This window comes from Girardinichthys multiradiatus, chromosome 14, assembly GCF_021462225.1.
Source record: "Girardinichthys multiradiatus isolate DD_20200921_A chromosome 14, DD_fGirMul_XY1, whole genome shotgun sequence".
Classification (NCBI taxonomy): domain Eukaryota; kingdom Metazoa; phylum Chordata; class Actinopteri; order Cyprinodontiformes; family Goodeidae; genus Girardinichthys; species Girardinichthys multiradiatus.
In genome coordinates, this window is record NC_061807.1 from 13,384,968 (window position 1) to 13,529,146 (window position 144,179).

At 39.6% G+C, this 144,179-nt stretch overlaps 4 protein-coding genes and 4 long non-coding RNA genes across 8 annotated transcripts; 2 read left to right on the plus strand and 6 right to left on the minus strand.

The window, feature by feature from the left end:
* Window positions 1-1,955: 1,955 nt before the first annotated feature.
* Window positions 1,956-44,552, minus strand: LOC124881047. Its single transcript, XM_047386533.1, has 5 exons — window positions 44,535-44,552; window positions 44,117-44,205; window positions 43,771-43,826; window positions 3,395-3,757; window positions 1,956-2,645 (listed from the first exon to the last, which is right to left on the minus strand). Exons 1-5 carry the CDS (start codon window positions 44,550-44,552, stop codon window positions 2,470-2,472), a joined length of 702 nt encoding a protein of 233 aa, XP_047242489.1. The 3' UTR covers window positions 1,956-2,469.
* On the minus strand, window positions 30,891-33,446 carry LOC124880881. The gene is made up of 3 exons (XR_007041485.1): window positions 33,297-33,446; window positions 32,769-33,100; window positions 30,891-31,946 (listed from the first exon to the last, which is right to left on the minus strand). It is a non-coding gene; the product is annotated as an uncharacterized LOC124880881 (long non-coding RNA).
* Window positions 33,542-37,310, minus strand: LOC124880879. Its single transcript, XR_007041484.1, has 3 exons — window positions 37,201-37,310; window positions 33,907-33,962; window positions 33,542-33,659 (listed from the first exon to the last, which is right to left on the minus strand). It is a non-coding gene; the product is annotated as an uncharacterized LOC124880879 (long non-coding RNA).
* A 10,965-nt stretch (window positions 44,553-55,517) lies between the features above and the next one.
* On the minus strand, window positions 55,518-61,555 carry LOC124880885. The gene is made up of 3 exons (XR_007041489.1): window positions 61,316-61,555; window positions 55,957-56,160; window positions 55,518-55,716 (listed from the first exon to the last, which is right to left on the minus strand). It is a non-coding gene; the product is annotated as an uncharacterized LOC124880885 (long non-coding RNA).
* A 13,430-nt stretch (window positions 61,556-74,985) lies between these two features.
* Window positions 74,986-86,076, plus strand: LOC124880868 (peripheral plasma membrane protein CASK-like). Its single transcript, XM_047386259.1, has 10 exons — window positions 74,986-75,046; window positions 75,723-75,878; window positions 78,534-78,627; window positions 79,025-79,128; window positions 79,234-79,317; window positions 79,443-79,504; window positions 79,642-79,731; window positions 80,947-81,001; window positions 81,793-81,981; window positions 84,589-86,076. Exons 2-10 carry the CDS (start codon window positions 75,756-75,758, stop codon window positions 85,555-85,557), a joined length of 1,770 nt encoding a protein of 589 aa, XP_047242215.1. The 5' UTR covers window positions 74,986-75,046; window positions 75,723-75,755; the 3' UTR covers window positions 85,558-86,076.
* A 7,307-nt stretch (window positions 86,077-93,383) lies between these two features.
* LOC124881049 lies at window positions 93,384-107,918 on the plus strand. The gene is made up of 4 exons (XM_047386536.1): window positions 93,384-93,446; window positions 106,335-106,390; window positions 106,638-106,999; window positions 107,749-107,918. The coding sequence occupies exons 1-4, from the start codon at window positions 93,384-93,386 to the stop codon at window positions 107,916-107,918; spliced, it is 651 nt and encodes a 216-aa protein (XP_047242492.1).
* Window positions 107,919-115,015: 7,097 nt separating this feature from the next.
* On the minus strand, window positions 115,016-122,257 carry LOC124880075. The gene is made up of 11 exons (XM_047384971.1): window positions 121,964-122,257; window positions 121,181-121,393; window positions 120,319-120,687; window positions 120,012-120,128; window positions 119,651-119,848; window positions 119,229-119,315; window positions 118,634-118,878; window positions 118,356-118,475; window positions 117,855-117,995; window positions 117,486-117,600; window positions 115,016-117,245 (listed from the first exon to the last, which is right to left on the minus strand). The coding sequence occupies exons 5-11, from the start codon at window positions 119,808-119,810 to the stop codon at window positions 117,139-117,141; spliced, it is 975 nt and encodes a 324-aa protein (XP_047240927.1). The 5' UTR covers window positions 119,811-119,848; window positions 120,012-120,128; window positions 120,319-120,687; window positions 121,181-121,393; window positions 121,964-122,257; the 3' UTR covers window positions 115,016-117,138.
* Window positions 122,258-122,748: 491 nt separating this feature from the next.
* LOC124880076 lies at window positions 122,749-130,010 on the minus strand. The gene is made up of 6 exons (XR_007041230.1): window positions 129,938-130,010; window positions 129,565-129,624; window positions 129,408-129,461; window positions 128,828-128,884; window positions 127,442-127,492; window positions 122,749-122,806 (listed from the first exon to the last, which is right to left on the minus strand). It is a non-coding gene; the product is annotated as an uncharacterized LOC124880076 (long non-coding RNA).
* Between the last annotated feature and the right edge of the window lie 14,169 nt (window positions 130,011-144,179).

The window sequence follows — 144,179 nt, forward strand, 5'->3', positions numbered from 1 at the left end:
TGGCTGTTTAAATTTTGAGACTTGGGGAGAAAATTATTACTATAACCCCTCTTTAATAATCCAAATGCTGATAAATGTTCCAATATTTTATGATTTAGTAATTTGAAATTACTCTGTGTACCTTTGTACTCCTATGTATTGTTTTAATCTTTAAACCTTAAGAAATCAAACAAGGAGACTGGAGTTTGAGCCAACCATCCTCTTTAGTATTGAGAGAGCCTTTATTTGTTTTTCTTCTCCTAAAATGAACAATGATGTTAACTTTCTGCAGATTGAAGAGAGGAGTGGCTAAATATTCCCAGACCTGTTAGTGTATTATTTCTGCTTGGACAATAATCAGATTTAAAAATCACTAGTTCACAACTCCTAATTTACCTCTGATCATATTTGCTCCTAACCCAGTTCATAAGAAGCTTCAGACATCATTATTCTAAAAAGCCAAAAACAAAACAAAAATACAGATCTGTTTTAAAATAAAGAAAAAGCATGCTTAAAAACTTGGTACTGTCGTGTAAAATAACTCTGCGGTTCTGAGAGCCTTTTCTATGCAGAGTCTTTTAGGAAACATGAGATTAGTTTAATTTTTGTGTGGTACCACTGTCCAATCAGAATCTTTCTTACCTTCAAAAATAACCCAATTTGTCCAATAAAGGTTTGTTTTTCCAAGGAAAATGTGTTTAACAAAACCAATTACTCTCAAAAGTTTTAAAAGTTTTTCAAATCCGTATTTTATTTTATTTTTCCATCGTTTACATATTTCTTCGGCCCCCTTCACATAATTTTCCATAAACTTCACATCTCCTTTTAAATCAGAGCTTTTGCTCGGTCCCTTCCATGTTGTTTAAAATACTGTGAAATAAATGTTCAATGACCTCTTCACAATATGCGCACAAAATCCGCTTATCACTGTATTGTCCTTTGTTAACAACAGTGTTTTTATTCAATCCGCAATGGTGGCTGCCACCCAGACATACACACACACACACACACAGTCAGGGCTTGTGACAGTCAGTCTCGTGTAATATCAGCAAAAACAGTTAACATTCACATTTCTTCTACAATCCGCACCACAGACACGTATCCCTAGGACTCGACAGTTATTTTAACCCAAATGATCATCTCGCTCAGTGCACACAAACACATTCCAGTTCGTCCTTCCTCAATTCAACACAACAGTCTGTGACAGACACTCGCACACAGGAAATATGCACAAATATGCAAAAACAATCCACTACAAGCCATTTCACCCTATATTCAATAAATGCATTTCATTTTCGCTCAAATAATTAAAAATCCAACCGCATTTTTTAAGTCAGAATGTGTGTTCAACCTTTAAATTCGACTGCACTGGCAGTCACTTGTGTAATTCCTCCGTGTGACCACTAGATGGGACTCTAACCCTTTGTAAATTTCTGAGTGAATCATTCACCTGTTTTTAAAAAAAGACAAATTCAGATGAAGTACTCGTCAGGCCTCTTAACCAATGCCAATTATTCGTGTTCTGCCAACTACACAGGCCTCAAACCTAGCTTAATCTCATTAATTCGTCAATTAATGAGTGGAGCTCAGCAATAAAGGACTTCTTGTTTCAGCTTTTCATATCTGACTCCATTTTAACGCGTTCACTTAATGCACACTCTTTTACAGTTTTGCAGAGTAATAACATTCAGAACCACTGACATCCTAGAGATAATTTGGCCTATACATAAATTCAATCGGCAGAATTTAATACAATAGGCTCTGCACAATACATTTTTTGATGTGGGCGCCCTGGATGTCAGGAGGTTCGTCTGTCACACTCTCTCTTTGTCCAAATTCCCTGATTCAGCCGTGAATCACGTCAGAGGTCACCAATTGTTGAAGATCCTCTTTAAAGAGGCCTTCGGCGTGTTCGTTTATTCACCGTAAGCTGAAAGAATTCACACCCATTGAAATAACACACTCAGACACCGTTATATTGAATTTAGAGTACCTGGCCCAGGGGAAGCTCTCTGTGGGACACACACACAACTTCGGAGCTTCTAGGTGGGCTCATTGTTTTTATTAAAACACACATGAAACTGGGCAGCGCCCTGATTACAGTTTTTTCACACATATAGTTACGTACCAACTTTTCCGGCCTACCATATTTAGAAAGTTATTATCCTGCTTACTTTTCCTGCACCTGCACTCTGCTTTTTCTACTGATATGAGAAGGGAGTACTTGGCCCGTTAATCTTTTCACATCCTTTTCCTACCCCTACAGTTCTTCATTATTTTTCTGCTTCACCACACTCAAGGCCAAGTTTTTGCAACAAGGCACAATGTCTTATACTAACACAGGTTATACATTTTATTTCCCACACTGTTTATGAACATAATAATAATAATGCACACACATAATATATCTCCACATAATGAAGAATTAAACTAGAGGGCATCTCTTATTTAACTCTTCCTATAGCAGCTTCAGGAACCTTCAGGGTTCTGTTAAATGACTGAATATGAGTTTGATGCTTTGAAATAATAGTTTAGGAGAAGTTTGACCATCATAGCTGCTGCTGCTGCTGCTGTCAGTCCCAGTAAAACATAGAGGAAGATCCATCCTGGACCTCCTGGTTCTGGATCCACAGTCGGTCTCTGGGTTGGGGAGACATCAGCAGCTGCTGAAAGGACAAAACAATGAAGGAAATTTATGGAAATACTAAACATTTCACTCAGAATGAGAAAAAGTTCCTGATCTGCTGTCAGAGAAACTGTTCCTGCAACATTTGATCTGGTTTTGGTTTGTTTTCATATTTTATAACTTTGGATTTTAGTGAAACCTGCAGAAGAATAAAGTGTAACAAGAAAGCATTAAACAAACATAAAACCATAGAAACAACAACAGAGACACTTGGTTCTGATTTAACCTGGAAAAACTGGGTCGGTTCTGCTCACAAACCCACAGTAACATGAAGGCTTTTCATTGATCTCTGACTCTCTGAGGGAAACACAGTTAGGATTTTTCCCTCCATCTGATTTTCCTCAAACTGAATCAGAGGAGAAAATATTCATAATGAAAAAGTCCAACAGAATCAGAGAGAAATAATTTCTGAAAAAAACACAAAGTTTAAATATTTGTTACTTTTTATCAGAAGAACTTTAAATGGACTGAACTTATATTTCACCTTTCCAGTCATACTGACCACTCAAAGTGCTTTTCACTAGTTACCACATTCACCCAGAGGTCCTCACTAACGCACACATTCATACATAGAAACTTTGAGGTTAAGTGCCTTGCTCAGGGGCATATTGACATGTGGCAGGAGGAAGCTGGAATCAAACCCACAACCTTGAGATTTCAAGATATCTACTCTCATCACTGAGCCACAGTCACCACTTTAAAGGTTTAGTTGATGCAGCAGAAACTCACCAGAGACGTTGAGACAACATTTTCCAGAACCAGAACCTTCATCATTCATCACGTCACACGGATACAGACCAGAGTCTTCAGTCCTCAGTCTGGACACATGGAGTCTGATTCGTCCTTCTCTGAGGACGTCTTTGTCACTCTGGACTCGTCCTGAAAACTGTTCATCCTGAGACTCTGACACCTCAACACCATCATGGACCTGATACAGAACCAGTTCTCTGTGAGGAGCTAACAAGCTGCAGTCAATAAACAGATATCTCCAGGATCCATGAGGTCTGGTGGTGAAGGCCCACTCCAGAGTGATGTTGTGGTTCTCCTCTGCCTGATAGCAGCTCTGTGTCTCATTCACTACAAATGTTGCTGCTGAGGAGACAGAGAGGGAAAGAGAGGAGCAGACACACTGAGAACTGGAACATGGGAGTCTTTAAACTACATCTCTAGAGGTTTCTGTCACATGATGGTCTCTGTGCTGTCAGAGCTCTGCTTGATTCTCTTCAAGTAAAACTGCTTGATCAAATGCAGCTGGAGGATTGAAGTGTTACCTTCACTGACAGACTTTTCACTGATTATTGATGGATTTAGACTGAACAAAGAGAAGATGGAAACTGACCACAGAGACATGAGTTGAGGATGATGAGCAGCAGGATCCTGCAGATCATCTTCTCCCTGTGAGAGGAGACAGAGGAGAAGAGTCAGCAACACATCAGCTCCAACATCTCTAGGAGACAACAAGGAACATTTATTTAATTAACAATTTAGCAACACTTACAGATAATAAAGTGAAGGAAAGAGCTCTTGTGGTTTTCTCTGATCTTCATCTCACTGCTACTCTGTGAGCTCAGAAACATCTGGCCAGGAAATATCAAGATGAATAAATATTAGGGATGTATTGAAGAACTTCATAAAAGTAAACTCTGAATTTATTCATAAACTCTCATCTTTGTTTCATCAACCAAACAGAAACTTTGAGTTTAATATTGAAATACAAAAAACAGATGGAGGATTGTGTGTAAATTTCTGGTTGAACAGATCATTACTGCCACCTTGTGGTGATAAACAAATACAGCATTAATAAGACAACATGTTTCTGTTCTCTGTTGTTGTTAAACTTTTCATTGTTAAAACGGCTTCAAAGGAAAATCAGATCTGATGATTTATGAGGAGAAAACATCAGGGGGAGAAATCTAGAAATCACTGAAGGATTTGTTGAGTTTTCTATTTTCCATTGTTAAATAATCACATGCCTGTTAAAGTCAGAAACAATGAATTTTATTTCGACATTGTTAGTAAATAGAAAATCTGTAGAAAATTGTTATTGATTAAACATTTATTTAATTCCTCTACATATATTTATCACCGTTCTAATGAAGTGATATCACTATGTTTAATGGGTGTAATTAATTATTTAAAAGCCTAATGTTTGAGTTTAGATTTGGTAAAACTGCTGGCAGGAAGTAACTTGTTGTTGGAGCCGTGGGCGGGGTCAACATTTGACTCCACCCACTGCATGCTTTTATTTTGGAGGTACGCTGCCCGTGTGCCTTTGAGCTGTTATTCTTCAGCGCTTCTTCACAAGGTTTCAGTTGCAGAAACTGTTTCATTATAAATTACATCTGGATGGACAAGAAGATATTTTCTGGTTGTAAAAAGATTAAACTTTTTCCCCTCATTACAAACATATATATATTGTCTATATACATTAGTTGTCATTCTATTGTACTGGAACAGTGGGAACCAGGAACTCCACTTCAGACGCTTGGAGCAACCTCTACTTCTTGAAGGAACCTCTACTTCCAAAAATGAAAGATCCTAACAAGTGGTGGTTCAGTCTTGCCCTGTGTACCCGAGGCTTAGCAAACTCAAACTAAGAGGCTTTGTATTGTTGCAACATCTGTCCCATCTGAGATCATTTTCTCCAAGACTGGACCAATTGTCTCAGATAGAAAATGTTGCCTTTAGCTTGAAAGAGTCCTTAAACTCATCTTTTTCATTGCATATTTACCAGATAATAACAAGGTGAAACAGAAGAAACATTAAAGCAATATACAGGTCCTTCTCAAAAAATTAGCATATTGTGATAAAGTTCATTATTTTCCATAATGTAATGATGAAAATTTAACATTCTTATATTTTAGATTCATTGCAAACTAACTGAAATATTTCAGGTCTTTTATTGTCTTAATATGGATGATTTTGGCATACAGCTCATGAAAACCCAAAATTCCTATCTCACAAAATTAGCATATTTCATCCGACCAATAAAAGAAAAGTGTTTTTAATACAAAAAACGTCAACCTTCAAATAATCATGTACAGTTATGCACTCAATACTTGGTCGGGAATCCTTTTGCAGAAATGACTGCTTCAATGCGGCGTGACATGGAGGCAATCAGCCTGTGGCACTGCTGAGGTCTTATGGAGGCCCAGGATGCTTCGATAGCGGCCTTGACACTGGATTTCTGGCATTTTGGCATTTCCTTCTCCCCAGTCTTCCTCCAGACTCTGGCACCTTGATTTCCGAATGACATGCAGAATTTGCTTTCATCCGAAAAATGTACTTTGGACCACTGAGCAACAGTCCAGTGCTGCTTCTCTGTAGCCCAGGTCAGGCGCTTCTGCCGCTGTTTCTGGTTCAAAAGTGGCTTGACCTGGGGAATGCGGCACCTGTAGCCCATTTCCTGCACATGCCTGTGCACGGTGGCTCTGGATGTTTCTACTCCAGACTCAGTCCACTGGTTCCGCAGGTCCCCCAAGGTCTGGAATCGGCCCTTCTCCACAATCTTCCTCAGGGTCCGGTCACCTCTTCTCGTTGTGCAGCGTTTTCTGCCACACTTTTTCCTTCCCACAGACTTCCCACTGAGGTGCCTTGATACAGCACTCTGGGAACAGCCTATTCGTTCAGAAATGTCTTTCTGTGTCTTACCCTCTTGCTTGAGGGTGTCAATAGTGGCCTTCTGGACAGCAGTCAGGTCGGCAGTCTTACCCATGATTGGGGTTTTGAGTGATGAACCAGGCTGGGAGTTTTAAAGGCCTCAGGAATCTTTTGCAGGTGTTTAGAGTTAACTCGTTGATTCAGATGATTAGGTTCATAGCTCGTTTAGAGACCCTTTTAATGATATGCTAATTTTGTGAGATAGGAATTTTGGGTTTTCATGAGCTGTATGCCAAAATCATCCGTATTAAGACAATAAAAGACCTGAAATATTTCAGTTAGTGTGCAATGAATCTAAAATATATGAATGCTAAATTTTCATCATGACATTATGGAAAATAATGAACTTTATCACAATATGCTAATATTTTGAGAAGGACCTGTACTGTCTTTTAAAATGAACTGCATTTTAAATTTGGTTTGATTGGTTGCACACTTTATTTGGTTCATGTCTACAGTTAGGTGTTGTTTACTGTTAGTGTGTTGCCTTAATTGTTATATTTAATGGTGCAGTTGGTGGTTTTTGTTTCTGCCAAAGACAAGAAGCACTTTGTTCTCTTCTAATTTGCTACATTTTGCTCTTTGTTTTGTTTCTATATTAGAAAAAGCACTAAAATGCTATTAATGCACACAGCACATGTAGTTAGGAGCTACATTGAGATCTGATTTTTATATTTTTATATTTTGCTTAATTTTATGAAAATATATACATAAAGATTTTTTGTTTTATGAAAATGTTGTGGTTCTGTGTTGCACATTTTAAATAAAAATATTAATCTTACTTAACACACATTATTCTTTATTTTAGGAAATTTCATCCACACATCTCAAGTTTCCCAAAATGAAAACATTGACCATTATATTTGGGATAAAATGGTTTAATCTTCGAAATAAATTCATTTTAAAAAATGAATCGCAGGAACGACTCTTAAAAAGTGAACGGATCCCAAACTTTGAGTTCCCTTCAAGAACCTTAAGTTCGAGCTCTATTAGTAATTTATAACAGGAGTACAACCTCCTTATGACTTTCGGGGGCGGCTACAATTTATAAGCTTCTTCACATACCTGAACATCAGCCAGACAATCTATAAATAGCTGCTCTCTTCTTCTATCACGGTGCAAAGTTTTTATCCACTGAAACTGGTAGAAACTGGACAATTTGTAGATTTACTTTGACTAGGCAGCGATTAATGACAGAGAGTAATAAAATATAAAACACTTACCCATCAGGTTTCCTGTGACTTGGACTCCAGCTGTGTCCAAACCTCAAAGGTCCGTTGATGGTTCTGGTTAGAAGCGCGTTAGTTCGGATCGCTGCTCATTGAACGTCAAACAGATCAGAGTTTTACTCTCTATTTGGGCCAAGAAAACAGGAATCACTGACCTTTTGTAGCATGTGGAGCTCCACCGAAAAGAAAGAGTGTGATTTTAACAGAGAAGCTCCCCGCCTGCAGCTGGAGATGCAGAGAAGACGGGGTCAGACAGACTCCACCTCAAACCATTTTGATTGGCTGGTCCTCTTTTCCTCAAAGTGTCAGTTTTCATCCCGTTAGTGAAGATCATTTTAAGTTAGATGTTATTTTTAGACACTTTCTATCCGTGCTTCACTACAGGCAGGGATGGCTGTGATTCCATGTAATTATTTATTTTAGGAAAACTTTGTGTTACATTGTGTTTCCATTTATTGTGTTTCTATTTATTGTGTTTCTATTTATTTTGAATTTAATTCCTGTTGTTCCAACCGATGATGATCTTCTGAGTTACCTTCTTTCAATTAGAAATCTTGTTTTTAATCAAATAATCAAGAGTAATATGAGCAACTTTCAACTATCAGAACAATATAGAACATTACTTTGAATTATCAGTTGTTAAAGCTGTTACAAAACATTTCTAGGGTGGCAACAACGTGACACATTTATTGGTAGAAAATATCCCGCAGTAGACATGATTAAAACTGCAAAGACACGAAAAGATGCATAGAAATGGTGAGCGAGACAAAGACACACATTAAAGGGAAGCTCTCTTTAATTTTTTTTAATTTAGCCACATGGAAAACTGTTGGGAATATAAGATTTTGTCCATAAATATATTTATATAAAAAAGGACGGGTCGACTAAAACAGGTCAGCTTATTATAAAAACAAATCTGTTGTTTTAGTGATTATAATATTTCTTATGAATTTGGTGAATAATTTAGAGAATAATTTATTCTCCTCTTCAAACTGAGTCATGCTAACTGATTATCCATCTCCTCTGAACTGTTCAACTAACATCTAACTTAAAATCAACTTCAGCTTAAGAGTGAAAGCAGACATTTAAAGAGAAAGAGAAGGAATATCCAATCAAACGGTTTGAGGGTGGAGTCGGACGTCTAACCCCACCCAGTGGAGTCAGACATTCCAGTTCCCCGGCTGCTTGGGGAATTCCCCATTCCCTGAATGACTGGGACTCCTGGTTCTGATGTCTGCAGAATCTAAAAACCAGTGGTGAAAGTGAGCAGCGCCGCCGCAGGAGATCTACGGATACCGTGAAAGCTCAAACAACGCGATTCGACGAAGCTGTCCCACTTTTTTGCAATTTTTGTGTAACTTTCCCTTGCCTCTTAGAAATGAAAGATCACACCTTTTACCACAACAGTAAAATTTACATAATTTGAATTGGTTCAGATAATATTAACAGTTTCAACATAAGAAGAACAGACAGACATATTGGCTGGACAAAAATCAACACTACACAAAATTACAGATACCTCATTATAAAACACCACAGGAATAATCGTTTTTAGGTGCACAAATTAACAGATACTGTCAAACTTTCAAGAACATGGTATTTAAACGTAGGTTATTCAATTAAGATAATTATTCAACATAAATACAATGTGCTTATTTTAAAATTTAAAATAATTAATTAGTATAATTCCACCTGTAAATAAACACTGAACAAATGCCAGAGTTGTGAAAAACTTCTACATGTCGTCATCTTCCCTCAACAGGCCTTACAAATAAAAGCTGCTGATATGTTTGGACATAAACAGCAAACATGGTGAAACCACCTCAAGCTCACATCACAGGATATCTGCAGAACAAAAAGATTTACATTTATTGTAATATTTCATCTGTCATGTTGGTAACATATAGCATATATTTTAATGTTTCATCTACTATTAAGACTTATTGCCTCAGAGTGTAAAATATTTGATCTTGGGATCTATTTGCAAGATTAACAGTGTTTAACAATATTTACTTCCAGTGTGCCAATAGTATTTGTCATGATATGACATCCTTGGACTTGGTTTGTGTTTTTGTGTTAACTGTGTTTAGGTTTATGTTTTCCTTTATTGTTTATTAGTTCCACCTGTCCCCTCTGCCTCCCTGCCAGCTTGTCACACCTGTTCTTAGTTTCTGTGATTACCTGCCTTTGTTTTCTCCCTGTATATTAGTTGGTCTGTGTTCTTTGTTCCCCGCTGGTTTCTCCATCACTGTTCCTCGTCACTACCCTGGTTGATGTTCAGTTTTGCTACGTTGGAGAACTGAGTACTCATGTAGGTTTTTGGCTCTGAACTCGGTTATGTACCTGCAGTGATTTTTGTGACGCTTTTGACGGTTTTGGAATAAAACCTCAAGATTAACTCATCATGCGGCTGCCAAGCTCTTTTCTGCACTTTGGTCCGATTCAAACACTTAACGTGATAGTATTAAGGGAGACAGTTTTCTAATGCATCCAGAATTAGAGTATCAATCTTAAATAGTAATATTGGTCCTACATGGTAGGATACTTTAAAAAAAAACTTTCATCAGGGTTGCTATTATCATTCCTAAATCTCAAATTTATGATCATGGACATGTAATAATAGGGAAAGTCAGTTAATCATCAGTTTACTTCCTCTTGTAGTTGACTGAAGCAAGGCTCACCTTGAATGATCTGTATTTTCTACAGGAGCTCCTTTGTGGCCCTTTGGGAGAAAGTCTCAGTTACAGCAACTAACTTGTCTGTTTATTGTTTTCTTCAAACCATATCTGGAAATGATGCACCCTGACAACATCATAGTGTGTGTCAGTGCTTATTACAATACACTTTCAGACCCTCTCCATCCATAATCCTTCATCACAGACAAACATTATTCTGTGCCAAATCCAACAAATAATTGGGGCTCAACAAATCCAAAAACATTTTTGAATAATTAGCCTTCTGTCAATCTACTTAAAATATATGTAGCTGTCTTTAATTTATACACTAACACAAAAGTTGATTTTTGGATTTTGGGTCTTCTTTCTTTGCGTGACATTAGGTCATCTCCCAAAGCATCAATCCCAATGAATGTCTTCATGGAGGTACAGTCACATATGTCTGCTTCAAATGCCAAAGAATGACTTGGGAACTTCTTAGCCTGGACAATCTGGTCCAGGAGCTACACAAAGCACTTTCCTTGCACCTCTGAATTCTATTTAAAGTGTTTAATTTTTATTTTAACATCATTCTAGCAGCAATAGTATTACCTATTAACTTTTTTTGTACTTTATAATTTCATGTATAAAATATTTCTCTTAAAGTGTCAACATTTTCTAGAACACTGTAATGAGAAATATGATTATACCCAAATGATGGTTTCGTCTTTCTGTCCACAGATGCAGCAGATGTCTGTCAAGTCATCTGCAAGGATGAAAGAGGTTATAAACTAATTGTCCAGTTTGCAAACTTTAGTACATAACCTAGAAACACAGATAGTTTTACTTTACGGAGCTAAACGGACCTTTAAATGATGTAGTTATCTTTTATGAGAGCTACTTTTGTTACCCACCTGATGCCTCCATCACAGTGACTGCAATCTGACAACGTAGCATTTCCACATCCTTACGTCCAGCAGGAAAAACTGGCTGTTGTCCCTCAAGTATTTTCTCTACAAACTGAAGTACAAACACCAAACACATATAGCCGAACATGTATCTCAAGTGAATATAGGAGAACATTTTTTAATACCTTTATGGCAAACATGCCGCAAGAGCTGGAGTCAGGTTGTAGGGGATGTGGACGTGTGTTGCTCTCCCACCTCACATTCATGCCCTGTTTCTTCACAAGAGCTCTAAAAAACAGCAAGATATTAGCAATTATCTAACTGAAACATGCCTGTTTCATGCAGAACAGTAAGCTTGCTTTGACAAATAACTTTTAAAAATAAACATATTTAGTTAAAGTTCCTTGCGTTCCTTTCTAACTTACCAAAACAATTGCATACGTCAAAGATATTTACTTGTGTATTTGATTTGACCAATTTGTTATGTAATTTGGCTTCATGGTTCATCCTGGAGGATTTGTGCCACATAAATAAAGACAATTTAAATTTATAGAATTATCCTGCCATCACATTTTTATTGATACAACTCAAGGAAATACGAAGCTTGACAGGAGAAATAACTGATAATGCAAAGGATACACATTTGTTTTCAAGGACAATTATGTGCCATTTATGATGTTGATGTTTGCAATTGAAAGTCTTGTCATTTTATAGACTAAAAAGGGTGTAGATCACAGTAATTACAATGTGATACGTTATATCACAGACAGCCTGCATCCACACTTGAAAAGACATGCTTAGTCATCGAAAATATTGAAAAATAAACTCCTCTAGGTTTGTCTGATGTAGAGCTACTGATGGTCTCAAAAATTATCCAAATTATTTCATTCTCAACTACCCAAAAATAATAAAGTTTTGTCATGAAAATAAAAAATCACAAAACATAAACATACCTTGATATTTCTTGACATCTCTTCAACTTCTGACTACTTTCCCCAAGTGAGTCCAGAGGAAGAGATTTTCTCTGTTTTGGAAATATAATCTGAAAAGACATCAACAGATATGATTTGGTTTCTGTCTGCCTTGTATTGCTTTAAATACATGAATGTAAGATACTTGAATCAAAAAATTCAACACCTGTGATGGACTTTTAAAAACTTTGATTAAAGCAAAGGAATTGGAGATGAACTGTGTCTTTATTGATGATATGCAAACACTTACAACGACAAACCAGTGATGGTTGTCATTAACAATACCATATAAAGTGATGTAGTCTGTTGGATCCCACTGAAAGAATTGAAACACTGATGTCAGCATCATGATGCCTTTTAAGGTAATTGTAAAACAGTTCAAACAACCAACCTTGAAGCGTTGGAATTTTATTTTGCCACACAGCAGACATGCCAAACGAGTCGATACACAGCACTTACTCTGCTGAGGATGTATTATGTTTTCTCTCCAAAAATTTCATGTAGGCATTGATCAGATAAAAACATAGCTTGTTAACTTGCACAATCATATTGTTGTTAAAATACCCATCCAGTGCAGTGACATTTCTAAATTGGGGATAGTTAGAAAAACTATGTGTTTTACCTCGCTCTCGAGTTCCCTTCCTGGTGCTGTTCTGAAAATATCAAAGTAAAACAGTTTATAAGGCCCAATTTTAGAAAGAAGAGCAGCAGCTGTCATGCCATCCCAGGTTTTCTGGATATCTAAAATAAAACAGGAAAGAATTTGAGATTTTGGATGTGAAACTCTTACAATACACATGTACATTATATTTACACAGAAAAGTGTCCAAAAACATACCCTTCTCTACTTTTGTAGAACCTGAAAATGGCGGCACAGCAGAATCAGAATCAGCTTTATTGCCAAGTTCGTACATACAAACAAGGAATTTGACTCAGGTACACTTTGCTCTTTGGTTTTGTTTTCGTATTACAGAATATACATATTTACAATGTACAATATACACAGATACAATAATAAAAAGGTGCGTTTGCAACATCTGTATGCTGTTTTGTACTCTATTAAATGTTCAACAGAGAAACAGCCCGGAGGAAGAAACTGTCTCTGTGGCGGCTGGTTGTAGTGAACAGTGCTCTGTAGTGGCGGGATCCGTAGCAGCTTCAACACCTTGAAGTGTGGAGGCTGGGTCCTCAGCAGGTTGAAGGGTGGAGGATGGGTCCTCAGCAGGTTGAAGGGTGGAGGCAGGTTTTCCAGTTTTTATAATGTTCTGAGGGATTATTGGTTCTTGTTCAATGAATAACTGAAGCTGATCTATGTTCACTTTCGGCAGAAAAGCGGTTGGGGATTGGAGATCTTTTGTTGATTAGGTTAACAATGGTTTATGGGCCGATCCAGTTTTCCTCAAGTTCGCCACCCTTACGCTGCTGGCCTCTAATGTTGAGTTGTAGAACCTTTTCTCCAACCTTAAAAGTTTCTGATTTATGAGTTGAGGTCTTGTATTTTTGCTGAGCTGTTTTTATGTTTTGCTGAACTAGTTGGAAAATTGTGTATCGTTTTTTTATTGCCTCCAACACCGACTCCTTTCCCAGAGTGTCTTCAATCTTGTTGTCAATCTGGGATAAAAGAACAAAAAAAAAACATATAAGCAGATTTCAGATACCTTAACAAGGTGTCCACTGTTGAATATTTGATATTTCAGATGTGAAAACATACCTGGCAGACCAATATTTTTCAAAACCTTAAACATGGTGGTAATCCATAACCACAAACAATTAGAATAACATTTAATGTGTTTTAGGACTGAAGGAAATAAAACAGGTGGATGAACTTGGTACATTAAGTGTGAATTATCTGAAATTTCTTTTACAAAAATTTAGATTATGATTGCAATTTCTTCTGTCCGTTACTAATGTAATGTGTTACCTTATGAAAACATACCACCAGAGATACTGCAGTTTTATTTTTAGATTTATAAAAACAACCAAACTGTCAAATTTTTTATTTAAATGAAATAAAAAACTTGACCACAAAGCAGAGAACAATAACTTCTTTGTTCAAAAGAAAAGATGGAAACTGAAGATGAAAAGTTATGCAGAAAATGGTTTATCATTGTTTCATACATGGCAGTTCTTTAACAATTCAAATATATATCTATATCTATATATATATATATATATATATATATATATATATATATACACTGCTAAAAAAGATAAAGGGAACACTCAAATAACACATCCTAGATCTGAATAGATGCTAAAAACTGAACCTCTCCTCTGCAAATGTCTTTCCTGCTTTAGTTCAGGTTCTGCAGAACCTGAGCTTCATCAAACTGTTCCCACATCCACACAAGATCATCTTCATCCTGATTCACTGGTCAACACATCTCCTGGTTCTTCTTCAGTTAGTTCAGCTTTTGTTTTCATTATTGGTTAAATAAATATGTTTGTGTTTAACCCTTTTCTGTCCAGGCTGCCTGATCAGGTGGTGACAGAGATCCTTTATAACACAGTAATACTCTGTCCTACATAATATATCCAGCAATCCTTGGTGCTGAGATCCCAGAGAGAAGAACAATGGAGAGAAAACAGCAGCTCCTGATGTCTCAGAGATGTTTCCACAATGAGAAGCTCTGAACTGAACATTGTTGCTCCTTTTCTCCCTCATTAAAAGCTCAGATTACAGTTTTTTAGGACTGATTTGACACCATTTTTCAACCATAGACCTTTTTTAACACAATCAGCAGAAGCTCACACTCAGTTACTAGAAGACCACAGATTATTTGATTAATGAGACATTTTAGAGAATTGATTCCCTGCTTTATTATCAAACATTGTTCAAATAAATAAATACACCAAATATTACAGAAAATACTTCTCTGTTAGAAAAACATGGAAGTCAGAACAATAAAGGTTCTGGTGATCTTCCTGCTCTGAGATCAGCAAACATTCATGTGGACAAATGAAAGGTTCTGCATCAAGTGAACTTCAGTAACTGTGGGAGAAGAAAACATCTCTATTCCAGGCTTCTCTGATGTCTGCAGTTTCTAATGAAACATAAAGTGATCAATACATCCCTCCACTCACTCAGGACACAGAGGTCTCACTCTGTCTGAATTTCTGTTCCAGTCAGCAGCTCTCACTGAACTTTCTTCATTTGGACCTGATGTTTCTAAGGATTTAGTGTTGGTTGGAGATCTGATGACTGTTCATCTAGATTCAACAGAAAACAACAATCTCCTACAGCTTTGATGGTTTCTTTCTGTTGTTGATGGGAATCTCCTACTAACCAGTTTAACCATTAAATGGGTTATTTGTTACATCATTAGACTGAAGTTTGATCATTTCTGAGTGGCTGTGTTTAATTTCTGACATCTTTGCTTCAGTTATGTTGACCTTTGACCTTGTGAGGTTCAGATTATAATTTAGATGAGGTAAAAGTAGTTTTGCCAACATGTCTTACTTTAATAAATAGTTTCCTGTTGAAGTGATTGTGAAAAACTGGATTAGACCGTGAGGCTCTCCTATCGACCAGAGGTGGAGGGAATGGAGAGAAACCAGGTTTTTCCAGTGGGAAAGAGGAGTGTAATCTGGCAGATTAAGAAGGGTTCTCAGGGTTTGTTGCAAAGAAACAATTGTTGAGTCTTCAACAACTATGGAGATAGTCAAAGAAATGCATAAAGATAATTTAATATTTAATTTATTTGTAAATAGTTCCATGAACACTTATTTTAATTTATGTTGGTTCTGATCTCGTATGAACCTGTTGGGGTTCTGGTGATTTTACCTCTTCATCATGTCCTGCCTCAGCAGGATTGGACCGAAACCTCAGAGTTTAGTCAGAAAGTGTTCTGGTGATCAGTTCTGTGTAATAAACAGGTTAATAAACAGGATTAGCTGCTAATGACTGAATGAAGTCCGACTGTAGATGTTCCTTGTTGTCTCTGAGATGTTGGAGCTGATCTGTTGCTTTTTATTTTCTTTATTTATGTATTGATGCAGCTCTTGTTGTCATCCTGTTAACTTTCTGAATCTCCTTTAAAATATCAGTGGCTGATAACTGACTTGTCTTTTTATCTCTTGGGTATATTGATATAATAAAGTTGTGTTCCTAACAGGAGAGTTTGTGAGTCTGTGAACATCTGGATGTTCAGGGAGTTCAGATCCTCACTAAGATGAAGCTGCTGGATGAAGTTTTAATGAAGCAACAGGATGAAACACAGGAGCTGATGGGAGTTTAGGAGGAAATCTTCACAGAAACAACAAACTTTAAAACAACTTTAATTAAATATGAAACATCTGATTAGACACTAGAGTTATTTACAATGAAATCACTGCATGTTATTAATGATAAACCCCGGCAGTAGTTAATAGACAACAAGCTCGTATGCATTAAAAATGTCTTTTTGTACTGAAAACAGAATATAAAAAAGGTTTAAAGTCTTTAATTTCTTTAAAACAAAAGTTTAAGATTTTCCCTAAAAGTCTGTTCAGAGTTCAGAGTTCATATGTTGTTTCTTTGAGACACTGAACGTCTGTTTAAATAATACAAGCTTCTTTTCTCTAACAAATAAATATAAAAATTAAGACAATAATACTGAGAAAATACCAAAACTGCTGCTGCAATCTTTGTTAGTCTCTCTGGTTCTGGGTTCAAGCAGTTTGATTCGGTTCTGTCCCATTAAAACAGTTTCAGAGGTTTACAGAACTAGAACCAGCAGATCAGCTGTTTGTCTCCAACATCTCCTGCTGACAGAAGCTGGACGTGAAGAAAAGAAATAAAAACAGCAGACAGATTAACAGCTCCATCTGCTGGACGACTACAGGAACTACAACTCTTTACAGGCAGTAAAACTACATTCATGCCGAATTATAACATAAAGCGAAACATTGAAGCTCATGTAAAATACAGAAATAAATATAGCGTTCAGATCATGAATCTGTTACATGAACATCACTGTAGGACCAGGAGTTAGTTGTCTGAACAATCAACTTATTTTGTTGACAGAAATGTTGCTTTAACTGTGAGAACTGCTCCTCATGTAGGAGGTGATTTGAATCGTTGACTTCAGTGATATGAATCATCAGATGTGCTGATTTTAGTGGATGTTTTATTCATTTGACGTACAACATAACACGAGTTTTTCTCGAGGGCGAGAAACAAAAGTATGACTAAAATGTGTAGGCGCTGGAAAGAAAATCGTTTCTTCTCCAGCGGACCTCAGTGTTTAACAGTCGGTTGGATCCACATCAGATCAGGTGAGTTAGTCTGTTCTGTTTTATTGTTGGTCTGGTTTTAATCTGACAGTTTCTACTGTTTAGGATGTGGAGGAACTCTAGGAAAACCTTTAACAGCTTGATAATGATTGGTGTTAACACACTGGAACAATGGGAAACATCTGAATTATAGCATTTATAGATGTTTTTATTGAATCTAGAATGAACGGACCTTCTGGGTTCTGACATCTAGAACCTGTTTCATGTAAAGCTTTTAAATCTGATCCCTTCTGGGAGTTCAGGGGTCATCAGTCAGAGAGAAAAGCTCCGATCAGAATAATAAGTTTATCATCTTTCTTGTTGGGTAAGAAGTCGATTTAATGGAAATTACTTTACATTAAATAACAGCAGACGTTAAAAGCAGAAAAGTTGAACATAATCTCTGCTTCCAAATGCAGCACAGGTCACCATGTTGTAACGTGGGTTTTACTTGATTTAGAGAAGGCGGCAGAAACTCGCTCAGAAATACAGAAACAATCACGGAGACACTGGTTCTGGGGTTTCCACAGTTCTAGTCCGGTTTAATTAATCGGTAGAATAACTGGTGTCTCATCAAACATGAAGCAAACAGAGTTTATATAACCTGGAACATTAATACTGAGGTGGGAGAGCAAACATATAAAGTTCTTATTAGAGTCCATCTGCAAGCGTGTTTCTACCGCACTAGAAGTTAGTAGCGCATAACTATGACATCATCAAACATGGACTCAGGTTGTCTTAAAGAGACACAATCGTGACTGTTAGAATGTCTTTAATGAAGTTTCATCTTTTCACAATCAGAAAATATTTCCTTTGTTCCTCCAGCTGTAAATGACAAAGAAACAGTTTTTGTGTCTGAAATCTTTCTGCTTTGTGGATGAAGAACAACTCAGAGGCAGTGGAGCTGCTGGTGGGTGGAGTCAAACACCACCAACCCACCAACCCACCAGCTCCAATTACCATTTACTTTCTGCCTGCACAGTTTCCCTTTGTGAACAATCGTTAGAGAAATTGATAAAAGGCTTACAAAACATACACAGATTAGAAAACACTGCAAATTCTTACAAGCTGTTAAAAAAGAGAAACATTTATATAGATTCAACATATAACCAAGAAACCTTTACGATGTGCAGTTTTCTGCAGAGGTCAGAGATCAGTAAGGTTTTAGGAGAGAAGTTCTCTGTGGTCCATTGACCTTCTCCTTCTGGGTTCTGAAATAATGTTCTGTATGACTGTTATACTGTGAATAATTCTCATGAAATACCATTGCACATCTTGTGCAGAGGTGATAAGGAGCTGAAGTTCTTCTGGTTTAAGTGACGTATATTTTTTCATTTAACAGAGTTTTAGTTTACATTAAATATGATTTTAAGACTTTTTGTTTGGTCCAAATCTGTAAATGTTGCTAAATCATTAAATAAATTTATTCCAGCTGAAGCAACATAGATGTTCCTTGTTGCCTCCTAGAGATGTTGGAGCTGATGTGTTGCTGACTCTTCTCTGTCTCCTCTCACAGGGAGAAGATGATCTGCAAGATCCTCATCATCCTCAACTCATGTCTCTGTGGTCAGTTTCCATCTTCTCTTTGTTCAGTCTAAATCCATCAATAATCAGTGAAAAGTCTGTCAGTGAAGGTAACACTTCAATCATCCAGCTGCATTTGATCAAGCAGTTTTACTTGAAGAGAATCAAGCAGAGCTCTGACAGCACAGAGACCATCATGTGACAGAAACCTCTAGAGATGTAGTTTAAAGACTCCCATGTTCCAGTTCTCAGTGTGTCTGCTCCTCTCTTTCCCTCTCTGTCTCCTCAGCAGCAACATTTGTAGTGAATGTGACACAGAGCTGCTATCAGGCAGAGGAGAACCACAACATCACTCTGGAGTGGACCTTCACCACCAGACCTCATGGATCCTGGAGTCAACTGTTTATCCTCTGTGAACTTATAGCTCCTCCCAGAGAACTGGTTCTGTATCAGGTCCATGAAGGTGTTGAGGTGTCAGAGTCTCAGGATCAACAGTTTTCAGGACGAGTCCAGAGTGACAAAGACGTCCTCAGAGAAGGACGAATCAGACTCCATGTGTCCAGACTGAGGACTGAAGACTCTGGTCTGTATCTGTGTGACGTGAAAACTGATGAAGGCTTCAACTCTGGAAGATGTCGACTAATCATCTCTGGTGAGTTTCTTTCTGTACACAAATGACTGCACCTCAGTGGACCCGTCTGTGAAACCCCTGAAGTTTGCCGATGACACCACTGTTGTTGGACTGATCCAGTACAGTGATGAGTCTTCATACAGAAAGGAGGTAGATCAGCTGGTACACTGGTGTAGTCAGAACCACCTAGAACTTAACCCACTCAAGACTGTGGAGTTGATGGTGGACGTCCACCCATATACCTCACTCACCATCCTCAACAACACTGTATCTACTTCCGGTTCCTAGGAACCATCATCTCTGAGGACCTGAGATGGTCTTCACACAAAGACAATGTTTAAAAGAAGGCCCAGCAGAGACTGTACTTCCTGAGGCAACTCAAGAAGTTCAACCTTCCACAGGAGCTGCAGCTCATCTTCTACACTGCCATTATTCAGTCTGTCCTGTCTTCATCCATCTCAGTGTGGTTTGGCTCATCCACCAAACAGGACAGGTCCAGACTGCAATGAATAATCAGGTCTGCGGAGAGATTCATCAGGTCTGACCTTCCCTTCATCCAGGACTTATACAGGTCTAGGGTCAGGAAAAAGAGCAGCTAAAATCTCTGCAGACCCCACACACCCTGCACATAAACTGTTTAGAGTTTTACCTTCAGGTTTCGCTACAGAGCGCTGTCTGCTAAAACCAGCCGCCACAGAGACAGTTTCTTCCACCAGGTTGTTTCTCTGATGAACACTTTCAGAAGTCTGAGTTTCAGAATAATCATTAATATGATTATATTATTTAATATTTTAATGAAATAATAATTTGATCTGTTAAGTGTTGTCCTGTGAATACCAGCCCAATAAGGCGGTGGTATTTGGACAATAGATGAAAGAGTGAATCAAGCTCTGGCATTATTGAAAAGCAAAACTTTGCAAACACATGGAATAAATTCACACTGTTTCTTAAAATTCAAGAATTTATAAACAAAAATAATTCAACTCAAACATATTTCAGTTAACAAACTCTTTACTATACTAGAACAATTCAACTAAAACTAACCAGCTAAATTATGTTAACATTTAATTATTGTTATTTATGCTTGAAAGCCAAGGATTAACTTGAGGAACCTGGAAATCAGGTTAGAGTAGTTTTAGAACTAATTAAGAACAATATTTGATAAACCTTCATTCAGCCATTCACAATGCAAGATCAGAAGAGCAGATAAAACATTATTTTAGTAAAATAATATTTGTTGAATAAAAAAAGCTTTCTGGGTAATTCCTTTCCATGTTCTTTGATTATGTTTCTTTATTTAGTAAAATAATATTGAGGAAAATATTATCTGGAATAGGAATCGGCAACCTTTCTGGACGAATGTTTTTTAATGGTGTTTACTTGCCATGCCCTGAGTAACGGACTACTAAAATGGCGGCGAGGAACGCCTATAAGATATAGCTATAATTAGCCCCAGGCTAAAATGTCTGTTCAGATTAGCTGGACAGACAACCTGCTAGCCTTGAGTAGTTTAGTTTATCAACAGAAACAAACCCAAACATCATGAAATAAACAGTATTTAGATTAAAACAATCAAGCGCTACAAAGAAACTGGCTCACACGAGGACCGCCCCAGGAAAGGAAGACCAAGAGTCACCTCTGCTGCGGACGATAAATTCATCCGAGTCACCAGCCTCAGAAATCGCAGGTTAACAGCAGCTCAGATTAGAGAACAGGTCAATGCCACACAGAGTTCTAGCAGCAGACACATCTCTAGAACAACTGTTAAGAGGAGACTGTGTAAATCAGGCCTTCATGGTAAAATAGCTGCTAGGAAACCACTGCTGAGGACAGGCAACAAGCAGAAGAGACTTGTTTGGACTAAAGAACACAAGGAATGGACATTAGACCAGTGGAAATCTGTGCTTTGGTCTGATGAGTCCAAGGTTGAGATCTTTGGTTCCAACCACCGTGTCTTTGTGCGGCGCAGAAGAGGTGAACGGATGGACTCTACATGCCTGGTTCCCACCGTGAAGCATGGAGGAGGAGGTGTGATGGTGTGGGGGTGCTTTGCTGGTGACACTGTTGGGGATTTATTCAAAATTGAAGGCATACTGAACCAGCATGGCTACCACAGCATCTTGCAGCGGCATGCTATTCCATCCGGTTTGTGTTTAGTTGGACCATCATTTATTTTTCAACAGGACAATGACCCCAAACACACCTCCAGGCTGTGTCAGAATCAGAATCAGAATCAGAAAAGCTTTATTGCCAAGTACATTTTTGGACATACAAGGAATTTGTTTTGGCGTAGTCAGTGCAATACAATACAAATTAAACAGTATAAACATATCTACAATATAATATAAATATATGTGCACAGTTTTAAGTGAGTGAGAGTAAATATAGAGCAGTATAAGATGCAAGAGCAATACAACAGTGCAGGTGATCAGTGTGCAAGTAAAGCAGGAGTCCATGCTGAGCGTTAATGTAACGCATAGAGTTACAGGTTACAGGTGTCCTGTCTCCAGACCGTGGGATTCCCGACAAAATGTCAGCCTCTAGTACCTACCGGTTTATTGGCTAATCAAAATTCAAGAGCTGTCAAGCATATTTGGAAAGAGTGTCAGGGTGGTTTCCGGGCTTTGTTAACAAGGCTGGTGGCAGATGGAAAAAAACTGTTCTTGTGGCGTGAGGTTTTGGTCCGAATGGACCGCAGCCTCCTGCCAGAGGGGAGAGTCTCAAAGAGTCTGTGACCGGGGTGGGAGGGATCAGCCAGAATCTTCCCTGCCCGCTTCAGGGTCCTAGAGGTGTACAGTTCCTGGAGCGACAGTAGACTGCAGCCAATCACCTTCTCAGCAGACCGAATAACACGCTGCAGCCTGCCCTTATCCTTGGCTGTAGCAGCGGCGTACCAGATGGTGATGGAGGAGGTGAGGATGGACTCAATGATGGCTGTGTAGAAGTGCACCATCATAGTCTTTGGCAGGTTGAATTTCTTCAGCTGCTGCAGGAAGAACATCCTCTGCTGGGCTTTCTTGATGAGGGAGCTGATGTTTGGCTCCCACTTGAGATCCAGGGAGATGATGGTTCCCAGGAAGTGGAAAGATTCCACAGTGTCAATTGTGAAGTCACAGAGGGTGATGGGGGCAGGTGGGGCTGGGTTCTGCCTGAAGTCCACAACCATCTCCACTGTCTTTAGAGCGTTGAGCTCAAGGTTGTTCTGGCTGCACCAGTCCAACAGATGGTCCACCTCCCATCTGTACGCGGACTCGTCACCATCAGAGATGAGTCCGATCAGGGTGGTGTCGTCCGCAAACTTCAGAAGCTTGACAGACTGGTGACTGGAGGTGCAGCTGTTGGTGTACAGGGAGAAGAGCAAAGGAGAGAGAACACAGCCTTGGGGGGAACCGGTGCTGATGGTCAGGGAGTCAGAGACGTGCTTCCCCAGCCTCACGCGCTGCTTCCTGTCAGACAGGAAGTCAGTGATCCACCTGCAGGTGGAGTCAGGCACACTCAGCTGGGAGAGCTTCTCCTGTAGCAGAACTGGGACGATGGTGTTGAAGGCAGAGCTGAAATCCACAAACAGGATCCTGACATAGGTTCCTGTGGAGTCCAGGTGCCGGAGGATGAAGTGAAGGGCTAGGTTGACTGCATCATCTACAGACCTGTTGGCTTTGTAGGCAAACTGCAGGGGGTCCAGGAGGGGGTCGGTGATGTCTTTTAGGTGTGAGAGCACAAGGCGCTCAAAGGACTTCATCACCACAGAGGTCAGGGCGACGGGTCTGAAGTCATTAAGCCCTGTGGTCCTTGGCTTCTTGGGAACAGGGACGATGGTGGAGGACTTGAAGCAGGCTGGCACATGACATGTCTCCAGTGAGGTGTTAAAAATGTCTGTGAAGACTGGAGACAGCTGATCAGCGTAGTGCTTCAGGCTGGCTGGTGAGACAGAATCCGGACCAGCAGCTTTCTGGGGGTTCTGTCTCCTGAAGAGTTTGTTGACGTCCCTCTCCTGGATGGAAAGAGCCGTCCTCGGCGTGGGTAGGGGGCTGGTGGGGGGGAATTTCAGGGTGGGGGTTGGAGGTGCCAAGGCCCCTCTTGAGGTTGGAGAGATGGGGGTGGTGGATTGTGGCTGCAGCTGTTGGGGGGCGTCGTGGGGGATGGTTGCAGGACTGTCCCTTTGTCTTTCAAAGCGGCAGTAGAACTCGTTCAGGTCGTTGGCGAGGCGTCGGTCGTTGATGGAGTGGGGGGCTTTCGGCTTGTAGTTGGGGATTTGCTTGAGCCCTTTCCAGACAGACGCAGAGTCGTTGGCTGAGAACTGGTTTTGGAACTTCTCAGAGTACAGTCGTTTGGCCTCTTTCACTGCCTTGCCAAACTTGTACTTTGCCTCTCTGTATATATCTTTGTCCCCACTCCTGAAGGCCTCTTCCTTATCCAGTCTTAACCTTCTGAGTTTAGCTGTAAACCAGGGTTTGTCATTGTTGTAACTCACCCTGGTGCATGATGGTACACAGCTGTCCTCACAGAAGCTGATGTAGGAAGTCACAGCCTGTGTACTCGTCCAGACTGTTGGTAGTAGTCCTGAACACATCCCAGTCTGTACAGCCTAAACACGCCTGGAGATTCTCCACAGCCTCACTGCTCCACTTCCTTGTCGTCCTCACAACAGGTTTGCAGAGCTTTAGTTTCTGCCTGTATGCAGGAATCAGGTGGACCATGATGTGGTCGGATTGGCCCAGTGCAGCACGTGGGACGGCGTGATAAGCGTCTCTGATGGTGGTGTAACAGTGATCCAGAATGTTGTCCTCTCTGGTCGGACATTTAATAAACTGTCTATATTTGGGGAGTTCGTGGGTCAGATTACCTTTGTTAAAGTCGCCAACAACGATTACTAAGGAGTCCAGGTTGGTCCGCTCCACACTCAGTATCTGGTCGGCGAGCATGCGCTGTGCGACCTGCACGTTAGCTTGCGGCGGGATGTAAACACCGACCAGGATGAACGAAGCGAACTCACGGGGGGAATAGAAAGGCTTACAGTTTATGATGAAGGATTCCAGGTCTGGAGAACAGTGCTGCTGAATCACTGTCACGTCGTTGCACCAACCACTGTTGAGGTAAAAACAGATTCCTCCACCTTTCGCTTTGCCGGAGAGTTCCATGTCTCTGTCCGCTCTGTAGAGCTGGAATCCTGCCAGCTGCAGCGCAGAGTCCGGTATTAATCCACACAGCCACGTCTCCGTGAAGCACAAAACTGCAGATGAATAAAAGTCCCTGTTTTTCCCCAACAACAGTTGTAGTTCCTCAATTTTGTTGGGAAGTGAGCGCACGTTAGAGAGAAATATTCCAGGTAACGGTGTTCATAGTCCACGCTGGCGAAGACGTACCAGCACCCCAGCCCGTTTCCCTCTCTTCCGGCGTTTCACCGCGTGAACAAAGGTGAGCGCACCTTTGACCAGAATGTCCAAAAATTCCAGAGCAGTAGACAGAAAAGTGGGAAATAACTCCTCTGGTGTAGTAGCCCTGATGTTCATGAGTTCTTCTCTGGTGAGAGAGCTCCGGGTACCATCACAGAAGACCGTTTTAAAGCAAAAAACAGAACAAAACAATGTGCAGCAACACGCCGAGGCAACCCTCTGCGGCGCCATCTTGAATTCAAGTGTAAGGGCTATTTGACCAAGAAGGAGAGTGATGAGGTGCTGTGCCAGATGACCTGGCCTCCACAGTCACCGGACCTGAACCCAATCGAGATGGTTTGGGTTGAACTGGACCGCAGAGTGAAGGCAAAAGGGCCAACAAGTGCTAAGCATCTCTGGGAACTCCTTCAAGACTGTTGGCAAACCATTTCAGGTGACGACCTCTTGAAGCTCATCAACAGAATGCCAAGAGTGTGAAGAGCAGTAATCAAAGCAAAAGGTGGCTACTTTGAAGAACCTAGAATATAAGACATATTTTCAGTTGTTTCACACTTTTTTGTTCAGTATATAATTCCACATGTGTTAATTCATAGTTTTGATGCCTTCAGTGTGAAGCTACAATATTCATAGTCATGAAAATAAAGAAAACTCTTTGAATGAGAAGGTGTGACCAAACCTTTGGTCTGTACTGTACATCAAAAGGAGTATGAATAAAGTGCCTAAACCAGGAGTCCTCTCAACTGGTCCTCAAAGGCTGGTGTTCAGCAACTTTTAGATCTGTCCCTGGTCCACACCAGAGTCCTGCTAATAACCTCATTACTCAGGAGTGTTAAAGAAGAGATACATTTAAAAGTTGCAGCACACTGACACTTCTCAGTTCAATTTTCAGTTAATTGATGTTTATGTATATAACACATCATGTCAAGGCACTCTGTACTGTACAGGTCCTTCTCAAAATATTTGCATATTGTGATAAAGTTCATTATTTTCCATAATGTAATGATGAAAATTTAACATTCATATATTTTAGATTCATTGCACACTAACTGAAATATTTCAGGTCTTTTATTGTCTTAATACGGATGATTTTGGCATACAGCTCATGAAAACCCAAAATTCCTATCTCACAAAATTAGCATATCATTAAAAGGGTCTCTAAATGAGCTATGAACCTAATCATCTGAATCAACGAGTTAACTCTAAACACCTGCAAAAGATTCCTGAGGCCTTTAAAACTCCCAGCCTGGTTCATCACTCAAAACCCCAATCATGGGTAAGACTGCCGACCTGACTGCTGTCCAGAAGGCCACTATTGACACCCTCAAGCAAGAGGGTAAGACACAGAAAGAAATTTCTGAACGAATAGGCTGTTCCCAGAGTGCTGTATCAAGGCACCTCAGTGGGAAGTCTGTGGGAAGGAAAAAGTGTGGCAGAAAACGCTGCACAACGAGAAGAGGTGACCGGACCCTGAGGAAGATTGTGGAGAAGGGCCGATTCCAGACCTTGGGAGACCTGCGGAACCAGTGGACTGAGTCTGGAGTAGAAACATCCAGAGCCACCGTGCACACGCGTGTGCAGGAAATGGGCTACAGGTGCCGCATTCCCCAGGTCAAGCCACTTTTGAACCAGAAACAGCGGCAGAAGCGCCTGACCTGGGCTACAGAGAAGCAGCACTGGACTGTTGCTCAGTGGTCCAAAGTACTTTTTACGGATGAAAGCAAATTCTGCATGTCATTCGGAAATCAAGGTGCCAGAGTCTGGAGGAAGACTGGGGAGAAGGAAATGCCAAAATGCCAGAAGTCCAGTGTCAAGTACCCACAGTCAGTGATGGTCTGGGGTGCCGTGTCAGCTGCTGGTGTTGGTCCACTGTGTTTTATCAAGGGCACGGTCAATGCAGCTAGCTATCAGGAGATTTTGGAGCACTTCATGCTTCCATCTGCTGAAAAGCTTTATGGAGATGAAGATTTCATTTTTCAGCACGACCTGGCACCTGCTCACAGTGCCAAAACCACTGGTAAATGGTTTACTGACCATGGTATCACTGTGCTCAATTGGCCTGCCAACTCTCCTGACCTGAACCCCATAGAGAATCTGTGGGATATTGTGAAGAGAACGTTGAGAGACTCAAGACCCAACACTCTGGATGAGCTAAAGGCCGCTATCGAAGCATCCTGGGCCTCCATAAGACCTCAGCAGTGCCACAGGCTGATTGCCTCCATGCCACGCCGCATTGAAGCAGTCATTTCTGCCAAAGGATTCCCGACCAAGTATTGAGTGCATAACTGTACATGATTATTTGAAGGTTGACGTTTTTTGTATAAAAAACACTTTTCTTTTATTGGTCGGATGAAATATGCTAATTTTGTGAGATAGGAATTTTGGGTTTTCATGAGCTGTATGCCAAAATCATCCGTATTAAGACAATAAAAGACCTGAAATATTTCAGTTAGTGTGCAATGAATCTAAAATATATGAATGTTAAATTTTCATCATGACATTATGGAAAATAATGAACTTTATCACAATATGCTAATATTTTGAGAAGGACCTGTATATAACAGCAAAATGACACTAGCTTCCACTTGTGTTTTACTTTATTGTGGGGAGCTGGGAGATAATCAGGGGGTTTTACTTGGAAAGAAAGTCAAGCCCAAATAAACAATTTCACATTCAAAAACAAGCCCAAAAAACCGCAACCCGCAGTTGCAGTTTTTTGAGCAGAACCGACCCAGTTTATCCAGGTTAAATCAGAACCAAGTGTCTCTGTTGTTGTTTCTATGGTTTCATGTTTGTTTAATGCTTTCTCATTACACTTTATTCTTCTGCAGGTTTCTCTAAAATCCAAAGCTATAAAATATGAAAACAAACCAAAACCAGATCAAATGTTGCAGGAACAGTTTCTCTGACAGCAGATCAGGAACTTTTTCTCATTCTGAGTGAAATGTTTAGTATTTCCATAAATCTCCTTCATTGTTTTGTCCTTTCAGCAGCTGCTGATGTCTCCCCAACCCAGAGACCGACTGTGGATCCAGAACCAGGAGGTCCAGGAAGAATCGGTCTCTATGTGTCACTGGGACTAACAGCAGCAGCAGCAGCTCTGATGGTCAAACTTCTCTTCAGTTACTGTTTTAGAAAACATCAGAAGGTGTCAAACTTTATTTCATTACTTTAACAGAACCATGAAGGTCCATTAGGCCGCTGCTGGACAGATGGGTTCTTATTGGACTCTAGAACATCTTGGTGTCCAGAGGAGGTTTTGGCCAACTCAGTGCCTGTAAGGTGTCCAGGTCTTGTGCTGCAGAACAAGCCCAGATCATTAGTCCTCCACTACCGTGCTTGACAGTTGCTTTGGTGTTTCAGACTAGAAGTCTGGAGCTTCATTCAGATGCAGCTGTTAGAACCTAAGTTCTGCTGCCAGAACTTTCTAGAGAGAAGAGTCTTTCTCCTGGTGACTCTTCCAGCAATCCATACTTGTTCAGCCTTTTCCTCATTGTTCTGTCATGAACTTTAACCTGTGACCTGCTGACTGAGGCATGTAGAGGATCTGATGGAGCTCTGGGTCAGAGGTCATTTCTCTCAACGTTCAGAGAAGCTTAAGTGTTTTTAAAAGCTGATTTTGTATTTCTAATAATGTTCTCATTAAATGAAGAACATGTTAAATGTAAGAAGTGTTTTATTTACCTGAAGTTGGAACCAGATTATTTCTATAAATCATATTTTATTCTTGAAGGTAGAACCTTTAAACTGAAGGAGGTTCTTACTTTTCTCCATGATTGTATCTGAAGAGGATCTTGTTTCCTTCTCTCTGTTGTTTCCTGCTGATGTTTTAAATCAGTTCTAACGTTTTCTGGACTCAATCAGACACATTGATCTGTTCTGTTATTTTGTCTTAAAGCTGGATGAACTGATGCACTTTGTTACTGAGCATAAAGCACTTTATCTGCTTCAGTTAGTCTGTTTCTAATGTTCACGTGTCATTAATAAATCCATATTTATACAGACATGTTGTCTGGACCTTTATTCACTGTTGAAATGTTTGACTGTGTTTCCAGAACTGATAGAAACTCTGGTAATACGAGCATTTTACTAAACTAATGATTTATTCAGTCAAATCTACTAAAACACACCAGAGACATAAAGTTTTATTTATTAATCAGGGAGATTTGAACAAAAAGTGTTCAAATGTTTCCTAAAATGATTTGAAATATGAAGTAGACTCCTCATCATCATGATCTTCATCAGTGAGAGCTGAAACAGTGTTAAAGGAGACCAACAGACCTTCACATCATTCACCTTGGACCAGTTCAGAGAGCTCAGTGATCAGATCTGTTCTCTCTCTGGTTTCTGGGTTTAACAGCAGACCTGAAATTAAAGGTGGAGGTCCAAACTTCATCAGTAGAAGGCTAACCAGAACTGAAGATGAGATGAAGGGTGTTGTGATGCCTGCTAACATAGGTGTCCATCAACCATCTCCATAAAATAAACCAGTTTATTATTTATTCTTCTAATTTCCACAGTGTCCATAAAATACTTGCCTCTAGTTCAGGTTTTATCTCAGATAACTCCAGAAAGATCTAATATGTCGTCATACAACTTTATATGATGATTCATGATGGTTCATGTTCATATTCATTGATACACTATCTAATACTGGTTACCTTCTCATCTCACCTGCATTTAATAGAGACAGTAGCTAGTAGTGTTAATGCGCTCTGTTTCAATACTACATTTAATAATCCAATCATTTTTTCCAATGTTTCTTTAAATCCTGGATTCTTTAGGCCAATTAGATTTGTTAGTTTTAAGGAAGTTTTCTCCTTGGCTGATTCTGATTGGCTGTTTTTAATCCAGTCAAACTTGGCCATTAGAGGAGCGGTTTGACTGGATGTTAGAAAATCATATTTCTACAACCTCAAATTAATTTGCTCACTTAAAGCACTTTATATAAAATCTTTGTCTAAAGCCTCTTTAATGTCATATTGTTAGATAACTTTTATTAAAGGAACAGTTTTAAAGTGTCAGGAAACATAACGATGAAGAGGAGCTGATGTCTGAGACAACACAGCTTTAAAACTGATCAAATACTAAAACTGATGAGTTCATCACTTCATCTGAAGCTTTAGTTTCTATTTCAGCTTCTTTCTGTTTCAATCATCTTCAGATTAACCATCAGATTATAATTCAACAGTATATTTTTAGAGCATGTTGCTTTATACCGTAGTTTAGTCAGCAGTCAGTAACTGTTGAATAAACAAGTTGAACCACTGAGGAGAAACTGATGCTGAGCTTTTTGTTCCAGATTTAAGGAGACATAAAGTTCAGTTTTTATCCCTCTGAGCTGTTAGCAGAAAATAAAGAATAAGCTCAAATCATCATGTTAGCTGGACAGCTCTGCTGAAACTCATCTGCTTGAACACCAATAAAATTATTTATTAGTAAAGATTGATCTGTCTGAATGCTTTTATTACAGAATAAAGAGGATGAATCAAGGATTATCCTGATTTATTCCAGGATTTAATTTCAGTTTAAGATATTAAACAATGTGAAGAATTAACTCTGGTTTTCTAAGAAGTCTAATAATATTCTAAATTAGTTCAACATTTAGATAAATATTTCACCTGGAGCTCCTCATCTTCTCAGTGTTTGAGGGACTGGAAGAAATTGTTGTGGAAGAAAAGAGAACAATAAGCTGGTTATGAAAAGTCATCCTGGGAGGATTATGGGAACATTAAAAGTGCAGCAAATATAGAGCCAAAATACTGGGTTTATATGGACCTTCAACAGGATAAAATCACAGCAATAAGAAGGACGTCTTGTTCCATTTTACTACATATTATATAAATATTAATTTAAGTTCCATCAGAAGCCAGAATGTTAAAAATTTCATTTGGAGAAAATAAAACAGCTCAGACTCTTGTTTTCTGCTTTATCTCTTAATAAAAGTGGATAAATATTATGACTCTGAACATCTGGAATATTTCTTCAGTGAGTGAGGATCTTACTCATGTTTGCATAAATATGGATTTATTGTTCATGTTAGCAAAGTGTTTTAATAACAGAGACTTTCACAGCGTTAGGTCATAATAAGGGTCCATTATTCTGTCTCACTGAGTCAAGAAACCTTTTAAAACTGCTGTCAGTTATTATTCTCATCAGCAGCAATAAAAGCTTCACAGAGTTTATAATTTACAGAAAAAACTGATCCTGTTTGGTTTTCAGTGACAGAAGTTTGATAGTTTGGTAATAAATAAAGATGCAGCAAATTAAAATATCTTCCAGAGGGTTTTATCCTCCTTGAACTGCATCTCATGAAGATTTCTGATGATTTCAGGCCCGTTCTGTTTCATTTCCTCTGAAGATGGACAAACAAACCAGGTCGGCTGACGTCTGTTTCTAATCGGTATCACTGCTGTGGTGAAATGGAGGACCTGCTGCTGCTGATCAGACAGAAACTAAATAATAAAACCAGATATTACTCTAACTGCCATCAACCAATCACAGACCAGCTTTCAATGCTTCAGGTCTATTTGTTACCAGCTTGAAATCAATGAGCTGCAGAACAAATAAGAATAGTGGACTAAAACATATAATCAGTTTAGTCTTTTGAGGGCAGCTTAAACTAATAATAAAATTTAAAAAAACTACAAAGCTGCTGCAGAGTGGAAATCCAGCAATCCATCAGATTAATTTCTCTAATCTTTAGTCCTAAATTAGTAACATATGAACCCAGCTTCAATGTTTTAGCAGCATAAAGCATCAGTCTTCTTTCATTAAAGGTCTTTAAACACATTATGGTGCAACATGGCTGCAGGAGACAGTAGGAGTAAACAACAACCTCCTAGCTGCCTTGATTTCAGGACAGTTTGATGTTCGTTAGACTCTGATCAACACTGGACTGAATGGTCCCCCTGCTGTCCAGATGTTGGTGCTTCACCGATGGATGATGGAGACTCTGGTGGAGGACAGGATGAGACGGAGGATGGAAGCAGGAGGTCTGCAGGAGATCTGGATGGTAGAAGATTAGGATCCATTTTCAGAGCAGAGATCCCTGATTGTTGCTGCAGAACCAGAGCAGAAAGATCGATGGAAGCAGTGACAACAAATCCAGAATGAAAACAGATCTGAGAGGCTTCAGTTAACTTCTAACAGCTTGATGTCTTCTATAAATAGTAGAACTATAAGTGTATCATATGCAGACTTTCTGACCATTGTAAAATTATAAATCCAATGATCTGTCTTGGTAAAATAATACATTCCTCTTATTATAAATGTGCTGATTTGAAATTATTTGAATGTTTCATCTGTTGCTGATTAATTGTTTTTATATTTTGGTTTAACTTCTAGTTCAGCTTCTTCTGTATATTTTATTTTTCCTCCCACGTCCAACAGAAGGTGAGAAACATGAATCAATCATCTAAATAAAACCAGTTTCATTAAAAGCTACATGTCATCAGACTGATTTAGGATGAAAAGCTTCCTGGATACAAGTTAAAGTTGCTGTTTATTTTACTCTCGTGATCAAACTAAACACTAAACATTCATTTTAAATGAGGTAAATATGACTAAAACCTTTTTAAATAACAATAACTCATTAAGAGCCAATCAGGATGAAGCTTTGTGCGGCTCCAACATGTTAGGCTGAACACTTGGTTTCTCCTTTTAGTGACTGTTACAATAAGTCCATGAATACCTCATCTGAAGATCTACCAGACTGATCCAGATCAATGATCTGACTGATGAACAGCCCTTCACTCTGGAAACTGTCCCCCAGAGATCCTCTGCACTCATTGGTCCCTGCTGTGAAAGCTTCTACTGCCATCTAGAGGACTAACCAGGTTTGGCCACAGTAGATACAGGTATTTTATTTACTAATACTTTACCAGCCAGTCTTCTATTCCTAGAACCAGATGTTCCTCCTTCAATCATCTTGTGTTCTGGTCTCGGAGATTTGATGCAGGCAGAGAGGTGAAAAGGTCAGAGGACCTCTAGGCGTCCAGAGAAAGTAGCTCCTCCTTTTTTTAAACAAATTCTTTGCATTTTTCCTTCTCCCCAGCAGATTTCATTGAACGACAACAACAACAGCACAGTGTGACCAGCAGAGCTACAGCTAGAGCCGCTGTCAGTTCCACTAAAATGTAGATGGAGGTCCTTCCCCAGATCTTTGGTTGTGGATTCATAGTCGGTCTCTGAGGTTGGAAGTTACCTGCAGCTGCTGTAAAAGACAAAATAAGTTATGATTTCATCTCCATTTTGTTGGATATTACTTTGATGAATTACTTTAATTAGTTTTAACAACTAGAAAAATAACATTTCAAGTGAAAATCATTAAAAAAAAGAAGACAAAAAAGATTTTTTAAAGTTCCAAATTATAGTCATATCTGAGCCTGAAATGTGCAGAAAAAACTCACCAGTAACTTTAAGTTGACATTTAGCTGAACCATACCCATCATCTGTCTTTAGGTTACACAGATACAGACCAGAGTCTTCAGTCCTCAGTCTGGACACATGGAGTCTGATTCGTCCTTCTCTGAGGACGTCTTTGTCACTCTGGACTCGTCCTGAAAACTGTTGATCCTGAAACTCTGACACCTCAACACCTTCATACACATGATAGAGGATAATGACTCCATGATCAGTTAACAGGTCACAGTTTATGAAGAAGGAATCTATAGATGTGTGAGGTCTGGTGGTGAAGGTCCACTCCAGAGTGATGTTGTGGTTCTCCTCTGCCTGATAGAAGCTCTGTGTCACATTCACTACAAATGTTGCTGCTGAGGAGACAGAGAGGGAACGAGAGGAGCAGACACACTGAGAACTGGAACATGGGAGTCTTTAAACTACATCTCTAGAGGTTTCTGTCACATGATGGTCTCTGTGCTGTCCGAGCTCTGCTTGATTCTCTTCAAGTAAAACTGCTTGATCAAATGCAGCTGGAGGATTGAAGTGTTACCTTCACTGACAGACTTTTCACTGATTATTGATGGATTTAGACTGAACAAAGAGAAGATGGAAACTGACCACAGAGACATGAGTTGAGGATGATGAGCAGCAGGATCCTGCAGATCATCTTCTCCCTGTGAGAGGAGACAGAGAAGAGTCAGCAACACATCAGCTCCAACATCTCTAGGAGACAACAAGGAACATCTACAGTCTGACTTCAGTCAGATCTTTATTGGACATCAACAACCAAAAACAATTTCTGACTCAAAATCATAAATTAAAACGAGTCAGATGAACACTCAGTTCTCTACAGTCTTTTATGGACATCATCATGGTTCTGCCTCCAGGACAATGGACTGGAGGTGGAGCAGCGATGTTGTCTTGAAAATGGAACAAAGCAGACTGTATTTCTAGAAGAAGCTTAGGTTGTTCAGTATTTGCAGCAAATGTCTAAAAATCTTCGTTACATCTGTTATGGAGTGTGTAGGTTCTTCTCTCATCATCTCTTGGTGTTGAAGCATCAGATTCAGTGACTTTAGAAGCTCAACATTCTGATAAATAATGCTGCATCTGTGGTGGAGCCTCTAGAGATGATTTAACATATAAGGATGCTTCATATAAAAGAATAAATCTGATTTCTCCTTACAAAGCAAGCATCCGAATAACTTCAGAGTTTCTTCAGTCAGAGGCTTCATCAGATCTGCTGCAACACAGACTCTACAGGAGATCTTTCCAGCCCACAGCAGTCAACATCTATACTGACTTTCTGAAGAACCGTAGATAATGAGAGTTCCTCCAACATCTCATTTACCTGGGATTAATGAGGGAGTTTTGGGCTGAACTGAATTGAAGCTGCTGTCTTTCAAGCTTGGTCTCATGGACCGTCTGACTGTTATTAAATGGATCTCTGACACCAGAATTGATCAGTAACCAGAACCTTGTAACAAAGGTTGCATTAATATTAGTTTTATGAGCGGACACTTCTGACAGAGAAGAGATTGATTCATAGAAGACATGATTTTAATTCATTTCTTTGTGATGTTGAATATTATCCAGATGTGGTAGAAACAAGCTTTACATTCTGTAAAAGCAAAGAACTGAAATTAAAACTAAATCTCAATAAAAATCTTTTTTCTCTTGGAAATTTATTCACAACAACAAAATAATGGAAGAAATGCAAAGTCAAACAAAACTACAGGAGAAAAGTGATGTAAAGTTTTGCAGTAATCAGGTTAAACCAAATTTCAATAAGGTCATAATAGCAGTTAATTTAAATTGATGTTTTTGGTATTTATATTGCATGTATTTAATATTAGTATAATAGCTTAGAGAGAAGTTTAATTAAATTATTTAAAGACAAAAATAATTTATGTTCTATAAATCTCACTAAAATCTACAATCTAATCACATTAATATAATACCTGCACAGCTGCTGCCAGCAGTTTCTAAACACATTTTAATCCATCTCATTTTAGCCAATCTTTTTTGAAATAATGTGGGATTAAACTACTTATTCTTCCAAAATAATTTGTTCATAATGAAAGATCAGCACCACCCACATCTGACAAGTTGTAGCTGAAAATACATGAAATATCAAATAAAACTATACAGAGAAATATTTTTCTTAACTGAAACACGTTGAAATAATATTTAAATCCAATTCATTTATAAATCACATTTACAGACAGCGAGTTTACCAAAGTGCTGTAAGACAAATAAATAAAAACTAGACATCCAACAGACATTTAAAACACATAAACTAGAACAGAGACAATAGAAAATAGTAAACTTACAACTGGTCAAAAACTACAGAGAAAATATGTTTTAAAAGAGACTTGAAACCAGGAAGCAAAGATGCCTGTCTGACGTTTAAAGGCAGTTCCAATGTTAATAATAACCAAATCATGAAAGCAGCAGCTTATTATACAGTTATTACATTTATTGTTGGTCACTGCTCTTGGGAAATAAGAGCTGTAAGACATAAAAAAAATTTCTGATTGTTATTAAATGAATTTAAATTCAATATTTTGTAGCTTTTATTTCTCCACAGTAGAAAACCTTGTGACATAAAAGCACAATGTGACCTGTGGTGACATGGAGACTTTTCAGAGACAAAAATTACAAAGAGGGATTTCCTGTCTCCAGGCTTTCCTGAACCAACCTGTTTGCTTAGTTTTCTTCAGGCAGAGAAATGAAACCATATTTTAACTTTCATCCTGCAACAAACTGATGAAGAATAGAGAGTGCTTTTGGATGCTTAAACGTTTCATTATAAATAATCAGGTGCAGTGTTATCTACAAATGTGCTGCTTTGTTTTTATATATATATTTTTATTTCTCTCCATCTCTCTATCTGTGTAATTCACTACCAGTAACAGGTTTGTCCATCCAGTTTAAATGAACATTATAATATTTATAAAATACACCAGCAGACCAGTGAAGCCTGCTAAAAGGCCTCTTCTGTCTGTTCTGAGAACATTTCAGGGGGAATAATTTCTAATTTAGATTTAAAAGCAGAAGTCTAACAATGAAAGGCTGTAATTGGTCCTGAAGTCAAACAGTTTCAGCTCCAGCTGCTATAAACACAAAAGATGGTGGGTCTGAACTTAAACCCTCTATCAACCCACAGTGCAGATCATTAATAAATGCTACTGTTAGGAATAACCTTTATTAATATGACTCATAGCTGTTTTCCCATTTATACCACAGTAATATAAAATATAAGTTCTAATGTTTCCCTTTTGTTAGAATAGGATAAGAATGCTCATAGACATACAGTACAAGGATAAACAGCCCAAGGTTTGTCATAAATGACCTGAGGCTGGGGCACTGGGTTTGATGGTGGAGCAGCTGGTATAACTGGTTTGATTAGAAACCTACAGCACACTTAGATTAAGGATGGACACCTGCTACTACACAATCTAACAGATAGACACCACAATGGTGACACATAATCTACTGATAATCACTGAGGGAGAGAACATCCATTGCATTGGAGTGCCAGATATAAAACTATGTGACTTTCTATCAAGGCTCTTCGTCATCCTCTAACAGACGGCGACGGTCCGAGATGAGAGCCTCCGCCCTGATCTCTGTAATCATTCCTCTGCCTTAACTTAGATTAAAGGAGCTGAAAGTTAGAAACTGGTTGAGAGTCGTTCCTTAAAGAGTCTTTAGATAGAGTGAGATCACTTCTGGGGACCAAGGACCAGAGGAACTCGTCTGACCGCCAACAGGATGCTGTAGCTCAGACTAACCTCATTGATTAAATCAATCATAAATTAAGACATATCTGAAACAGAGCAGGGAAAACTGCAATTATCAAATTCAGAAAAAGAACTGATTAAAAAGGAATATATTTATAAAACTTACATTTCCTTTTCACTGAAAGAGTGAGAATTTTATGGATCCTTTCAGGATAAATAGCAGCACTGATGTTCAGTCTTCAGTCAGACGTTCTGATCCAACAAGACTGTTTGTTCACCCTAAAAGACTCCCAGCTCTCCGCCCCTTTGTGACCTGTTTGTTGACAGAAAGTCTGACTTTAAAGCAGAGCAAACAGCTTCTGGTTTGATGTGTGAATTATGGTGTGAACGCCTCAGCTTCTCTCACTCTGAAATGATGTTTGAAGCTTTTCTGCAGAGAAATCATCAGAAACCTTCATCCTGTCAAACACTGAAGCTCCACACACACACCCACACACACACACACACACTTTTAGCTTTAAAGCTAATTTGTCCTCATTCCCGAGTCCTCATAACAAACTTTGGTTCTGATCCATACATATCTAAGCTGAACTGTGACTTATTGTCTTGTAATTTTACAATATGAACCAGATTACAGTTTGTTGTGTTGGTGTCTAAAGAAAATCAGCTGGAAATGTGTTACTGGTTTGTTCTTCTAATCTAAAAACACAAAGAGTCTAAAAACACATCTCCCCTGAGATACTGGTCTCCATGGCAACATTAAGAACGTTAATGATCACAGAAATTATAGATTAAATACAGCCGCACAAATAACCTGACAGAAACATCAATAGGTTTGTTAAGGGATTATTTAGTGTGTGTTTCCACTTAACAGTTACAGGATTATCAGCTGAATAAATAAACTTCATGATATCAATGAAGCTGCAGGTCGAGATTTTTCTAAATGACTCATCAGAGAAACATGCTGACAAGAAGGGAACGACGTGCTGAGAAATGAACCTGTTATACAACTCAAAATAATCTACCTGCTGCACTTAGACAGAATGTAGTCTGACAACATTTTCATAAAAAGAAACTTTGTTTTCTGCATAGTTTCATTAAATACTGACTGCACCTGCAAACTGATCAGAAAACAGATAAATTAATCCAGTTATAAAAGAACCTGATGCAGCTGAAACAGACTTCAGACACAGCAGTAAGAACAAGAGGCTGTAGATATGTGTTATTACTGGTTTCTATGTTGAGAAACTCCATAAACCATCCATCCATCCATCCATTTTTATACCTGCTTCCCCCCTATAGGGTAGCTGGTGTCTATCTCCAGCAGTCTACAGGTGGGGTACACCATAAACAGGTTGCCAGTCCATTGCAGGGCAACACAGATGATATTTAGTATTTCCATAAATTTCCTTCATTGTTTGTCCTTTCAGCAGCTGCTGATGTTTCCAAAAGTCAGAGACAGACTTTGAGTCCAGAGCCAGAAGGTCCAGTAGGATCAGCCTCTATGTTTCTCTGGGACTGACAGAAGCAGCTCTGATGGTCAAACTGGTCTTCAGTTGTTTTAGTGAAACTAATAAGAAGTTCAACTTTATAGCAGCTGTGAACCCTGAAGGACCATGAAGCTCCTTCTCTCTGCTCATCCAGACTGACCTCTGACCTCTTCACCTCTCTGACATTCTTCACCGTAGAAACATCCAGCTGGGATTATACAGAATATCAGCCCATATCATGCCAGCATCACCTTCGTGCTTCATGAAAAGAGGAAAACAGATGAAATTAATCATTTCTTTCTGCTTCTGACATAAATTTATCCTAAATGAGAAAAAATAATCTAATTTATCTCAGTAAATATTTAATTCTTTCTCTCTTTTGACCTTTTTTCCAGCACTGATGTTAGAAACTAAAATGTTTTCCGGCTGCTCTGAGATTTCTACAGACAGTTTTATCTGACCCTGACCTGGACTGATGTTTTTTACTTTAGCAGATAAACTTCTGGGATTTCTCCTCCTGATGGTTTGGTTGTTAATGTTGGCAGAAACATGAGGTTTGAAACACCACCTGTATATTTCTATCAGTTCACTGCTGAACATGTTACAGTTAGACACAACAATATTAGCAGATAAACCAGTTCTCAGGGTCCAAACTCCACCAGGGATCATTTAACAGGGAGGATCCAGTCATTATTTCACCTTCAGCTAAAATCACCACAGATGATGAGTCGACATCTTCCAGAGTTGAAGCCTTCATCAGTTTTCACATCACACAGATACAGACCAGAGTCTTCAGTCCTCAGTCTGGACACATGGAGTCTGATTGGTCCTCCTCTGAGGACGTCTTTGTCACTCTGGACTCATCCTGAAAACTGTTGGTTCTGATACAGCAAAGCTTCAACTTTATAAATTACACAGATAGTTTCTGATGTTTTATGAGTTTAACAGTAGATCTCAGGTGAACAGAGACATGAGTTGAGGATGATGAGCAGCAGGATCCTGCAGATCATCTTCTCCTTGTGAGAGGAGACAGAGGAGAAGAATCAGCAACACATCAGCTCCAACATCTCAGAGACAACAAGGAACATCTACAGTCTGACTTCATTCAGTCATTAGAACATCTGATCCTGTTTAATAATCTGAACAAAACACTTTCTGACTGAACATCATGAACTAAAATCACTGATTGTTTATCTCTGCTGAGCTGCAGGAACATGTCTTTACCACAAGGTGGCAGCAGCTTCAACTGATCATAATAATCAGTGATTTTATTTTATTAAATAGTTTGTCCTGTGATGGTCTGGTCCAAGCCAGTTACTGATCAATGCATTTACTTAGAGAACAGGTCAAGTTTTTCAGAATGAATTAATCATTTTAAAATTAAAATAGTTCAGCCCAGCAACAGCAGAAGAAGCAATTTAATTAAAAAATGCAGACTTTCAATATTAAAATTGTTTTGTTTTTCTTATCCCACCAAAACAACGTTGAATCTGTCTCCTTTATTTGGAGACAGTTTATGATGTTGTTGTTCTGGTGACTTTTCACCACTAGAGGGCGCAGCAGCGCTACTCGCTACTGTCTCCATTTAATGCAGGTGAGATGGAGCTCAGGTGAGATGAGAAGGTAACCAGTTTTAGACCGTGTATCAATGTACAGTATTGTGCAAAAGTTTTAGGCGTGAAAAAATGCTGTAAACAAAGAATGCTTTCAAAACTGGAAGTTTTAATAATTTATTTTCATCAATCAATAAAATGCAGTGAATGAACAAAATAGAAATCTAAATCTAATCAATATTTGGTGTGACCACCCTTTGCCTCCAAAACAGCATCAACTCTGATGAAGTTTGGACCTCCACCTTTAATTTCAGGTCTGCTGTTAAACCCAGAAACCAGAGAGAGAACAGATCTGATCACTGAGCTCTCTGAACTGGTCCAAGGTGAATGATGTGAAGGTCTGTTGGTCTCCTTTAACACTGTTTCAGCTCTCACTGATGAAGATCATGATGATGAGGAGTCTACTTCATATTTCACATCATTTTAGGAAACATTTGAACACTTTTTGTTCAAATCTCCCTGATTAATAAATAAAACTTTATGTCTCTGGTGTGTTTTAGTAGATTTGACTGAATAAATCATTAGTTTAGTAAAATGCTCGTATTACCAGAGTTTCTATCAGTTCTGGAAACACAGTCAAACATTTCAACAGTGAATAAAGGTCCAGACAACATGTCTGTATAAATATGAATTTATTAATGACACGTGAACATTAGAAACAGACCAACTGAAGCAGATAAAGTGCTTTAAATAAAGTGCTCAGACGTGGTGGTGGCTTACCGTGGCGCTGATTGGGCTTCCACTTTGACCCTAGAGGTATACGTAGGGTCCAAACACGGGTCAGGTTGGCTTCTTACTTCTGTTTGACCCGATGCAGGAAGTCTGATTTCTCTGCCTGCTCCCTCCTCCAATACATGATGGTTCACTTAAGGACCGTCAATAGTTTTCATGTGTTACGGCCCAGTAACATAAAAGTAACACCAAATCCTACTAGATTACACAGATGAGACTCTTCTTTTTACCTGATTTTAATGCTTTTTCTATTTTTAAAGAATTTCTGTAATAAAAATTCATATTTTTTAAATTGTTTTCAGGTCATGTGACCCACTTTCACAAAATGAATGTTAATTTATTATAACATGACAGACATAGTCTTAATGTGATCTCACACATCTACAGTTTTATTTCCAACATATAATTTCTAACAATTTCTAACATTATTGAACATGGTTCAGACTTTACTTAAATAATGAACATTTTCAGCTGCCTTTCTTGCCTTTTCATATTTATACAGTAATATTCATTTCCTGTTACACCACAGGGTGATTAGTTGCTCATCAATTTTACTCCTCACAAGTTGATGCCAACCCAGAGTTACTCCTTATGTCTATTTTACAAGTAAACACAGACAGTGACGATTCTCAAGGTCTCACCCATTTTGTGTCACTGGGTCACATGACAAAAGTTTTAAAACAGAAACCATGAATTTTGATTACAAAAATATGTAAAAAAAGAAAATACATTGAACTCAGATAAAAAGGAGTGTGTCTTGTCTGTGTCATCTAGTAGAATAATTCGACATTATATACATGAAACTATTAATTTTTGTTTCTCAAGAGTTTTTGGTTTGAAAATGCATTGAAGGTCCCTTAGCGAACCACCATGTGTAAGAGGGAGCAAGCAGAGAGCTACAGCCTGAAATCAGACTGCCTCCATCTGTTCAAATAGGAGGAAGAAGCAGCTGAATCTGTGGAGCACGAATGTCCAACATCCAAGATAAAACTAGCTTGACTGGTTAGCAGTTGGTCTGCTGAAACATCTTCATGCTAACTGTTCCTAAACAGTAAACTACATTTTGGGGTAGCCTGATTTAGCTTGATGGTTAATTGCTAGCTAGTGAGCAGAAGCAACTGGTGAGCTGCTGGTGCTTCTGACTCCTGTTTGTTGACAGTCTTGTTGCTTTTCACCTTGTTAAGTACAGCAACAGAAAGTATTTTAATGCGCTTATATGTTAGAATAGGTCAGAGATCAAATCAAGAACACCTTAAAACCCACCTCTGGATCTGATGGGACTCTGTAGAAGTAATGAAGAATTAAACTAGAGGGCATCTCTTATTTAACTCTTCCTACAGCAGCTTCAGGAACCTTCAGGGTTCTGATAAACGACTGAATATGAGTTTGATGCTTTGAAATAACAGTTTAGGAGGAGTTTGACCATCAGAGCTGCTGCTGCTGCTGCTGTCAGTCCCAGTAAAACATAGAGGAAGATCCATCCTGGGCCTTCTGGTTCTGGATCCACAGTCGGTCTCTGGGTTGGGGAGACATCAGCAGCTGCTGAAAGGACAAAACAATGAAGGAGATTTATGGAAATACTAAACATTTCACTCAGAATGAGAAAAAGTTCCTGATCTGCTGTCAGAGAAACTGTTCCTGCAACATTTGATCTGGTTTTGGTTTGTTTTCATATTTTATAACTTTGGATTTTAGAGAAACCTGCAGAAGAATAAAGTGTAATGAGAAAGCATTAAACAAACATAAAACCATAGAAACAACAACAGAGACACTTAGTTCTGATTTAACCTGGATAAACTGGGTCGGTTCTGCTCACAAACCCACAGTAACATGGAGACTTTTCATCAACCTCTGACTCTCTGAGGGAAACACAGTTAGGATTTTTCCCTCCATCTGATTTTCCTCAAACTGAATCAGAGGAAAAAAGTTTCAGAATGAAAAAGTCCAACAGAACCAGAGAGAAATAATTTCTGAAAAAAACACAAAGTTTAAATATTTGTTACTTTTTATCAGAAGAACTTTAAATGGACTGAACTTATATTTCACCTTTCCAGTCATACTGACCACTCAAAGTGCTTTTCACTAGTTACCACATTCACCCAGAGGTCCTCACTAACGCACACATTCATACATAGAAACTTTGAGGTTAAGTGCCTTGCTCAGGGGCACATCAATATGTAGCAGGAGGAAGCTGGAATCAAACCCACAACCTTGAGATTACAAGATTACTACTCTCATCACTGAGCCACAGTCACCACTTTAAAGGTTCAGTTGATGCAGCAGAAACTCACCAGAGACGTTGAGTCGACATCTTCCAGAACCAGAACCTTCATCATTCATCACGTCACACAGATACAGACCAGAGTCTTCAGTCCTCAGTCTGGACACATGGAGTCTGATTCGTCCTTCTCTGAGGACGTCTTTGTCACTCTGGACTCGTCCTGAAAACTGTTCATCCTGAGACTCTGACACCTCAACACCTTCATGGACCTGATACAGAACCAGTTCTCTGTGAGGAGCTATAAGTTCACAGAGGATAAACAGTTGTCTCCAGGATCCATGAGGTCTGGTGGTGAAGGTCCACTCCAGAGTGATGTTGTGGTTCTCCTCTGCCTGATAGCAGCTCTGTGTCACATTCACTACAAATGTTGCTGCTGAGGAGACAGAGAGGGAAAGAGAGGAGCAGACACACTGAGAACTGGAACATGGGAGTCTTTAAACTACATCTCTAGAGGTTTCTGTCACATGATGGTCTCTGTGCTGTCAGAGCTCTGCTTGATTCTCTTCAAGTAAAACTGCTTGATCAAATGCAGCTGGAGGATTGAAGTGTTACCTTCACTGACAGACTTTTCACTGATTATTGATGGATTTAGACTGAACAAAGAGAAGATGGAAACTGACCACAGAGACATGAGTTGAGGATGATGAGCAGCAGGATCCTGCAGATCATCTTCTCCCTGTGAGAGGAGACAGAGGAGAAGAGTCAGCAACACATCAGCTCCAACATCTCTAGGAGACAACAAGGAACATCTGAACTCAGAACATTTCAGTCTGACCTTCAACCTCAGCTCCTTCAGATGGAAACTCCTGAGATCAGTAAAAAGTTCAGAGCAGAGATCAGAACCTTTATAACCCAAAGAACCATTTTACCTTCAATCCAACTAAATACATTAATGCTGGAGCTGCTAAACCTTCATGACCCTAAAACACAATCAGCTCATCAAAGGTTAGAGATACAATCAGTCACCTTCTATACAGCTTCATCCATAGTGGGTCGATCTCCAGCAGTCTATGGGCGGGAGGCGGGTTCACCCTGGACAGGTTGTCAGTCCATCGCTGTTAGAGATACAAGTTGAAGGAAATATGCTGATTGGTTGAAGAATCTCAAACTGATTTATGTTTTCATGTTTCAAAGCAAAGAAAACTTTTACAAAGAGAATGTTTAGTAATCATGATGTAGAGAAAATTATCATTTAGTATTTTTACTGACAAACTTCAAGACATAAAAACAAAATAATTCTTAATATTGTTGATCTAAACTCAGTAACTTCTGGTAATTAAAAACAACCTGACAGGAAACATTGTTGTTTGTTATTAAAACTAAATGATCAGGAAACCATGAGAAGATGTTTCAGGATGTCTTCAAGGCTGCAAAGACTTCTCACCAATCTGCCTCCATTCATTTTCTAGAGCTGCTTATTTTCATTGGTTAAATCTGCTTCTTCATGGTGGTAACATCAGTCTGTCAGTTCATCAGGTGAAAACATCATCATTGTAGGAAATCTAGAAACCACTCAATGATTTGATGGATTTTCTTCTTTCCACTCTAAAATAATCCCACATGTTAAAATCAAAGAAACACTCACTGGATTTCATCTGAGAACAGATAATCTGCAGCAAACTGTTGCTGGAACACATCTGATTAATCTGCAATGGTTGAATTTATTATTTATGAATCTAAACGTTTTCAGTAGAGCTGTGTGATATTGCATATTTTAGTATTGAAAGCACTGAAACAGCTCTGCTGAAAGTCACTAATGATATTCTTATGGCCTCAGATAATGGACTTGTGTCTGTACTTGTCCTCTTAGATCTCAGTGCTGCATTTGATCCAGTCGATCACAATATTCTCTTAGAAAGGCTGGAATATGCTGTAGGGATCAGGGGAACAGCACTAGGCTGGTTTAAGTCTTATCTGTCTGACAGATTCCAGTTTGTTCATGTAAATGATAAATCATCTTTAAACTACAGGGTTAATTGTGGAGTACCACAGGGTTCAGTACTTGGGCCAATTCTCTTTACTATATATATGCTTCCAATTGGTCAAATTATCAGGCAGCATAGAATAAAGTTTCACTGTTACGCTGATGATACTCAGCTTTACTTATCCATGAATCCTGATGAACCCAACCAGTTAGATAGACTACAAACATGTCTTGAAGACATAAAAACTTGGATGACTTTACATTTTTTGCTTCTAAATTCAGACAAGACAGAAGTTGCCGTCTTTGGACCGGAGTCTTTAAAAAAGAAACTGCTTAGTCAATCACTTAACCTGGATGGCATTAAATTGACCTCTGGTAATAAAGTATAAAACCTTGGTGTTATTTTTGACCAGGACATGTCATTTAAATCCTATATTAAACAGGTTTCTAGGATTTCCTTCTTTCATCTCCGGAACATTGGCAAAATTAGAAATATCCTACCCAGGAGTGATGCTGAAAAACTAGTCCATGCATTTGTTACTTCAAGGCTGGACTATTGTAATTCTTTACTATCAGGATGTCCACAAAATGCAGTTAAAAGCCTTCAGCTGATTCAAAATGCTGCAGCAAGAGTTCTGATGAAAATTAAAAAGAGAGATCATATTTCTCCTATTTTAGCTTCCCTTCATTGGCTCCCTGTTAAATCCAGAATATAATTTAAAATTCTCCTCCTCACATATAAAGCCCTTAATGATCTAGATTCATCATACATCAGAGATCTGATTGTTCCATATGTTCCTAACAGAGCACTTCGTTCTCAAACTGCAGGTTTACTGGTGGTTCCTAGAGTCTCTAGAAGTAGAATGGGAGGCAGATCCTTTAGTTATCAGGCTCCTCTCCTGTGGAACCAGCTCCCAGTTTTAGTCCGTGAGGCAGACACCCTGTCCACTTTTAAGGCTAGGCTTAAAACTTTTTGATAAAGCTTATAGCTAGAGTGGCTTAGGTTATCCTGAGCTATCTCTGTAGTTATGCTGCTATAGGCTTAGGCTGCTGGAGGACATAATGACCACTTTCACTCTCTTCGCTACATTCTCACACTACTCTCCAATCCTGCATTATTTGCTGTTATTTCAGCTTTTAACTTTGTTCTCTCTCTTTTCTCTTCCTAGAAGCTACACCTGGCCTGACTCTGTGTCTACCTGTGACACCTTTCTGGAGAGGGGAATCGTCCGAGCTTCTGCTGGCAACAACTTAATGCTCACCTGCTACCGATGACCCACATGGCCCTGTCTTTCAGTGTTTAACCCTTTCTCTCTCCTAGACATGGCTACTGACTGAGCTTTTACTGTGACTAACTCTATGTGCTCTCTTTCAGACTCTAACTTTGAAAACTGGCTCAGAGTTTATCTGTTCTTTCTTTCTAGATGAAATGACTAAAGGAGTTACATCCATTAACATTTACTTTTCCTTCCCATAGAAAGTACTCCTGGATCAGTGCTTCTGTGTTCTTTTTGTGTCTCTGCTGTGTTCTCTCAAACCCCCAGTTGGTTATGGCAGATGAGCATGAGCATCACACTGAGCCTGGTTCTGCTGGAGGTTTCTTCCTGTTAAAAGGGAGTTTTTCCTCTCCACTGTCGCTACATGCATGCTCAGTATGAGGGATTGCTGCAAAGTCAATGCCAGTGACTGTCCACTGTCTCTACATGCTCATCCAGGAGGAGGGAATGCTGCAAGTCACTGACTGGATGCAATCTGCTGGGTTTCCTTAGATAGAAAAACTTCTTATCCAATTTGAATAAATAACTGAATCTGACTGCACTGTTCAATTGTTAGGATTAATTGGAATGTATGAACCTGACTGTTGTGAAGTGCCTTGAGACAACATGTGTTGTGAATTGGCGTTATATAAATAAACTGAATTGAATTGAAATGAATATTGATCTGATACTAAATACAAGGCCAGTCCTGCTGATACCAATAGTGATACTTTATAATCTTTAAGTTTGATATTTCAGGAAACTTCTGACTTTTAGGTGTTTTTGTGGTTTTTCCTTCAGATTATTTTGTTAAAAGCTGGGACAGAATTTGGACAAAGTTTAGAGATGACTACAAAATACTTTAATAACATATTAATTAGGGCGGCACAAAATATCACGAATAAAGGACTGCTTAGAGTGCAGTAATTGTTGACTAATGTATTTGAAGAGTTTTGAAGTTGTATTTTTCACAGTAATGCAGTTTTTATCCAGTAGGACAGAATCTCACGGCAGCAAAAGCTCATACCAGCAAATGCTTTGCTCAAAGGTTTTTGTTCAGGAACAGTACCATGTTCACGTTTTGCTTTCAATGCAAATCGCCTTTGAGTCACTAACTGATCGGCCTTCGAAAAAACCCTCTCAGCTGGCATTGAGGTTGCAACAAACACCAAATGTTTCTTTGCCAGTTTGCTAAGAGAGGGAAATGTAGGGGAATTGTTTTTCCACCAAAGTAGTGGATCCTGGTTCCTGGTTCCTGGCCTTTCTTCTGTGAACCTTCTGATTCCAATTCAAACATCAGTGTCAGTTGTCCTCTGGTGTTGAGATGAAAGGACTTGGGAGTCAAATACTGCCCAAATCCCACCTTTTGCTGCAGGTGTAGTGGTGGCAGAGCTGGTAGCAGAGCTGGTAGCAGAGCTGGTGGCAGAGCTGGTAGCAGAGCTGGTGGCAGAGCTAAGGACAGAGCTGGTAGCAGAGATGGTAGCAGAGCTGGTGGCAGAGCTAAGGACAGAGCTGGTAGCAGAGATGGTAGCAGAGATGGTGGCAGAGCTGGTGGCAGAGCTGGTGGCAGAGCTAAGGACAGAGCTGGTAGCAGAGATGGTAGCAGAGATGGTAGCAGAGGTGGTGGCAGAGCTGGTAGCAGAGCTGGTGGCAGAGCTGGTGGCAGAGCTAAGGACAGAGCTGGTGGCAGAGCTGGTGGCAGAGCTGATGGCAGAGCTGGTAGCAGAGCTGTGGGCAGAGCTGGTGGCAGAGCTGGTGGCAGAGCTGGTAGCAGAGCTAAGGACAGAGCTGGTAGCAGAGATGGTAGCAGAGCTGGTGGCAGATGGCAGAGCTGGTAGCAGAGCTAAGGTCAGAGCTGGTAGCAGAGATGGTAGCAGAGATGGTAGCAGAGCTGGTAGCAGAGCTGGTGGCAGAGCTGGTGGCAGATGGCAGAGCTGGTAGCAGAGCTGTGGGCAGAGCTGGTGGCAGAGCTGGTGGCAGAGCTAAGGACAGAGCTGGTAGCAGAGATGGTAGCAGAGCTGGTGGCAGATGGCAGAGCTGGTAGCAGAGCTAAGGTCAGAGCTGGTAGCAGAGCTGGTGGCAGAGCTGGTGGCAGAGCTAAGGACAGAGCTGGTAGCAGAGATGGTAGCAGAGCTGGTGGCAGATGGCAGAGCTGGTAGCAGAGCTGTGGGCAGAGCTGGTGGCACAGCTGTGGGCAGAGGTGGGGGAAGAGCTGGTGGCAGAGCTGTGGGCAGAGCTGTGAGGTTGAGCTTGAAGCAGCTGAAGGTGCTGACGTCTGACTTACTGACTGCATCTCATTGACAAGTACAATTCATGAGTCACAGAACCCCAGGTTTCTGAATCTGATGTCTAAAAAGGCGCTGACAGCAAGCCCATAGTAAGGATTCAGTGGCCCTGAATGTCCCTGGTTGCCTCCATAAATGGTCTTGGTGCTTTAATGGAGAGAATGATTTCAGACCATTCTACCTGACTCAAGCAAAGTGAGCTTTTTCCAAGTAGACAGAGGACTGTGGTAACTGCATCCTTTTGGTTGGACAATCTCTCCACATCTAGAATGTAGAGTTTCACCTTGTCTCAACGGACCAAAGTAGTTTTTATTCAGGGAAATTTTGCTGCTTTTGGATTTCCTGGAGCTTGGATGCAGCTGTAGATCTGTGATGAAAGAAATAAAGAATTGCACTGCTTTTCTTCTGAATTTCAAGCATGCCAGGGACAGCTTTGAGAGTCTTTTACCACCAAGATTAAACTGTGACCAAAACATGGGTGGTGGGTCCAACTTGCCTCACACACAGCAGCAACCATGTTGCCCCATTATCTGCAACAACAGCTGTAATCTTGTCCTCTATGCCCACAATTCTAGTAAGTTGTGAACTGATGTTGGCTGTGTGTTGTCTGGGAAAATAACATGTTTTAAGCACATTATGTCTGAACCTGCCAGGCCCAGTTCTCATCTATGATGTGGTATGTGGCTGTTAAATAGGCCTCTGTGGCTACTAATGTCCACATGTCACTTGTCAGTACAGCATTGTCCACCTCACTCAATGTTTCTCTGACTTTAGGACAGCCGTCTGCATAAAGCGCTGGCAGTTTCCCCTCCGTTAAAGATTTCTGACTTGGAATTTTGTACCTCGGGTCAAGGGTCGTCACAAAATCCCGGAAGACGTCATCTTTCACAAGGGAAAGAGGCTGCAGGTCCTTCACTATCATTCCTACCAGCCTCCCCCTGATCCCCATATCTCTTGGGGAATCGGCCAAGTTAAATAAAAATAAAGTCTTTAACTTGTATGTAATCACTGAGCACCAGGAACACCTTCCATACCTCTCCTCCCTCCAGTCAGAAGGATCTGCTCAGCGAGGGTTGCGGAGATGACCGTTAAACACATGAACGAGCGCTGCAGGGCCAGCTCCCTACTAGTGCCACATTAATTAAATCTCTGCATCCAACAGGGAGATGTTCAGTGTTACTCCACGGATCATTGCCTCTCAATCACTGCCGCTAGAAGCAACATTAAATAGGTCCATATTAGCTGTGAAGATGGAGCAGTGAAAGCAAGCAAGAAATGTAAAGGTGGTGCTGGAAAGTTGAGATTTAATAAAATAAAACCCTCCAGGAAAGTGTAGCAACAAATCTCTGACTTGTACTAAAAATGCACTAAAACCAGCAGGGGTGGAAAGTAACGAATTATATTTATTTGTGTTTCATTGTAATTAAGTACAAATTGTCTGGAATTTGCACATTTTTAAAGAAGTTTACAAAAGCTGAACTTTTAGATATACTTGAGTATGTTTTAACTATTTTACTCTGTTATATTTGAAATCCCAGTAAAAATAAAAATTAAATTAAACTGAAAAAACTAAAAACAGGGCAGTGATCCTCGGCTGGTTAGTTATCAGATCCCAACATGGAGGCACATCAATCAGAGGCTAGAGGCGCCATAAAACCCATCAAGTACAGTTTTAGTTGACCTCTAAGAAAAAGAAGAAATGGCCAAACTTCACTGACCAGTTTAACTACAGGTACTAGAAGGTCAACAGCCTTATTTTTACTGTGTAAACCTAGTTGGCCCAAAGAGATTGAAATGTCTGCCTTTAAAAACTCAACATGGACCCTACGCAGCACCTGGAGGAAGGTTAAAAAACTTTTAGAGTTTAGTGAGAAACTATGATCAGTGTTCTTGGACAGTGGTGCATGAACTGCTAATGATTTTTAATAACATTGTTACCAGATGTAATCTAAAGCTAAAAATAGCATCATTAGTGCTAACCAGGTGCACATCTAATGACTGCAGGTAGGAGCCAATAAGTGTTTGTTATAGTTGACCTTATAGGTTAAATATGTGTGCATATAGATTGTTGCTGTAAATTATATTGACCATGTGAGAATAAAAACATGAGCTCTGTAACTATGTGCGTATATATATTTATAGGCCGATATTTTTCATCAACATTTCAACCCAGCAGTTAAAGGGGGCCAATCTGTAAGGAACTCCCGGGCCCCCTTTTCTTCCCAGTCCGCCCCTGCACAATAGATTAATTATATTCAGCCAAGTCTGAGCCATATTATATTCAGTATATTTGGTTCAGTTTCAGTATTTCTATGTATTTATTTTATGCTATTTATGTTATCACTCTTTAAACATGTCATACTAGGATTATGTTCATATTTCATGGAGTTAAATTGCTCTGTTCATTCTCTGTTTCTTATAACACTTATTATATTATTATATCTTTATATATCCTTATTATTATTGTGTTTGTACTGAACACTTGCTTGTTTCCTGCTATAATTCTGTAAATGTCTCCGCTGTGGGCAATGAATTTATATCAAGATATTAGCATAATTAATATTTTTGAGTTGGCTTCAGTAACATTCATGACTGGTTGAACTTTAAACGTTAATATAAACTGATGCAGAAGATGACTGCTGTCAATAACCTCTGCTTTGGGGTCAGGGGTCAGTCAGGGTCAGGGAGTGGAGGATGCCTCTCTTCTTCTCTCCGTTTCTGTTTTCTGCTGCAGGATTTTTCATGTGTTTCTACAAATTTGTTGTATTGCCAAAGTATTTAACAGCCTTCTTCCAAACTATCCAACTTGGCGCTGCCTCTGATTGGGCCTGAAAGTTCAGCCACAGAGCGCTCCTCTTCCTCTCTGACATCTTCCTCTACATAGCTCTGTGTTTCTGCAGAGTGAGCCTGTCTGACTCCTGTGATGGTGCAGGGTGGGGTTGAGAAAAAGGGGTGTACTTACTAAGACAGTGGAGACTTTGAGGAAACAGCTGGAAGAAAGCAGTTGAAGAGCAGGGTTTTCAACAGGAAGGTATAGGAGCGTAGCAGAGGGTTGGTCTAACGGGGGTGTTTTCTTCTGCAGGCCCGTCATGATATGATGCAGTTTATACACACCCTTCGGAGCTGACATGATTTTAGAAAACTTTACTGTTAGCGGTCTCTAGTGAGCTCAACTGAGAGTGTGCGACAATTTTCAACATAGCGAGAACTGCGCTCATTTTATCTAGTAAAAGATTGTTATGAAACCACAGACCAAACCAGCAGAGACTGGCTATACTTCAACATTTTGCAGGCATGACACCCACTCCTCAAACTTTTGTGAGCATTGGTGCCTTTTTTCTGAAAACTTTTCACAAAAGTCATAGTAGAGGGATTGATCAGCACATAGTGTGTCGATGTTCAAATTGGCTTTGTGCAGAGACACCAGTGGCTACATCCACAGACTGATGCATCTAAAATCATATGTACAGAACAATAAAAAACGGAACTAATTTGACCTGTTGATACTGTCTTTCTGGTAAGGAGATTTTTGCTGATGAGAAACACATCTATGATCGTAGGATGTGTGAGAAAGTGAAGTTCTGACACGTAACACGTAACCTCTGTTTCACACCACAACCCAATACAGCGCTTGCTGCAGTTCCCTAAATGAAGACTGTGGTGGCCCCTGTTATTTTAGTGAGCCCTTGGCTGCTTCTGCAGTTTTGCATGTTGCAGTGATCGTGTGTAAAGCTGGTGCAGTAGCTAGTCTGCTGAACTGGGGTAAAACAGTTCATCAAAATCTTCAGAATTACATAACATCCACATCCCGATGGGCATCTATCAGCTACATAGAAACCGATGACTTTATCTTGTGCATTTGCAGGAGCTAGAGTTGCTCAGTGAGTTTTGAAAACCAATGGATCCATTTCACCAGATTGTTGAAATGTTCTGCTCAACAGCTTCCCTCTCAAACTGAAACCTGATACTCAGAAGGGCCCTTTGGTTTTAAGAAAAGCACCAGTTTCTAGGAAGCCAGCGGACGCACAGGTTTCTCTTTAAATAGAAGTCATCTATAGCAGTACAATCTTGAGAACTGTGGGCTTAAGATGTACAGATAGGGTTAAGTTTTTGCAAACTTTAGCTGTGCTGCATAAAGAAGGAACAGACCTGAATCAAAACTTTCTGAAGGCTTTACAGAATGAGACTTTTCATCTGACTTCAAGCCTCATAATTAAACACTGGCACACAGTTTGAGCCAGCAATTTCATGCTGTTTGAACATGGAGGAGTTGTTTATATAATCATGCAGATTTCCCTGAATATTAAGTGCTATTTCCAGTTAACAAAGGTGCCTTTTTATTTTAATAAGTTATGTTGAAATATGTCTAAGGGGACTGTTGAGGTAGGAAAACTTTACTGGCCGTCAGTTAATTCTTACATTACTCCTCACCTCTCCCCGACTCTTTTTATTTGGCACCCCAAAGGACAATCCTCAGTCAGAGATCAGTTGTACGTTTCCACAAGTTTATTAAAACCAATCTGAATTCAGAGAGGGAGACACACACTTACCCTGGTACCTGGAAACGTCTGTGTGTTGTCTCACTGGGGGTGCGCCACATTACATTTTATACCCCACGCTGCTATGCAGTACACATACACAATCATTCTGTCTGTGGATGTCTCCCCAGCAACAGTATCAAAGAAACAGAGATACATTTCATCATTTAATTAAAGAATTGTTTCCCACACGTCTTCAGGAATCTTCAGTGAGAGGACTACCATGCCTCCTTAATCCACTGCCAGCTTCTCACGATACAGACAGAAAACACCTGCAAGCTTTAACCTTGAATAATAAACACTCATTGTGTGACCACACTTGAAGCTACTGTTTAAGGATTTTTCTAACTCTCAAAAGCATAACTAAAAACTCCTAATAATAATCAATCTATAAGCAGCAAATCCCAAATATATCTTAGCTTTAGCTACTAATGATAAGGCATTTATATTTCCACAATTCCCCCTTTTGAAGTCACCTATGTGACTTCACCACTACTTGGAGATGCTAAATAAAAGATTTTAACAATCATTACAACCTGTGGAGCAGAAGGAAAGGTTTGTCATCATGCTTTTTGACCCTGCCTCCAATGCCACGCCATGTGCCCAGGGACTATTGCCTGTCGGGCCTTTGTTGTCCCAAGGATGCTTACAACCTTCTAAATCTTGACAGGGAGTCGTGACCCCTCTAACTGGAGGGTGTCGATCCGTGCTTTATTCCAAGTCTGTCCAAATATGCCAATATAATATTCCACCATCCTTCTGCTCCCTAGACAGTAATACATATCAGACGCCCTGTAATTTACTCTTACGGGTTAATCTTCGTCCTCCTCCTCGTTAGCATCCACAGGTAACCATAATAGCTACAAAAACAGCAATGGAAATAAACAATGACATAATCAACCCTTTCCAGTGTCCAAACATGCCCGTCATCCAGTCTTCTAATGGATTGTCTAGTCCTGAGTGCTCATGCGTAGTGGTTGAAAGTGTTTTTAATCCTTCTAAAGCTTTTGGATACGGAACCGTCAGGTGCAGTGTTGTTGGGATTAAAAGTGCAACACATATCCCCAAACATCGAACAGACGCTGCTAACAACATATCTGATGCCATTCGGTTTTGCACAGCCATGAGGGAGGTTGGTGCCAATTGTTCAGACAGGCCTTCTACTGCATCCCTTGTTAAGTTAGCTAGACGTAAAACATTGTAATGGATGTAGTTGATGCGGTCTACGTTTTTATTGGGAGTAACAGGGAACAAAGCTGTTATAATGGGGATGTTTTCAAAGCCTGCTGAGACTTGATCCGCTAATTTATATTCATTAGGTACGCCTTGAGGAACTCCTATTGCATCAATGTAAGTGGGTGAGTCTTTGCTTAAGTCAAAGGTGTTTGCGCTCCGTTTTATATGTCTACGCCTTCTCCTAGTTAAAGCTGTGCTTTGGGCGTGTGTTGAAGGAAGATACTTAAGGTTTCTTCCTAACAAGAGGAGAGGTGCCTGCAACCTAACCAAGGCACACACTCCAATAGTATTATTTTGGATCCTAGTCAGAAGGCGGTGTCCTCCACAATAATAATAAAGTCCTGATCTTGCCCAAGGGCCTATCACTGAGCCTGACACAGTGGAGTTGCACCAATCGCGAGGAATTTCCCCAACATTCACCTGCGGGGTTTTGGAAGTGAAGTTAAAGCAAGTGTATGTGCCATTTCTCCGTAGAGGGGTAAAAGGGCCAGCCCTGGTTTTGTTGGCAATGGGTGGAGCGCTGCATTTTGATACTTTATTGTCTGGATGACTGGAGCATGCTTGGAAAGGCAGTTCACAGAACAATCCGAAAATCAATGTAACAATGAAAAATGATAAAACACCTATACCTACCATGACCCAACCCTTAAGGGGCCTGGGTCCTAGATTTTCACCTCCCATTCGTTTCGAAGGTACCTGCAAAGGAAGATGAGGATTAACAATATGGTGAAACACAAAATACCTTTTTATTATTATTTTTTTTTAAAGTTCAGAATGTTCAGTTCTGTTCTCGGTGGGAGAGCAGCTACGACCACCAGTGAAAGAGAGGAAAACTCAATCACATCCACCTCTTCTGTGTGATGTCCTGGTCTTCACTCACAGGTGTAGACTGACCTGGAGCTAAGTGGTCTCACCAGGGGATTATTCTGCCCCTATTTGGTGGGACCACTGATCTGACGGTGCACCTAAGGTGTAGACTAACCTTTAGGTGTAAATGAACGCTTTCTCACCCTAGGAGATTATTCTGCCTCTTGAATTGGGTGAGAAAGATCTTCTGGTGTGCTGGTGTTGTCCCTCAGGTTCTGCTGGACCTCTGGCAGCGATCTCTGTGGTGCCTCTGCTGCTGCACACTGGCTCCAATGATACCACATGTCTCCTTTGCCCTTGACCCTCACCGCATGTGAGGTTCTCTCTGTGACCTGGAATGGACCCGTCCACCTGGGCTCTGACCACTTCCTTTTGATGACTTTCAGCAGGATCCACTCAGCTTCGGACGTGGTTGTCTGAGGTCCCTCGGTTGGTTTCTCTGGAACCTGTTTTGAGAACTCTGTAACCAAAATTAAGTTGGTGATTGAGGTGTCCTGCCAGTCCCCAGCTGCCAGAGAGCGCATTACCACTCCTCCCAATTCCTTAGCTTGATGCTCAGGATGCAAAGAAAGAGAAACATGAGGAACAGCTTTATCCGACAGTAAATACCATTCTGCTTGGTCAGGTGTTAAATCAACTGTTGCAGCCACACCCTGAAGAGCCACATAAACATTTTTGGATGAAATAAACCATGTCCTACCTTCTACTGTTTCATTAAACAAATCTGGTACCATTCAGTGTGACAACGGTCATAGAACAGAGTGACATGGGGAGGGTCAGGCGGAGATGTGCAGCGGCAGAGACTTTGAATCCAGGGTTTCCACACCTGACACACTGAGAAGATGCTGCTTGGAGGTTCGGTCAACAGTGTCCAGTAGATGTCAGCATATTCCTCTGCAACTGGCTGTAAAAAATATTGTCCATGTTGAAGCATTTGTCCAAATGCCAAAAAGGAACCATCTGGAAAAGTTATCGTTAACCCATCAGTACCACACAACACTGATGCTCCCAGCTTCACTAATAAGTCTCTGCCCAGCAAATTAGCAGGTGTGCTGAGTGAACACACAAAAGGGTGAGTTACTCTCTGAGTCCCAATCTGAACAGGAAGAATTTATGCAGCCCCTGAGAAGCCCCTCACAGAAACAGAAACATTACATTTTCAGTTATATCATTTTTCTCTTATTTAATTTTCTCTTTGGCCTCTTGCAGCTGCAATTTAAGGAGCTGATTCTGTAGCTGCTCTTTCTCCTCTTCTTTTTCTCTGCCTCCTGAGCTATTGTTTTCCTTAATCTTTAACTGAACCCCTAATGCTTTAGAACTTAGTTCTATTAGTTTATTTATAAAATGAGTTCCATTATCTGACCTTATAATCTGTGGGATACCATATGTGGGGAAGAAATGTGTAACTAGATTAATCTATTCCCACTAGGCAATACTTCTTCCCCCGTGTTTGCAACAAATTATGCATGATCTGCAAAAATTCTTTGCATAGTCAGAAACATTTTTAGTGTAGCATTAATGCTTTACCAGATGTGACATATTCCCCCCTTTGACACGTGGGTCTTCCCAATGTGTCACTGTAGCCGCTGTCCTTATTACATTTAAAAATGAGATCAATATTTTTGGTAGTTGCTATTATTTTAAATAGTGCTGGGTTTAGTTCTTATTAAAAATAAAAACTCACTCACTGATGAACACAAAAAATGAAGGGCATATTATATCTTATAATCTTAGTTTATCTTACCCAGTTTTATAGATACAACATACAGTTTCAGTCAACTTTGTATTTAGTTCAAGTAACTAAAGTTTGTTTCAATTAACTAAAGTTTTCTCTATTTCAGTCCAGTCCAGTAATTCTGTTAAGGTTCATTTCATCTTATGTTAAGTTTGAGTCTAATTCAATCATTTTGAACCTGACTGGAAAAAGTCTAAACATCTGTTAAAATCTTTTTGTTTTACCATAGAGAACTGACCTAATATTATTATGGTAATGTTGAGGACTCTAATTTTTACATAACATGAAACAGACATTTATTTCACAAAAACAGAAAGTCAAATACAGACATTTGGCCACATGAAAGTTTAAATACCCTGTTTGTAAAATAATTATGAAAAATTGAAGACGGATCTATGAACTTTCTTATGGTTATCAGTATTTTCAATACAGGTAGAACCTTTGCTATCTTTATATGATTTTTCGGAAAAGCTTCTGGAAACCTTATTAAGATATAAATTTGGCAAAGATCATCAGAACATCAGACCTTTATTAGCGCTTTTAAAGTCCCTCAAAGATGCATTACAATGAAATCAGTCATTCCCATTCACACACATTCACACACTACTTACTTATTTCTCTGTCAGAGTAATTTTTATTTGCAAAAATTTGAACATAATTTGACTTCTATTATTCTTAAAATGCACATTGTTTCCTCATAACCCCTTTTGTTTCCACCAGGTCTGTTTTGAACGCTTCAATTTTTTTTTATACACCAAGAATCAATAAGGTGGTCTTAGTGGGTCCACCTTAAAGGTGTTATCTGTTGGGTGTCATGTTATCATTGTCAGGTCAGTGAGGTTCATAAGTCAGTCAGAACCTTGGTCATTTGTTCTGTGCTCATAATGTTTCATAGATCCAGCCTATGATTAGTCAGCAAAACGTCCACCTATAGGAGAAAATTGATTGTTAATGAATGAGCTGCATTTCCTAGGAACACTGTCTTCCTCCTGGATGAGCATCACCTGTTGAAAAACTTTCATCATTGTTTGTTTCACATATTCAATCAGATCTTTATATTATACCAGTAGGTGAAGTTGTTAGTATCTCATGTAGACTGACATATACTGTTGCATTTGGAGAGGATCTCAGATTAAATAAACTTAGTTAGAGCTTCAATCCAGGTTCATTTTGTGTCTGCAGACTTTAGCCAATTCCTCTTTTTTTTTTTTTACATAAAGAGCAAGATTCAAAACATTTTCAAAAGGCAGATTGTGGCAGAATGTAGACAAAACTATTTATTGATTGATAAGATAACATTCAAGCAAATAATCACCATATTAAAGGCTCTACTTCTAGAGAATCACTAAACTTCTGGGGTCCGGTTTTGGCCCGCGGACCTTGAGTTTGACACATGCAGAGGTAGAGTTACAATTTATTTTCAGACCTTTCAGCAGAGACAGGCTTCTGCTGTTTGCAGAAGTTTTATCTTTGTTTTCAGGCAGCTGCATCTCTTTGTCAAGGTCGTTTCACAGAGCTGAAATTTAACTTCTCTCAAAGAGGAACAAATCAAGAATGCAAACAATCTGAGCCAAATATGGAATTATTTCCCTGTAAAATGAATCTTTTGCATTTTATCATGATATTGTTAGTAGTATAACACCATAGAATGATTTTTAAAGCACCTGTTTCTCACTAATGCTTGCCTACAAAATCTTTTACTCTCAGATTACTTCTTTAACAACATTCTGTTCTCTCTTCTCTAGTCATTGTTCACTGGGTTGTCCAGTTGGACAGTTTCCATGTTGTCCACATTGTCACCTCCTCTTTTAACTTCCTTTACCTCGTCCTCTAAAACCATCTCTTAGTCTTTATAATTTGGGGCTACCTTGGTATTCTAACCTGGGATGGGTGGAGGTCCGCCCCCCTTTATTTGTTTTCAGTTAAGCTGAAAGTTTTTTTCTGTGCTTTTCTTAAGGCCTCAGTATTATGGTTATGTCAGTTAAAAGCTGCTCTTGTTGTTGTTTTTTAAATTCATCTTTTTGTTTTAATCTGTTTATCAACTGTCTGCATTCAGGGACTGAAAGGTCCCCTTTGAAATTATAATCTGGCAAGGTTTTTTATTGTCTCTTGAATCTTTTGAAAGCATAATCTCCAGTTTAAGATCCCCGTGTAGTTTTAAGATTTCAGTGATAATTAAGTTACCTGAAAATCCGTATTTTTATGCCATCGTGTACATATTTCTGTTAAATCAGAGCTTTTTCTCTGTCCCTTCCCCATTGTTCTTTGTTATTTTTCTCTTTTTAGTTTTCATTATTTCTAATTTTAGATCCCCTTGTAATTTTAAGACATCCTTTGTATCTAATTTGCCCAAAAACCCATGTTTTTTATTTTTTATTCCATCTATGACAGATCATACCTGCTCCTTTTACATAGTTCTCCATAAACTTTACCTCCTCTTCTAAGTCAATTAGTTTACTTTGTTTCTTCCCCATTATGTTTTATGTTAGTTTAATTGTAGTATAAATGTCCCAGATAAAAGGTCACTAGCATGAGACTTTAAGGAGAGGACATTAACACGGCCTTCTACTGCGACTAATTCGCAGCGGTGTTAATTTTCTGGAATGAAATCCGACCTGAATCTCCAAAGTCACCAGTACGTAGTTTTAATCTGGGCAAAAGAAAACACAGGACTAGCAGAATCCTGCTATGATTCTATTAAAATGCTTAGTCCTCCATACACACACAACACAGTCACACTGTTAGTTTCAGGTACCTTGTAATTTTTCTAAGTTAACTTGGTGTTATTTTATGAGCTCAATTTAATTGCTGCTGCATTCAAGAATTTCTCTGCTCAGGTTAAATGCAAAGAAGTATTTTAAGCCGGCGTTGACATTTTCATGTTATACCCAAACAAAACAAAAACTGCAGTGTTTGATTTAATCAGAAATTAAAATAATAAGCTTGAATCCAAACTGGACTTTTTTCCACATAGTGTTTTAAAGGGAAGACACACATAATTTTCCTTAATTTGGCTGTTTAAATTTTGAGAGTTGGGGAGAAAATTATTACTATAACCCCTCTTTAATAATCCAAATGCTGATAAATGTTCCAATATTTTATGATTTAGTAATTTGAAAATACTCTGTGTACCTTTGTACTCCTATGTATTGTTTTAATCTTTAAACCTTAAGAAATCAAACAAGGAGACTGGAGTTTGAGCCGACCATCCTCTTTAGTATTGAGAGAGCCTTTATTTGTTTTTCTTTTCCTAAAATGAACAATGATGTTAACTTTCTGCAGATTGAAGAGAGGATTGGCTAAATATCCCCACACCTGTTAGTGTATTATTTCTGCTTGGACAATAATCAGATTTAAAAATCACTAGTTCACAACTCCTAATTTACCTCAGATCATATTTGCTCCTAATCCAGTTCATAAGAAGCTTCAGACAAACATTATGCTAAAAAGCCAAAAACAAAACAAAAATACAGATCTGTTTTAAAATAAAGAAAAAGCATGCTTAAAAAACTTGGTACTGTGGTGGAAAATAACTCTGCGGTTCTGAGAGCCTTTTCATGCAGAGTCTTTTAGGAAGCATGAGATTAGTTTAATTTTTGTGTGGTACCACTGTCCAATCAGAATCTTTCTTACCTTCAAAAATAACCCAATTGATCATCTCGCTCAGTGCACACAAACACATTCCAGTTCGTATTCAACACAACAGTCTGACAGACACTCGCACACAGGAAATATGCACAAATATGCAGAAACAATCCACTACAAGCCACTTCACATATACAACAAATGGATTTTATTTTCGCTTAAGTAATTAACAATCCAACCGCATTTTTAAGTCAGAATGTGTGTTCAAATATTCAAAGTCGACTGCACTTCTCCGTGACTTGTGTAATTCCTCCGTTTGTCCACTAGATGGGGACTTTAAACCCTTGTAAAATGTCTGAGTGAATCATTCACCTGTTTTCTTTAAAAAATCAGATAAATTACTCGTCTGGACTCTAACCAATGCCAATTATTCGTGCCTTGCCAGTTGCACGGGACTCAAACCCAGCATTATCTCATTAATTCGTCAACTAATGAGTGAAGCAGCCACGCTCAGCAATAAAAGGACTTCAACCCCTGGTCTCATCTCACCCAGGGGACTTCAACCCCTGGTCTCATCTCAGATTTTTCATCTCTGACTCCATTTTAACACATTCAGTTAATGCACAGTCTTTAACAGTTTTCCAGAGTGATAACATTCAAAACCGCTGACACCCTGGTAAATAATTTAGCCTATACATAAATTCAATCGGCAGACTTTGATACAATAGGCACTGCCTACCTTTTGATGACATGTGGGCGCCCTGGATGTCAGAGGTTCATCTGTCACACTCTCTCTTTGTCCAAATTCCCTAAGTCAGCCGTGAATCACGTCGGAGGATCACCAATTGTTGAAGCACCCTCCCAAGGGGTGTTCTGCGTGTTCGTTTATTCACCTAAGCTGAAAGAATTCACAAGACATTATAATAAATCACACGGAGACAGCTGTATGTTATTCAAATACCTGGATCAGGGAAGCTCTCGTATGTGGTAACACAACACACACCGAGACGACTTCGAAGCTTCTCACTGGGGTCATTGCTTTTATTGAAACACACATAAAAATAGGCAGCGCCCTGTTTACAGTTTTGTTCATACATATGATTTCATACAGACTCTTCCGGCTTACCATATTTGGACAGCTATTATCCTGCTTACTTTTCCTGCACCTGCACTCTGCTTTTCTGCTGATATGAGAAGGGAGTACCAAGTCGTTAATCTTGTCCCATCCTTTTCCCACCATTACAGTTCTACAGTCTTTCTCTACTTCACCACACTCAAGGCCAAGTTTGTGCAACAACACTTCTGCAGGCCACAATGTCTTATACTAACACAGGTTATACATTTTATAACACACTGGTTATGAACATAATAGTAATTAATGCACAAACATAATATATCTCCACAGAATGAGAAAAAGTTCCTGATCTGCTGTCAGAGAAACTGTTCCTGCAACATTTGATCTGGTTTTGGTTTGTTTTCATATTTTATAGCTTTGGATTTTAGAGAAACCTGCAGAAGAATAAAGTGTAACGAGAAAGCATTAAACAAACATAAAACCATAGAAACAACAACAGAGACACTTGGTTTTGTTTTAACCTGGATAAACTGGGTCGGTTCTGCTCACAAACCCACAGTAACATGGAGGCTTTTCATCAACCTCTGACTCTCTGAGGGAAACCCAGTTAGGATTTTTCCCTCCATCTGATTTTCCTCAAACTGAATCAGAGGAAAAAAGTTTCAGAATGAAAAAGTCCAACAGAACCAGAGAGAAATAATTTCTGAAAAAAACACAAAGTTTAAATATTTGTTACTTTTTATCAGAAGAATTTTAAATGGACTGAACTTATATTTCACCTTTCCAGTCATACTGACCACTCAAAGTGCTTTTCACTAGTTACCACATTCACCCAGAGGTCCTCACTAACGCACACATTCATACATAGAAACTTTGAGGTTAAGTGCCTTGCTCAGGGGCACATCAATATGTAGCAGGAGGAAGCTGGAATCAAACCCACAACCTTGAGATTACAAGATTACTACTCTCATCACTGAGCCACAGTAACCACTTTAAAGGTTTCAAATGTTGCAGAAACTCACCAGAGACGTTGAGTCGACATCTTCCAGAACCAGAACCTTCATCATTCATCACGTCACACAGATACAGACCAGAGTCTTCAGTCCTCAGTCTGGACACATGGAGTCTGATTCGTCCTTCTCTGAGGACGTCTTTGTCATTCTGGACTCGTCCTGAAAACTGTTCATCCTGAGACTCTGACACCTCAACACCTTCATGGACCTGATACAGAACCAGTTCTCTGTGAGGAGCTAACAAGCTGCAGACAATAAACAGATATCTCCAGGATCCATGAGGTCTGGTGGTGAAGGTCCACTCCAGAGTGATGTTGTGGTTCTCCTCTGCCTGATAGCAGCTCTGTGTCACATTCACTACAAATGTTGCTGCTGAGGAGACAGAGAGGGAAAGAGAGGAGCAGACACACTGAGAACTGGAACATGGGAGTCTTTAAACTACATCTCTAGAGGTTTCTGTCACATGATGGTCTCTGTGCTGTCAGAGCTCTGCTTGATTCTCTTCAAGTAAAACTGCTTGATCAAATGCAGCTGGAGGATTGAAGTGTTACCTTCACTGACAGACTTTTCACTGATTATTGATGGATTTAGACTGAACAAAGAGAAGATGGAAACTGACCACAGAGACATGAGTTGAGGATGATGAGCAGCAGGATCCTGCAGATCATCTTCTCCCTGTGAGAGGAGACAGAGGAGAAGAGTCAGCAACACATCAGCTCCAACATCTCTAGGAGGCAACAAGGACAGGGATCATTGTTGTTATAAAAACTAAATGATCAGGAAACCATGAGAAGATGTTTCAGGATGTCTTCAAGGCTGCAAAGACTTCTCACCAATCTGCCTCCATTCATTTTCTAGAGCTGCTTATTTTCATTGGTTAAATCTGCTTCTTCATGGAGGTAACATCAGTCTGTCAGTTCATCAGGTGAAAACATCATCATTGTAGGAAATCTAGAAACCACTCAACTGGATGTTATCTGAGAACAGACATGGTTCCTCCAGGGTCTTAAAAAGTCTGAAATTTGAAAATCTAAATTTAAAAAATCAAAAAGTCTAAGAAAGGCCCAGATTTTTTATCTTGGGAGCTAAATTAGATTTTGTCAAGTCTTAATTTGTTTAACTTTTGTTTAATCCAAATAAGCGTTTATAATATAAATATATATACAGAGTAAATGTCGAGGTCTGGGAGTTTTTCTTTGTTTTCTGTTTCTTGCCTGTTATTTACTCTGCTCAGTCCATAGGTGGCGTTGGCGCTCCTGGCTCCACAGGTGACAGGTGCGGCTCATCCTGCTGATTGCTGCTGGGAGCATTTAAGCTGGAGGCTGCCAGCACTTCGATGCCTGAGTTTTAACCAACAGTGGTAACAGACTCTTGCCAGACTCTGGTTTTTGTGACTAAGCTTTAATGTTTTCTTAGAGCTTTGACTAACCTTCATGTGTTCTCCTTCTCAGGTTATTTTCAACCCTTTGCTCAGTTTCCAGTCTGTTTCCTGACTTCTGAATCTAAGATTCAAGCCTCCAGTTACCTTCTGTAGACAAACTCCATGCTAGACGCTTCCTGGCTCTGTGATCAACCGGCAACAATCATAAGCAAACCTTGTTGACCATCCAACAAGTTCCTGTGCAGCCCCACCACCCATCGCACCACGCCACCTTCATCACACCACAGACTAAGCTTAACTGGACATCCTGGGAACCTCCTTCAAGCATCCATAGACCAACTTACCTTGGATTTAACCCTCCTCAGGTTCCTCTGGTCTTGTGCTCCCAGACTCCACATCTCTTTCCCCCTGGCGGTTCAATCATCTCCTCCACTAAGCGTTTCATATTACTTTTATTATAATGGTCAACCCATCACTCAGTACTTACCTGTTCTCCTCTTCTCTGTGCTGTTGGTGATCTACCTGTCCTGGTTCTCTCGCCACTCATTCCTGTGAAAATTAATGTCTTGAACATCTAATATTCTGGAGTGTATTTCTGCATGTGGATCAGATCAGTTTCTAGAATCATGACAGTAAAGCAGGAAATCAGAAGTTGAGTCTGTTCTGTCTGAGTGGCTCGCTATCGGTGTTGATACATGTCATAAATCCCACGGTAGGTGCAGTTATCCCGGTCCATAGGAAGGAAAACTGCAGCCATATTGCAGCTGCCCACTGCGTGTTGGGAGTCACTACAGCTGCTTGTCATAGAAAACATGGGAAAGTGTGTTTTTAACGAGACTTGGCTTGATATTAATGATTTTCACACTTGGTTGGAAGCGATCCGTTGGAGAAACACCGGCGAGCCATGAAGTCTTCAGCGGGATCAAACTATCTCCCAGTTTGTTTTACAGTCCCCACCATCTTCAACAGTGACTGGTCCATCTGAACTGCATCACTGTGTTTCTTCCTGTTCATCTAACGACCTTCAATCTACATTTGGATCCATTGAAACATCAAAATCTGAGGTGCTTTGGATTCTTCACTCAATTACAAATCACTTGTCTTATAACAGTAGCAGTGATAATAGCAGCATCTTCCAGTCAATGTTTCCTGACTCACATTGCAAAAACTTCTACATTTGACCCGAACAAGATTGCTTATAGGCGACTGTGGCTCAGTTGGAAGAGTAGTCGTCTTGCAATTGGAAAGTTGTGGGTTCAATTCCAGCTTCCTCCTGCTGTATGTCAATGTGCCCCTGGGCAAGGCACTTAACCTCAAGTTGCGATTAGGTGAATGTGGCTCTAGTGTAAAGCACTTTGAGCGGTCTGTATGACTGGAAAGGCGCTATATAAGTTCAGTCTATTTACCATTTAATCTGCAATGGTTAAATTTAATATTTATGAATCTAAACACTGAGTTTTCAGGTCAAACATCTGCTGAAGTAACAACAATGATGAGCAATAACACTGAATGAATCTGTTATAAAGTTGAAGCTGCAGAGATTAGAGGTTCTGGTCTCATTCAGATCCACTAAAAGATCTTAGATGGTCAGAACTGGGAAGAAGAGATCATCTTTCTGCTGGAAACCAAACATTTCTAATGTGTTTCTATATCAGATCAGATGTTCTAACTTTCTCTTAAATAGAGGATAAACATTTTCCCACCAGAAAAAGGAAATAAGCTGGTTTTGCTGTCATGGGAAATCATTTCACTGTGGTTTGCAGACAGTTCTGCTTTCTACAGACACATCGCCTCCATCAGCACATAATTTACCACAATGATTATTTTTCACAACTCCTCCTCAGTCAAAGCTTCAGATTGTGAAACTGTAACAAAAACACCAGAAGAAGAAATTAGAAACCTTCATCTATCTGAGTCTGGTCATCAACTGGATTAAGAAAGAAAATGTATTTTATTTGAGTAAAGATCAACAATCAGTTATTAACCAGGTTGACTTGAGTCTCATTTAGAAACACCAAGAGTGTTTTTAGTTTTATAACAACTCATGTTTTATAAACCAGTCATTCATTTATTTAAACTCAAGTTCCTGTTAAATTAGTTCTATAATCTGAAGAAAAATCCTGAAACAGATTAAAATCTGATGGACAATAAAATATAACAGATTAATCTGATCTGCTGAGACTATAAATGGTAAATGGACTGAATTTAATTAGAGCTTTTCTAGTCACACTGACCTCTCAGAGTGTTTTATCTAGAGCCACATTGACCCCAACTAGATCTCCAACCATCTTCCACATACAGAGGACTCTGGATTAAATCCACCTTCTTTATATTGATTGTAGAGATGATCACATAAATATTACAGAACTTCTGATAATTTATAAATATCTTCTTCTTTCTCAGGACACAAACTTTCAACACCAAGAACGATCCAGAGAGAATTACAGGGAGTTTAATGAAACATTAGCTAAATTTGACTCTGTCCAGGCCACACAATTCCAGTCATCAGCTGTATTTTCTGGTATGTCCATGCAATCCAAAATGACTTGATCTCTGCTCTTTCAGCCACTGATGAGATCAAGGATGAAATCCAGGCTGCTCTCTTTTTTGCAGGGCAGGTCGATGAAACAACTGATATAGCTTGCCATGCTCAACTCGCTGTTATTGTTCGCTATGTGGATAGGACAGGTAAAATTCAGGAGCACTTTGTTGGATTTTTTTGATGTTTCTGGGGGAAGAGATGCTCAGTCTGTTTTTGAAGTCTTGAAGGAGAACATGCATGGCTACAATTTCAGGGAGAAACTTGTGGCGCAAACCTATGATGGAGCTGCTGTCATGGCTTCAGCTCTCAGTGGTTTGCAGGCCAAAGTTAAAGCAATAGCCCCCAGTGCAATGTTTCAAGTCCTTCAAGTCCTATATTCAAACCAGGACTTGCAGGGCAACAGGGGAAAGCTATGTGATTTCTTGCTGTTTCTGAAAGACATAGAGTTGGACAGTGCAATGCCTCAGGTGTACAAACTATTGTCATTAGTGGCAACGATTGGAGCTACATCTGCAGGTGTAGAGAGGAGCTTCTCCTGTTGAAAGCGGCTCAAGTCTTACACCCGCAACACCATGGGCCAAGTCCGTTTAAGCAGCCTAGCTCTGCTGGCCATTGAGAGGACACTAGTCAAGTCCCTGGAAAAGACGCCTTGTTGGTACGACAGGGTCACAGATCATTTTCTTGAAAAGGAACGGAGGGTAGAATTTACATATAAATAAACCGACACATTTTATGATGTAGGCCGAAATTGAGCTTCCCCTCCTTGAAAGACCAGCATCCGCCACTGGTTGCACAATATATCAAACAAAACAAATTCCAAAGTTTTATTAATTAGAAATAAGTAATATTCAAGATATAGTTGCATTTTGAAGTTTTTGATAGTCTTACAGTGGCAATTGATACGATGTTTGATATAATTGTTTGTGTCAATTTGTTTTCATATTCCATAAATTAGATAATTGAAAACTTCATTTAGGGGCTGCACGGTGGTGCAGTTGCTAGCACTGTTGCCTTGCAGCAAGAAGGTTCTGGGTTGAACTCCACGCCTGGGGTCTTCTGTATTAAGTTTACATGTTCCCTCCCTGCATGCGTGGGTTCTCTCTGGGGACTCCGGCTTCCTCCCACATACCAAAAAGATGAGTTGTAGGTTAATTGGTCTCTCTAAATTTCCCTTAGGTATAAATGGATTTTAGAATGGTTATTTGTCCGGTGCGTCTCTGTGTTGCCCTGTGATGGACTGGCGACCTGTCCAGAGTGTACCCCGCCTCTCGCCCGTATACAGCTGGAAATAGGCACCAGCTCCCTTGCAACTCTATATGGAAGAATTAGGGATGGAAAATAGATAGATGGATGAAAAAGCAGAGGCCAGAGACCTCTGCTGCAAGTCTTCCCCCTCTCTCCACCCCACTTCCTGTCTATATACTTTGAAAACAAAAATGAAAGACCACTAGTGCCATAGTATAGTATATCTGACAAGTGAGCCTTATTGAATATGACTATATGTGTATCAGATCAGCTCTAACTGTGCATCCTGCTGTACTTCTGGCTGCCTATATCTAATACTCCTTATAGTGAATGTTTCAGAGTGAATGACTAAGCATTTTACACCACAAGTCTGACACGGCAGGACTTGAGAAAAGGGGAGGCCCTGCCAAAAGAAAACAGGAAGTAAAGCAAACAGAAAGCAGAAAAAAAAAATTATGTGGAAGTACAGTAAAACTACAGCATTTAAAAAAATAAATAAAACATATATTTTATGAATACCGGACTATTGCTAAGACCTAAGCTAAAACAGCCATTAACCATGGAAACATATATTTTCTAAATTCAAATTTATTTGATTATTTCCTGCAACCTTGTAATCCTTTTTATTTGAGCTTTAAAGGCCTGTGAGTTACTTTTTTTTATATATAGTTGTCTTTTGTCTTCTAAAGAAGGAAAGTTCTACATTTAAATGAGCTCTAGCATTGATAGTTGCTTGCATTATTTGTGTGGCTGTGCACTCATCCTCTACTAACTGATAATCTGTGGCCTCTGAACCAAATATTACCAACATTAAGTCTTATTTTTGACCCTATAATCTTTGAATGAACAATTTGGTTTGATGTTATTAATTTTACCTCCTGAGAGAGTACCCTGGCTTATGCTGACAAAGCAAATAGGTCCTGACTTATGCTGCAGCAATAAAAATAGCTTTTAATACCATTCCTATTAGTCACTCACTAAGCAACCTAACTTTAATATTTTAGTGTGAAATTCTAAAGGTATAGTGACATATTTTAAAATACATGAGAACAAATGTGTTTAAAAATGTCCTAATAACATATAATTGCTGGTTCTACAAAAGCATTGTTGATTAATCCATACATGCACACATTAATTACTCAAACACTGCTTGACCATGAGTGATGATACGTTGTCCGTGCTTCTACTCTGGTTCCTCTTTGTGTTACTTGGTTTGAGTGTTTGATGCTATTTCAATCCTGTAGAGACTCACAATAAGAAACACAAAATGTGATTAGAGAAGTTACACAATGGATGTTTATTTGTTTGGTGCTCAGACCCCAGAGGAAGACATGACTGTTGATAATTGTAGAATATAAACTATCTATGTGTGTAACCTGTGTGCAGATAGAGGAGAGGGGAGTGAAGCATAGAAAGTGCAAGGTCCTTAGGGAGTGAAGCATATACAGGTCCTTCTCAAAAAATTAGCATATTGTGATAAAGTTAATTATTTTCCATAATGTCATGATGAAAATTTAACATTCATATATTTTAGATTCATTGCACACTAACTGAAATATTTCAGGTCTTTTATTGTCTTAATATGGATGATTTTGGCATACAGCTCATGAAAACCCAAAATTCCTATCTCACAAAATTAGCATATCATTAAAAGGGTCTCTAAACGAGCTATGAACCTAATCATCTGAATCAACGAGTTAACTCTAAACACCTGCAAAAGATTCCTGAGGCCTTTAAAACTCCCAGCCTGGTTCATCACTCAAAACCCCAATCATGGGTAAGACTGCCGACCTGACTGCTGTCCAGAAGGCCACTATTGACACCCTCAAGCAAGAGGGTAAGACACAGAAAGAAATTTCTGAACGAATAGGCTGTTCCCAGAGTGCTGTATCAAGGCACCTCAGTGGGAAGTCTGTGGGAAGGAAAAAGTGTGGCAGAAAACGCTGCACAACGAGAAGAGGTGACCGGACCCTGAGGAAGATTGTGGAGAAGGGCCGATTCCAGACCTTGGGGGACCTGCAGAAGCAGTGGACTGAGTCTGGAGTAGAAACATCCAGAGCCACCGTGCACAGGCGTGTGCAGGAAATGGGCTACAGGTGCTGCATTCCCCATGTCAAGCCACTTTTGAACTAGAAACAGCGGCAGAAGCGCCTGACCTGGGCTACAGAGAAGCAGCACTGGACTGTTGCTCAGTGGTCCAAAGTACTTTTTTCGGATGAAAGCAAATTCTGCATGTCATTCGGAAATCAAGGTGCCAGAGTCTGGAGGAAGACTGGGGAGAAGGAAATGCCAAAATGCCAGAAGTCCAGTGTCAAGTACCCACAGTCAGTGATGGTCTGGGGTGCCGTGTCAGCTGCTGGTGTTGGTCCACTGTGTTTTATCAAGGGCAGGGTCAATGCAGCTAGCTATCAGGAGATTTTGGAGCACTTCATGCTTCCATCTGCTGAAAAGCTTTATGGAGATGAAGATTTCATTTTTCAGCACGACCTGGCACCATCTCACAGTGCCAAAACCACTGGTAAATGGTTTACTGACCATGGTATCACTGTGCTCAATTGGCCTGCCAACTCTCCTGACCTGAACCCCATAGAGAATCTGTGGGATATTGTGAAGAGAACGTTGAGAGACTCAAGACCCAACACTCTGGATGAGCTAAAGGCCGCTATCGAAGCATCCTGGGCCTCCATAAGACCTCAGCAGTGCCACAGGCTGATTGCCTCCATGCCACACCGCATTGAAGCAGTCATTTCTGCAAAAGGATTCCCGACCAAGTATTGAGTGCATAACTGTACATGATTATTTGAAGGTTGACGTTTTTTGTATTAAAAACACTTTTCTTTTATTGGTCGGATGAAATATGCTAATTTTGTGATAGGAATTTTGGGTTTTCATGAGCTGTATGCCAAAATCATCCGTATTAAGACAATAAAAGACCTGAAATATTTCAGTTAGTGTGCAATGAATCTAAAATATATGAATGTTAAATTTTCATCATTACATTATAGAAAATAATGAACATTATCACAATATGCTAATTTTTTGAGAAGGACCTGTAATGCTTGAACTGATGAACATTTTAGGATTAGAATTTGAATTCTCTTCCCCCGGATCTGGTACTGGTGATGGAGAGGAGGCCTGATGGTAATGGAACTGAGAATCTGATGGAGGCGATGGGGTGGAGGAGGGTCGAAGCGCGACTGACAGGGAGATCCATGAATGGGAGACTTTAAATGCGGAGCCTTGAAGGATCATTGGCTCAGGATTATTGCAGACTTGAAGCTGATTGGTTGGCGCGGAGATGCACAGAGAAGCCATTGGGTGAAGCTGGAGGAGGGGTGAGTCTCCCAGATTGAATATTTGTCTTTACTACACATTACGATTTATCCCTGGGAGATGCTGCAGCTGTGTGAGAGAACCCCGCACAAGGACAGACGGGAGAAGCAGAGCGTGATTTATTCTGTTTGACTTGCAAACATTTGTGCCAAATATTGCGGGTCTCCCTATAGCAAACAACATGTTTATATGAGTATATTTCTAGAGAATATATGTCTAATGCTGTTGTGGTTTTCATTTTGTAAACTTTAAACCCAGAAAACGAGTTAGAACTCCCTAAACGTAGTTAAAGAGCTGCCCCTCTTGGCTTCTTATCAAGTCATGAATACACCCAGATCAGTGTGAGCTGGTGTGGACTTTAATTTGTTGTTTTGCGTTTTAAATTGTAACACAATTCAGGTCAGCTCAGCATTCTAGCAGTAAACGAGCCCCACACCAAATGTGAAATCTGCCCCCCTCAGAAAATAAGTGTCTACACTCTCCTGGTCAAAGATACTGTGGTCCCCTACAGAGACTCTTATAGGTATCATTAATAGATTAAAGAAGCTGGAACTATTGTCTTGGAGGAAGCAGCAATCTCTAATGGGCCTCTTCTTCTTATCGGGCCTGTTTCTCTTCCAGCTGAATCACCACCAGTCTTGTCAGAAATTCATTACAGAAGAAATGAGATACAGTAGAGGTCACAGAAGCAGATGCCAAACATGTGTCAACCTCTACTCTTTTCTCAGCGCGGAATCAGTGCTTCTCCAGAATTGTGGGCTATGGTATTGTAAGAGACATGGGAAGACAGATTCAGAAATATTAGGGTTGGTTCTGATCAAAATAGGCCAAGTGCAATTACTTGGAGGTCTGACAAAATAGTTTAATAGTTGTTGCTATACACAGTATTAGACAGGGTTTTTTTCTCTGTGTTCAACAATTACTGTTGTATTAAAGTAAAAACTCATGTTACAAATCAGCTGGCATAATTATAATGAGAACCTAACAGATATATTGCAAAATAAACTTGCTTGAGTTTTTTTTTTTTTTCCTGCAGTTTGCAGTGTAAAAGAGGCTTAATGGGTGAGTCGCTGCTTAAATTATTGACTGCATCATCAACAGTGCCCATCCAGAGTAAATATTTTACTTTTTATTTTTCAAATTGATGATCAAAATCTAAAAACTTGGTTCACTTCTGAAATAGATACTGTATTTCTGTGAATAGATATTAATTAAATACACTTTAATACTTTTGGAAGCTGAGGGATTCATATTTATTACCACTCAAAAATATGTTTAAAACATGTTGTTTTCCTAAAATATATTATTATTATACTATATAATAATCTTTTTATTATTTTACTGTCCTTTTATTTGTGCTGATATATTTTCCTTCCGATATATCCCTGTTGTATTTTTTGCACCCAACGGATTTCCCTGAGGCCATTTATGTACCTCTTTCTTTTTACATTACTGTCTGCATTGTCTTCTCCCCTCAACATGCTCTTGGAGATGTAAATCTGAATGAAGTGGGACTGAGACAAAGGGGTGGTCTTTGGAACCACCTCAGCCTCTCTCCTATTGACTGAGCTCGAGCCTCTAGGAAGAAGCCTGGTTCTGAAAAACTTCTGTGATGTTGCTGAACAAGTCAGGGGCGTAGTGCATCTGGTGGGAGATAGGATTGTTAGTAAGGATAGTTTACTGTATACTATGGACACTGACTATATATATATATATATGGAACACTCAAATAACACATCCTAGATCTGAATGAATGAAATATTCTCATTGAATACTTTGTTCTGTACAAAGTTGAATGTGCTGACAACAAAATCACACAAAAATCAACAATGGAAATCAAATTTATTAAACAATGGAGGCCTGGGTTTGGAGTCACACACAAAATTAAAGTGGAAAAACACAATACAGGCTGATCCAACTTTGATGTAATGTCCTTAAAACAAGTCAAAATGAGGCTCAGTATTGTGTGTGACCTCCATGTGTCTGTATGACCTCCCTACAACGCCTGGACATGCTCCTGATGAGACGGTGGATGGTCTCCTGAGGGATCTCCTTCCAGACCTGGACTAAAGCATCCACCAACTCCTGGACAGTCTGTGGTGCAACGTGACGTTGGTGGATGGAGCGAGACATGATGTCCCAGATGTGCTGAATCAGATTCAGGTCTGAGGAATGGGCGGGCCAGTCCATAGCTTCAATGTCTTCATCTTGCAGGAACTGCTGACACACTCCAGCCACATGAGGTCTAGCATTGTCCTGCATTAGGAGGAACCCAGGTCCAACTGCACCAGCATATGGTCTCACAAGGGGTCTGAGGATCTCATCTCGGTACCTAATGGCAGTCAGGTTACCTCTGGTGAGCACATAGAGGACCATGCGGCCCTCCAAAGAAATGCCACCCCACACCATTACTGACCCACTGCCAAACCAGTCATGCTGAAGGATGTTGCAGGCAGCAGATCACTCTCCACGGTGTCTCCAGACTCTGTCACGTCTGTCACATGTGCTCAGTGTGAACCTGCTTTCATCTGTGAAGAGCACAGGGCGCCAGTGGTGAATTTGTCAATCCTGGTGTTCTCTGGCAAATGCCAAGCGTCCTGCACGGTGTTGGGCTGTGAGCACAACCCCCATTTGTGGACGTCGGGCCCTCATACCATCCTCATGGAGTTGGTTTCTAACCGTTTGTGCAGACACATGCACATTTGTGGCCTGCTGGAGGTCATTTTGCAGGGCTCTGGCAGTGCTCCTCCTGTTCCTCCTTCCACAAAGGTGGAGGTAGCGGTCCTGCTGCTGGGTTGTTGCCTTCCTACGGCCTCCTCCACGTCTCCTGGTGTACTGGCCTGCCTCCTGGTAGCACCTCCAGGCTCTGGACACTACACTGACAGACACAGCAAACCTTCTTGCCACAGCTCACATTGATGTGCCATCCTGGATGAGCTGCACTACCTGAGCCACTTGTGTGGGTTGTAGAGTCCGTCTCATGCTACCACGAGTGTGAAAGTACCACCAACATTCAAAAGTGACCAAAACATCAGCCAGAAAGCATAGGTACTGAGAAGTGGTCTGTGGTCCCCACCTGCAGAACCACTCCTTTATTGAGTGTTTCTTACTAATCACCAAAGATTTCCTCCTGTTGTCTATTTCATTTGAACAACATCTGTGAAACTGATTGTCAATCAGTGTTGCTTCCTAAGTGGACAGTTTGATTTCACAGAAGTTTGATTTACTTGGAGTTATATTGTGTTGTTTAAGTGTTCCCTTTATTTTTATTTTTTTGAGCTGTATATATATATATACAGCTCAAAAAAATAAAGGGGACACTCAAATAACACATCCTAGATCTGAATGAATGAAATAGTTTCAAGGAAACCTTTTTCTGTACAAAGTTGAATGTGCTGATAACAAAATCATATATTGTTGTCAGCACATATATATATATAGGTTTATGTATATGTATATATATAGGTTTATGTATATGTTTTTTTCTGTATCTGTATTTATTCTTAATTATGGTGGGATTGCTCTTCCATATTCTGATGATCTGTGCTATCTCGTCAGATTATGCCACCGGGATATATGTATATATATCTAGATATATCATCTAGATATACATATGAAGGAAGTAATTTGTGTTTTACCCTATAGTAACGATATTACAGACAACAGCCATTTACAAATATTCTTACAAGCTCATTATGTAAACTTAAAACAAGAAGTGAAACAGTCACCTCCGTTATTCTTATCATCTGTACTATGTCCATCCTATTTTATGGTAAAGCACATACAATGTTACGTCACAGGTCGCCTACTTGTAAAACCTCTTATCGAGACGTCCTACCTGTGGAAGCTTCATTTCGTCTGTTTCATTTCTTCAGATTACGGTAAATCTTATTTAATTTATCTTATGTCTTATTGTCCTGAGGTTTTTGTATCACTACTTGTTTTACGTTTACATGACAATGGGCTTGTAAGCATATTTGTAAATGGCTTTAGTTTGACGTCTGTAATATAGTTATATATAATAATATTGTAAACCACAAATCTCCCATTGTTTAGCGCAGATCATCAAGAACAGCAAACGTCCGCTATGCGGGACTTTGTTTTGCCCTTTAGACCTCTCTATTTTATGCTGCTTTGCAATTCATGTGACAGCATTAACATGTATGACCTGGTATAAATTAGCTTTACCAAAATTGTCGTTATTCCACGACAGCACAGTTTTTTTTTCTCTCGGCATGATTAGGTACAACATCTTAAAATCAACGAAGAGTTGTTAGTTTAGTTTCACTTTCCCTTTATAAGTATAATTTCTAGCTCCCTTTTGGTTATCAGTTCAGGATTTTGGTATGTACAGATTTTTTTATTGTTGTATATTTAAAATATCTATTACATAAATTGTTGTGTGTTTTATTTAAGCATCAAAATGTATTTTTTATAGGACTATGAGTTAGGATGTACTTGACTTTGTTGAAATCAACTAAGAAAACAGTAATTGTAAAGAACTGTGAAGAACTACTTGTAAAGAACGGCTAATAAGCATCATAATTTATCTAAAAGTTGTAGGAATTGCTCCGTTTTGTTTGCGGAAGGATGGGTCAAGAACAAAGCAAATTGAAACAGGAAGGCTACGTGGAAACACAAAGAACGGAAAATTACATTATTGCCACAAAAGATGATGATACATTCTTTATAAAGAGGGTCCTTCTACCCGAGGTAAGAGTTTAACCTTTTTTTTTTTTTTTTTACACCATATCAATTAATCTGCATAACATGTAGCCTATTTTTGGATTTTGAATTTGTATAATTATAAAATTTTCTTAAGACTAACAATTGCTGCATGATTAAAACAAAATCGTTTTCCTTTGAAAAGGATCAGTGCAAAGGCTTATTCACTAAGGATAACCATTAATGTCTTATCACTATTAAGTCTAAACCAGAATTAATATTATTGCAGAAAAAGAGGTGTTGTAATATGTATCAAAAAATCTAAGACTGTGATGCAGGACATCCTGGATATAGTGTGTTATAATTTATCAAATGAACAAGACATAGGTTTAGAAAGACATTTCCATAAGTGTTGCTGTGATAGACCAGGATATGACTAAGTAGTGATAAGGACAGGGCTCCAAGTTCAGCTGATAAGTTTATTTTCCAAAAGAAAAACAGAATGTTAGTCAAAGGTGAACTTTTTTAGGCAGGCAGCTTGCAAATAGGCATAATAAAATACCAGCCCAGAATACTCCAGGAACATATCCTGAGGGACTTTAGCAGATTGATGTGGTAAAAACAATCACAATTTTGTATGTTCTAACATTATGCTGCAACACAGTATAGGACTTTAAAAGTATTTTACTAATGCCAATAATTCTATAAAATACCACAACCTAGATTTAGTACATTAGGTGAATAGGTGAGTGACACTTACTGTAGATTAATTGCACACAAAAGGTACTGCAACATATAGATTTTTAAAAACAAATGAATATAAAATATATATATTTATAATATTTAATAAATACAATAACTTTGTTATTTTGATATGTCATAAGTTTTAAAACGAATCCAGCTGAAGAAAAGGAAACTACAACCTGATTGGAAAATAACTGCAACTTGCTCTTGTTTTCTGGCCTTGATGGCTTTGTTTGTCCTACGTGTATCTAGTAGAAATCTTTTTTCACAAAACCAATCCAGATTATAAGAAAATAACACAAAACAGTTACAAAAAATGAAGATTCTTGGTGAATTCCCTCGTCGGTGCTCTCAATGAAGGTTTGTTCCTATATTTTACAAGTTTAGAGTCAATTAAGGGATTGAAATGTGAGAAGAGCATCATAAAATAAACTAGAAGAGGAAGTTTTATTTCTGAAAACCAAAGGTTCTGTGATTCAAGATGTGTATCGTTGGAGGGTTATGAAGATGTGTCTTATGAGTGCGCTGCCAGCTAGACTTAATTGTGCTCAGGGGTTTGATTTTTTATTCAGTCAGTCATTTTCTACCGCTTATTCCATAGTGGGTCACGGGGGAGCTGGTGCCTATCTCCAGCAGGCAATGGGCGAGAGGCGGGGTACACCCTGGACAGGTCGCCAGTCCATCGCAGGGCAACACACAATCAACCATGCACACACTCATTCATACACCTAAGGGCAATTTAGAGAGATCAATTAACCTAACAGGCATGTCTTTGGACTGTGGGAGGAAGCCAGAGTACCCAGTGAGAACCCACGCATGCACAGGGAGAACATGCAAACTCCATGCAGAAAGACCCCAGGCCGGGAATTGAACCCAGGACCTTCTTGCTGCAAGGCAACAGTGCTACCAACTGCGCCACCATGATTTTTTATTGTGATATGAAATGGTTTTAGAATCTGATAGGTTTGTTTAAATTCAATCAGTCATCATTCATCTGTCTTTTGCACTCTGCAGCATCAGCTAGGATTCATAAACAACATGCTGACATGATTGCTTCGGTCAGATGCTGCTTTTAAAGTTTTGACAAAGAACCTGGAATTAAAACAATAATAAAATAGATTATTATTTTTTATCTCTTTTAACCTCATTCCACCTGATAGCTTTGCATTTGAAGAGAACACAACTGTGACCTGACCTGAAAATTATTGCAAATTGCTCCTGTTTGCTGGAGTCAATGGCAGTGTTTACTCCTGCGTGCATTTAGTGGATATTCTTTTTTAATAGTCTTGTCTTCCCTCCACGGGTTTCTTGCTCCTCTGCTCCTCCTTATCTTAGAGATATTATCAAACCTTATTGTCCAAAAAGTGCACTTCGTTCCTAGACGTCTGATACCCTCTCAGCGTTCAAGGTCAAGCTTAAGATTTTTCTTTTTGAAAGAGATTTTAATTGATTTTTATTTTAAATGCAACACATTCTTATCAGTCGTTTTATTTTTTGTCTTAATTTTTGTCCTTTAAGTTTTGAATGTGGTATGGGTTTAGAGTCTTTTATGTAAAGCACTAAGATCTTCTTGTGCTGAAATGTGCTATTTACATAAAGTTTAATTTGATTTGATTTGGTTTGGTTTATAATACTATTATGAACATTTACACTGGTACCACACAGTACACATATGTTAAGCATATTGTATGGCCTAACCATGGATTAATGCTTTCAAATAACACTTTATTAGTAACACAAAAAGCGAGTTCTCTGTTCGAGTGAGGGAAGAAGTGGTTTAATTTACATATTCATGAACATCTATGCGCTAAGGACAAAGTGTAAGGCTATCTGTAAGTCATTTTAAGATATAAATTGTTTTAATAAATAAAATGTATTTTTGCTCATCAGATGACTCATATTCAATGGTTTTCATTCATCTTTGTCATGTTGTACTAATATAAATACCATTTTTAACAGCATTCTGCTACTGCAAACGCACTGACCTCAGAGATAGAAACCCTTCAGAATTTAGATCATCCCCATCTCGTGAAAATAAAAAACTATTTTAAAGGTATGTTTTGACACATATTCAGCGAGCACCAGGTATCAGACCTCATATACTTGATGTATATGAGGTCTGATACCTTGTTCACTCCTAATAAATAATAATGTGAACATTACTGTCTCCATCAGCATATAACATCAGTTACAAATTGAGGTTTCATTCTACCTGTAAGGCTATGGGTTGTTATATTTTTTTCTTTTTAGAAAAATAAAAATGGAGATCTTTATCAAATACAACATGCATTCTTGGATAAGCTGATTGATATATTGATAAATTAAATGTGTACTTGTAAGCGGGCTCTAAGACAAATATAAAACCTATGCTTTGTTGGGAACATCTCATACATTAAATGCAAAAAATAAAAACTATTCTAAAATACTACTTTTTTTTTCTTGAATGAAAGATGAGAGTCAGAAGATGTCCTATGTAGTGATGGAGAACTGCCATGGAGGGAACCTTGCTGATAAGATTAGAGAAATGCCATCAGAGACCCCACAAGAATCCAAGGTTGTTTTGAAAATATATTTAAAGACACATTTTAGTGAAATACTGCAAGTAATCCAATTTAAATTAAATCCTACTATTTGTTTTGTGAAATAATTTAATTTGCAGGTTCTGAGCTGGATTGCTGAGATCTGTATTGCCCTAAAAGCCATTCATGAAGTTGCTTTGCTTCACAAAGATCTTATGCCAAAGGTAATTAACAGATTAGAAAATGAAAATGTGCTGTTCTGTTTCTTAATGGTGTAAAGTTTATCCAACAGTGTTTTTCTCCAGTCTGTGTGAAGTTTATTTACACGTTTTTGTTCTTCTTTCTGTAGACTGTACTCTTTACAGAATTTGGACTAGTGTGCTTGGCTGGATTCGGAAACATACATGAAAAGTAATGTATCGTAGAAACCATGCAGCAGTGTCATTTATATGTATAATATTTGCAATTATAGTGGATTTAATGGACACCATGACTAATGTTTATTTTCATAGATTTTTCATGTTTTATTTATTTTATTTCTCAAACAGTTCAAAGAAACTGTCATCAGTGACATCAGAGGCAACAATAAATTATCTGGCACCTGAAATCTTTACAGAGGGCACCTATGACGCCAAAAGGTATATCTATTTACTGCTGCTTAAACATGAGATTTGCTAAAGCAAGGATTATAGACTTTAAGGGTCATGCACATTTGAAAAGATTATCTCTACACTTTTTATCTTCAAAAACATGCAGACTTCAAATTTTAAAATATAAACTACTGATGCAGTAATTCTGAAGAGACACGTCAAGATCAGGTGAAACAGAAAATAACATTACACTGACAAACAGTAGCAACTCAAACCATCTTTTTCTATAGAAATGAAACTAAATATAATATTGATAACATCTAACCACTTAGTGAAGGGAGAGATTCCAAAATTGAATAGGTCCCATGTTCAGTTGTAAAACGATCTGCTGAAATAAAGTTAAGACGATGTGACACAGATTAAATAACTATTTATTCTAACATACGACACACATGTGACACAGATTAAATAACTATTTATTCTAACATACGACACACATGTGACACAGATTAAATAACTATTTATTCTAACATACGACACACATGTGACACACAGATTAAATAACTATTTATTCTAACATACGACACACATGTGACACACATATTAAATAACTATTTATTCTAACATACGACACACATGTGACACACAGATTAAATAACTATTTATTCTAACATACGACACACATGTGACACACAGATTAAATAACTATTTATTCTAACATACGACACACATGTGACACACATATTAAATAACTATTTATTCTAACATACGACACACATGTGACACACATATTAAATAACCATTTATTCTAACATACGACACACATGTGACACACATATTAAATAACTATTTATTCTAACATACGACACACATGTGACACACAGATTAAATAACCATTTATTCTAACATGTCACCCTGAACAACTGTAATTCACTTTTTTATGCATTACCCATTATGTGTTTTGGCACTAAATTTAACCACAGAAATTCAAAACTATACACCGTTTTATAAATATCATATTTTTATTGAGAGTTTGACAGTCAATTTAATGTCACACAGTTCATGTTAAATGTTTAGGTTTTCTAATTGGGACAACAGTAAATATTAGAACTGCAGTATTCCCCACATTTTAGATTTTTTTTGTCTTATGTTCTGTTCTGTTTTTGATGACGTATGGCTTTTATATTCCTGCACATTAAGTTTTATTGGTAAAACCATATTTTGAACTGATTTGTGTACTAACTTGATAAATGTACTTTTTAGTGACATTTGGTCGGTTGGATGCATCCTCTATGAGCTTTGTACAAAACAGCGAGCGGTGAGTTGCACAAGAAGGGAATAAAACTTTAAAACTCACTGTTCAATTTCCATCCAAACATTCCCTGAAGGTATTATTTGTCAATATTCATTTGACTTCTACAAAGGTAAGGCTACATTTAAAGTGTCAATCATCTGTATTATGAGTCTTTTGCTTTGAAAAACCAAATTCACATTTTAAACAAGGTTGAGGAAAATGACAATTTGATATGATTGTCAAACATTAAATGATCTTTGCAATGTGCCATAGCATAGCGACCCTCATGTAGCCTGTGAGGCAGATTCTGTGCATTGCTGTTCTATGCCCTGAGGCAGATACATTTATTTTATCATCCTTCTTTTCCTTTGCGTTCATGAACTAACTTTTATGTAGCAACACTGCATTTTACCACATTGAAAGTGTTGTTGTTGCCTGTCTTGTAAATTTAAATGCAGTTTTTGAGTGTGGTTAACCATAAGTGAGATTGGGTGTATTCTAAAGTTTAAGTATTAAACGTTTGTCTTGAGAAATTAAAATTGTACAAACACAAGAGAGCTTGTTCAGAAATGTATCTTTAGCCTAAATGCTGTTATCTATGTTTTTATTTAAGGGTGATGGGTTTTTTTTTTTTTACAAAGAGAAAACAATGTAAAATGGTAATAGTGGTTTGACTGTAAAAAAAAATATCATGATATCAAAGCAAAATCTACTCAGAATACTATTTTTAAATATGGTCTGCATTTTTTAGCAAGCAAAGTAGTGCTTAATTTGTTTTGTCAAAATTTTTTGTTCTTATTTCTGTTGCTTTTCAGTTCTCTGAAGAGACACCAATCAAGCTCATGCCTAAGATCATCTGTGCTGAATACGCACAACTCCCAAGTGAGTTTTCCTTGGAGCTTTGCGATCTGTTGGCTGATCTTCTGAAGAAAGATCCCAGAGATAGACCCACAGCCAGTGAGATTCTGGCACGTCCTATCATCATCACATGTCTCACGGCAAAGGTATGACATGATTGTTATTACTGCATTGAAATAACAATCCCTTTTTTTCAGCCAGCATTTAGACTTCATGATTTTTCAAGGTATTACTTTACAAGAAACTTGCCTCATTTCCATCTTAGCCTAATTCGAAGCATGACATCAAGAAATTATGATTTTTTAATAAAACACACAGGAGGCCTACCTTTAGACACGGTCCAGAAACATTTAGCAATAATGCTAAAGTTATGTGCAGATTAAGTATTTAATATTTACAGAAACTTTATTTGGACATGCTTTTAGCAAGAATGCGGTCACTAATTAAGGTTTTTATGTTTTGATTCGGATCATAGCATAGCAATCAATTTTAAACCAAATCTGTAGAAATTTATTGACAGTCATGTAAAAACAGAACAAGATATTTGGTTAAAGATTCAGTTCTTTATTTAGGGATGTTCACATATTGATGAGTAATCTCACTTCTTTGTGTTTGCAAGAGAAATGTTAGAGATTTTATCGTACCTAAATAAATAAAAACAACTTAGTACCTCATAAAATAAAGGATATCAAAAATGTAGATTCTAACTGAGAAAAAAATTGGGACACATCGAGTCTTATCCCCTTTAGCTGAAAGAACTCAAGACACTTCTTGTAACCATCTAACAGTATCTGACATCAGTCTTAGGAAAGTTTGCCCAATGCGTCACTTTCATCTGGGAGATGTTAGAGGCACTTATTGCATATAGAGCCTGTTTAACGAACAGCATCTCAGAGGGATAAAGATCTGGGCTTGACTAGGCCCAGATCTTCCTTTTCTTACTTCTCAGTCATGGATTTACAGCTTGTTATATCCTGGCTCATTGTGGACACAACATAATTAACAAAACCCAAAAGATTGTTCAGAAAGAATGCATGTCAATTTATAAAGGTATGATAGCAAAGCTATAATAAATGTAACAATACTGCAATAATCAAAGTTCAAAATACAATCAAAACTACCAAATAGCAGAAACGAAATCCAGTGGATTAAACCACAAGAATGAAGTCTTTTCCCATATAGAGTCTTCTGGCTAGTGATGTGTCCAGCATGTCGAGGCTTCGAAGCGTGTATCGAGTAATACAGGCAGATTTTTTGTGAAGCGAGTATCAAGACTTGTGTTGGTGACGCATTTTAGTGACATTCGAGGCATCGCGAGTCGGCCATAACACGACTGAACTGGGTCACCTGTTTGTGTGTGATTCGAAATATAAGGGACAGCAAAACGCTGTGGATGTCCTCTCTGATGCATGATATTATTAACGATGGATCCTATGATGGTGGCCTGGTCAGGTCCTGCTGCAGCAAAGAGTCCACAAGCCATGACCTGATCTGTCTAATGAGCATTAATCCTGTGTCCTGACCTTCATCTTTGTTGTCTCTGGCAATCTTTAGTATGAATTTCGTGTTTTTCTTATACAGCAAAGATTTCTTTCATGCACACCTCCCACGAAAGTAAAGTTTGTGCATCACTCCAGTTAATTGTGCTTTCACATCAGCAGTAGCAAGAGCCTGCTACAGCTCCCGTAATGGCTTTTTAGGGTTTTTGGAAACTTCCTTCAGCATCTCTCGATTGACTTTCAGGTTGAACTTGTCATTGGCATATTACATTTGTTTTAAATGTGCTCCACTTTTAGGATGTTTCTATGCGTAGACTTGCTGACATCAAATTCTTCTGAGACTTCATTAAATCCCTTACCTCATAAAGACTCACAAACTGCTACAATCTTCTTTCTGAAAGTGTAGGAACCTCATAGATCTCACCATGATGTTCACTCGCACTTCAAAAGTCAGGGGCATTCCAAGCTAAATCTGTGAGATATAAACAAAATGTTTATATCAAAATGTTCAATGATAATGTTCTCTTCATCTGCGCCTGATTACATTTTTATGTTGTGTTGAAATTGATATTCAATATCCAGACGTCTAAATATGTTTTAAAAAAGATAGGCTTTAATAGGGTGTCCTAATTTATTCACATGACTATAGGTATTTTTGTTTTTAGAAATTAGTCATTTAGTGATATTTCATAGTTTTTTTCTTTGTTTTGTTATATTTTTTTTCTAGGAACTTTCTGGGAACATTTTTTTATTCCAATATATTGGAAGTTATTTGTCTTTTGTATTATATGAGGTAAGAAATACCAAAACGAGAGTTATGTGTCCCATATGTGAATATCTAGTAATGCAGGCGAATAACAACATTTTTTTCAAAGTGGAAAAATTAATCAAGCTATCATCTTTTTTGTATTACCCACTCAGAAAAACACAAGAATAAAGTTGTTGTTTGAGTGGACCCTTTATTTTTTTTGGAAAAGTTCAAACAAAATTTTTTACATAAGGCAGAATTTATTTGTTTTTGTCATTTATGTGTGGTTGGCTGTTGGATGTTTTATTTACTACTTGTTTTGACAGTACACTGCTATGTGGACCGAACAAATACAGTAGGGTTGCTAGAAGCTGACATCGTTTTTTTCCTACCACTGTAAAACTGTACAAAATGTTAAATAAATTGCTCTGATTGTATTTTGATTAGAATTTTGATTAAAATTTGTTAAATGTTTTTGCTAAAAATATATTAATTGTTTTTATTAGTGTCAAACAACAGTGGAAGAACTTCAGATCAAGCTGGAGAAGCTGAGAACTCTGGCTGATGGTCTTGAGCGTGTTCATGAGGGGACCACCATCGGCAGTCTGACAGGAGGTGTGGTTGGAGCAGTGGGAGGAATTACTTCCATAGTGGGGCTTATTCTGGCACCATTCACTTTAGGAGCCTCACTTATTGTCACTGGAGTTGGTGTAGGGGTGGGTGCTGTTGGTGGAGTCACTGCTGGTGCCTCAAACATCACAAATATGATCAACCAGTCTTCTGATCGTAAAGCTGTCCGCAGCATAATTAAAGACTTTAAACAGAAAATTTGTGCAGTTGTCTCCTGGCTTTTGGAGATTAGCTATAGTTTGCAAACCATCAGAAGCAGTTGTGCACAAGCATGTGATGCTGATGGCAACTTCACAGAGGACAATCTAAGAAGGATTGGCTTTCGGGCAGGAAGAGGCCTTAGTGGCATTACTGAGCTAATTCGACTGGTTAGAGTGTTGAACATTGGCAAGATTGCTGCACAGACGTCAAGGGCAGTGCGTGTAGCAGAGGCTGCAACAGGTGTACTGTCTGGTTTGTTTGTGGCAGTGGATATCTTCTTCATTGCAATGGATGCTAAAGAGATTCACCATATTAGAAAAGGGAGGGAAGTAGAGAGGACAGGTACAGCTTCTCCCCAGTCAGAGGATGAAAATGATAAACCTGCACCTACCTCAGATATGACTATGCTACTTAACGGCTCATTGATGCAAAAATCTAACCTTGCTGAAAACAATCAGGCATCGAACCAGTCTGCCCCAAAGAAAGCTGATATCAGATCAAAAGTCATGAAATTTGTGAAATCAGTCAGGGAGGCAGCAGAAAACTTGGAAAAGGTCTTAGGTGAGTTAAAAACTGCCGTCCAATCCATCCCTTCATTTCAAGAAAGCAATGAGGTGGAAAGGCAGAATATGGAATGGATGTAAACAGTTAGAAGCAGTCTCTTATTCCCTAATGGCAATTTAGTTATACAACAAAACATTTGATTGGAATTTATGCAATTTATCATTCTCTGGCCTGCCCTTAGCATTTGTTTCACTCCTGTGTGGCGACACAGGAGTGAAACATATAGCGATAAAACATATATAGCGATATAACACTTATTCTTCTCTATAATGTTGATCTTTACAATACATATATTGTCAATAGTTACCCTTTTCAAGACAGAATAATTACACTTCATATATTTTCTTTCAATGCTTTTTTTCAGATTTATTAAAGCACTGAATCTCTAAAGTTAACCTGGTCAAACAAGACAAGTGCTTTTTACTTGTACATAAATGCATATGAAAACGGTCAGGATGACTATAATATTCCCTTTCTACAACATCGAACCTTGAGTTTACCCTTTTATTCATGAATATCTTGTTGCTTTGTTGTTTTCCACAAATATTTGCTGAATTTAACCTACTGTGATCACTGCAATAAACTGATTTGAAAAACCATGTCAATATTTTCATTTTTCTTTTTGATAAGCTGTAATTAAAGACTTACAGGAAGGAAATGGTAAGGAGCTAAAGTTTTACATTGGTCCTCTTTTAATGCTGTCTAGCCTTTAGGGAGCCTGGTGTAGCAGGGTATTGTGGCAAAACTGTCACCACACAGCAAGAAGGTTTCTGTTAAATCTTACATTTGCACTTGTCTTAAATTTTGTGAAATTAGATTTTCATCATCCAGATGACTTGTGTGCAGACTACACATAGCATAGCATTTCAGAAAAAACATAATTCAAGCTGTAGGTGAATGACTTGAGCAACCAAGTGGGATCAACAACTGACTCCATCACAATGTCAACAAACGGTGTACAGTCATCATCAAAAGAGAGAACATTTTCCGTAAATTTTAGAGTTCGAGCTTAACTACTGTATGTTTGCCACTAAGTAAAGAAATAAAACACAAAATGTAAGAACCTTTAATATCAGTTTTAACACTAATTGCCCATTAGCTCCATTGATCTTAAGAACAATAAATGTCATAAAAATATAATTTCTGCTGCATCTTTATTTTAAACCAAGAACAATAAACAGACCCTGTGAAAGTTGTATTCCTTAAAAAAGCTCAGCCTGCTTGAGTTCAACAGCTTATAGCACCACCATGTGGCCAGGAGGAGATATTTCAGTTGTATGACAGCTGTGAGCTCTCTGCTACACTATGAAACTTCTTGGATCTTCATGGATTTGAATTATTCTGATGAACATTGTTCCTCCTGAAGTCTGATCTTCTCAGCTTCATTGATTTACATCCTAACAGCTGGATAATAAAGATTTTTATTGAGGCTCCAGATGAACTCTGGCTGCTTCTTGTCATTTTGCTTCTGATCAAAATACTTTAACTAAAATGTTTCGACAACTGATTTCATATACACAGAGATTTATTTACAGTAAGATGAAGAAAACATCAGAAATGAATAATTTTAACAAACAGTTGACATCAGCAGTCAGACAACAACATCAACAACCGACTGAAGCAACTTGAGGTAAAGAAAGTCAAATCTTCCTGTTAATCTGTGGAAATCCTTCAGAAAAAGAGGATTAATGTGTGAACGTTCAGGATGATCTCAGGTGGTTCAGACTGCAGGCAGTGGTTCTGATTTCAGCCAGTGAGTCCAGTCACCACAAGGCTTCATGCAGCTGTTAATAGCTAGATCTCTGGAGGCCCAAACTTTTACAATCCAACTATGAACAAGTCAGATCAGGGATCTGACCTCTAAACAAACTGTAGCTTCATATCTAACCTGCTGGATGAAAGATGAGGAATTTAAGAAGACAGAGATGATTGATAAAGATGTTTAGGTCAGCGTGAGATTAAATGTGAATGAAGCCATAGAGACAGTTCAGTAAAGCTGTTTAGGATCCACAGTTAAACAGATTTAATCTGAGAAGTAAAGACCTCAGAGTAAAGAACCAGAGAACCTGAATCACAGGGATACTCTGTCGTTTGGTCAGAACCTGATAGCATAAAAACGATTTTACATTCAGACTCACTTTGACTAAATTAGTTTTCCTTATTTCCAGGCAGCTTGTGTCTCTTCACATGTTAAAGATTCAATTGTACCTACCAGAGTGGAGTGGTTCTACTTTAGCTGCTGATTAAATCCTTAAAACTGAGTTTGAACAGAGAGAGTCTCTTTGAAAGAGAAGAAGAAACAATGTGAAGCTTCAGAGTTTCTGTTTGCTGCTGCTGAGGACTGAGTTTCTTCAAGGAATATTTTTTACTGATATAAAAACACCAAAAAACTAATTGGATTTAATATCAAGATTTTCAAGTCTTCTGGATATATTCTTATAAAATAGAAAAGGTCCAATATTCTACCCAGTGAGCGGTTCTAATGGGAACGATTCTCTTGTTTTATGTCCGTCAGTTTATCAGCTCAGTTTTCATCACGTTAGGAAATAGAAACATTTAAAACTGATGTTTTTATTCACTGATTTTGTCTGTTTTTACATTTCTGGTTATTTATAAATGGGGTTTTAAAGTGATTCTAAATAAATGTGTTGGGCTAAATGAATGTGGAAAAATTTGAGCAAATAAAGGAAGTGAATCTGGTTCTGAAGGCACCACAGAGAGGATTTCGGGTCACTTGAACTGGAGTTTATTCACTAACTGTTCCCTGACTGGTTTCATGATCTGGGTCTGCAGAGGAGGAAAATACAGCAGAACCTTCACTACCTTCTCATTTCACTTTGACTTTACATCTTGATTTTGATTATAAATGCGTTTTTGTTATAGATCCGGGTCTCCAGGTTCTAAGAAGGACCCGACCCAGCTGAGGACCACAGAACCAGAGTTCTACCTGACTGTTGGACTTTAGAAAAACAGATCAATCTGTCTGTTATATTCATTGTCTTTGTTTCTGCAGTGTTGAATCTCTCCTTACTGTCAGGATTTAAATGCTCTATGGTTTCATGTTCTTGTTGAGCTGCTGCTGCTTGTTGCAGCTCTAAGATGTTAAAACCAGCTGGTTGAAAATGTCAGATGATTCAATCTTTACATCAGAACAAATGAGTCTGTCTTTGTTGAAATCAGACAAACTGTTCATTATTTCCTTGAAGAGGTTGGATGAACTCAGTCCCAGCTAATATCCTCCCAGACACAAAAACAAGGACCTGCTGGGACTTGTAGTCTTTTTAATAATTGACAGTTCATATGAATCAGAGAAAACTACAGTTTCTAAGTTTTAGGGTCTAAATGTTTTTCCACAGTGAGAAAGAGGAGAGAACAGCTTAGAAAGAAAAACAGTCTTGATATTGTTGTAAATTCAGACTGTTTGTTAGAAATGATCTGAAGATGATGCATATTCTGCTCTGATTTTCTGACAACTGAGTTTATTTTCTGAGTTTTGCACTGAATCTATACAGAGAAATAAAAAAACTCAGTTTTCATTGTTAAATTTTTGAAAATGAATGATCAAGATCTGAGCACCATGAGGGAGGATCGTAGCTGCTGAGGTAGGAAGTCTTCCGCTGATGCCTGCTTGTCAATGAAAAACTTTAAAAAAAAAAGCAAAAACCATTTAAATGAATTAGAAGCCAAAGAGGAAGTGATGGGTCATACCACATATTGACCAATTGGGATTTGTAAGAGCTCTATTTGTAGAGATGGAGGTCATGTACAGATTATACCATGCTGTCATGGAGCTCTAGATAAGGAAGAACAAAATCAAACCACGTAAGTTTATATTTTCTGGTTCTTAATTTATTCACTTCCAGTTCAGTAAAATTTCTTGTGAATCTGTTTAAAAGGCAGCAATAAAACCATTAAATCGCTGTTTTTGACTGTAGCACAGGTCAATATATCTGTAATAACTTAATCTTCAATAAACATTTCTCCAGTCTGTATCGTTCTTGATGTTGAAAGTTTGTGTCCTGAGAAAGAAGAAGATATTTATGAATTATCAGAAGTTCTGTGATATTTCTCTGATCATCTCTACAATCAATATAAAGAAGGTGGATTTAATCCAGAGTCCTCTGTATGTGGAAGATGGTTGGAGATCTAGTTGGGGTCAATGTGGCTCTAGATAAAACACTCTGAGAGGTCAGTGTGACTAGAAAAGCTCTAATTAAATTCAGTCCATTTACCATTTATAGTCTCAGCAGATCAGATTAATCTGTTATATTTTATTGTCCATCAGATTTTAATCTGTTTCAGGATTTTTTTTCAGATTATAGAACTAATTTAACTGGAACTTGAGTTTAAATAAAATAATGACTGGTTTATAAAACATGAGTTGTTATGAAACTAAAAACACTCTTGGTGTTTCTAAATGAGACTCAAGTCAACCTGGTTAATAACTGATTGTTGATCTTTACTCAAATAAAATACATTTTATTTCTTAATCCAGTTGATGACCAGACTCAGATAGATGAAGGTTTCTAATTTCTTCTTCTGGTGTTTTTGTTACAGTTTCACAATCTGAAGCTTTGACTGAGGAGGAGTTGTGAAAAATAATCATTGTGGTAAATTATGTGCTGATGGAGGCGATGTGTCTGTAGAAAGCAGAACTGTCTGCAAACCACAGTGAAATGATTTCCCATGACAGCAAAACCAGCTTATTTCCTTTTTCTGGTGTGAAAATGTTTATCCTCTATTTAAGAGGAAGTTAGAACATCTGATCTGATATAGAAACACATTAGAAATGTTTGGTTTCCAGCAGAAAGATGATCTCTTCTTCCCAGTTCTGACCATCTGAGATCTTTTAGTGGATCTGAATGAGACCAGAACCTCTAATCTCTGCAGCTTCAACTTTATAACAGCTCATTCAGTGTTATTGGTCATTATTGTTGTTACTTCAGCAGATGATGACCTGAAAACTAAGTGTTTAGATTCATAAATAATAAATTCAAGCATTGCAGATTAACCAGATGTGTTCCAGCAACAGTTTACTGCAGATTATCTTTCAGGGTTCTTGCAGGTTTTAGTACTCGACACATTACCAGAAAGATTCAAAGAAATCCTTGACATTTTAACAAAGAAATGTTTTATTGTCAGTAATTTGTTTTCAGCTCTCTCTTGATGAAGTCTGCCGAGCCAAATCTTGCTATATAAGCAATCTTGTTTGGGTCAAACATGGAAGTTTTTGCAATGTGAGTCAGGAAACATTGACTGGAAGATGCTGCTATTATCACTGCTACTGTTATAAGACAAGTGATTTGTAATTGAGTGAAGAATCCAAAGCACCTCAGATTTTGATGTTTCAATGGATCCAAATGTAGATTGAAGGTCGTTAGATGAAGAGGAAGAAACACAGTGATGCAGTTCAGATGGACCAGTCACTGTTGAAGATGGTGGGGACTGTAAAACAAACTGGGAGATAGTTTGATCCCGCTGAAGACTTTTCACGGCTAGCCGGTGTTTCTCCACCTTGGAGTGAGACTCTAGCACTTTGACACCCAACGTCCCCAACTGGATGGTCCTCTAGCAAAGTTTACAGCGAGCTTCAAATCGATTGCTGGGGATCGCTTCCAACCAAGTATGAAAATCATTAATTTCAAGACAAGTCTCATTAAAAACATACTTTCCCATGTTTTCTATGACAAGCAGCTGTAGTGACTCCCAACACGCAATGGGCAGCTGCAATATGGCTGCAGTTCTCCTTCCTATGGACCGGGATAACTGCACCTACCGTGGGATTTATGACATGTATCAACACCGATAGCGAGCCACTCAGACAGAACAGACTCAACTTCTGATTTCCTGCTTTACTGTCATGATTCTAGAAACGGATCTGATCCACATGCAGAAATACACTCCAGAATATTACAGATGTTCAAGACATTAATTTTCAGAGGAATGAGTGGCGAGAGAACCAGGACAGGTAGATCACCAACTACTTCTGATTTAACATTTTATTCTGTATATGCACTGCTCAAAGAAATAAAGGAAACACTCAAATAACACATCCTAGATCTAAATGAATGAAATATTCTCATTGAATACTTTGTTCTGTACAAATTTGAATGTGTTGACAACAAAATCACAAAAATCATCAATGGAAATCAAATTTATTAACTAATGGAGGCCTGGATTTGGAGTCACACACAAAATTAAAGTGGAAAAACACACTACAGTCTGATCCAACTTTGATGTAATGTCCTTAAAACAAGTCAAAATGAGGCTCAGTATTGTGTGTGGCCTCCATGTGTCTGTATGACCTCCCTACAACGCCTGGGCTCCTGATGAGACGGTGGATGGTCTCCTGACGGATCTCCTTCCAGACCTGGACTAAAGCATCTGCCAACTCCTGGACAGTCTGTGGTGCAACGTGACGTTGGTGGATGGAGCGAGACATGATGTCCCAGATGTGCTCAATCAGATTCAGGTCTGGGGAACGGGCGGGCCAGTCCATAGCTTCAATGTCTTCATCTTGCAGGAACTGCTGACACACTCCAGCCACATGAGGTCTAGCATTGTCCTGCATTAGGAGGAACCCAGGGCCAACCGCACCAGCATATGGTCTCACAAGGGGTCTGAGGATCTCATCTCGGTACCTAATGGCAGTCAGACTACCTCTGGCGAGCACATGGAGGGTGGTGCGGCCCTCCAAAGAAATGCCACCCCACACCATACTGACCCACTGCCAAACCAGTCATGCTGAAGGATGTTGCAGGCAGCAGATCACTCTCCATGGTGTCTCCAGACTCTGTCACGTCTGTCACATGTGCTCAGTATGAACCTGCTTTCATCTGTGAAGAGCACAGGGCACCAGTGGAGAATTTGCCAATCCTGGTGTTCCCTGGTAAATGCCAAGCGTCCTGCACGGTGTTGGTCTGTGAGCACAACCCCCATTTGTGGATGTCGGGCCCTCATACCATCCTCATGGAGTTGGTTTCTAACCGTTTGTGCAGACACATGCACATTTGTGGCCTGCTGGAGGTCATTTTGCAGGGTTCTGGCAGTGCTCTTCCTGTTCCTCCTTCCACAAAGGTGGAGGTAGCGGTCCTGCTGCTGGGTTGTTGCCCTCCTACGGCCTCCTCCACGTCTCCTGGTAGCGCCTCCAGGCTCTGGACGCTACGCTGACAGACACAGCAAACCTTCTTGCCACAGCTCACATTGATGTGCCATCCTGGATGAGCTGCACTACCTGAGCCACTTGTGTGGGTTGTAGAGTCCGTCTCATGCTACCACGAGTGTGAAAGCACCACCAACATTCAAAAGTGACCAAAACATCAGCCAGAAAGCATCAGTACTGAGAAGTGGTCTGTGGTCCCCACCTGCAGAACCACTCCTTTATTGAGTGTTTCTTACTAATCACCAACGATTTCCCCCTGTTGTCTATTTCATTTAGACAACAACATGTGAAACTGATAGTTAATCAGTGTTGCTTCCTAAGTGGACAGTTTGATTTAGTTGGAGTTATATTGTGTTGTTTAAGTGTTCCCTTATATGTGTACCACTTGAGAGCCAACCTGCGATATTATATGTTTCCTGAACATTTATTCATTTGGCAGAGGCTTTTATCCAAAGCCACTCACATTTGAGGAACAATATTCAACAGTAGAGTAAGAGAAGTGAGAATACAGTAGATATGAGCGATTCTAACACATAGACCTAGTGGGGTAAATACCAGGGGGGAGCAGTAGGATTTAACAAATAGTGAAGGGCATCCTCTTACCACACAATTCATACACTACTAATTGTGTTTGACAGGATTCACAAACTATCAGAGGTCTCTACAGCACCCACTTACAAAAACAAGTTGGCAGACATACAAATCAAATGTCACAAACCCAAACTGCAGGAAGTGGACTTGGATATGGAGATCAAAACAAAAACACTGAAGAAACTGGACTTGGTAATCCAGAAACTACAGAAAGAGGTAAGTCCCGTTTCAATGCACACTGTAAGCATGACTATAGGCTCCTAAACACACACTCTCAGCAGACAAGTGACCTAACGACAATAAAGGAACCAAAAAACATTGTGACATCATCTCTTTTGTTGAATACACACACAAAAAGAAATCAATCAACTGAAATGGTTAATAACATACTGGTCTCGGACCAGTCTGCCACTAACACCATCAGGAAATGTTGCCAGATTATCCCAGTCCATCTCCAAGGCTACCCTAGGAGCCTTTCCTTCCTGAGACAGACAATGTTGTGAAGTACAGCACAAGCAACAATGATTTCACAGGCCCTGTCCAGGTGACCCTCAGGTGGTGAAGACACTGGAAACCAGACTTAAGAAGCCCAACTGTCATTTCTATGCTGGTCCTTGTTCCTGCATAGGTAACATTATATGTGTGTTGTCCTTCTGTCTGGAGTCAGTAAAAATGTCTGACAGGAATAACCCTCGTCTCCCAGCAGCACACCAGAGACTTCACCTGAGAACACAAAGTGTAATGGTTTGTTTTACAGAGTGTAAAGGTTTTGACAAAGGTCAAGATGCTTATCCACATAAATTGTGTTTCTTACCTTATGACAGCCGCTGGTTTATTGTGGAGGCAAAATATATTCAGGAGTCATGGACTGAACCAGGTCACTTAGCCTCAATGTTGCTGAAGATGCAGTCAGTATCACAGATCATCTGAAGCAAGAAGAGATGTAAGATCATTTAATGCACATAATAAATGTATGTAGTTGACAGTAGACCTAACCATAATTCACTCTTACCTGAATGTTGATACTATGAAAGGATTTTCTGTTAACTAAATCCCCCTCATGTGCACCAGAGGGGTGTTTTATTTTAAGGTGTGCCGTCCAGCACACCAATAACATCAGGGAGTCCTGTATAAGAGAGAGAGAGAAGTAGTCCACCTGTTCTAAAGTTTCTTTTGTGACTTGTAGCCTAATTCATGTTACCTGCAATGTTGAAGAATCCCTCCTTGATTTAGTCAGATCATCTGTGGCCAAATACACACTTCTGATGGTGCAGCAAATAGACTGAGGTCAATTGAACAGACAGTCAGAAATATGCGGTCACACTAGCCGACGTTAGCTCTCTGTTAAAGATTAGCTTCACACATACAAGGTGCATTACGGTAAGAGAGCAGACCAGACGCCAATCCAGTCAACGGTTGAGAAATTAAGAGGATAACAAAAAGGTAACATTCAGAACATTCATATTAATTATATATTTACAACTTTCACATACATGTTTATGTAAAAAATAAATATTTAATAATTTTACTGTAGATGTTTGGAGAAATAGTACCTACTAATGCTCATCCAGTATTTGCATTTGTGTCACTTTCAGGAATTTATTTCTCAAAAATCATGAGAGGTGACAACACAACCTCTTCAGATTGTGTTAAAGGGTCATCTATTCTAACCTAGAATCTTCTATCTTCATAATGAATCATTTTGTCACCGGTGTTATTCTGTTTGGAAAAAGGGAAGATGTCAGAAGGATAAGAGTAAGTTTGTCTTGCAAACTAAATTTAGGTAATAGATGTTTTTTCTTTTAAATCTTTATTGTATGATCTAAATTATCATGAAGATTTATTAAAAACTATTTTACCTTTAGGATGAAATGACATATTTTGCATTTTTTATCCGAGCAGATAAACTTTGACAACTACTAGGGAATTATTTATTTTTGTCAACATTGCTTTTTTAAATTCATCTTATTCGTTGGGCCCTTCAAAACATTTAAAGGAGCAAGAAGAGTCAGACCAAAGATTCCAGTAAAAATAAACATAATGTCACATATCTGTACAGCAATTAATGGGCTTAATGTTTTGTCTGGTGGCATTTTTGGATGTGTCATTCAATTTGTCTCTTGTTGGGATTGCTGGCTTTTGCTGGCGCAGTGGTGGAGTGTAAATATAGAGGCTTCAGCCCTTGGTTCCACTGGTTCAAGTCCCAGCCACAGCGACCTGTGCTGCATGTCGTCTTCCTCCTCTCTTCACCCCATTTCCTGTTGGCCTACTTTCATAAACTGACCTTTTTTTTAGTACTTTATTTATAACAATCACAATGACAAACTCAAATGATAAAACATATTCAAGGATAACATAGAAACCATCACACCTCCTAATACATTCTCTAAATCTTCCTATTCTATTGCCATGTAGAAAGATGTTTAGATTATGTAATACACTACAAAAAATAAAACATAAATACATACAAATTAAGGAGGTCTACACATACCTATTCCGATAACATCAACATTATAATAAAGGAAACAAAAAGAGAAACAGCAAGATACAAATTAAAATTAAAATGTCAAAAATCCTAAATAAACAGAAAGGCATTATTATTTAATTTGTGTCGCGAGAGGGCTGAGTTAAATTAGTGATATGATAAACTTTTCGCTTTTGGTTTTTGAATTTTGTCCAAGGAAAGATTCAGAGGATGGAGTTCCTGTTTAAATACCGAACATAACGGCTTCTTTCATAAACTGACTAATTAAAGTCCACTAAAGCTGCAAAACAAATGTTAAAAAATGAAGAACAGCAGCTTATTAACATAAACCATTTCATTTTCAGTAACTTTATAGGCTTGAAATAAATACTGTACAAAGTGAACTTGTTAAATTATCTCAGAAGGCGACATATAATGACCAAGGAGCAAAGCACAGATCAGAATAAACACCATTTTACAGCTGAGCAAATTACTAACAACCAAACAACTTTGATGAAGGCAGTGATAATAAAGTTTATAAAGTGTTTGTAACGATGATGCAACTCAACCAGAACCCAAAACGCAGCCAGACAAGAGAATGGTTAACCAAAAGTTTTAATATAAAAAATAATAATAATAATTGGGTAGAAGAGGTTCCACTGAAGCGGTCAGACAGGAAGGACAGGAATGGAGGTTTATCAGGGAATTGAAATCCAGCCGGGGAGGAAGGGGAAATGGACAACAGGTCTCGGGGGTTCCAGGAACAAACAGGAGACAGAGAATATTTCCACCAACCAGATGCAGAAGCGGGAGACAATCCAAGGTAAAGCACTGGAGGGTTTCAGGCAGGGATAGTCCAGTAATCCAGAGACAGAGTCAGAGACAGGCAGGTTTCAGCAACGTGAGGTCAGGACTTTTCCAAACAGCAGAAGGACAAGGCAGAAATCTGTGGTCAAAAAACAGGCAGGATCAGATAACCAAAAAAAACTCTTGAAACATGAATCAAGGCTTGAAAGCTGTGACAGAGGCAATAGACGATCTCGCACTGAGCTGGTGACGAGCAGCTGATTAAATAGGAGCAGCCCAGTGCAGGTGAAGGCAATGAGTAATCAGCACAGTCAAGGTGAGCTGAAGGGCTGGAATCATGACAGTTTTTGTCATAACTTTTATTAAACCTGACCAGTTTTGAAGAAATAAAAATATCTCTTTTAAGTTCAACTTTGCCAACTTTAACATCTCTGTCTCATCATGTGATTTATTATTATATAAACATGGTTTTCTGATATTAGTTGTTTTAGATGATTTTAAAGCTACAGTAGAAATAAATAAAGTTTTATTGACTGCACATACAAGGTGTAGAGCAGAGGTCTCATTCTCGCGGCAAATATCTTGTGGCCCCCACCGTGATATGAAAGTATAATATTAGTGCGGCCCGCAGGGGGAGTGGACCTCTGAAGGAAGTCCCGCCCGCCGTTCCTCGTCGTGGCTGACATTCGGTTCTAGGCTAAGCTACACCGACTTCATGCACATTCCGCTTGTAACAACAGTGTGGCGGATGACGAACAGTCCGGTAGCCATTCAGGTACTTTCTACCATCAACAAATGCCACAATCAAACGCGGAGAAAGGCGACTGCTACCGGGCTGTTTGTCATCCGGCGCGCTGTTGTGACAAGTAGAAGCGGAAATGACATCACGCGTCGAGACGTACTCAATGCGTCGCTAGCTGGCTAAAGACTTCTATGAAACGTGGAACAAGAGCAACGCCAAGTGGAATAAACAAAATTTTGTCACACCCTCATCATGTCTTTGTCAAAGCCAAAGCCTGCAGTGAAGAGAAAGATAGGTGACGAGCACAGACAATATTAGCAAAGGTGGGAGACGCATTATTTCTTTGTTGAGCACAGGGGCATCCCGACATGCCTTATTTGCACTGAAAAAGTTGCAGTGCACAAGGAATACAACCTGAAACATCATTATTCAACTAAACATGCTGAGGAATGTGCAAAATACCAGGGGGATGAGAGAGCCAACCGGGTTGACCCCTGGTCTAGTAGAATGATTTCACATTAGTTTTGTATCATTGGGTCATGTGACCTAAAAGCTATTGAAAAAAATCATGATTTGTGATGAAAGAAATGTATAAAAAATAAACAATTGTTGAGGAAAAATAATGCTATCACTGATGTTCTTGCGGCCTCAACGTTTCCCAGTCCGGATGTCGTGAGAAAGAACAGATGAAGAGCAGGAAATTAAGATTAACGCAAGTTTAATTTGGAAGATAATAAGTCCAATGATTTCTAATGCAAAATGAATATACAAAATAACACAATGAAAGAAAATTACATAAGAAAAGAAAATTTACATAAGGGCCCTTACGGAGAGAGATCAATTTTCAGCAAAGCATGGCTGTCTTTACCCAGATGTCTCTGTCATTACAAGTTTCAGGTCCATCTTTATACTGTTGACTTCAAAGCTTACTGACTGTGCCTTCCCTTTTTCCGTCAGGTGTTGTAAATCAGCCAAGCTCCCTTGTGGCATCTATACCATGGCCAAAAGTTGACATTTATTGCTTTATTGTCCCTACAGCCAGCTTTTACGGCTTGCAGCTGCCGAGACCCTTCTAACCCCTGTTTCACCCTGACCCCTGCTGTGATCTGTACTCTCTCCCCAAGGCTCACTCATGTTAAATCTCAGTTTAATATTCTCACATGCAAACTAAACTAATAGCATGAAATTACATGATTTTAATTCTCAACAATTCCCCCTTTTGACCTCTGCAAAAGAGATCAATATTCAAAAATGTAGGAATTATAGTAACAAATGCACACCAAAAGATTAGTACTCTGCGAAGTGACAAAGGAAAACCATGAATTACAACTGGGCCATTAATTCCCAACCTTCAGCAACAACATTTTGCATCATATTATAGGTCCTTCTCAAAATATTAGCATATTGTGATAAAGTTCATTATTTTCCATAATGTCATGATGAAAATTTAACATTCATATATTTTAGATTCATTGCACACTAACTGAAATATTTCAGGTCTTTTATTGTCTTAATACGGATGATTTTGGCATACAGCTCATGAAAACCCAAAATTCGTATCTCACAAAATTAGCATATTTCATCTGACCAATAAAAGAAAAGTGTTTTTAATACAAAAAACGTCAACCTTCAAATAATCATGTACAGTTATGCACTCAATACTTGGTCGGGAATACTTTTGCAGAAATGACTGCTTCAATGCGGCGCGGCATGGAGGCAATCAGCCTGTGGCACTGCTGAGGTCTTATGGAGGCCCCGGATGCTTCGATAGCGGCCTTTAGCTCATCCAGAGTGTTGGGTCTTGAGTCTCTCAACGTTCTCTTCACAATATCCCACAGATTCTCTATGGGGTTCAGGTCAGGAGAGTTGGCAGGCCAATTGAGCACAGTGATACCATGGTCAGTAAACCATTTACCAGTGGTTTTGGCACTGTGAGCAGGTGCCAGGTCGTGCTGAAAAATGAAATCTTCATCTCCATAAAGCTTTTCAGCAGATGGAAGCATGAAGTGCTCCAAAATCTCCTGATAGCTAGCTGCATTGACCCTGCCCTTGATAAAACACAGTGGACCAACACCAGCAGCTGACACGGCACCCCAGACCATCACTGACTGTGGGTACTTGACACTGGACTTCTGGCATTTTGGCATTTCCTTCTCCCCAGTCTTCCTCCAGACTCTGGCATATTGATTTCCGAATGACATGCAGAATTTGCTTTCATCTGAAAAAAGTACTTTGGACCACTGAGCAACAGTCCAGTGCTGCTTCTCTGTAGCCCAGGTCAGGCGCTTCTGCCGCTGTTTCTGGTTCAAAAGTGTCTTGACCTGGGGAATGCGGCACCTGTAGCCCATTTCCTGCACACGCCTGTGCACGGTGGCTCTGGATGTTTCTACTCCAGACTCAGTCCACTGCTTCTGCAGGTCCCCCAAGGTCTGGAATCGGCCCTTCTCCACAATCTTCCTCAGGGTCCGGTCACCTCTTCTCGTTGTGCAGCGTTTTCTGCCACACTTTTTCCTTCCCACAGACTTCCCACTGAGGTGCCTTGATACAGCACTCTGGGAACAGCCTATTCGTTCAGAAATTTCTTTCTGTGTCTTACCCTCTTGCTTGAGGGTGCCAATAGTGGCCTTCTGGAGAGCAGTCAGGTCGGCAGTCTTACCCATGATTGGGGTTTTGAGTGATGAACCAGGCTGGGAGTTTTAAAGGCCTCAGGAATCTTTTGCAGGTGTTTAGAGTTAACTCGTTGATTCAGATGATTAGGTTCATAGCTCGTTTAGAGACCCTTTTAATGATATGCTAATTTTGTGAGATAGGAATTTTGGGTTTTCATGAGCTGTATGCCAAAATCATCCGTATTAAGACAATAAAAGACCTGAAATATTTCAGTTAGTGTGCAATGAATCTAAAATATATGAATGTTAAATTTTCATCATGACATTATGGAAAATAATGAACTTTATCACAATATGCTAATATTTTGAGAAGGACCTGTATATGGAGGTGGCTGATGAGTGAGTGCCCCTTTTTCAATAGTTGACATTATGAGTCTTACTGTAAGGGAGCGAATACATGGCACACAAAAACATCCATATGTTACTAGAATACCAAAAATACAGACAATGAATTCAGCAATGAGATACATACCAAAGGTGTTGGTGAACCACCTCTCCAGTCCCCCGCCAATTCCTGAATATTCATGCATTTTCTTAGTATGTAAGCCTTCTAATGCTCGAGTCCCTGAACCATCAGGAGCAGAATTGGAGCACATGTCACCAAATATTGTACACACACACACCCCCCTTTTCAGCCAACAACATGTCCAGAGCCAATCTATTCTGCACAGCCATAAGAGAAGTAGGCGCCAACTGTTCTGCCAACCCTTCAACCGCATCTCGTGTCAGATTTGCCAACCTTAAGACATTGTAATGTATGTAATTGATCCGGTCTACATTTTTATTTGGGGTTACAGGAAAAACTGCTGAAATTACCGGTAAATTTTCAAACACAGCTGCCACTTGGTCAACTAATTTATCCTGTCAGGAACCCACGTGGGATACCAATTGCATCAATATAAGTTAACGAGCTGTCCATAAGATCAAAGGATCTGGTCTTCCTCACCTTTCCTCCATGTGGTGATTTCTCCCCCCACAGAAGTAATGGAGCCACTAGCCACAACCATTGCACAGCTTCCTACTGCCTTAGGGGAAATGTGGGCTAATAAAACACTTACACCACAACAGTAATATAAACCTTCTTGGGCCCAGTGTCCTACAATGCCACCTGGGTAAGTTTTGTTGCACCATGGTGGAAAGACAATTCCCAATTTTAACTGTGGTTCTTCTGTAACCCCGGTAAAATTGAAACAGGGATAATCATATCCCTCACTCTGAGGAGAAAAAGGGCCTACCAGTGAGCTATTACTAATAACCGGAAACATCTTTGCTAAGGTATGACATGCAGGGTTTTCTTTACCATGAGTTAACAGAATCATACATTTAAATCCTAGTGGATCCATCCTCTCATATATGGGAGCAGGTACAGTGACCAGAGTGGGTCTAGCAGCCGCACATGCTATACAATTCCTCATGGCCGACTCACGTGCTGTCTGAGCCATCCACGTCAACCAGAAATTGGACTCTGTAAATCCCAGAGCCCCTTGGATAACATCTTCCGGTGTTAAGGTGTTATAGTCTATCTGAACCACAGGAGTTTTCTCTTTATCACCTTTGGCCATAACAGAAACAAGATTAATTCTAACAATTCAACCCTGATCTCGTGCGATCCATCCTGGCAAATCTACTCCTAAATACATATAAAATCGGAACTCATATTTCCACATCTAAGAGTAGGTGGCCTTATTGTAATATTAGGGTTGTGGTGGGGGTTGTATTCTCCCAATGCTGAGTAATATTGGATTAATACCTCCAGTTGTCAATTTACCCTTCGCTTGTCCTCTACCCAAGGTCACCAAATGCTGAAATGGTTCTGCATATGGATTATCTGACAGTATTCATCCCTGTTTAGTGTCCCCAATGACAAAACCCTGGGCTGGCATGCCGATGTTCTCCATACCATCCACCGCACCTTTCTGATAGATACTCAGATACACATTATATTTAGTCCAGGCTAGCTCACTACCCTCACATGTAAACACAGAACAGAGATCAAACTGAAACGTGGTGTCTAAACCAAGTCCATAATCTAGTTCAATACCTCCATGTCTTTTAATGCATGTATCCGATATTTCAGTCATTTTCCGGAGTGGATGACGACGGCTACGGAAATTGGGACTGGAGGGATGCTCACCACTCTGGAAAACATCACACACCAAGAATACAATTATTCCCACAAGTGTCATTATTAAACCTCCTTCCCCACATTTCCATTTAAAACTAACATCCCAACCATGCATCACCATTTTTATTTTTTGGATCAGATCAATTCCACTTACCCAGGAGCTTATAACCTTCACACACTGTGGGACTTACTCAAGAAATGTTGATTCAAAGTCATACATCAAGTACATAAAAGAACAATAGCATAACCAATGCTCCAAAGATTAATTGACAGGAAAAAAGAAAAACACCACATTCAATGATCACATAATCAAAATCAAGAGTTACATATGTTCCAATTTCCAATCCTGAATCTATCTGTTGATTAGTTGAATCGAATGACTCCTTGTAGTGGATAAATCCTCTTGAAAACCAAAAGAAAAAGTCTCTGGAGTGGATAAATCCTCTTCTTTTAATCTTGAAAACTAAAAGAAAAGTCTCTGGAGTGGATAAATCCTCTTCTTTTAATCTTGAAAACTAAAAGAAAAGTCTCTGTAGTGGATAAATCCTTTTCAGCCCAGTGCGATCACACCGGTGAGCCTCCAGGGGATTTATTATGCCCCTTTTTGACACCTCTGGTGCCTGTGACTTTGTAGGCTCCTCAGCTGGTGCACACTGGCTCCAATGGTACCAGATTTCTCCTTTTCCTCTCAGACGGCATGAGATGTTCTTTCCAGGACTTGGAACGGGCCTGTGAACCTGGGTTCCTGGCTTGATGATGACTTTGAGCTACACCCAGTTGACTCCTGGTACCACAGGGGACCTCTTGTTTCCTCAGGTTCTCTGGAAAATTCTGCCGATAGGATCTGTAACTCATTAAAGAACGTGTTAGAAGATAATTGTGCAAATTCACCTGTTTGTCCTGGTATCCGCTGTGCTGGTCCCAGTCTGTAGTTCATGTGGGGTGTAACCTGTGGACTAATTAACAGACATCCTGACAGACATTAAAGCATCTGGCAAAGCATCCACTCAATTTAATTTGGTCTGTGAACAGATTTTAGCCAATTTCGTTTTCAATGTTTGGTTCACTCTTTCAACCTTGCCCTGTGACTGAGGATGATATACTGTACCGAAATCATGTTGTAGTTCCAACATTTGCTCCACCTGTTGCAGATCTTTGCTCCTGAAATGAGTTCCATTATAAGATCTTATCTTTTCCGGGAGCCATGTCTGGGAATGTAATGATTAATTAAACATTTTACCACAGACTTACTGTCTTCCTTTCTTGTGAGCCATGCCTCAGGCCATCCTGAATATCCATCCACACAGACCAACCTGTATATATGCTCTCGCTGTGGATATCATGTCTGTGTAGTCAATGATGATCTCCTTCCCAGGTTGGGTGTAGTTTTTAAACTTACCTGGAAATGGATGTACAGTAGGTTTTGGATTAAATTGTCCGCAAATAGAACAGTTCTTGATCTTCTCTCTCACCATATCTTTTAAACATGGGTGCCACCATTGTTCTGGATTGATAGGCACCTGCAAAATACCTACATGTGATGTTCCATGTGCCTCTTCCGAAATGTGTTCTCTCATTTTTGGTGGCTTCACAACTTTTATCACCAGGGCCTTTTCTCTTCCACACAGTAAGTTCCTCAATGGGAGAACCCCTTTTGTGATGTTGTTTGATTTTTTCCAAGTTTAGATGTTCAAAGGTCTCAGCTTCAACACTTACCAAATTGAAGCTGCGTGCATAACCTGCTACTTTTTAGGCAACAACAAAGCTCGAGCCATAAATCTCATTTAATTTTCATGTTTGATTGGCTTCTGTGCTGCAGTCACAAATCCACTTCTCAACCATTGTTTCATATCAACATGTCTTTTTCCATATTATCTAGCATACATCTAACATACTGAATCACCTCTATATCCCCCTTTTTCTGCAACAACTTTGTTGTTACAGAAACATCTAAATAAAAAAGACAGACAGTAATCCTGAAAGAGCCAATAGTGCAGCAAACTACTGCAGCTGTTTAAACTCAATGAACGATTCCTCGCGTCTGTGTTCCAATTCAGTGATGCATTAAGATTTTTCCAACCGTGCTTTTTTACCAAAAGACTCAGTGGTGCTGTCAAACCAGTGTACTCAGGGACATAGTTTCAGCTATTGGCAGTGTTAGGGTTTGAAAATGTTTGTATTGTTTATCATTCATGTCTTCTCTAAGTGCCTTTCCCTCCTACATGCCACAGGAAGGGAGATGGGGGACAGGAGTGAGTTATGCTTCTATCAGCAGCATCTAAGAGCTGCTCTACCAACCTCTCTGTTTAAAATCAAGACACATAAACCCCCCCCACACACACACACACACATACACACACACCCTGAATGTATGTTGAACTGTGTGTGAACCAGCATGTATAAATAAAGAGACAGGGGTGCCAACACTTGCTGCAAGTAAAACTTGCTGCAAGTAAAACTGACTCTGTATCGTTCTTGCCTCTTAGTTGACTAATTAATATCTAACAGGCAGTCAAACCCAAAAATGACCACAAATCTTTGTTTGGGATGATGTAAAATGGCAGATTTTTGTGCAGAAACAATATGGGTTCCTGTTGTTGAAATAACTATTCCTAAAAAGTAACCTGTATTCTTCGATCTGTTTTTCATTTTACTCACTTCGAAACCTTTTTTTTTTTTTTTTTTTCAAGATGTAAAGGAATAAAGTTGGTAGCTTCAATACACGCGGTTGCTGTCCGGGCTGTAATCAGAAACCACCTCCGCTGGCAACATGCAGTCCTGGAGCTGCTGTTTGAGAACCCGATTTGAGAAACAACATGTGTTCGCCCGTCTCAGAAAAATTAAAGCACGGTGTCTGAATTTTAGATGGGAACATGTCACACAGCACGTCTCCAGCCACAGAAAAATAAGGTGTTGCATTGATGAGAGGTGTGGGCCACATTCTCAATAACCTAGAGATTACTACGTGTAGTGCTGCGACCCAAAGGTTGTCCGAAATCTCCCAATGCTAAAGTTATACCAGCTAATAATCTATCTCTTCTAACCATGGCCTCAGTAATCAGATTATTAGGGTGGATGTACGGTGGTGAAAGCGACACCTCGGTGTCTGTGTTTAGTTCCTTGTCACGCAAGCAGCTGCATTAAACGCTTCTGATTTTTCTCTGCCTTTTCCTCCACATTTCGTGCATATTTGCCCTTATTCAACACACCCTCTGACAATTTATAGGTAATTTAACATTAAAATAATATAGGACATATTGTACCAGTTCTCTGTCTCGGCTGGTTTTAGACTGAATGTAAATTATTTTGGACAAAAAAAGGTTTGCAATAATTGTACTGTTTATTTTTGTTAGAAGCTGAATGAAGGACAAGGAGAAACAGAGTTTAGGTCTGAAGAAAAACCATTTTGTTGAAGCAAATAATGACACATTTTGAGGTATTTAGAAAAGAACTTAATCTGAATTTTGCTGACAAAGGTTTTAGCCCATTTCCAAGTTAGCATTCAGGTTTTATTACTATCTTCGTCTGGGTTATACCGCTTTGCTTCCACCTGTTCCTGAACAAACCAGCACCAGCCTCCCACTCTTCTATTGGCTCCACGGTTGTTGCTCTGAAATGAGCCACAAGTTCGCAAATAACTATTTTCTGTCTTCTTCTTTTACCTCATTGTCAGGTTATTGGGGAGCGAGACGTGAGTATATGGAACACAAGTTAAAAAGCTGATTGTTTTTAAATAAAAATGTGAAGTCCAGTACCATTTTGTGGCTGCATCTTTTTAATATTTCTAAATGTCTTTTATCAAGAAGCCCACCCAGGTCTAACTACGCTCCTGGTTATATGTATTTCCCTTCACTTTGACAGCATTTTCCAGACATTCTTGTACTTCATTAACGTCGTGTGAATCTATATAATCAATCCAAATACGCTACAATTCATCTATTTCGTTTTGCAAGGGGTTTCCAACCATGTCCCCCCTGTCAACATCCTCAAACACCCTATAAAAGAAAGAAAACTGAACAATATTTCAGTGATTTCTAGATTTCACAGATGCTTCTTCTTCATGAATTATAACAGACTGATTTAACTTAGAAGTTGTTTTAGGTTAGCAGCTGCAGAAAATGGAAAAATGTCCTGAGGTCTATCACTTCTGTATTTGTTTATCACCACAAGGTTGCAGTAATGATCTTTTTCTAAACATTTTTATTTTCTGAGAAAGGACTTCAGATGTTCCTTGTTGCCTCCTAGAGAGGTTGGAGCTGATGTGTTGCTGACTCTTCTCCTCTGTCTCCTCTCACAGGGAGAAGATGATCTGCAGGATCCTGCTGCTCATCATCCTCAACTCATGTCTCTGTGGTCAGTTTCCATCTTCTCTTTGTTCAGTCTAAATCCATCAATAATCAGTGAAAAGTCTGTCAGTGAAGGTAACACTTCAATCCTCCAGCTGCATTTGATCAAGCAGTTTTACTTGAAGAGAATCAAGCAGAGCTCTGACAGCACAGAGACCATCATGTGACAGAAACCTCTAGAGATGTAGTTTAAAGACTCCCATGTTCCAGTTCTCAGTGTGTCTGCTCCTCTCTTTCCCTCTCTGTCTCCTCAGCAGCAACATTTGTAGTGAATGGGACACAGAGCTGCTATCAGGCAGAGGAGAACCACAACATCACTCTGGAGTGGACCTTCACCACCAGACCTCATGGATCCTGGAGACAACTTTTATCCTCTGTGAACTTATAGCCCCTCCCAGAGAACTGGTTCTGTATCAGGTCCATGAAGGTGTTGAGGTGTCAGAGTCTCAGGATGAACAGTTTTCAGGACGAGTCCAGAGTGACAAAGACGTCCTCAGAGAAGGACGAATCAGACTCCATGTGTCCAGACTGAGGACTGAAGACTCTGGTCTGTATCCGTGTGACGTGATGAATGATGAAGGTTCTGGTTCTGGAAGATGTCGCCTCAACGTCTCTGGTGAGTTTCTGCTGCATCAACTGAACCTTTAAAGTGGTGACTGTGGCTCAGTGATGAGAGTAGATATCTTGAAATCTCAAGGTTGTGGGTTTGATTCCAGCTTCCTCCTGCCACATGTCAATATGCCCCTGAGCAAGGCACTTAACCTCAAAGTTTCTATGTATGAATGTGTGCGTTAGTGAGGACCTCTGGGTGAATGTGGTAACTAGTGAAAAGCACTTTGAGTGGTCAGTATGACTGGAAAGGTGAAATATAAGTTCAGTCCATTTAAAGTTCTTCTGATAAAAAGTAACAAATATTTAAACTTTGTGTTTTTTTCAGAAATCATTTCTCTCTGGTTCTGTTGGACTTTTTCATTCTGAATATTTTTTCCTCTGATTCAGTTTGAGGAAAATCAGATGGAGGGAAAAATCCTAACTGTGTTTCCCTCAGAGAGTCAGAGGTTGATGAAAAGTCTCCATGTTACTGTGGGTTTGTGAGCAGAACCGACCCAGTTTATCCAGGTTTAATCAGAACCAAGTGTCTCTGTTGTTGTTTCTATAGTTTCATGTTTGTTTAATGCTTTCTTGTTACACTTTATTCTTCTGCAGGTTTCTCTAAATTCCAAAGTTATAAAATATGAAAACAAACCAAAACCAGATCAAATGTTGCAGGAACAGTTTCTCTGACAGCAGATCAGGAACTTTTTCTCATTCTGAGTGAAATGTTTAGTATTTCCATAAATCTCCTTCATTGTTTTGTCCTTTCAGCAGCTGCTGATGTCTCCCAAACCCAGAGACCGACTGTGGATCCAGAACCAGAAGGTCCAGGATGGATCTTCCTCTATGTTTTACTGGGACTAACAGCAGCAGCAGCAGCAGCTCTGATGGTCAAACTCCTCCTAAGTTCAGTTGTTTATCAGAACCCTGAAGGTTCCTGAAGCTGCTGTAGGACAGATGTCCTCACATTGGACTCTTCATCACTTTGGTCTACAGAGGAGTTCTTGGTTGATTTAAAGACCTGAAGTTGTCCAGGTCCTGCTGCTGCAGACCAGCCCAGATCATTACCTCTCCACCGCTGTGCTTGACAGTTGGTGTTTGTGCTGCTATGGTGTTTAGTTTCCTCTGTGCTTTATGACCAAACATCTGGTTTCATCTGTCCAAAGGAAAATAACAGTGGGTCGCTCCCTCTGTGGTTTCCAGCTGCTATTCTAAAAGGTTCTGTGGACCCAACCAGAACCATACAGTTATTGTGTGTAAAGCTGTAACAGCTGAGAGAGGTTTACTGTGATCAAATCATTTCAGCTGCTTCATTTTCTGTGTTTATGGTGTTAAAATGTTGTAAATAAACCAGTTTAATAGAAAGATGTTGTCAGGACTCTAATTACATGTTTAATGTAAAATAAAAGTCATTATTTTCATGACCTTTATTTTATCAGCATCATTCAGCTTCATAGAGCTGCAGCGTCTGATTAGAGTCACATGATTAACATTTAGCTCCAGATTAACTGGTTCAGATCAGCTGGTTAAACTGGTGCTTTGATCAGGAAGCTCTGATGAAACCAGTTCATCTGAGTCTGAATGTTGATGTCAACAGTTTGTTAAAATGATTCATTTTCCTGCAATGTTCTTCATCTTATGGTAATAAATCTCCGTTTACATGAATCCAGATGTTGAAACTTTTTAGTTGAAGTATTTTGATCAGACAGAAGATGACAAGAAGCAGCAGAGTTCATCTGGAGCCTCGATAATAAACTTTATTATCCAGCTGTTAGAAAATGAATCAATGAAGCTGAGGAGACCAGACTTCAGGAGGAATAATGTTCATCAAAATGAGTCAAATTCATGAAGATCCAGACAGGAAGTAAAATAAAGATTCACTGAGCAGCAGATGAGCTCTCAGCTCTGTCTCTCAGCTGAAATGTCTCCTTTTGGCCACATGGTGGTGCTATAATCTCACTAACTGAAGTTGTCTCATTCCTCAGGGCCTTTGTCTTTATTGTTATTAGTTTACTTTAGAAGTATTTAGAAGTAAAGAGGCAACAAAAACTTTTCTTTACTTATGCTTATTTGTTCCAGACATAAATGATCAGTGAGCACTTATGTAATTAGTTGTAATACCTTTTCTTAAAGGTTGTTTGATCTTAATTTTGTGGTTTAACTAATTATTTAGTTGGTAAATATATTGATGATATCTGTTTGGTTCTGGTCGCTGTGACCTTTGACCTAGAGGATCACCCAGCTGTGGGAGCTGCAGAACATGATGAGACATGATGTTCTCTGAGATGGAGGCTCAGGTTTCCTTCAGCTGTCAGACAGGACAGAGATCATCTTTAGAAACCTAAACTGAGGTAAATCCATGAAATGAACAGAATCAGTCCAAACTCTCTGGAGTCTCCAAGCCTCGAGACCAGAACTTCCTTCAGGTTCATCACAGTAAACTAGAATCTCTCTGCTTCACTTTTCATCCTGTTTGATGGTAAAACTGTTTTCTTGTTGCTCATTGCTGCAGATTGATGTTAAAACTCTTCATGTTTTAGAGCTGGTGGCTGTTTTTAAGCTCTGAAACTCAGAGCTTCTGAATTTATCATCTTCTGAGATGTTGATTCCTGTTAGAAACTAACTTATAAATATGTTGAACCCTAAATCTACCAGAGGTATGAATAATGTTTTAACCGTAAATGAAAAACTGTGCAAAAAAATACTTAAAAATATTGAATAAATCATGAAAGAAAGGACACATTTTACAGAGCAGCTCCATGGAGAAGTGATGATTTAAAGACACTGAGTGAGAAGAAAATTCAAAGTGAAAACAGCTCAGCTCAGAATAAATAAAGTTCAACAAGTTCCTCCAGGAAACTCTGACAGGTTGGTTTCCATCTTCTCCTCCTGGATTAAAGCAGCAGCTTCATCTGATCAGCAGGTTGAAACCAGGCTGACTGAGAACATCTGATATCATCTCCTCATCCTGACGTCTATATGAAGAATGTAACACTTGTTGATTTCTGCTTCAATCTAAACTCTTCCATAACGTCCAGTAGTTTATATTTCTGATGAAGACTCTGAGATAAAAAGCTTGTTGTATTTTTATTTAAAAAAAGAAAATCATCTTAATTTTTTAAACCTTCTATATTTCTGAGCTGTGAATTGACTTGAATCAGTGAATGGAGTAAAAATTCATTCTTTAAAATACAGAGTTAATGAGTAGAAAGCAAGAAAAAGCATCACATCCATAAACAATAAAAAGAAAATGATGAAACCATCTCTTCACCGACCCCCTCCTGGACCCCCTGCAGTTTGCCTACAGAGCCAACAGGTCTGTAGATGATGCAGTCAACCTAGCCCTTCACTTCATCCTCCGGCACCTGGACTCCACAGGAACCTACGCCAGGATCCTGTTTGTGGATTTCAGCTCTGCCTTCAACACCATCGTCCCAGCTCTGCTCCAGGAGAAGCTCTCCCAGCTGAGTGTGCCCGACTCCACCTGCAGGTGGATCACTGACTTCCTGTCTGACAGGAAGCAGCGCGTGAGGCTGGGGAAGCATGTCTCTGACTCCCTGACCATCAGCACCGGTTCCCCCCAAGGCTGTGTTCTCTCTCCTCTGCTCTTCTCCCTGTACACCAACAGCTGCACCTCCAGTCACCAGTCTGTCAAGCTTCTGAAGTTTGCGGACGACACCACCCTGATCGGACTCATCTCTGATGGTGACGAGTCCGCGTACAGATGGGAAGTGGACCATCTGTTGGACTGGTGCAGCCAGAACAGCCTTGAGCTCAACGCTCTAAAGACAGTGGAGATGGTTGTGAACTTCAGGCAGAACCCAGCCCCACCTGCCCCCATCACCCTCTGTGACTCCACAATTGACACTGTGGAATCTTTCCGCTTCCTGGGAACCATCATCTCCCAGGATCTCAAGTGGGAGCCAAACATCAGCTCCCTCATCAAGAAAGCCCAGCAGAGGATGTTCTTCCTGCGGCAGCTGAAGAAATTCAACCTGCCAAAGACTATGATGGTGCACTTCTACACAGCCATCATTGAGTCCATCCTCACCTCCTCCATCACCATCTGGTACGCCGCTGCTACAGCCAAGGATAAGGGCAGGCTGCAGCGTGTCATTCGGTCTGCTGAGAAGGTGATTGGCTGCAGTCTACTGTCGCTCCAGGAACTGTACACCTCCAGGACCCTGAAGCGGGCAGGGAAGATTCTGGCTGATCCCTCCCACCCCGGTCACAGACTCTTTGAGACTCTCCCCTCTGGCAGGAGGCTGCGGTCCATCCGGACCAAAACCTCACGCCACAAGAACAGTTTTTTCCCATCTGCCACCAGCCTGGTTAACAAAGCCCGGAAACCACACTGACACTCTCCCTTTCCCCCACACCCCCCCTTTTTTTGCTGACAGGACACTTGTAACCTGTAACTATGCGTTACATTAACGCTCAGCTTGGACTCTCTTATACTGGACTCATCTTATACTGCTCTATATTTACTCTCACTCACTTAAAACTGTGCACTTATATTTATATTATATTGTAGATATGTTTGTACTGTTTAACTTGTACTGTATTGCACCGACTACGCCAAAACAAATTCCTTGTATGTCCAAAAACGTACTTGGCAATAAAGCTTTTCTGATTCTGATTCTGATTCTGATTCCTCGATGTTTTCTGTTTTCAGGTTGAACTTCTGGACTTGAGTTTGTAGTTTCAGGTTTTCTCTCAGGTTCAGGCTGTTTGCTTCCTGCTGTGAAGAAATAAAAACATCAGTTTTAATCAGGAAACGTTAAAACATTTTACTAATAAACTGAGTTTATGTTTATGCTCAACAAAAACCAGAATGATGAAGAAAACAAGCTAAAAGGTCATAAAGCTCTGAGCAAACAACTCACCAGAGACGTTGAGTCGACATCTTCCAGAACCAGAACCTTCATCAGTCTTCACGTCACACAGATACAGACCAGAGTCTTCAGTCCTCAGTCTGGACACATGGAGTCTGATTCGTCCTTCTCTGAGGACGTCTTTGTCACTCTGGACTCGTCCTGAAAACTGTTCATCCTGAGACTCTGACACCTCAACACCTTCATGGACCTGATACAGAACCAGTTCTCTGTGAGGAGCTAACAAGGTGCAGGTAATAAGCAGATATCTCCAGGATCCATGAGGTCTGGTGGTGAAGGTCCACTCCTCAGACCATGTGAACAAACAGAACAAACCATGTGTGTTAAGTCAGATTAATATTTTTATTTAAAAGTTGCAAAAGAAAACAACAGTATGTTCATGAAACAAAAACCTTTCTTTATGTATATATTTTAATATAATATCAAAATATAAACACCAAATACCAATGTAGCTCTTAACTACAAGTGCTGTGTGCATTAATAGCATTTTAGTGTTGTTTGTAATATAGAAACTAAAAAAAGAGCAAAATAGAAGTGAAAATGGTGATTTTGTGCTTTGGCGGAAATGAAAATGGCTTTAGGATGGTGCACATCTCCTCCACCACAGTCCATTCTTCTCAGGATGAAGGACAGACAGGTGCATTTATGATGGCCAGGGTGAGGACAAAATTATCTCTATCAGTCAGAAAACTTTGCAGTAAGTAATACTTTGACTTCTGGTGGTAATGCCCTGTTTAGGACGTAGTTCTTCCATTTTCATTTGGACCTGAGTGTGCCCACTGTGCTTTTGTGGAAACCCTGGACAGCTTCCCTGACTTTTTCAATCAGTGGCTGTGGCCCTTTGAGAGCATCTTTAACAACAAGGTTAATGGTGTGGGCCTGGAGAGGTAGGTGGGTCCATCTTGTGTTCTGATGCCTTGGTTATATTAGCAGCACTGTCAGAAATGCATCACACAACCTTTATATCCACACCCACTCTGCTGCATTACAAACAGGTTAACTTGCTAGGTGTTTTGCTCTGTGGCAGTTAGTAAACTGGAAAACATACTAAAATTATCAATAAAATGGCCGGTCACAGACATACATGACGTGGTCACCTGATACACCCAGAAGTCTGTTGGGAGACAAACTGCTGATGCTTTGGACACCTTTTATTTTAGTGATGCAGCTTCCTTCTCATACATCTCTAACATTTTCTGTGTTATTAATGTAGTCTGGGTTCAGAGCAAACACTTCCAAACCGTCTGTCTTCCAGTACTGGAAGAATAAATATCACTTGCAATCATTTTTTGCAATTTCTTCATCTATTTTATTCTGCCTGAGTGGAGTCAAGGGATGTGTTGCAAACTGGTACAAAGAGTTTGTTTGCTCTTGATGAAACCTTTGGTGTCTTTTGATATGAGCCTTTGTCATAATACTCTGCATGACCTAATATAGTAATCACCTCTTCTCCCTGTCACCTAATCTATGGCCTAATGTATAATCAGGGCCCAGAGCAATGGATCTACAGAAGGCTCTGTTTATCCCAGGGAAAGGTCCACGGACAGAGTCCCAGATAAGCGTACAACTGTATCAGAGTTCAGTTCCAAGTATTACTGTCTTGAAGCTGTTATAAAGGGTTGTTCTTTGCTTGTCTAGTTAGAGCAGTTTTGGCAGAGTGCTGGAATACATGTCTGACTGCTCTCCCATACGCATGGTAATCAATAAAGCTGACTTCAGTGACGATCTCCAGTCTCTTCTCTTGGTAAATATGAATTTTTCCACATTTACCTTTGTGTATTTCCAGCAGTGGTAGAAGCACTGCCACCATGCGGTTGTGACAGGTACTGAACACCAAGATGCGGTTTCTTCATTTTGTATTTCTGAATCAAATTCCTGTCTCACTGTTGCTATTATGAATGTAGGTTGCTGTTGCATCTTTCAATGACGTTGCTTGACGTTTGTTGACTTAAACAAAATGAGCTCTTGGCACATGTTGCACTTTGCTTTCCCGCTTGTACCAACAGAAGAATGCACCACGATTCTGCTTAGTTTTTTTGTTGCACCACTGAAATGCAAGGAGCGCACCGTGACCATCGTCCTCCTCTCCACGCAGTGCCACAAGTGTCTGCCACCATGACACGTCACGAAAACAAACCGTGAGAAATGAGCCTGCGCTCAGTAGGTTCATACAACCCCGTCCTGTTTCCGTATTTAGTCGTCTAATTAATAAATATGATATCATTTAAAATGAAACCGAATTGAAAAAGATAGTGCAGTGCGTGAAGAGAATTAAAAGCCACCAAAGTAGTAAAAGACAAAGAAGGGCTCTGACTAACTGAGACTCTGGTCTCTGATTATTAAACTGTTGGGGCGAATCAACCCAGCCTCACTACTGTGACTTCTGATAGCAAAGGTACAGATCCAGATTTAAAGTGTTAGTAGCCAACTCTTCGGGGGCTTCGGGGGTGGATGAGATCCGCCCTGAGTACCTCAAATCTCTGGATGTTGTAGGGCTGTCATGGTTGACACGCCTCTTCAACATTGCGTGGCGGTCGGGGACAGTGCCTCTGGACTGGCAGACTGGGGTGGTGGTCCCCCTTCATAAGAAGGGGTGTGTTCCAACTACAGGGGGATCACACTCCTCAGCCTCCTTGGTAAGGCCTACGCCAGGGTATTGGAGAGGAGAGTCCGACCGATAGTCGAACCTCGGCTTCAGGAGGAGCAGTGTGGTTTTCGTCCTGGCCGTGGAACAATGGACCAGCTCTATACCCTCTACAGGGTACTCGAGGGTTCATGGGAGTTTGCTCAACCGGTTCACATGCGTTTTGTGGACCTGGAGAAAGCATGGACATTTTGGGTTTTCATGAGCTGTATGCCAAAATCATCCGTATTAAGACAATAAAAGACCTGAAATATTTCAGTTAGTGTGCAATGAATCTAAAATATATGAATGTTAAATTTTCATCATGACATTATGGAAAATAATAAACTTTATCACAATATGCTAATATTTTGAGAAGGACCTGTAATAGCACTAACAATAGTCACAGGGAAACTTATGACTGTGAGTGAAATACTTGCACTGTAGAGCTCAGAAAAATGGGTCAAATGAGACCTGAACAGTGTTTAAGGATTACAACAACATTTAGGGACCAGAGAACTACTTCAAAACTTTTTATTTTTTTATTTCTTCTTTTCTATTCACATAATTGTTGGATGTTACGATCTTCTCTCCTCTGACCACTGACATAAAGCTTAAAAGATCAAACTTTATAGTGTGTAGTTTGCTTGTATTTTCACACTTCAGGCGAGTACTCGACCAAGACCAGGGCCTCATCTATAAAACTGTGCATAGGGTCAAATGCACTGTTCAGTTCCCTGATTTATTCATTCCATACCTCATTCATCAGTGGAGCTTTAGTGTCTGTCACAATCTAAATTACTATGACTATCTAAAGTTACCACTTTTATGCACATCAACCTTTTCTTTGAACGTGGTTTTTTTTGTCTTCAATTCTAATTTTAAATAACATAATTATTAATTTGTCAATTATAATTCAAAGCAAAACCATTTTTTCCATTTGTTTATTTTTTTTTTCTTTATCATGTCACTTGCCCTTCCAGGATTGAACGCCTGTGGAGAGATGTGTACATCCAAGTCCTGGACCCATTCCATGTTGTCTTTCGAAACCTGGAAAGCGAAGGAATGTTGAATCCTGATGATGAAAATCATCTTTTTGCTCTCCACTGGACTTTTCTGCCTCAACTACAGAAGCAACTGGCCTTCTTCGTGGATGCATGGAACCATCATAGTCTGAGAACAGCAGGTAGCCATTCTACTTACCATCTCTGGGCATCATTCAGAAACCTTGAGGATCCTGATGAGGTATGTTAAAATGGTTGAGTGTATCATATTAGGAGTCATCATTTAAATTAAATATTATAAAACCCTAAAATTATGTGGCTACATTTCTTTAAAAATTAAATATGTAAAGGAGTCATCACCTTAAAATCTAATTTTTCCTTGTTAAAACATTTCTATTATAGTTGGACCTCAGTTGAAACTTGACTGAAAATTGAACATTTTTGTTTATGCATACATACATTACAAGAAAATTAATTTGTGAAAGCGAGGGGGACAGCAGCGAACCCTGGTCCAGCTCTGTCCATTGCCTCCGACGTGAACAGCTTCTCAATTGTGCACCTCATTACCATTATTACAATGAGCATCCAGACCAGTCAAAATCTCATGTGTAATTTTGATACAATTACAGAAACACGATATGTTAAAACACCAGGTGATGACTCCTTGAAGCTTAGGAGAGCTGATTGCATAGTTTAACATTTTTAAACTGTAATTGTTAAACTTACAGTGAAACATTTCAAGATATGTTTTGTATTGTGTTGTATCCAAACAAAGCCTTATTTTTCTGAAACAGTTACAACGTTTATGAAATATTTTATATTATTTAATATTCTATATTTTAAATTCCAATACTCTTTTGTGTTGAGGTGGAGGCAGACTATGGTATTGATTGGGATGGACCATACGGATTTGATGACATTGGAGATCAAAGGGAACAAGTTGAAGTACCGCAAGTGGAGCTGCAGCAACATCTGACAGAGGAGGACACTGCTAGCTTACCTGACCCCAATGTTCATCCTTCTTGGATGCACTGGACATCTACACAGCCACACTACAGCAGTTGCTGCAGTGACAGTCACAGTCCTCCCCTCCACTCTATCCAGAACCACAACCACTACTGATATGGCAAGAATTAAACCCAGCATTCTTAAATACTGGCAACAACATTAGAGTTAATTAAGTTCACTTGTAAAGGTTGTGTGCATTTTAGGTGCATTCTGGAAGCAAGAAACTGTTTTTTTTTTTCTTTTTGAAGTTGTCTTTATTCCACAACCTTAAACATTTGTCAATAAAATATCACACTCCTTCCTTAACTGTATGATATTAAAATGTCAACATTATTAAACGGTTTAAGGGGGTAGTTCGTTATGGAGGTACTTTTGTATGATTGACTACAAATATATTCAACATGAGAGTAGAACTATCTTTTCACCAACTGGTAAAAAATAAAGAGAAGCGTCACTAAAATTTACAAAAACTATAAACCAGACATGGAAATGTGGGAGTTAGGTTTCTCCTACTCCCTACCTCTGCTTTAAAGCAGATCTCAGATCATTCCAAACCCAAAGTCCGTAGATCTCACAGATGCTTCCAGGTTTTCTTTGAACGCCTGGTAACTTTGGCACTTCAGTGGGAGTTTCAACGTTGTGAGGCAGGTTGAAGCGACTGGCAGAGTAATTTCTGGAGATACTTCAACATAAAGGTATACTCCAACCTGTCCAGAACTTCAGGAGTTGTTGTAGTTCCTGAGAAGACCATACAAAGACAGTATTACCTTTTTGAAGTTTACCCAAACATTAGTCACTGCTTCACTGTAGAGTGCTTTTAAAAAATTGGACTTTCTACAGTAAAATAAAACATTGTCCACAAAATGTTATTTCTCGCCAACATGTTTCCATAAATACGGACTCGATGTGAATAATCAGCAATAGCTCTAGGATATGAAGAGTGTTCTGAATCGGATCTGTTTTAACGTGTTATCTGACCTTTTTCAATGTAATCTCTCAAAAAGCCTGTCACCAAGCATGTCTCCTCCACGTTGCTGTGGTCATCCTCATCCTCACTATCTGGCATTGGCCAGATGATCCTTTTCAAGATGGTCTAAGAAGTAAAAACATTTTCAAAGACTATCAGTTAAAAAGGCATATCAACAGAGTAGAGCTACTTTGCAAATATCACATTCAGAAAAGTACAGATAAAAAAGGCAACCTTAATTGTATATAAAAATGGAGGATTGTTATCGGAAAGATAGAAATACAAAATGTTACACTTAAAGCAGTATTCTAATTACAATGAAAATTACCACAATGATATTTATGTAAACAGTCAGCAGTTTCTTATTAGAAGCCAATTACCTGTGAGTCCATCACTTGTTCTGCTGATTTTGGGAAAAGTACCTCGGCTAGGGCTGGACGCTCTTTAATCATAGTGAGAACAACGCTCTCTTTCAGCCCCTTACGGAGCTGCTTCATTTGTGCTCTTCTCCGTTCAATGACCTATAAACATAAATTATCAATAAGTTTAAGTACAATTTAGATACAGTTGCTGGTGGAAAAAAAAAGACACTATTACACTAGTGAATCTTTTTTACAATATACGTAGCATAATTTGGTTTGGTTGAACTACTTTTATTGTTTTTTACCCAATAAAAGGGTTGAGAATTAAAAAAACGACATACAAGGAGGTAGCCTAACTAATGGGTGAAATTTGTATATGCAAAATTTCATATATATGTGTGTGTGTGTGTGTGTGCATGTATATATATATGTGGCTATTTCAGCAGCAAAAAAAAAAAAATAGAATAAATGACAAAAAAAAGATAAAGTACTTAATTTCATTTATAATTATTCATATACCGCATGCTGTAGAATTTTCTCTGCCAACCACCTCCTGTTGTTATCGTTGATGGGAGGAAGATCCCAGCCAAAGGCTAAGTTGTTCACCTCACATCGTTCCTGTTCTCGCTGACTATCAAGCTGCAATTAATAAAGTAAGGCAACGGTATTTCACTTTTATGGTTTATGCTTTTATGTTAAGCACAAAGTAAACATATTTGCAAGAAAGCATAGGAATAATCAATTGAAGTGAATTTAAAAAACATTTGTGTCATGAAAATAAAAACAACTTCACACACCACATCAAGGACATCTGTATCAGGGCAGTCAGCAAGCTCAAGTGCAGCAAACTCCTGATTACTTCCAACAATTAGCTGCAACATTGCTGGACTCAGTCCAGTCAATCGAGGGCCTCCATGAATAAAAGAATGTCCTATGGCACGTCCAGCTACTCGGAAAAGGTCTCCATCAATCAGGGCTTTGGAAGTGGATGGGACCTTGTGATCGCCTGTCCCATTGAACAGAAGAGTTCTGCCAGTGTTCTCTGAGAGTAAAAAAAAAAAAACAAAAGATACAAATAAAAGCTGATTTCTGCTGAGACAACATTATCCTGAGGTTTATCAATTGCAGTTCAAGGAAATATCTAGCTCTGATAATGATTTACATAGTGTCACACAAACAGATTTGGGTGAGTCAAAATACCAGACATGAGAGAAGACAATTTACAGTTAAAGAACACAATGCAATGTAATGCAGTTGTCAATTTGAGATCAATTTTGGGCTTTAGGGCCAACTAATCAGAGCCAATTCATCCAACCATTACTTGTGTTTGATTAAAATTGTATGTTTTTTTTTACACAAAAAACAATACAATAAACTTATTTTAAAACTCACCAAAGTCAAGGTTGAAACCAAACTGGATTTTTTCCATTACTATAGACAGGAAATGCTGTTTTACATCATCTCCAATAGCTGCATCACCTGAAATACAAGGACTTACCCTGTAGACTTAATAGGACTGTATATATAATGTAAGAGTCATTTTCAATAGGTTTTATTCATAGCTCGACAACTTTCCGAAGGTGCGCCTGATCATGGTTGTTATTGTGACTGCTGTGGTAAGGCACATCTGGATTAATCAATTTGGCATGTAATGTAAAACAAAAAAAATAAAGGAGCTGCTTTAATCTAAGGAAGTAGTGGAGCGGGGCATAAAGACTATTCAGCTAGTTAAAGTTTTTACTTCAGTTTTAAGTTGTAATCACTGTTCTTGTTAGAAATGTTGCAGTAAAACACATTTAATGAAAGATACCTACCAGTCAGTATAACAGAAAATGGGCTTGCCCAGTCAATTCCCGTTTTTTTGTAGAAAGTCAGAATCTCCCTTTCACGATCTTCCTCGGTGGATCCGAGGTCCAGCCTGGCAACCAATCCTGGCTTGAGTTCAGCATTGCTGAGCAAGTGATGGCAAAACATGTTGGCTGCCTTGTAAAAATCAGGCTCTGTTGTCCATTCTGAAAATCAATTAATTATAAGTGAAAACTGGAAAAAGATTTATTTTTTAAAAGTTTTTTTAGGACAGCAGCTAAAAGTTCCTTCTATTTTGTAAGGACAATATAAATATCAGTACTTTTATCCATTAATTGTTTATGGTTATAAACAATAAGACAGTTGCACCTTCAGAGCTACTACTTTAATTTTCTTCAAGTGGATTTTGGTTGCTTGATGAGCTAGCAGCAGCTGAGGTTCCTGCCTGGGTATTCTCAAGGGTTTTGAATCTTGGAGTTATTTTTCCTTGGAGTGATAGCAGGACATTGTTAATACACTAAAGGAATCTAAAACATCAATAATAGTTCAGTGTGTGAGACACTAATAAAATTAAATATTTTTTTGGGTCAACTGATGTTTTAGGAACATAAAATGTCTGTAGGACTTCACAATTTACACTATACAAATTCATGTATAAACAAGAAATATGTCTCACCTTTCACAACAGTCATTGTGGCCTTGAATCTCAGAGAAGCTAAATATCTCTGCACAGTAGACACATTCCACCAGTGGTCCAGTTGTTTGAGGAGTGGGGGTCAAACTGGGAGGATCCTGGCATAAATGAGACAATAGTAACAAATATCTTTTTGGAGTGGCCTTATGTAAATCACAGCTGCCCCCACTCCAAGTTCTTTGCTACACAGGCCTTCTGGAGTATACCCATTCTGTGGGCAAGGAATGATTTCCAAGACCTTGGACCTTGTAGAGCCCCGGCTCCGCAGGAGTTGAAACCGACCACAGTACTTCAGTTGTGGAAAGTTCAACTCTATGTGATCAGAAAAGTCAGATGCACCACAGTATTTATCTGAGAAAAAAAAAGGTATTGTAACCAGTTTAGGGGTAAAATGTAAACATTTAACTTTATTACAACATCATGGTGTCCTAAAATTAGATAGCTGACCAATTTTTGACATTTAAAGTATCACAGGTAAGGCATTGGTCTTACTGACTGATGGCCTCACAACTGGTCTAAATGTCAATAACCCCCTGCACTTATACTTTAATTTCTTTCTACTTTTAGTTAATTATGTCTTAATTTAGTTTACTTTGTTTCAAGCACATGGCACATTACAGACAGAAAGCAATACACATGGGTTTTGTTTCATGTCCTTTTGTGTCCAGTTCAGTATGTCTGTTTTGTCTTTTGTTGGGCAGTTACATCATTAGTTTGTTCAGTAAACTCACTTTATATTAAGTTTGTATTTCTTGCGTTGGGTTCTGCTAACCCTAACCTCTTTTGGGTAAATAAAACCCCTTTTTTCAGTCAGATATTATTCAATACATACTTGTAGGCATACCTGGGAATGTGATTTTCCTTTCCCCTAATCCTGCCCTTTCAAGCGTTCTTTTTGCTGCTGCGGTTGGGATATCACTGTCCTTTCTTTTAGCCAGGCAGAAGAAAGCGTGAGTGTATGTGGTCTTTTTACATTTTTTGGTCATGGTGGCTAGTGAGGTTGACTTCCGTTGTACACCTCGTGCAGGGTAAGGACCAAACAACCTCAAAACCTCAGCTGGAAGAAATATGGGTTGGAAAGCAGAACATAAATTCAACTTAATTGAACTTTATTTTGAATATGTTAAAAAGAAGAAACAGAATTAAAAATAAAATAAGGATATAGTGTAGTTATACATAAACATACAAACATAAATGGTGAGATAAACATAGTCCAACATTTTTTTGATCAATTGATATTTTTTGCTTAACATTTTAATGCAGAACAGTAAGATTGCATGATGTAATTTAATTTCTATCATGTTGAATTAATAGTAGAAAACGTATACAAATTTACAAGGGTCTTTGTTGACTGCAGCTTGTTAGAAGCCTAATGGCTCCAGGCATACACACTGATGTCAGACTTGCTGTTGTTGACACTTAAGTTAGTTGTTGAAACAAATGGTTGCTTCATTATATTCTACTGTAACTGTAACTTCAGTTAACAAAATAAAAAAATCACTGATACTTGTCTGGCGGGCCCTAACACTCAACAACAGTGTATCGCGTTGACATGACATCTTAAAAAAAAAAAAAACGATCTCACACGTGCATGTTAATTTGCTGGCTTTTCTTGGTAAAACCTTACCTCGAGCATTGTTACGGCGCTCAGGAGCATTCGGCGTTGCCACAGGTGCGTTGGAAGAAGGAACTTGTTCTAAAGCAGCAGCGGCCTCCCTCAGTAGTTCTGCCACTGTTTTGGTCATTGTGGTTGCTTACTCTGCGTCCAAATAGTCAGACCCACACCGGCAATTCAATCAGTTTTCCCGCACGTTTGCAATGTAATGCAATGCAGACGTGCACAGCGCCCCCTACCGAACAAGATGGGTAGCTCGGTCAGCGGGGAGCTGAGGGAGAGCGGCTGCTGACGTCACTCTGCTGCGCCCGCAGCTCGGAATGCTTTTTCGTTTTCGAGTTCTGGGCAGTACTTTGCGGGCAGACCACGAAAACGAAAAACAATGTCTTTTTCATTTTCATTTTCATTTAGTGAATGAATGAGCAGTCTTGAAGAAGAAAATTAAAATGCAAATAGGATGATTGATTACTAATTTTATTTATGAGTCAAACAATGCAGCCACATTCTTAAAATGAAAAAGCATTTCTGGAAATGCTTTTTCATTTTCAAATTTTACATTTCAAATTGAATTTTGGTATCTATTTGCTGGGGTACATTTTGAAAAATAAATCTCAAATGTTTTTTTCATTTTAATTAAGTGAACGAATGAGCAGTCTTGAAGAAGAAAATGCAAATGCAAATAGGATGATTGATTACTAATTTTATTTATGAGTCAAATAAAGCAGTTTCATGGTGGTGCAGTTGGTAGCGCTGTTGCCTTGCAGCAAGAAGGTCCTGGGTTCGATGCCAGGGTCTTTCAGCATGGAGTTTCCATGTCCTCCTCGTGCATGCGTGGGTTCTCACCAGGTTCTCCGGCTTCCTCCCACAGCCCAAAGACATGCCTGTTAGGTTAATTGGTCACTCAAAATTGCCCTTAGGTGTGTGTATGGTTGTTTGTGTGTTGCCCTGCGATGGACTGGCGACCTGTCCAGGGTGTACCCTGCCTTTTGCCCATAGACTGCTGGAGATAGGCACCAGCTCCCCTGTGACCCACTATGGAATAAGCGGTAGAAAATGACTGACTGACATTATGTTAATTAAGTCGATGTACAAGTCCTCAATGAGCTGGGTAATGTACCAGTAGCATTTGCAATGCTGTTCACTTTAGTTTATGCACTCAATCTCAGCTACCCCCCCAGAGTGGAAATACACTTTCGAAGCTCTGCAGAAACTCATCATGGGGCTTGATGGACAGAGGTTGTCTAAGAAACAGCAGGTGCCGAAAACCCTACTTACGCATTAATATTTTGTTGGGTAGCTGTTAGAGGTCTTCAACAATGAAAGTATCCCAGAGTCATGTTGGGGAGGCAGGTGGGGAGTCGTTCAGTCAATATTAGTGTTTTAAAATGACAGTCTGTTTTTATGTTTCAATGCTCCCAGTTGTTGCAAAAAGCCTTCTGTTCCGTGTTAATCTATTTCTGTGTTAACAATGCTTCAAATTGTTGCCTTGTTTGAATTTGAAGGACATGTGTATGAGTATTTCAGACTATTTTTCCATTAAAAAAGAAAGATGACAATAGGTAAATCTGTTTAATCTGATTTTGAATTTTAAAATTAGACTGAATTTTTAGCATTGCATATTATAGCATTGAAATACTCGTACTCGTCATCTTCTGCTTCATCCGGGACCGGGTTGCGGGGGCAGCAGACTCAGCAGAGACACCCAGACGTCCCTCTCTCCAGACACCTCCTCCAGCTCCTCCGGGGGAACCCAAGGCGTTCCCAGGCCAGCCGAGAGACATAGTCCCTCCAGCGTGTCCTGGGCCTTCTCCCGGTGGGACTTGCCTGGAACACCTCCCGAGGAAGGCGTCCAGGAGGCATCTGGTATAGATGCCCGAGCCACCTCAACTGGCTCCTCACCCTATCTCTAAGGGAGTGCTCGGCCACCCTACGGAGGAAGCTCATTTCAGCCGCTTGTATCCGGGATCTCGTTCTTTCGGTCATGACCCAAAATTCATGGCCATAGGTGAGGGTAGGAATGTAGACCGACCGGTAAATCGAGAGCTTCGCTTTTCGGCTCAGCTCTCTCTTCACCACAATGGACCGGCACAGCGCCCCCATTACTGCGGCAGCCGCACCGATCCATCTGTCGATCTCCCGCCCCATTTTTCCCTCACCCGTGAACAAGACCCCGAGATATTTAAACTCCTCCACTTGAGGCAGGAACTCCCCTCCAACCTGAAGAGGACAAGCCACCCTTTTCCGGTCGAGAACCATGGCCTCGGACTTGGAGGAGCTGATCTTCGTCCCAGCCGCTTCACACTCGGCTGCGAACCGCCCCAGCGCATGCTGTAGGTTCTGGCAAGTTCAGGACCACGTCATCCGCAAAAAGAAGAGACGAAATCCTCTGGTCCCCAAACCGGACCCCCTCCGGCCCTTGGCTGTGCCTAGAAATCCTGTCCATAAAAGTTATGAACAGGACCGGTGACAAAGGGCAGCCCTGCCGGAGTCCAACGTGCATCGGGAACAGGTCCGACTTAGTGCCGGCAATGCGGACCAAACTCCTGCTCCGCTTGTACAGGGACCGGATGGCCCCTAATAAAGCCCTGAGTACCCTAATTGAGGTACTCAGGGCAGATCTCATCCAACCCTGAAGCCTTGCCACTGTGGAGCTTTTAAACCACCGCGGTGACTTCAGCCTGGGTGATGGAGTCCAACCCTGAGTCCCCAGCCTCTGCTTCCACCAGGGAATGCGTGACGGCAGGATTGAGGAGATCCTCAAAGTACTCCTTCCACGGCCCGAGTTTTTGCCTCTGCCACAGCTCGGGCCGCGGCACGCTTGGCCTCACAGTACCTGTCAGCCGCCTCAGGAGTCCCACAAGCCAACCACAGCCGATGGGACCCTTCAGCTTACTGCCGGTGTGCACCACCGGGTTCGGGGATTGCTGCCACCACAGAACTTACAGCCGCAGCTACGGGCGGCAGCATCGACAATAGATGCGGAGAACATGGTCCACTCGGACTCTGTCTCCAACATCCCCCAAAATCTGGTCAAAGTTCTCCCGGAGGTGGGAGTTGAATGTCACATGCCTCGATTTTGTGGTCCTCATGAAGGTGTCTTGAACTGCTCTTTTTCTGACCCGTCACCTACAGCCTGTTTGCCATGGGAGACCCTATCAGGGGCATTTAAGCCCCAGACAACATCCTCGAGGATCATTCGAGCACTTAAACCCTTCCACCACGTTAAGGTGGCGGTTCATGGTTGAAGTAGTGTATCTGAATTTTTTTACACTGAAATTAAACCTTCCTATCTTTATTAGTGAATTTTCACCTGTATTTTTCAGTATTTTCATATTCAAAATCAAAATTAAATTTTTTTTTAAAATGACATTGAACTAAATGAAGTTTGTGAAAATACAAAGTTTAGATTTCAGTTGCTAAATTTTAGAGACGCCAAATTCAACCAGCAAAATTCAGCATCAAAATACAACGTCTTAAATTTATGAAAACAGCTGACATTCTAGATCAAGTCAAACCAATATCCAGCCTGTTTATTAGGTCTTAATGTAAAACAAACCAAAATTGTGTCAGCGTTGCTGGAGATGATAGCTGACTAACAGAAACAGCTGGACAGATGAGTTACCAGCTGTTCACTTTATAGAAAACAGTTTTACATGAAACCCTGATGAAAAGGCTGGATATTGGTTCAACTTTATCTATAATCTATTGCTTTTCCCTGGGATCTCAGCTGTTTCAAATTGAATTTCAGACTGCATATTTCAATACTGAATTCTGCCGGTTAAATTTGACTGCTTGTTAGAATTTCTATTAGAATTATTTTATTTAAATTTTTTTGAAACATGAAATTTTGATTCTGAATATGAAAATAGTGAAGCATTGCTATTGAAAATTTGAAGCAGTAAATTCAGGGTAAAAGCAATTCAGGTACACAATTTCAATGCATTAATATTCACTGGTAACAATTCTACTTCATTTTTAATTCAAAATCAGATGAAACAGATTTACGCCATAAATAGAGGGCTCTGTAGTATATATGGATTATACTTATACTACTTATATATGGATCAATTGGTTAATTGGTTGATCCATACTGGTTGTACACGGCGCTCTGTCAAAATGTTTCAGTACGACTGGTAAACTGCAAAGCCGCACCGCTTGCAGCATTACGGCTACCGTAGTCAGGGGCGTCGCCGAAGTAATAGCGGTAAACACCTGTACTGTGCTTACTCCTAGTCCAACACCACTTGTGTGTGTATAACGTTTGAATGTACTGTTGCAGGAATTGCCTGAACTATATGTGATTAGATGCTCAGTGTGTGGGGTGTATGTTTCGTGTGTGTGTATGGAAGATGTTGACATTACTCCTCCGGACAGAGGTGGCGCTGTGTGCTGCCGTAGCTGAGAATCAAGAGTGAAGGAGTGACGTCGGTATTATTGTGTGTGTGGGGTGGGTAGAGACGGCGACCGGAGCAGCGGTGTATGAGTCTTTAAGCCCTGTGTTTTTACGTGCTGCAAAGTCATTAAAAAGAACCCCGAATCTCGTCAACAACTCAGTGTTTTGATGCTGTTTCTTCATGCTCAACTCAGCAACGTATGAGTGAGGGAGTTAACCCCGAGGAAACTAGTAACTTCGGCCCTGGAGAAAGCGTCTCCCCTGTGTCATCAGACTACGGTCAGGGGACAGAAACAGGAAAGGTTAACAGTACTAACGTTTGATTTAGTGCATCAAACTGTTTCTTTTACGTGTTTACTGAATCAGGGAAAAGTTCCCTTTCACGTTTTAACTAACGTTTGATTTCAACTTCAACTTCATAGACTCCAATGCATTCCTAACGTGCGGTTGGCTCTATTCAATAGATTTCTATGTAGAGGAGACCTTACCATGAGAGTGAATGGAGTTATTAGAACGCTGGTTTGTAGTGTATTAATAAAGTTTGACTGACTGACTTATCTGACTGTTTTGTTGACATTCTCTTTAGCACAGCTCCATCTAGTGGATGCATAACGCAACTCCAGTCAAACGTTTGACTGCAGTAGCTTCTATTCTATGCGCCTTATAATCCGGTGCGCCTTATAGTGTGGAAAATACGGTAATTAAAATCAGTTAAAGTTACTTGTTCAGCCACAGATTATGGTAGGAACATCATTGAAACAAAATACTGTCATTATTACAAGCTGAAAGTAACATTAATACAACAATATGACTGATTGCCAAAGAGAAAACTAGCAGGAATAGTCTAGGAATAACAATTTTAAATGATCGTGATGATATTTCTCTTTTTTGCCCTGATCTAGCACCCCTGTGTTAGTTGATTAAAAGTATTCCTTCACCAACCTGGGTTATGATGTGAACAAATATGCTCAATTAAATGTACCAACAACCATTTTCAAAAAGGAACAGTTTTTCAAATTACAGATGGAAATCAGGTTGCAAGTTAGCCACAAAGTAATCAGAGAGCTGAGGAGAAAAGTCTTGCTGTGTTGTCTTACCTAGAAATGCTAGGATAGTCTTGGCTGCTTTTTGGGTCGAAACAAGTTTGTCTGTAAACACACGTCAGCAAAACAACATCAAGTTCAAAGACATTGTAAAACATTTCTAAACTGCATGGAAGATGTTGACATTACTCCTCCGGACAGAGGTGGCGCTGTGTGCTGCCGTAGCTGAGAATCAAGAGTGAAGGAGTGACGTCGGTATTATTGTGTGTGTAGGGTGGGTAGAGACGGCGACCGGAGCAGCGGTGTATGAGTCTGTAAGCCCTGTGTTTTTACGTGCTGCAAAGTCATTAAAAAGAACCCCGAATCTCGTCAACAACTCAGTGTTTTGATGCTGTTTCTTCATGCTCAACTCAGCAACGTATGAGTGAGGGAGTTAACCCCGAGGAAACTAGTAACTTCGGCCCTGGAGAAAGCGTCTCCCCTGTGTCATCAGACTACGGTCAGGGGACAGAAACAGGAAAGGTTAACAGTACTAACGTTTGATTTAGTGCATCAAACTGTTTCTTTTACGTGTTTACTGAATCAGGGAAAAGTTCCCTTTCACGTTTTAACTAACGTTTGATTTCAACTTCAACTTCATAGACTCCAATGCATTCCTAACGTGCGGTTGGCTCTATTCAATAGATTTCTATGTAGAGGAGACCTTACCATGAGAGTAAATGGAGTTATTAGAACGCTGGTTTGTAGTGTATTAATAAAGTTTGACTGACTGACTTATCTGACTATTTTGTTGACATTCTCTTTAGCACAGCTCCATCTAGTGGATGCATAACGCAACTCCAGTCAAACGTTTGACTGCAGTAGCTTCTATTCTATGCGCCTTATAATCCGGTGCGCCTTATAGTGTGGAAAATACGGTAATTAAAATCAGTTAAAGTTACTTGTTCAGCCACAGATTATGGTAGGAACATCATTGAAACAAAATACTGTCATTATTACAAGCTGAAAGTAACATTAATACAACAATATGACTGATTGCCAAAGAGAAAACTAGCAGGAATAGTCTAGGAATAACAATTTTAAATGATCGTGATGATATTTCTCTTTTTTGCCCTGATCTAGCACCCCTGTGTTAGTTGATTAAAAGTATTCCTTCACCAACCTGGGTTATGATGTGAACAAATATGCTCAATTAAATGTACCAACAACCATTTTCAAAAAGGAACAGTTTGACATTATGGAAAATAATGAACTTTATCACAATATGCTAATATTTTGAGAAGGACCTGTATATATATATATAGCAAACGAGTGAAATTAAATGTATCAACTGCCACTTTTAAAAATGAACAGTATTTTAAATTACAGATAGAAATCAGATCAGGTTGCAAAGTGTTTAAACAGAGAGCAGAGGAGAGAAGCCTTGCTGTGCTGCCTTACCATCAGCGATGACGCAGAAATCGAGATTTTGTTGTAATTACCGAAGAAAATCTATCACTGTAAAAACATAAGTCAGCGAGAAACAACATTAAGTTCAAACACAATGTAACACATTTCTAAACTGATGAGCATGTATGAAATAGCCTCAGTAAATATAAAAATATAGTCACTGTTGAAAATCTAATTGAAATCAGTTAAAGTTACTTGTTCAGCCATAGATTATGGTAGGAACAGCGTTGAAACAAAATACTGTCATTATTACAAGCTGAATGTAACATTAATACAACAATATGACTGATTGCCAAAGAGAAAACTAGCAGGAATAGTCTAGGAATAACAATTTTAAATGATCGTGATGATATTTCTCTTTTTTGCCCTGATCTAGCACCCCTGTGTTAGTTGATTAAAAGTATTCCTTCACCAACCTGGGTTATGATGTGAACAAATATGCTCAATTAAATGTACCAACAACCATTTTCAAAAAGGAACAGTTTTTCAAATTACAGATGGAGATCAGGTTGCAAGTTAGCCACAAAGTAATCAGAGAGCTGAGGAGAAAAGTCTTGCTGTGTTGTCTTACCTAGAACTAAGATTTCACCGATGAATTTTAAAATCTTTACACCATTAGACATTCCTGTAAAAACACAAGTCAGTAAAAAACAAACACAATGTAACACATTTCTAAACTGATGAGCATGCATGAAATAGCCTCAGTAAATATACAAAAACTGTCTTACCTTTATCATCAATGTGGAAGAGTAAATCGCTTTTAATAACTAAAAAAGCTCCCACTATAACTGTAAAAAAAGGCAAAGAAAAAAAACATGAAGTTCAAACACAACAGTTCACAATTGATGAGCATGTATGAAATTGTCTTAGCAAATATACAGACTGTCAATGTTGAAAACCTAATTAAAATCAGTTAAAGTTATTTGTTCAGCCACAGATTATTACATGTCAATATTACATGCTGTAAGTAATATTGATACAACAATATGAGTACTTCTGAGAAAACTAACAGAAATTTAAATCTACTTCAGTTAATAAAAAAATGCTAGACATTGTCAGACAGAATAAGTCAGTTAAGAACCAAAATCAATAAAAACGTACGTGAAATTGCCAAGGCTAAAATAATTAATTTGTTCATTTCTTTTTCTTTCTTATTATTAACTTTCTTTCTATTTTTTTTTTTTTGGGAAGCATAGTTCAACCTCAATCTTATTTATACACAATCAAGTTGAAGAACCAGTCTATCCAGACCAGTAGTGGGAGGGTCATGGTTAAAATGAGAATGGGTGTGAACCATTTGTAACTCGGTGCTTTCCATTTCAAAGATAATCTCCTTATTACATTGCTTCATGATCACTCCTTCATGATCTGCTGGCTGGCATGAAGGAATGTACCCTGTCACCTGGTAATTCAGGCTAAAAGTACAGAAAATCACAGGCACAGGCGTCATAAAACCAAATGATTTTTATATGTGCTTTAATAGAACCTTTGCTTCTCAGCAGGTTGCTAGAGGGGATCTCCTCAGATGAGGAGGGAGAAAGCAGAGATGGATTTATGAGAAGGTGATTAGTTTACTAGAAGTTATATTTGTGAGATAGCTTATTAGGATTTATACAAACCTAAAACCTAAACATTTGTAAAAAATTTGTTCTTCCTGTTGGAAGCTAAAGATTCAAGTTTTGTGTTTCTCAATTAAATGCCTCTCGTACAAAAGATGTTGTATTGTCATTTGTAAGCGCACAGCAAATAACCCTCTAGGCCCCACTATTTACCTTGCCAGCAACCTTAGTAGTAAATCAACACAATGTTTCACTGACCACCCTTATTGACTCAGGATGCAAGTTAAACCTAATAGACCAGGCCTTGGTCGAGCAGGGAGGCATTAAGACGGTGCCATTACCTTCACCACATCAAGTTTTAGCCCTAGTTGGCCAGTCACTCCGTTTTATCACTCACCAAACGGTGCCGCTAGAGCTAGTTTTGTCGGGAAACCACAGGGAGCACCTCGCTCTCTGTGGTTTCCCTATTTCTCAGAGCTCTCTTGTCCTCTGTTTCCCGTGGTTACGGGATCATAACCCACACCTGAACTGGTTTGAGCTGAGGATAGATGCATGGTCCAACAAGTGTTTGTCATCCTGTCTCCAGTCTGCTGTTTCCTCCAGATCGCCAGTAGAGGAGGAGAGGGAGGTTGAACCACCGGACCTGCACCGTGTCCCCTCCGAGTACCATGCTTTACGGTTACTTTTCAGCAAATCACGAGCGCTGTCACTCCCAGCCCACTGCCCGGTTTATGTGCAATAAACCTCCTCCCGGGGGCGCCATTACTATCAAGTCGCCTGTATAAGATCTCACGACCTGAGAGGGTGGTAATGGAGAACTATATTGTCGATTCTCTTGCAGCGTAGGACGGCATAATTAGGCCGTCCTCGTCACCCCTGGCGCCATTTTTTTCTTTGTAGGTAAGAAGGATGGCACTTTACGGCCATGCATAGATTATAGAGGGTTAAATGCTATTACAGTCAATATTAAGTATCCATTACCACTCCACGCTTCCGGTTCTTGAGGCCACCATGTTTACTAAGCTAGACCTTAGGAATGCTTACCACCTAGTGCGAATCCGCCAGGGAGATGAGTGGAAGACGGCATTTAAGACTCCACTTGGACATTTTGAATATCTAGTCATGCCTTTTGGTTTATGCAATGCACCTGCCGTCTTCCAAACTCTGGTGAATGACGTCCTGAGAGACTATTTGAATATTTTTGTGTTTTTTATATTTGGACGATATTTTGATCTACTCCAGGAACCCCACAGAGCATCATCACCATGTACGCCTCGTACTCCGACGACTACTCAAGAACCAACTCTATGTTAAAGCCAAGAAGTGCGACTTCCACCAGCCATCAATCAGTTTCCTTGGCTTCATTCTTGAGGGTGGACAGATTCGTACAGATCCAGAGAAGATCAGGGCGGTTGAAGACTGGCCAACCCCCACTTCACAGAAGCAGTTGCAGCGGTTCCTCAGCTTCGCCAACTTCTACAGAAAAGTCATACGCAACTACAGCCAGACAGCCAGCCCACCCTCAGCCCTGACCTCCACCAAGATCACCTTCACCTGGACCCCGGAGGCCGAGGTTGCCTTCACTACTCTAAAGGAAAGGTTCTCACAAGCACCCGTGCTAGTTCATTCTGACCCCACCAAGCAGTACACTTGGAGGTGGACGCCTCAGATACCGGAGTGGGGGCCATTCTGTCCCAGCACCAGTCCCAGGATGGGAGGCTCTCTCCATGTGCCTTCTTTTCATGTCGCCTGACGCCGGCAGAGAGAGACTACGATGTTGGCGAGCAGGAGCTTCTGGCCATCAAGCTGGCCCTGGAGGAGTGGCAGCACTGGCTGGAGAGTGCAGAGGTTCCCATGCTGGTATGGACAGACCATAAGAATTTAGCTTACCTCCAACCTGCTAAGCGTTTGAATTCACGTAAATCCAGCTGGTCATTATTCTTTTCTCGCTTTAACCTTTTAATTTCTTACAGACCTGGTTCAAAGAACGTTAAGCCAGACGCCTTATCACGTCAGTTCTCCACAAATAACTCTGAAAAGTCAGCAGAGCCCATCTTACCACCCAGCTGTACCATCGCTGTACTATTGCTGCGGTCACCAGGGGGTTCTGTTGGCCTACCTTGCATAACGACATCAAGAACTATGTCAATGCTTGCCCTACCTGTGCCCAAAATAAGGCATCTAACCGGCCACCCGCTGGACTGTTGCAGCCGCTCAGTGCTCCACAACGGCCCTGGTCCCACATCACCATTGACTTCGTCACGGGCCGGCCATGCTCCCAGGGTATGACCGCTATTTTGACAATTGTAGGTTGATTCTCGAAGGCCTGCCACCTTGTTCCCCTTAGAAAGCTGCCGTCCGCACTCCAGACCGTTAGGCTCCTTGTAAAATATGTGTTTCGTCTTCATGGCATTCCCCAAGACGTGCTGTCCGACTGAGGCCCCCAGTTCACCGCCCAGGTGTGGAGGGAGTTCTGTGTGGGACTGGGGGCCAAGGTCTCCCTATCCTCAGGCTACCATCCCCAGACCAACGGCCAGGTCGCCCTCTGATGTGTGACGTCGTCCAGTCCGACTGAGTGGAGCTCCTACCTGCCTTGGGTGGAGTACTCTCACAACTCCCACGTCTCAACTGCCACTGGATTTATCCCATTTGAAGTTTTACTGGGATATCAGCCGTCCTTGTTCCCGTCGGATGAGAGGGAGATAGTGGCCACGTCTGTCCGCCGACACATCCACAAGTGCCGGTGTGTCTGGAATGCTGCAACTAGTGCCCTTCACTGAAGTGCAGCCCAGATTAAACGCTACACGGAAACATGGCGCACTCCAGCCCTGGATTATTGCCCAGGTCAGCGGGTCTGGTTAGCCGCACGGGACATTCCACTCAAGTCGCTGTCCAAGAAGTTGTCTCCCAGGTTCATCGGTCCGCACGTCATGGAGTCACTGGTCAGTCCCACCTCTGTCCGTCTTCATTTACCGTCCAATTTTCGCATTCATCCAGTGTTCCATGTTTTGCAGTTGAAGCCAGTCCATGCCAGCACGCTCTGTCCTCTGGCTAAGCCCCCGCTGCCCGCCCGGGATTTCCAGGGTCACCCCATCTACTCGGTCTGCCGGATTGTGGCCTCCCGTCGGCGGGGTAGGTGGTGGCAATACCTTCCCGATTGGGGAGGTTACGGTCCGGAGGATCGCACCTGGGTTCATCGCTCCTTTATCTTGGACCCGTCCCTGATCCAAGACTTCTCATCCTCTTGGGCCGCCTCATCTGGGCTGCCAGGTGGCGGCTGTTGAGGTGGAGGTGGTATCAGAATCTTGGAGGATTACTTGACCTGCTGCTACCTTTTAACACCACTAGGTGCCGCTGGAACTGCAGGGCCGAGAGCGTGACAGGTGTGGCTCGTTCCACCATCAGCAGGAGACGTATAAGAGGGTGGATTACCGGCACTTCTACGCCTGAGCGTTTTGCCTACTTGGTATGACTATCAGGCCAGTTTCAAGCCACGTAAACCTTGAACTTTGTATTTTGAGAAAATACCTTCTCTAACTTCTTGTGTTGCTACTTCCAGGTACATTTTGCCCCCATTCTGGCAATTTCTAGCACTTTTTTTTATCATCCTTCATCCTACACTTGTCCTCACATGAATAAAATTACATTACAAATAACATTTTAAACTTTTATTATTGGTAAATGGACAATTTCTCTTGCTCTGTTCAGCTCATACCAGTTACTTAAAGCCACTCTACAAACTTTCACCTAGCTGCACTCATTCATTCAACAATAAGGAGATCGTAAACAATCTGCAGTTAATCAGAGCGATTAAAACATTCTTATTTATGATGTTTGGAACATTGTTATTAAGCTCATATTTTAACTTTCCTAGAGGTGGATCTCTGTCTAAAGCTACATTTTTGAACAAATTCTTTGCTCACTGAGAAGCAAGGAAACTGTCCTTTTAACAGCTTCTTCTTCAACAGATTGTTAAGTGCTGTTGTGCAGTGCTCACATTGTGTTTCACCTTCACCTGTCCATCACAGCTGGTTTCTATAGCTGGTACCTATACAATCATTTTTTTTTATTTACTGTTGGCAGAAAGTAAAGCTTAAAAGTGTTTTACTGTTTGTTGTGTTTCATCAGTATTGCAGTCACAGTGACTGTAGCAGCCCAAGAGACAGGAGACCAACTGCCTACACAACTCCCCCAATACACTGTCCCTCCTCCTTATCCAGATCTCCACCCTGTGGCAAAAGTCTCCTGCAAACACCCATACATACACACAGGTAGCCTCTGTCCCGAGTGCCTTTGTCTGGAACCACATATCACTCCGCTGAACACACCTTCAAATTGTTCCTTTGGGGATGATTCCTAATGTACATTTCATAAAATAATTTGACAGAATGTTTCTTTATTTCTTGCTGCTGTCCCACAAAAATCTAATATCTATTTTCCATCAGAGAAGTGCACATGTAGGGTTTGTAGGTGAAAGAAATGTGTGGTGTCAAAACGTATGAATTTACCTGTAAAGCATGCATGCTTGTCTGTTTTCTCAAGCTTTACTTTAACAATTAACTACTCACAAATTATCAGAAGGAACAACTTTTACTGGCATGGAAGGGAAAAAATGAATACGATAAGTCGTCTTTACCTAGAATTTTTCTACTTTACAATATAGGAGCTCATGCATTTGATGGAACTGAGATTAGATGAGTGACAAGTTACAAGTCTTGTTTAAACTATGATCTATTGTTGCCAAAGCAAACCACAAAAGAATTCTTGATCATTGCAATTCATGACGTGGCTTTTAAGTTTCCTCTGTGGATTTTCTGATATGCGCTAGTTTACAACAATGCATACCTCCGCCCCCTGAATCATGGCGTTGGCTCCAGCCAGCTATGACTGTATTCATGTCAGTTTACCATGGCAATTTTCCCTGGGATCTTTTAAGGTCTTTAAAGCTGAGGAATTGTCTTAGTCCCGCAAAAACCAGATGGCACCGCCATTACTTTTAAGGTCTCAGCTTCAGTCCCAAAAATGGCAACACAGGTGAGCTGCTAATGTCATGTGAATGTACGTCTTAGCGGAGGAATGCATTTTTGCTGCCATTATTTATATGTAAAGCAGACCTCTGTTTTGCCACAACCTCTAGTATTTCAGTAACTTCTAACTTTGTGATGCAAACTTCATTGAAACTTTAACGAACAAAATGTATTCAAATGTATTAGAAATTCAAATGAACATACGTAACCTACTGACTCTCTATTCTATTCAAACAGTTTAAAACCTTTCCAAGAGTCAGTGTGCACAGGCAAATTTGATCATAAGAGTATTTCAGCCTCTTTATTGTTTTAAAACAACTTTATTCTAAAAGATTCACTTATGTTTTATATCAAGGATAAATTATATGTTTTTGAATATGTGAGATGAATGAGTTTGTTAGATCAAATAAAATTACACAAAATGTTTGGCCTCCAAAGCAGGGGACCTGTGTAGTAGAAGCACCCAGGCACAAAAGTGTGTTTTTACAGGTACTAAATCAAAGTAGGGTTGGATAAAATAGAAAGGGGATTGAGGTAAAAAGGAAAGACGTAGCACAGTGACTCAAAGCCAACATCAGATATCAGGTTTTACTTTATCTCACAGAAAGACACAAAAAAGAATGGTGAACAAATAAACGTAATACTATGACTACAACTACTACTACTAATAATGATCATAAAAACATGAATTAAAAAACAAATAAAAAATAACATTAGAAAAATATTAAACAATAATAAAGATTCTGTGAAGTTTCTTGTCTCAGGTCATTTTGATATTTGGCGGAGAAAGAAGCTGCCATTGAACTCACATCTTTCCTATTAAGTCTGCGTTTTCACTGAATCATGGTAAATAAAAAAAATGTATTAGCAGTATTCACAATATAACCTTATGTATACCTTGAATGACTGTCATATTACACAGTTGTTCACGTTAGGATTGAAAGAAGTGGTAAAATAAGTGAATTAATGATGCAATTCCAGTTGGGTTGATTCTGAATAATTTTTATTTTATAATATTACATATTTAAACAATAGCTTATACATTACATACCAGGTATAAGCTACTTAAAGACAAAAGAAGAGAGAGATGTACTCAGATGGAACCATTTTAAACCAATTTTCAATCAAACGAGCTGGATCTGGCCCCCCTTGCTATTGTTTGTGATTTGTTTTCCAGGTTCATTTAGCACCATGCTCTTTTGACTAGCAGCAGGAATTAGCTGGCTGCAGCAACGGGATGTCATGTATTTATATTACCAATGATTTGTTTTTTAACTTGATTAGTTTAACTGATTTGTCCCTTTTGGTTTCGCATCACTTTGCATAGGTGGTAGGTGTTTGTCCTGTAACTGGTGGGTTACCGGTTCAAACCCCTGCTCCGTCCATGTCAGTTGTTGAGTCCTTGGGCAAGACACTTCCTGCCTTGCCGGCTGATGGTGGTCAGAGGACCCGGTGGCGCCGATTTTATTGCAGCACCGTTTCTGTCAGTCTGCCCCAGGTTAAATGTGGCTACAATGTAGTCTACCACTGTGTGGTACACAGAGGTACAGTTCTGATTTGATTCAAGTCATACCTCACCAGCAGTAGCTTCTCTGTCAATATGGGCCTATTTTTCTTCAGCAGCTCCTCTACATTTTGGGTTTCCCTGGGGTCTGTATTGGGACTATAGCTGTTTATTTTTTATTTTCTTTCTGCATGGGGTTTGCATGTTCTCCCTGTGCATGCGTGGGTTCTCACCGGGTACTCCGGCTTCCTCCCACAGTCCAAAGACATGTCTGTTAGGTTAACTGGTAACTCTAAATTAAATTAGGTGTATGAATGAGTGTTTGCATGGTTGTTTGTGTTGCCCTGCGATGGACTGGCGACCTGCTAGAGATAGGCACTAGCTTCCCCGCGACCCACTAAGGGATAAGCGTTAGAGAATGACTGACCGACTGAATGTTGGTGTAATTGTGAAGCACTTTGGTCGACTGTTGTTTCTTACAAGTGCAATATAAATAAATGTAACATCGACAGTTGATGACAGATCTGCTTTCTCAGCACATGAAAAATATGCAGGAAACAATGTTCAGCTTCACACCCTCTGCTGCTTTGAAATGACTCATTGTGAGGCTTTAGGCGGTACAAAAGATGCTGCCATTCAACATATCTGAGCTACCACTGTCACACTGGAAGAGAAAAGAAGATAATTATCAATAGTTCAAATGATGGTGATTACAGAGCAGTGCCTAAAACTAGCTTTCAGTTAGCTGGTGAAGGTTCACAGTCATCCAGGACATGGTGAACCCAAAAAAGGTTGAAAAACAAAACAACTGGACTCCAGTTGTAGTTGAAGACATATTGAGAAATGCGTATTCATCTGAATTGAGAAAGCCCTTAGAACGAAGAGCGAAACATACTACAAGACCTGAAGTCCAGATGTTTTATTTTTCAACCTTTTTTGGATGAGCTGTTAGTTACAAACCTCACTGAGTCTCTGTTCCAGCAAGAAAACCATCTAATCTCCTTCCATCTGAAACAAAACTCTGTCTCTAACTGAACTCCATGTCAGTGGTTCTGCTGATGTTCTGGTTTGTACAGATGATAACATCCTGAGGCTGCTTTAGAAAGTAGGAGAAGAGCTGACATGATCAGCAGAACCTCAGTATTTCACCTGAGAAGAGTTACAGTCAGTTTTAACTGGTTCAGTATCAAACTTTCTTTTGACTCTGATCTTGCATGTTTTTGCATGTTGTGCAGATGTAGCACCAAGTCTGCCACTGAACAAAACACTAACTCAGGACTAACTGGTGTCGATTACTTTAAAAGTGCTGCATCATCCTGGAGCTAAAATAAAAAAATAAAAAATAAATCACATGAACATAAATATTCACAGTCTTTATCATGAAGCTCAAAACTGAGCTCAGGTACATCCTGTTTCCATAGATCATCCTGGAGATGTTTATAGAGCTTCAGTGGAGTCCAGCTGGGATTAATTCAGTTGATTGGACAGGGTTTGGAAAGGCACACACCTGTATATATAAAGTTCCACAGTGGAGAGTGCACATCAGAACATAAACCAAACATGAAGTCATAGCGAATGTCTGTCGATCTCAGACAGGATTGTCATGAGGCCTTAAATCTTGGTGAGGGTACAGAAACATTTCTGCTGCTTTAAAGGTCTTAATGAGCACATTGTCCTCCATAACTGGAAGAGGTTTGAGAGCACCAGGACTTTTCCTAAAGCTGGTCTGCTGTCTAAAATGTACAACTGGGAGAGAAGGGTATTGGTAAAGGAGGTGACCAAGAACCTGTCAGAGCTCCAGCGTTGCTCTGAGCAGAGAGGTGAACCTTCCAGAAGGAGAACCATCTCTGCAGCAATCCACCAGTCAGTCCGTTATGGTAGAATGGCTTGACAGACACCAGTTATTAGTAAAACACACATGGCAGCTCGCATGAGGTTTGCAAAAAGGCTCCTAAAGGAGTCTTAGACCATGTGAAATAAAATTCTGTAAATGGTTGTGTACCAACGTCTCCTAACCAACCTGATGTTGCTGGAGAGGTTCTGCAAAGAGCAATGGGCCAAACTGTCCAAAGACAGATGTGCCAAGCTTGTGGTATCATAGTCAAGAAGACTTGAGGCTGTAATTGTTGCCAAGGGTGCATAAAGGTTTTGAGCAAAGGCTGTGAATAGATGTGTACAAATGATTTCTTAGTTCTTTTTCATTTTTTATATATTTGCAAAAGAAATTTAAACATACTTTTCACGCTATCCTTATGGGGTGTTGTTGGCGGACGTTTGTGGGAAAACATGAATTGAATGTGGAAAAAGTGAAGCTTTCTGGATGCACTGTATGTTCAAACTCACATCGCATGTATGTTTTTAAAAAACTATTCAACATCACAAATTAGAAATCATTGTAACCTGAACATTTATCCACACTTTCTAGAGTGACTCATTTTATTTGATCTTTTTCGACCATTTGGTTACAAAGAGTAGCTATTTAAAACGTCCCAAAGAAATAATCAAAAACTGACTTAAGTAACAAGATGCAATGTTCTGATTATGACAATTTTTCTCGATTTGTTCTTTAGTTTTAGACTGATCTGTATCAGTTTAAGATTCCCTCTGCTGAGGGAGAAACAAGCACACTGTCCTTCAAACAGGTTCTTCCTCTTACAGTGTGTTGTTGGTTGTTTTAGAAGAAAGAACATAACAAACAAATCAGTTCACTTTGACAGGCTTGTAAAACCTGCTTTCATACAATTGAGGACATATTTGAGTTCTTAGAACTTATGACAACACAATTCTTTACCTTCACACCCTTTATTGTTTTGAAAAAACTTAATGTAAGGCTTTAGGTGGAACAAATATGCTCTCATTTTACATAACTGAGCTGCAACTGTCACAATGGATAAGAAGATATTTATCAGTAGTTCAAGTGTAATTGTGGCCAAGGCTGGATCAAACATTTGAGCAAAGGCTGTAAATACATGTGTACATGTGGTTTCTTAGTTATTTTTTATTTTTTATATATTTACAAAAATAATTTAAACATATTATATCTAGTAGTCCAGATGATAATATTTGAAGAAGAGTGCCTGTAACTGTTAGTTACAAACTTCATTGAGTCTCTGTTTCAGCAAGATAACCATCTTCCATGATCTGAATAAAATGCTCTTTCTGACTCAAGAATAAGGAATTTTTATTGTCATCATGTCACCATAATAAGACTTTTATTGAATCTCGGATCCAAAGACATACATGAATTGCACAGACATAATTGAAAAAAAGCTTGAAAAATTAAGGACACATTTTGCAAAATATAAAAACATTCAGAACACTTTTTTTTTACTTGTGGAGTTCACAAATTCTTTGGTAATTCTGACAAAATGTAATCCTCTGCCATTTAAACACTTTTCGAATTTCAAAAACACCTAGAAAATTTAAACCCTTCAGTGTGTAAACATTAACACATTTGCATTATTCAAAACATTTGCAGAATTTAAAAACAATTAAAAAGTGAGCATATGTGTATGGAATGTGGCGTGTAGTATTTGGTTTTTACATAAAGTGTAGCTTGTGCTGAGATTTGTTTGATTGTCAGCAGGGATGTTTGGTCTCTGCCTGCAGGGGACAACTGCCTTCACTGCTTCTGGAAAGAAACTGTTTCTGAGCCTATTTGTTCTTGCTGTGATGTTCCTGAATCGTTTTCCTGACTGAAGTGGGACCAACAGTGCATTGTCTGGTGGGTGTGGTCTCTAGCAATATGTCTGGCTCTTTTCTCGACTCGTGCTGCTTTAAATCATGTCCAGATCCGGTAGACGACATCCCACAATCCCCTGTGCTGTTTTCACCACCCGTTCTAAGACCTTTCTCTCCTGTGCAGCTCTCATACCACACTGTCACACTGAGGCACAGGATGCTTTCAGCTGTGGCCCTTTAAACGTCTGTGAGAAGTAGAGATTAGAGAGTCCAGTCTGTTTCAGCTTCCTGAGAAAGTTGTTAGGACTTCTTTAACAGGTGGGAGTTGTTCTCAGTCCAGGAGATCTGTTTCCATTTAATGCAGGTGAGATGGAGCTCAGGTGAGATCGGGAGATAAACAGTTTTAGACCATGTATCAATGAATATGAACATGAACCATCATGAATCGTCATATAAAGTTGTATGACGGCATATTAGATCTTTCTGGAGTTATCTGAGATAAAACCTGAACTAGAGGCAAGTATTTTATGGACACTGTGGAAATTAGAAGAATAAATAATAAACTGGTTTATTTTATGGAGATGGTTGATGGACACCTATGTTAGCAGGCATCACAACACCCTTCATCTCATCTTCAGTTCTGGTTAGCCTTCTACTGATGAAGTTTGGACCTCCACCTTTAATTTCAGGTCTGCTGTTAAACCCAGAAACCAGAGAGAGAACAGATCTGATCACTGAGCTCTCTGAACTGGTCCAAGGTGAATGATGTGAAGGTCTGTTGGTCTCCTTTAACACTGTTTCAGCTCTCACTGATGAAGATCATGATGATGAGGAGTCTACTTCATATTTCACATCATTTTAGGAAACATTTGAACACTTTTTGTTCAAATCTCCCTGATTAATAAATAAAACTTTATGTCTCTGCTGTGTTTTAGTAGATTTGACTGAATAAATCATTAGTTTAGTAAAATGCTCGTATTACCAGAGTTTCTATCAGTTCTGGAAACACAGTCAAACATTTCAACAGTGAATAAAGGTCCAGACAACATGTCTGAATAAATATGGATTTATTAATGACACGTGAACATTAGAAACAGACCAACTGAAGCAGATAAAGTGCTTTATGCTCAGTAACAAAGTGCATCAGTTCATCCAGCTTTAAGACAAAATAACAGAACAGATCAATGTGTCTGATTGAGTCCAGAAAACGTTAGAACTGATTTAAAACATCAGCAGGAAACAACAGAGAGAAGGAAACAAGATCCTCTTCAGATACAATCATGGAGAAAAGTAAGAACCTCCTTCAGTTTAAAGGTTCTACCTTCAAGAATAAAATATGATTTATAGAAATAATCTGGTTCCAACTTCAGGTAAATAAAACACTTCTTACATTTAACATGTTCTTCATTTAATTAAAACATTATTAGAAATACAAAATCAGCTTTTAAAAACACTTAAGCTTCTCTGAACGTTGAGAGAAATGACCTCTGACCCAGAGCTCCATCAGATCCTCTACATGCCTCAGTCAGCAGGTCACAGGTTAAAGTTCATGACAGAACAATGAGGAAAAGGCTGAACAAGTATGGATTGCTGGAAGAGTCACCAGGAGAAAGACTCTTCTCTCTAGAAAGTTCTGGCAGCAGAACTTAGGTTCTAACAGCTGCATCTGAATGAAGCTCCAGACTTCTAGTCTGAAACACCAAAGCAACTGTCAAGCACGGTAGTGGAGGACTAATGATCTGGGCTTGTTCTGCAGCACAGGACCTGGACACCTTGCAGGCACTGAGTCGGCCAAAACCTCCTCTGGACACCAAGATGTTCTAGAGTCCAATAAGAACCCATCTGTCCAGCAGCGGCCTAATGGACCTTCATGGTTCTGTTAAAGTAATGAAATAAAGTTTGACACCTTCTGATGTTTTCTAAAACAGTAACTGAAGAGAAGTTTGACCATCAGAACTGCTGCTGCTGCTGCTGCTGTCAGTCCCAGTAAAACATAGAGGAAGATCCATCCTGGACTTTCTGGTTCTGGATCCACAGTCGGTCTCTGGGTTGGGGAGACATCAGCAGCTGCTGAAAGGACAAAACAATGAAGGAGATTTATGGAAATACTAAACATTTCACTCAGAATGAGAAAAAGTTCCTGATCTGCTGTCAGAGAAACTGTTCCTGCAACATTTGATCTGGTTTTGGTTTGTTTTCATATTTTATAACTTTGGATTTTAGAGAAACCTGCAGAAGAATAAAGTGTAATGAGAAAGCATTAAACAAACATGAAACCATAGAAACAACAACAGAGACACTTGGTTCTGATTTAACCTGGATAAACTGGGTCGGTTCTGCTCACAAACCCACAGTAACATGGAGACTTTTCATTGATCTCTGACTCTCTGAGGGAAACACAGTTAGGATTTTTCCCTTCGTCTGATTTTCCTCAAACTGAATGAGAGGAAAAAATTTTCAGAATAAACAAAGTCCTACAGAACCAGAGATAAATAATTTCTGAGAAAAACACAAAGTTTAAATATTTGTTACTTTTTATCAGAAGAACTTTAAATGGACTGAACTTATATTTCACCTTTCCAGTCATACTGACCACTCAAAGTGCTTTTCACTAGTTACCACATTCACCCAGAGGTCCTCACTAACGCACACATTCATACATAGAAACTTTGAGGTTAAGTGCCTTGCTCAGGGGCACATCAATATGTAGCAGGATGAAGCTGGAATCAAACCCACAACCTTGAGATTACAAGATTACTACTCTTGTCACTGAGCCACAGTCGCCACTTTAAAGGTTCAGTTGATGCAGCAGAAACTCACCAGAGACGTTGAGTCGACATCTTCCAGAACCAGAACCTTCATCAGTCTTCACTTCACACAGATACAGAGTCTTCAGTTCAATTCAGTCAGTCAGTCAGTCATCACTCCAGAGTGATGTTGTGGTTCTCCTCTGCCTGATAGCAGCTCTGTGTCACATTCACTACAAATGTTGCTGCTGAGGAGACAGAGAGGGAAAGAGAGGAGCAGACACACTGAGAACTGGAACATGGGAGTCTTTAAACTACATCTCTAGAGGTTTCTGTCACATGATGGTCTCTGTGCTGTCAGAGCTCTGCTTGATTCTCTTCAAGTAAAACTGCTTGATCAAATGCAGCTGGAGGATTGAAGTGTTACCTTCACTGACAGACTTTTCACTGATTATTGATGGATTTAGACTGAACAAAGAGAAGATGGAAACTGACCACAGAGACATGAGTTGAGGATGATGAGCAGCAGGATCCTGCAGATCATCTTCTCGCTGTGAGAGGAGACAGAGGTGACTTCTATAACTTCAGTTTCTCTGATGAGGATCTTTGCTTACATCATGTTTGAATCTGGAACAGTCCAATGTAAAGAGCAGAATCAACAACCAGCAAACCACAGAGACATTTTGTCTTAAATGAACCTTCAAGGATACAGCTTTTTTAAAATTTTAGAAATGCATATTGTATAAATGCAGCTTATTGTGTAGTTAAAAAAAAACAAGCAAAAAAAATTTTATGTTCACGTTTTACAACTAACCTTTATAAAAA

What these genes read in the sequence shown, in the direction of transcription:
- LOC124880075 (XM_047384971.1), bottom strand. Translation starts at nt 119,810, where the DNA reads ATGTTTTGCCATCACTTGCTCAGCAATGCTGAACTCAAGCCAGGATTG. An exon ending in TGGTTTCAACCTTGACTTTG is followed by an intron (nt 118,879 to 119,228) that starts GTGAGTTTTAAA and finishes TTTTACTCTCAG; the next exon opens with AGAACACTGGCAGAACTCTT. An exon ending in ATACAGATGTCCTTGATGTG is followed by an intron (nt 118,476 to 118,633) that starts GTGTGTGAAGTT and finishes TATTAATTGCAG; the next exon opens with CTTGATAGTCAGCGAGAACA.
- LOC124880868 (XM_047386259.1), top strand. Translation starts at nt 75,756, where the DNA reads ATGGGTCAAGAACAAAGCAAATTGAAACAGGAAGGCTACGTGGAAACA. An exon ending in TTCGGAAACATACATGAAAA is followed by an intron (nt 79,505 to 79,641) that starts GTAATGTATCGT and finishes TTTCTCAAACAG; the next exon opens with TTCAAAGAAACTGTCATCAG. An exon ending in TTTGTACAAAACAGCGAGCG is followed by an intron (nt 81,002 to 81,792) that starts GTGAGTTGCACA and finishes GTTGCTTTTCAG; the next exon opens with TTCTCTGAAGAGACACCAAT.
- LOC124881047 (XM_047386533.1), bottom strand. An exon ending in CCTCAACTCATGTCTCTGTG is followed by an intron (nt 3,758 to 43,770) that starts GTCAGTTTCCAT and finishes CTGTCTCCTCAG; the next exon opens with CAGCAACATTTGTAGTGAAT. An exon ending in ATGTTGTCTCAACGTCTCTG is followed by an intron (nt 2,646 to 3,394) that starts GTGAGTTTCTGC and finishes TTGTCCTTTCAG; the next exon opens with CAGCTGCTGATGTCTCCCCA.
- LOC124881049 (XM_047386536.1), top strand. Translation starts at nt 93,384, where the DNA reads ATGGAGATCAAAACAAAAACACTGAAGAAACTGGACTTGGTAATCCAG. An exon ending in TCCAGAAACTACAGAAAGAG is followed by an intron (nt 93,447 to 106,334) that starts GTAAGTCCCGTT and finishes CTCCTCTCACAG; the next exon opens with GGAGAAGATGATCTGCAGGA. An exon ending in ATGTCGCCTCAACGTCTCTG is followed by an intron (nt 107,000 to 107,748) that starts GTGAGTTTCTGC and finishes TTGTCCTTTCAG; the next exon opens with CAGCTGCTGATGTCTCCCAA.